At 40.9% G+C, this 128,366-nt stretch overlaps 2 protein-coding genes across 10 annotated transcripts; both read right to left on the reverse strand.

Moving 5' to 3' along the window:
• Positions 1–575: 575 nt before the first annotated feature.
• Positions 576–8,648, reverse strand: SMIM28 (small integral membrane protein 28). Of its 2 annotated transcripts, XM_042017224.1 has the most exons (3): positions 8,168–8,252; positions 3,410–3,497; positions 576–1,806 (listed from the first exon to the last, which is right to left on the reverse strand). In XM_042017224.1, exons 2-3 carry the CDS (start codon positions 3,485–3,487, stop codon positions 1,408–1,410), a joined length of 477 nt encoding a protein of 158 aa, XP_041873158.1. In that variant the 5' UTR covers positions 3,488–3,497; positions 8,168–8,252; the 3' UTR covers positions 576–1,407. The 2 variants fall into 2 exon arrangements, with proteins under 2 accessions (XP_041873158.1, XP_041873157.1); XM_042017223.1 differs by lacking the exon at positions 3,410–3,497 and having other exon boundaries at positions 8,168–8,648.
• An 11,881-nt stretch (positions 8,649–20,529) lies between these two features.
• On the reverse strand, positions 20,530–112,607 carry ARFGEF3 (ARFGEF family member 3). Of its 8 annotated transcripts, XM_042017479.1 has the most exons (37): positions 112,114–112,605; positions 110,976–111,027; positions 96,364–96,445; positions 93,188–93,319; positions 77,500–77,568; positions 74,541–74,672; positions 72,653–72,775; positions 71,124–71,166; positions 70,041–70,119; positions 68,076–68,180; positions 64,601–64,925; positions 63,133–63,245; positions 61,491–62,401; positions 58,208–58,291; positions 56,886–57,052; positions 54,694–54,859; positions 53,179–53,286; positions 52,719–52,934; positions 52,356–52,466; positions 50,801–50,951; positions 50,045–50,359; positions 48,285–48,418; positions 46,633–46,778; positions 45,730–45,909; positions 45,201–45,345; positions 43,988–44,110; positions 41,784–41,887; positions 40,109–40,253; positions 37,425–37,553; positions 36,717–36,893; positions 36,057–36,171; positions 35,183–35,285; positions 34,503–34,634; positions 32,443–32,573; positions 31,179–31,187; positions 28,428–29,658; positions 20,530–27,685 (listed from the first exon to the last, which is right to left on the reverse strand). In XM_042017479.1, exons 1-37 carry the CDS (start codon positions 112,196–112,198, stop codon positions 27,494–27,496), a joined length of 6,765 nt encoding a protein of 2,254 aa, XP_041873413.1. In that variant the 5' UTR covers positions 112,199–112,605; the 3' UTR covers positions 20,530–27,493. The 8 variants fall into 8 exon arrangements, with proteins under 8 accessions (XP_041873413.1, XP_041873417.1, XP_041873416.1 ...); XM_042017483.1 differs by lacking the exon at positions 74,541–74,672 and having other exon boundaries at positions 112,114–112,604; XM_042017482.1 differs by lacking the exon at positions 72,653–72,775 and having other exon boundaries at positions 112,114–112,604.
• Positions 112,608–128,366: the final 15,759 nt, after the last annotated feature.

Raw genomic sequence — 128,366 nt, forward strand, 5'->3', positions numbered from 1 at the left:
GTATAGCTGGATTCGCTAGAGGTATCTCCCCTGGCGTTGCTGGAGAATCTCTCTGCCTACTCTAAGTTAGTATCTGATTTGGGTTTAGTTTGGTAACAGCCACTACCAAATGGATCCTTATGCTGTGTTTGTTCTCCTTGCTGCAAGGGATCCCGCAGAGGATTACAAACGCTACTGTTTTGGTCTTTAAAACAAGAAGGGGGAATTATGGATGCTAAAAATGCTAGCAGAGAAATTTTCCTGCTTGCCTCCTGTGAAAGTCTTCGTTCTCATGCAAACTAGCTGAGAAATGGTTTGCTATTTTGTAAACCAAGACTTTATCTCACAGGTGCAAACTTGTTTTGCATGGCCTTGTTATGGTACACTGAAGAAAATATTTTGAAATAGGTGTTATACTGTTCAGCCAATCACTCTGGGAGGTGGATGGTCAAGCACCCAATGTTGTTATGCCACTCTTGTGAATCAAGTTATATAAATGCAGTGGTAATTAATTAAATAATTCCATTCTATCCTGGACCTGAATTCCGTGTCGTTCTTCGTGCTGTCCCTGCGGACAACAGCAACAACAGACAAGATTTTTTTTTTGGTGCACTAGATTTTATTAATTTTTCCCCAAGTTGTTTACACACTGCACCAAGTAAGTTGCATGATTTATTATTATTTTAGACTTGGAAAAGAAGTCAAGCGAGTAGTCTGGAATGTTGGGACCTTGCAGACTTGGCAAGCAGCTTGCAGCAATAGTGTGAGTGTGCTCTTGTATGGAGTCTTCCTCACCCAGAATAAACAGATCTTCTCTGGTTGTCCTCATGTTCAATCATGAGAAAAGACAACCTTTATTCATAGCGCACATTTGAACCTTTGGGGACAGTTACTGGAAATTTTGTAGAGGTTATATGTTTACTTGCTTTCCTGAGAGCTGATTGATCATTCCAGAGCACTGCAGAATGATGTGATGTTAACACACGCAGGCTGAGTGACTCAGCTTGTCAAAAACTCGTTTGAAAATAAATGCATAAAGTAGAAAAAAAACCAAACTGAAATAGGTATGTGCTAAAAGCCCTTTTTGTGACTGCTGAATCTATAGTGTTATTGCCATTTCCTTGTAGCTGAGGGATTACAGAGGAAGAGCTTCCCAGCTTTCCATAAGTTTAAACCTTGCATGACATGTTTGTTAACTCGAATCCCTGTGTTACTAGTCTGGATTGGATTTGGTGCTACACCGTGTGTACACTTGTCAAAAATGGAAGGTAGAGAATCCTATGATGAGGTGAAGAGACTCATTCCCTGTCTCTTCAAGTTTCTTCCTTCATAAATGTGCCTCATTTGGAATCTTTTCCCAAATTTTAAAGGCCATAGCAGTTCTACCTTTGTGCTTCACGCTTCAGCTAAGGTGCTTCCATAGGAAGTTTATTTGGTGCTGCTGGCCTGCAGCATGCTCTCTTCATAAGGAGGCACTGGGTCTGGAGAAAGCTCAATGTGAGCCTCTCCCATGGAAGTCTTCATGGTGGCTTCCTCATATGATGGAGGCAAACACACAGAGAGGAATGTGGCATCAGGGAGCAGCGTGGAGTAGTGGAAACTCTGTTCACTGCTCCAGGGCAGCGCAGAAAGGAAATGGGACACATCGTGCTCAGGCAGGGCCTCAGGAAGGTCAATGCTGAAGATCTGCCCCTGCTGAGTGTGGCGCTGGCAACGGCGGTACAGGAAGAGTAGCAGGAATGCCAGGAAGAGCATCATGGTGGCAGGCAATATGATACACAGAAATGGTTCTATGTCGTCTTTGGTTGAACTTGTCTGTTGTCTGCTCTGTAACCAAAGCAAATAGGAAGTGTGTTGGATTCCTGGAGATCTCTTAATCAGAGAGCAAAAACACATTCCCCATCTCCGCCTCATGACATAGCAGCTGCTTTTCCAAATATCTTTCTCTTTGCACTAATATCATTCAAGTAATATGTTGTGCAGTCTCATTAATTCTATTTCCTGGCCAATTAAAGCAAATCACAACCAGAGACAAAAAACCCCAGAGAAGTTGCAAAGAGTATTGGGTTTTCAGAAAACCCTATCTCCAATGGGGGGAAAAACCCAACAACCTGGAAGTATATGTAATTTTGCATGACATTTTATTACTCTTGGATTATAGTGGGACCAGTTGGCTTTGCAGGAGATCAGTCAAGCCTTTAAAATTTGGGAGAACACTGAATTGCAGATGAATAAGGCTGGTGATCCACCATCTAGTGTTGTTTCTTTGTATTTGGAAAATTGTTTGAAGAACAACTATTACAACAACTAGCCCTTTCAAACAGGGCCTGTTGCCTACAATACCTGCTCTTTGTGTTGTTCTAACCTCACAGGCCAGTTCCAAATAAAACACAGTGTCAGGACAGCTTGGAGTGGGGCTCTTGAGCTTGTTCTGCCAGTGATCCAAGATTCTTATTTCCCTATTTAAAACTATGGAAAAAAGACCTTCTGGTGTAAGAGAAGTAACAGTTGGGACTGGTGTGTCATCTTTGTTTTCTCCAAAACGTAGCACAAAAGACCTCTGTCCCACAGCTTTTGAATTGTGATGTAATGTTAACTGGAGTCATAAGCTATGAGAAGAACAAGCAAAGCCATTTGTGCTCTTCTGTTGTATTAGCTTTAAAATTTAGTATATCCTGTTTCCAGTCTGGCTCTATCTTCTAATAATTGGATCTCATTCAGAGTCTAGTCTAGGGAGGGAGAAAAACACAGACCCTATACTGCTGTTTATTATCAACTCATTCCCTTTGTAAGTTTTTAAGAAATGCTATCAGATGGCTTTTTCACATTTGTATGGTGAGACTAAACAATGGATCAGATTTCCTTTACTTTGAGTGAAGCTGCCTATTCAAGCTGGGAGAACTCGAGTGATTCTTTCCTCAAAGCGTTTGGAAGCAGGGATGCAAACTGGCCATTTGCAGCAATGGCTTTGTGGAAAGGACAGTAACTCAGTGTCTCCTTCTTAGTCTACAAAAACTTTCTATGCTCATTCTTCCGGGAATCACAGCCATTCTTCTAGCTACAAAATCACACTGTAACTTACATTCAACTGATTATCTACCAGGCATTTGTAACCTCTTTGCTTTGTCATCATATAATGAAATTATTATTATGTGGCGATGCCTAAGAAAAACAATGTAACTAGTCTTTGACTCCTAACAAATAATGCAGGGGAAATTTCTACTTTTTTTATTTTTTCCCTAAGGTATTGTGGGTTGGAAGCTAAATGCATGAAAATAATTTTAAAATACACTGAAACCTTTGCAGATTAGCTATTAAGCTATTCTTCCCCAACTATCTTTTACCCAAAAAAAGCATATTAAAGAAGTATTTAATATTTACTGATAGTTTTTAATTAAAGAACTTCTGACTGTACAAGCTGTTGTCTTACCTGGCCATTCAATGAGTGACAGGAAATAGCAGAATTGGAAGAAATTGTTCCAGCTGTTCTTCCATCTAGTGCAGACATTAAATAATCCCTTTAAAATGAGTGGATTTTTTAAAAAGTTTGTTAATGCTTTTTTAGTGTGTCTTATGAGGTGCCTAAAAGACGTCAAGGGAAAATGAGAAAAAAGCATTCAGTATTATGTTTGTGCACTACGTATGTGGAGACTCACTGGTATGTTACCGATAGTCTTACAGTAAATATTTAGAAGAGCTGATCTTATACTGGACAGCATTATTCACAATCAGTGAAGAGCTTGTTTTTAAAATCCAAGTCCAGGTTTTGGGTTTAATTTGTAGGGAGCAGGCTTTCACCAGGGTTAAGTGTTGGTCTTAGGATCTGTAAGTTGTACAGTATTCTGGTGGTTTGTGAGGACAGAGAGTGAGATTGCCAGTGTTTCCTACATGAGACTAGTCAAAGGTATATAAAGCCCCGATTATAATTTAAGTTCAGTGCAGCTTCCCTATAAATTTCACTGAAACAATATTTGGGTGTAAATAATGGCCAAGGACAGTGTATCCTTTGTGTGCTGGTGGAAGCACAGACAAGAGTTAGAGCTGTAGGACATGGCCTGATACAAATACTGGACTTCAGAAAAAGGCTAAGCATGATGGAAGAAATTACAAATTATCTTGGATCTCAGGGAAATACTTTGCTCCAAAGCCTTGCAATGAAATACCCATCAAGAGAAAGGTGCAAAATATATTATTGGTGGAGGGGACAGTTTGCATCTAATGGTAAAAACTGGAAGCAGTGAAACTACAGGTAGTATGAGCTAGCTCAGATGGCCACAGTCTGTGAAGTAGCTACAAAAGGACACCTTAGGGTGTCAGTGGGTTACTGGCCTGAAAACTCTTATTTAAAGGCCCTCCAAGAGTAACCTGTAGCATTGCTTCTAAAGTTGCAAAATCAAGCTCTCAAGGCTGAATAAATGACAGCATTTCTGAAATCTGTGATTCCTTAATTTGCTCTGCAACACATATAATTTTTAATTACATTATTGTGCACAAAGTGCCTCGTCGGGGTTGTGATAGATTGCTTAGGGAAGAAGATGAACACCACAATACCACAAGGTACTGTGTTGCAGGATGTGTAGAGTATGTAGTGACTGAGTCAGAAGACTGTGGGAAGAGAGAGGACTGCCTGCTAGTGTGGGATAGCAAATATTCTCCTGGGGAGCTGTATTTCTGTCTCTGCTACTAAATGCTCTACAGAAGGGGCAAGACAGATCAGTGGAGGTGTTTCTTGTGGGTTGCTCGTTGGTTATACTTCATTTGAGTGCCTGGCTTGAGATTCTTGGGTATGGTCTGCAGAAATTCTGCATCTGTATTGCTGTCTCTGAAGGTGAAAAGGCAGTGCCCTGAACCTGCAAGTACTTTATTGCACTGAGGGATTTGGGCAAAAACGACATAGGTTATTACAAAGCAGCCCATGTTCTCTTGCACTCCCTAAAGTGGTCAGGTGGTTGGACTAGATATTCATTGCAGGCACCTTCCAACTGAACAACTCCTATTTTATCCTATTCTATTTCAAAATAACCACACAAGTGCCTGGTGGCTATCTATTCAGTAATGTGTGCAAAAGAAGACATAATACATTTGTTGTTTGAAGGAGATGCAGTGAAAGATGCTGGGAAAGGTGAGGGAAGTAGCACACTGAATGGCCAGTAATTAAGTGAATACCGTGCCCTGTATAGTTGTGAAAGAGCAGTAAGTGTGTTTTACTATGATCTGAAAAATAGTACTATGTAAAGCAGATAGGATTAAGAATTAGGCAATATTATAGAATTATAAAATATGCTGAGTTAGAGGGGACCCATCAGGATCATTGAGCCCAACTCCTGACCCTGTGCAGGACACCCCAAGAGACACACCAGGTGTCTGAGAGCATTTTCCAAATGATTTTTGAACTCTGTCAGGCTTGGTGCTGTGACCATTTTCCTGGGGAGCCTGTTCCAGTGCCCAATCACCCTCTGAGTGCAAAATTTTTCCTCATATCTAACCTAAACCTCCCCTGACTCAGCTTCATGCTTTTCTGTATGCTAACAGGTGACAATAAAGATCAGTTTTGCTCAGTCTGTGTTTCAGAGTGTTCATAGCTTTTTAAATACAGCTAATGTTAAGACTTTCCTATCTGGGTGAAATAATTTGTAGGCTACCTAGTGTATTATTTGAGTTGAAATAATCTTTCATAAGTTAATACTGCCCCACAGATGCCCTGAACCTGAACAGGGAATTATATATCCATTTCGATGCTGCCTCCTGCCAAACATTACGTGGACTGATTTTACTTGGAGATGTAGTTCCAAAAGCTTATGGACTTCTTGTACATTTATCCATATACATATATCAAATGTATTAGGAGACAATTGATCAATATTAGTTCCTCTTTTTCTATTGTGGCTTTGTGCCCATTTCTGCAATGACTGCCTAAAGGGCTACTGAAGAATGTTGCAAAATTTTGACATAAAGACTAGAAAATCTAATAGGCATTAAAAAATTATACTAAAAATAGGAATAATTTTAATGCAATGTATCAAAGGCCACTTTAAAAAAACCCCTTATTCTGAAATTCTAAACTAAAAACTGAAATTCTACACTGACCTAAAACTAACTTCTGAAGCTGTGGCTCTAAAACTAGTAACCACTGTGTATAGGTATCAGGAATAGCTGCCAGAACTGCAAAATAAAATGATCTAGAAATCAAACTGAATCTTCATTAATTGAAAGTAAAATGACTGCAGAACATATTTAAGGTAAAATCCTCTAGTCTTTTACATTTGAAAGTTTCCACACCAGGCATATGAAGTGACTGATGGAATTATTAATTGACTGGTTTTGTTTGATGCTGCTTCACTGGAGATCAGCATGCTCTGCCTGTGTCATCACAAGCATCTATTGTCAGGTTTGTAAGTGACAAAAATAAGGATCTGACTTCCAGCATGAAATAAGTTACATAAATATGGGAAAATATCTTTTATAAAACAGAGAAAGTCAGAAAGTAGCATGGGAGTAAAAGGGATCATATTTCTAAAAAGTCCTCTGTTTTCCCAGAATTGATTCTTAGCAGGACAGTTTGGACATTGTAGGCTCATGTTTACTCTCCTCCTTTCCTTTATATATTTGTAGGGACTGAAGCAGAGGGTCAGTTTCCCCCAACCACTGAGCACATACTCGAAGCAGTAAAGCCTTTCATTAGTAATCTGCCTGCCTATGTTTTTTTAACATGCTGAGCATGTACAGTTGCCAGCTTACAGATTATGTGACCCATATCAGTTAAGATGAGCTTTTACTCATGCCTGTTGGTAAAAGAATGAAATGCAGAGCATGGCTGAGTTGTGTGGTATGTCTGTGATGAGTAATGGAATGGGCTTGGAGCTGAACTATGTGTCTAGATGAAAGAGGGGTAGTACCTGCCTTGGGAGGGTAAAACATGAGTTTAAGGAAAGCTTTTGTGTAAGGGTAGAAAAATGAAAGTTTATTTTGCTTATTGAAATTCCCATTGAAGTGACTGAGTTGTGCTAAGATTTATTGTGTTGTTAATGATTTGCTAGAGTAATAGGAACTCCATTAAAATTATTTTGTTAATATAGCCCATATTTATACTAATATCTTTTGAAGTTGAATCAGGAAGCTGATACTTCTGAAATGTTTTAAGCGGATTGGGAACAAAGTTTGCTTTGAAGTCATTAGGGTGTGGTCCACCCATAGGTGCTTTTCCAAGCTCTATCCTGCTTCTTGAAGCTGATTCATTATTGCTTGTAAAAAGCAAAAACATGTAACTCTGGCAAATAGAAAAACATTTTTATGTGTTTTTGTATACATTAGTAATGACACAAGTTTAGAAGTGAGCCTGGATTTACACAGAATTTTCAAATATTTGTTGAAATGTGACTCTAGTGATGCTGTTTGTTTCTCATTGTCAGATAAAACCAGTCTTGAGGTGTGAAGACATTGCCATTGCTATTCTAACTCTGACAATGTTACTGGTGAGGTAGACTTTGTTAAAATTGTGGAGGCATTTAAATACTGCTTTTTTTCCTGTTCTGACACCCACCCACACTCCTACCCCCTTTTATTTTGCAACAGTACATTATATATATCAGCTGAGTAGTGCGGCCAGTTCATTTGCTAATGCATCTTACTTCGGACACTTACCTAGAAGTATGTGCACCTTAAATTATTATTTTTGATGAGAGAAACACTTCTGCTGTATCCCAGACAAAGCCAGAAAGCAGGCTGTGTTTTCATCTCTGGGGGCTACTTCCCTTCCCCCACTCGGCTGCGTGTGATCCTCTCTCGCAGAAGTAATCAGTGCACAGCTTAGGGAACAAGAGTTCATTGCTGCCTGCTACTGACTTGTAACATCTGCAGAAAGGCTTCACGGGACCAGATCCAAGGCGTAAACACGCGTTTAACAGAAAGGAAATCGAGGATGTGTTATGCTTAAAAGAAGTAATTAAACTTCCTTACCTGCCACCCCAGCAAAATTATTCCATCTAATGTTTTTCTTTGCCACAAATGTGTTTAAAAAGACTTAACAGCAATAAAGAAATGCTCTGACTCTATGTAATTGAGCAGTACTGCTTTGATACATCCCAATACCCAGGTATTTACTCTGCACTGTACACTGAGGCATTACACAGACATACACACACATGCAAAGTCAAAGGAATGCCACAGAGATGAGCGGGGGGGTACAGACCTGAAGCTCTGTTTCCAGAAGTGGCCCACCTGGTTCACTGTTTAGCCAGTCATAGTTTCCCCTGTCAGCATGTCCAAAATTTTTCAAGCTGCTGCCCAAGAGCCTCCTCATGCTTTCATTAACCTGGTCTTCTGTCTTCGTGCCTCCACCTTGCTTCGCTGCTTGCAACTGTGTCTCCGCCTCCCAGCCTTGACCCAGCCGGGCTGCTCGAAGCTAATGATCCCTCTTAAGTGATATCCCCTTTATAGTGGGAAAGAAAAAAAAAAGACGTTAGACACCCCCTAGTCGTCAAGAAGCCAAGCAAATAGATCTCAGAGCCTCTCTCCAATTCCAACTCAATCTCTCTGGATTTGCTTCGGTGGCCTACATTACCAGCAAAGCTGGCATCAGGTATCTGGGAGCTGGGGCTGATAGCGCTCTGATTGGAGCACTCCCTGCATTAGGATTATTAAAAGGGGAATTTGCATGTGAATCTGAGCCCACATGGTTGTGACTCCGTGTGGATAAATAACGCTTTATATTTAGTTATCTAATAAACACTATTTCCAACAAAATAAAATGAAATAAATAAAACCTGTGCTTCTATGTTGAGAGTGAAAGGGTAACTGAGGTTCCCCCCTCAGTTACAGAGCACAAGGAAGAATCACAATCCAGGCAGGTTTTTCTTCCCTGTTGCTGAAACATACAGAAAAGAGAGTGGTTTCTGAGTAGAGAGGCAAGGACACAGGGCTAAATGCTGTACTGAATTATTTAGCAGTGTTAGGATGTAGATGTTAATGATAAATCCAGAGAGAGAGCTCTGCCAGGAAAGCTTTGGTCACTGTGAGAGTGTATGATTGCTTCTGGTAAGAATGAGCTGTCAGTTCAGTTAAATCAGGTTTACAGCTTTCTAGGATACTCGTTAAATGGCAATTGTTTCCAGTGAGAAGACTCTGAGATGTTTATACAGAAAAGCAACACGAACTTATTTCACCGATGTGTGGTAACTTCTGAAGGGAGGAATATTTAACCTAAGCTGCAAGTTGTATCAAGGTTTAACTCATGCTGAAAAGTTGGAGGTGTGTTTTGCTGCCGTGCTGCGAGCAGAGCGAAAGGCTGTTCCTAAATGTCCCTTTCAACTGTGGTGTGTTTTGCATGATACCTCAAGGCTTGTCAGTCCGAGCAACAGTTGTGTTTAGGACTGATGATGGAAATTTGGGGTTAGAATCCTAACCTCTTCTTTCTTGCTTGGACTTTTTTCATCAACTCTTCTTTTAGTTCATGGCTCCTAGAAAATTGCAGGCCTACTTGGAGGCAGCAGGCTGTACTCCTGCAGCTCCAACAGTGGCAATCAGCAGTGCCAGCACTCGCTGTTTCTAAGGAGAGGACCCTGGAAGAACCTGTTCCAAAACTGGCTGTGATCCCTGTGTCTGCATCTTTCAGGAAGGATTCACCCTGCAGGCGAGCCATGGCTGTGGGAAAGAGAGGTGATAGCTTGATAAATCTATCCCATTTTATTAATGAAGTTGCCAGGTGAGCAGTGGACAGGGAACAACAATATTGCGTGAGGGGCTGGTCTTGCTGCTGAAGCAGCCACATCATTTGTTGGAAACCAAACTCTTGCTTCTGCTGAGGAGGTCCCGTGTGAAGCTAGAAGTCTCACCTCAGCAAAGCCTTTGCATGCTTGTGAGAAGACCCCTCCTCTCCTCGATGCCTCACTCATCATCTTGGAAAGTACTTTCAGAGGTGGTGAGTGTGTCCAGCTTCACCAGGCCCAGGGCAGTTACACTGCGAGTTATAATGTCCACTGAGAAGCCAAGTCCTAAACATGGTTTAACAAGTCACAGGTCAAGGTAGCAAAATATTTCACTTGGTGTTTCAACACCTTGTATAAAAGCAGGAATGACGATCATCTTTCCCAAACCAGTGTTAAGAAAAGAAATTCCTTAAGGAGCCTTGAGACTCTGCAGCTTAAATCTATAATCTTACGTGCAAGCAGGAAACATTCATATACCGTCTTAATTAGGGTCTTAGTGCAGCCCCTAAGATTATTCGTGCTATTTTTAAAAGCTTGCTATAAATTTGCTTTGGGACTGTGCATGAATAATGAGGAGAAGTAAAAATATATGTCTCCTTACAGTATAAACACCCTGTCTGGCATCCTTGGATTCTAGTTGATGAATTTTAGCCAAGAAAAATAAGGTGTGCACTCTTCAGACTCACTGACCTGATTTGTCAAGTGCTGCTTTGAATTCTTGACCTCTGGAAAATGTATAAGAATGATTTAACTTTGTAGAGCTGAGGCCAAATGGGAATTTGGGGAAATGCAGTGACTTTTGTCATGCAGGTAATTAGAATATAAAATAATGATTGTCTCTCTGGCTTTTTATATCATCAGTCGACCCAGCAGCAAGATTAGTGAGCATGATTGGGGTATCCTTTTTCTGCTGCCAGGGATCAGGTGCCCATTTGCTGCACTTCCTTTGTAGAGCAGATCTGCTCTTGTGCAGAACTGAAACAGAACCACTCAAGACCAGGTTTGTGATGGCAAATCTGTTGCAGATTTCTGCCAACCCTGTGTGGCACACCTGACACTTATTTTTCCTTCTCACAAGGAGTTCATAAATACCATCATATCTTGGGCATGCTGTAATGTGAAAGCTGTGGGGAGGAGGCTCATCCTTAATTCCAAGCCCCTTGGCCAGATGTCAGGCTAGCCACTTTGAAGTGTGGGTCGGGTTCAGAGGTCATCAGATGTTGACATGGACAAAATGTCCTGCCCTCCTTCTCCACTGGCTTTGTTCTTTGAAATAGTGTGATCTAGAAGTTGTCTGGTCAAACAATCTGGAGAAAATAGCCAACATAGAATAGTACCACTGACTTTAATCAAAGTTTGGTAAAGGTTTGTGAAACAGTGCCAACATGATGTTTTTAACTGAGGCAGTGTTGCTATTATTACTTCCAATGTCCTAGCTGAGAAGCAGGGAGACACTTTCTGAAGAAGCCACTGCAGAAAATAGGCGCCTCCACTGTCCTCAGTTCGAAGCTCAGATTGCCAGTCATAAATTATTAATCTCTGATTTGCTGAGATGTTCGAGGCTAGCAGTGTAATTCTAGGCTGTATTGCCTCTAATATTGGTAGGGAACACAATATCCACAGTGCCCTAGATACCTTTCAAGTTTCTTGCTACTTTCTTCCCCCAGTTTCTTTTACTGCTGCCCACAGATGGCAATGAAACTTCCCTGCTTGAATGACTGTGATGCTGTGAGAGATGGAGAGAGCTAAGATGAATAATGCAAAACTAGAATTTTAGTGAGTGAGGTGTTACCACTGTTAGCAGTACTGTGTTGACAGGTGTAGATTCATCAGGAGAAATGGAGGGAGATGATGACTTTTGCTTATAACCAGTTGGCAGGTGCTGCTGTATCCTTCAGGTGGGAGTGGTGCTGGCTTCTGTCCATTCCCTCCTACTTGGGTAATTAAGCAATTCTGTTTTGTACTTTTTTTGATAAATTTTCATTAGATTGAGATTTTAGCTTTACTTTTTGTTGGTTTTTTTTTTGTTTGTTTGTTTGTTTTGGGGGGGGTTAATTATCAATACATTTATTTTCCAAAACCAAAGCAACTTCTGAAGAGCAATCTCCTCTCCCCACCAAACTAAACCCACTGTTACTTCAAAGGAGAGACATAAGCTGGCGTAGCTCTGCCATAGGTCTGGAGAGCAGTGTTTGAGGACAGGGAGGGATGTACTCACAGCCTGTAGAAACAGAGGCAGGGAGACCCAGCTACAAAATGTGTGCACACTGATACTGTCCCTTGGAGTCGGGGGCAGGGGGAGGTACTGTTGAGTTATTGATCCCAGATCCCTTTGCTGCAGATGGGTAAAAGCAAAACCATTAGAGAGTGCCAGGGACAGACCTCAGGCTGCTGCCAGAGCATGGTTGTCTCCTACAGAATGTCCCTCAGAGTTCTGTGAGTGTGATAAGGCTTGAAAAGCTCTGTGGTCATGGCAGAGTGCTGCTGGCTGAGCAGTATCCATCTGATGATACTGTCTAGAGCTGTGGGGTTTTATTATGTACTTTTTTTGTAATTTCTATCAGTCTAGGTCTGATCACCTTCATTTGCATTTGGTCACCCTTACACTGAATTCCTGTTTTCTCTTATTTAAGAGAAAAATCTGCCATTCTATTTAAGAGTGCGTGTCTGCCAGTACACACTGTATGACATTTCATTCCTATTTAGGCAAACTATAGAAATTCTTTGCTTATGGGGGAGGGGGTGGTGGAGGGATTGGTGTTGGGGTTGGATTTTTGGTGATTTGGGGTTTTTTCAGCAATTCTGAAGAACCAGCTGACCACATTATGCTTTTAGTTGCATTTGCTTTTAGAAGTGTTGCCTTAACCTTAGTGAGAGATTAAGTATTTTGCTACTTTATAAGGAAGATATTCTAAAAAGAAACAAAATGGATTAGAAATGCTTTGGGCAAAGGGAGTGAGGAAATGGAAAGGCACTAACTAGGGAGAAACGTGCGACACTCCTGGCATATCCAAAGGGGGCAAAAGCTTCATGGCAGCAGGTAGCCAGAAGATGAGTATAGAGAGAGGGAGGAAGGCAGCTGTGAAGGAGTGTCTGTGCCTGGCTGTGAAGAAGAAGAGGCAAGTGTTGCAAGGAGGGGGAGACCTCATCCCATATCTAGTGAAAGCTTTCTTATTGCAGTATATAAAAATAAATAAAGTCCCCCGTAAGTAAAAAATAGTAACTCCTTAAATATAACTGAGAAAACCTGTGCTGGGACTTCCTACAGAAATTATTAATTTGGTAGCAATATATGTCTCCTCTTTACAGTTTCTTTTAAATAAAGTTAATCCCATTTTAATATCAGGAATGCAATGTAATTTAAGTTAAACCATTAAAAATAAGGCTGAACTATTTCTATCTTGACAATAACAATAATAAGAAATATTCTATGTCTGTGATATCTTTACTCAATAGATTATCTAATATAGCTGTAAAATTTGCCTGCATTCAAATACCAACTATGGGCAACATTATAAATTACAATATTTGTAGTATCTGAAATGATGGATGTATCTGTCCTTTTACAAGGCTTTGGGAAGCAGAGCAGAAGCCGTGTTTGTTACCCTGATCTTAAAGAATGGCACACAGGTTTTTTGTAACCCTTGTCCACACTTTATTTCTTTTGCTGCTTTCGTCCCGTAGTATTTGCCAGTTGTCCAGGTTCTGGCCAGGACAGGGCTAAGTTTCTGCAGTATCTGGGAGGGGCCATGGCCAGGATGTGTCATTGCCAGGGGTGGGAGAAAGAGACTCTCTTCCAGGGTGAAGGGGCTCCTTCCAGGTGAGAAAATATGGTGGACAGAGTGGTGGGGTAACGCTGGTCCTGACCACAGGGAGCGTTTTGGGTGGCATGGCTGCAGGCGGGTTGAGCTCTACACTCTCTCTTTTGTACACTTTCCTTATTAATATTGTTCATTTTCTTATCTCATTGCTGTTTCTGGTAAATAGTTCTTATCTCAACCCATGATATTCACCTTCTGTGGCTCCGATTCTCCTCTCCAATCCTCTGCAGAGGGGAGGAGGAGAAAAGGGGGAGGGTGACCAAGTGGTGTGTAGTTTGGAGTTTCAGTGGGAAACACTAAATTGGGGAGTGCCATTCCTAAACCATGACACCAACACAGGGAAATAAACTTCTAAGGAGAAATGTGAATGTGTGGTTAACCTTCAGGTGAGCTTTTAAAAGTAAACTTCTAAGATTTACCTTATTGTTCATTGTATTTGATGTTGCTTACCCTGGTTGTTGACCTTGTGTATTGGTTGGCAGGCTTTAGACATGGAACTCTCAAGCTATCTGCAGTCTTGTGTTCAATTCTTTGTTCAAACTGATGCAATTTTCTGCTAGCATATTGTGAATCCCTGAATGAAATCTCTTGAGACTGTATTCAAGTACAGCAGTCTCTGTGTCACTACTTGTTGCTAACACAGTAGATTTCATTCAAAAGCATGATCATATCTTTATAGCCTGATTTGATTAGTATCATCTGCTGCTGCCAAAAATCTATTATCTTTAGATTCCAAAGGAATTATTCTTTCTGACATTGTTGCTTAAAACCAGTGTCAGGAGAGTGCTGTTGGAGAAGCAATTGCTCTTCTAGCTTCTAAAACTAGCTCAGTTTTTCATCAGAGTGGAAAAAATGCAAACTAACTTAAAAGTCCTTTGTCATCCCTTTAAAGCCAGGTGCGGCTCCACAGAGAACTGTAGTTATTGACACACCCTCTTACAGGTTATTGTCTCTGATTACAGACTCAGAGAGGCCCTGATATCGCCCATCACTAACAATGAATCTGCAACTCTTCATTTGCCATTATTAAAATGCTTGAAACATTTGCAAAATCAGGATACACTCAGTGTTGTACTCAGTTGTCAAGGAAAAGCCAAGCGAGACCCTTGGCCTTTGGCCCTTCTGGACAGGAGTGAAAATTATTTGTGTCTGTGGACTTCTGAATCCATATGAACTGTGTTATTTAACAGAACATCAACTGAGAGGCTTTGAGTAATTTTGTACCTCTTTTTGCGTGAAATAAAACACAGTTTGTATACAGTTCCAATTCAGCCTGCACATCCTGAAGCTTAATCTCCTGGTTTGACTCTAAAGATTTCTACTTCGAACTTATGGAGAAGATGCACAGCCTCCTGCAACCTGTGGAATAAAGTTTGCTATAGAAATGAAATGCATTAAGAAAATCCTGTATATAAAAAAGGCCCCAAATCTGCAGACATGACAAAATCTTTATTTCTTTTCTCAAGTGCACTTGTTAATGGTTCAGCTGGCCAGCAAAATTGCAGCCAAGCCTAGATTTTAGGGTATGAGCCTTGTTACACAAAGGCAGGTCAGCCTTAAATGCATGATAATAAATGTTAATAAATGATAAAGCAGAGCTGATGGCATGTATGGACTGCAGTTATACCTGAAGGGGCAGAGAAAAGGGAAAACTCCCCATCAGTCAGGCGGGAAGTGCAGGACTGCCAGGCAGGTGTCCTCCTCCTTGGGGTGTCCTGTTGGTGCAGCAGGTGCTGTGTGACAGTGCTGAGCATGACTCTGTGGAAGCTGCTCAAAGTCCCCACTGGCTGTTTTTGCTTTATGACACCGTTTGCATCAATTGTGTCACACTTGATGCAGTGCCTGTGCTGCTTATGCTGACTGGCTGCCGTGCCTCGTGCACGTGTGTTGGTGGGCAATGTCTGCTGCATAAGTGAAAAGCCATTACCCTTGTAGGTGCTAAAGTTACCTGCTAAAAACTCTGAGGGGAAGGCTGAAGAGCTCTTACAATGGAGCTAAAGACTGGAAACTAAAATGTCAGGAGGCAGAGGGGGAAATGGGATGAGTTAAACATGAAAGGCAGACATTTCCAATGTAAAAATATTTCAGAATTGACGAGTGCAAGGCCATAAGGATAAGAACACTTGGGACAGTGGGGTAAAGACACAGCCACAGTTTCCTCGGGCTCGGGAGATTAGAGCTTACAGAGATGCAAGTGGAAAGTATGCCACAGGATTGGAAATGAAAGGGTCTTGGTATTAGAAAAGGCAAGGCACCATGCAATACTCTCCATAGAAAACCAGGGATACAAAGGCAAAGGCTTTAAGTGTGGTTTCTTAAAACAAGAGGCGTAGCCTGGCAGCAGGGAGTGGCATGGCAAACCCATCATGAAAGAAATGTGTTGTCTGAGGGACGTGTGAATGCTTAGAGGGGAACAATTGCACATTAGAAATACCTGGACAGTTGAGCTGCTGAGAACCACTGCTCAGTGTGGGCAGCTTTATAACTAACAGGCCAGGTTTTCAGCTAGGAAATGTAAGCTGCAGCCCAAGAATGACGTGCTGATGTCAAGGTGTATAGAGGTGTGTGATAGTGCCTTCTGTGTAAGGTAAGCTGATGTTGAGGTGAGGGATTGTACAAGAAGGGTCAAACAGTAGCGAAATGTAAAGAAAATTCTGCACTGGGGCTTGGTGTGGTTGAATGGATGATCTGTACAGTTCTGTGTGTGCAGTCCATCATGTCCTTAATTCAGGAGGCTGAATTATATATAATTATATATAACATAATTATATATAAAATATAATATAATATAATATAATTGTCATTTGAGAGAGTACTGAGAAAATATCCACTGCAGTGACCCGCTTCTGGATAGGGAGTGGAAAGATGTCCCTATCTGTGTCCCACGGTGAGTTCCAGTTCATTCTGCATGGGCTGCATTGATGCTGCCGTGCAAAATGTTGTTCCTTTGTGAAGCTTCAGGGCCACTCAGAATTGTACAGAGGCGGAAAGCCTGGGGCCAGGCTGATTAAATGTGGATTTTCTTTTGAAGGAAAAAGTAGATTTTGCTTGGGGCAGTGGTGTACAAAGGGAATCAGTTGTGAAAAGAACATCTGAGGCAGTCATTTGATTCTGCTACAAGATGGGGATCCTCTCACTCCTTTTCCAGGCATATCCTCATACTCTCAGTGTCAAGTGACTTGGTGTGTTACGGCAGGAGGAACCAGGTGGCCGCTGTGGGGCAGTGGGGCCTGTAGGGGCGAGCAGTTACAATGTGCCCAGGTCGTAGGGACGGCATGAGGCCTGACTGGTTAAGGCATTTACATTCTGATGTTGCTCTTCAGGGTTTCAGGGGTTTTATAAACTTTATTTGACTCCAAACATTTCTTTCTGCTATGTGCAGGGTGTAGCCTTCTTGAGAGGGATGCTTATCCACCCAGACTGACTTGTTTGATGGCTCAGGCTCTAGAAGAGACACTCAAAAAGTGATATAGTTTGGCACTTGTGCCCTGCCCCAGGCTCTCTTTCTCATCCTGTTTTTCTTCAGCACGCATTGCAGATCTGTAATGTTGTCTAGAACAACACAGTGTAGCCTATATACCCCACACTCCCAACAGACCCTCAATAGTGGTCATCCTTCTTGTCCTACTCTCAGCACAGCTCTGCCTAAAAAATTGAAAATGTGTGAGAAAAAAATTAGCAACCTAGATTAAAATATTTCCTTTTTATTTTTTTTTAACTTTCATGCCTGGCTTTTCAAACTAATAATGTTTATTCTCTTGGGCTTGGTGCTGGCCACAAGAGCCTGAATTGAGATATTCAATTATTTAGTGTCCTTTTAAAAGAAAAGGTAATGTGCAAGAGAGATGTAAGATCTGCTCTGGTGACCATCCCCGCAGCTGGCATTTTAAAAGAACGTTTTTATCAGGGCTCTTGTGCTTGTAGCACCACCATTGCAATTCCACCCAGAAACTGATTCCTCTGTTTTCTCAAGGGATGATGGATTGGTTTTGCAAGTAAGCATTGTGAACCAACCAAGGACCTTGTCACCTTCCTCTTCTCGCATGAGTTACTGCAATACCTGTTCAAAACCATTTTTCACTTTCTCATTATGATTGACGTTATTGTTTCCCAAGCTTGAAGATTTGTCTTTTTTGACCTCCTAGACAAAATTACTTACTGGGATAGATTTCAGTATAGCATCTTATCCAGTTCTATTTTGATCTCTTCCTTTCCCTGTAATCTCTGGCACAAAGAACCTGATTTGAAGTACAAAGCAGTCTTCTGGGAATATAATGTAACATTAAAAAACATAGTAAATAATTTATAAATGCTATGCAGGAAAGTATTTCACATTATTTTAAGTAATTTTGTTTGACTGTGGTAGGGAATGAACATGATTAGCGATCAGAAGTGGTCACATTAACCACAGCGAACAAAAATATTTCAGGTTGGGCATATTTTCTCAGAGCTGGCAAATCAGAAGCATTGTCTCTCCCCTACGGATACAGATTTCCCAGAAATTATGGTATAGATAAAGGTACAAATCTCTTGTAAAAACAAAACAAAAAATCAACCAGATTTACTGCTATGGATTTCTATCAGGAGTCAGAAAATTGCACATGCAGCGTAACTAATATGTTGGGTTTTGGTTTTTTCTTTTTTTTTTTTTCCTTGGACCTAGCTGACCTGTGCTTACATCTAAATTGTACTGATTTATTTTGGATTCTGTTGAGTTTTGAATTCTGGATTCTGATTACACTCTTTTAGGACACTGTGTCGTGCATTTGGATAGAGTTCAATTTGTGTTTGTTTACAGTGATATTAGATGTTAAGAGGTTTATCCTGATGCTAGCTTCTTTGCCAAAAGCTCCAAAAATCAGAAATCACCCTGCATTTCATATAGCTCTGTGGACAGAATCCTGGCCTCGTTCTATTTCTTATTTCAACTTCTGCCATAGGTTTGCTCAGGGAACCAAAAGGTTTCTTCATCTGGAAAACATGACCAGTATCTGTCCTGGAGAGAGCATGCTTCCAGCAGGATTACTGAAAATATTGTCCCCTTATTACCCGAGTGCTTGGGGGTATGGATGTGACAGTGGTCTCCTCTGCAACCCTACTGTGCATTAACTGTTACATCCAAAGTGTGTTTCCCTTTTGTCTTGTACCTGAAGTACCTGCTGGTATCTCTACTTTGCCTTTCTTTATCCCTCCTATGAACTGTCTTTGCTGTTGTTTTTTTAGTGTTGTTATTTTTTTTTCCCCTCTCTCACCAGATTATCTCACAGATCTACAACCCTGGGATAAACAAGAGGCCAGAGCATGTGTTTAGATACTTTGGGCCATTTTGAGGTCAAGGACAAATTTTTTACTTGCTCAGTTGTTCATCCCAGCTGTAAAATGGTAGTAGTGACACTGGGCACTCCCTTGGCACCCTGTCAAAAAAATAACAATTAGGAAACAGTCTGGCTTGGTATCAGGGGAGCTTTTAACTTTTAATTTAACACAGATTAACACAGTGTAGCCAGGGATAAACCTACATTGTGAGAAAAATGAATGGGTTTAGTGAATCCACTGAAGGGAAAACGATGCTTGAGATTCAATGGTGTGCCTGTTTCATCCCTTTAAAAATTCTCTTTATTGTTTTCTTAGGCAAGTGCTCTTAACACTCTGCTCCTCAACAGAAGAACAAGACCAAGCATCTTCTAGATAAGTACAAAGGAAGGTCTACCACATGTGGACCTCTTGCACCAAAGGCAGCAGAAACCATGCTAGCCTGACCCCAGCACTAGTGGGAAGGCAACTGGGAATTTGTACATGTAAGGAGTGGAATAGTGTAGCAGTAGTTTCTGTATTTACTCTGTTGCTGTTTCACATTACTGAATGCTGTTTAGGAGGAAAGGAAACTCTTTCTAATGGGATCTAAATGAGACGTGTAGAGCAGCAGAAGGTAGTTTCCTGGAATGAAATTAGATCTGGCGGTTGGGATTTAACACACTCTCTTTTGCCAGAAATGTGTAAGATTATTAAAGTATCACAACCTCATTTGGTTGCTTTGTAATCTGCTCTTAACCTTCATGCTGATGAGGCTGTTATGTAACAGCCAGTGAAGGCCAGACCTTATGCTGCTTCAGCGTACGGGAGCCCATGCCCAGAGATCCCAGTGAGGCCAGGTGGCAAGCTGGCTGCATTTTCACTCTTGAGATTATGTGGAAAGCTTGCCTTTGGGCTGTGGGTAGCATCCTTGACCACAGAGGTGTACCCTCAGGTTTACTGTATGATGCTATATCTTGTCACTGACACACTCCTGCTTTCAGGAAGCCCCATGCCAATTCTCTTGACAGGGATACTGGCAAACGCTCTCTCCTTCAGTACCTAAATTCTGGTTGCATACAGAAGCAGGAGTGACACCTGTAAAGAAGGTGTTTACTATTTTCATTAAATTAAAGGTTTTTTCTTCAACAGGAGCAATATTTGGTTCGACTTTAATCAAAAGAGGTGATGGGGAGAGCCCTTGCTGAGCTCTCATTTCAGCAGAATGAAACACTGCAGCATCCACGCACCTGTTTACTGGGAACATCTGATGAGCGCTATCTAAACTGAAGGTGGTCAGGGAATGCCTAGCTTAAAACCCCAACAAAAGTCTGGCTGTGAATGAGAGCTCTGAGCAACCCATCTCTAATGAAATCAGAGCCAAAAGTATTCTCCTTATTTAAATGGAGGGAGAAATGTTTCACCTGTCTAGATGCTTCAAAATTCTGCATGGCATCAACTTGCACCTCCAGCTATCTCAGTAGCGTCACCCTTCTCCACCCCACAAACCCAGACTCTGGCTAGAAGTGCTGTAGGACTCATTTGTCAGTGTTTAGATCTCAGTTCCCATCAACAACACCTAGCAGTTCACAGTGACTAAATTCCCAAGGTCATCCATGAAAACTGCAGTTCCTGCTAGTACACACCAAGTATTTCAGGCCCTTTCTCTGCTCTGTTCCTTTGCTTCATCAGGAACTGTACAATAACTTTCATTAGACAAAAACGAAGCATAATTTATTTTGCATTTGCATCTTTATTCTACAACACAAGCAACATAAATAGTTTATACTTTTTGTTTTAAAATATTTCCATTTCAGAATTCAGTCAATAAAATATACACAAAATACAATTTGCAAGCCAGCTGACAGTGACTGCCCAACCACTGGACACCCAAGGACCATACAAAGCTAGCGGCACAACAGGACACGGTGGACATGGGGAAGTGTTCTTCTAAAGAAGAGCAGAAAGGTAGAGGGAAGAAACATGGATGAAACCAAGGAATTGCAGATAGGTATGAACTCAGCAGAAGGTAAACCCAATGTAAGCACTTGCTTGACAAGGTAATTTATAGACTCTCTTAAGAAGTATCACTGGCTCCTCCTGAATATACAGCTAGAGAGATTAAGTCCTGGGAATCATGTTTTGTGGTAAATTGCTTCCCCTGGCAGCCATCATCACAGAAATAAAATTTGATATTTTTTTTTAATTTTCAAACAGGAAAGACTTAGATCTTTGGCGAAACGGAGTGTCCACTCCCTTTGGCTTGCTTTCAGTTCTGGTTGAAGGGCCATAGAAATATGTACGCAGTCTCACAAAAAATGCCAAAAAGGGGGGAGGGGAAAAGAGAAGAGAAAGTGGGGGAACTGAAAGAAGGTTCTTGCTGTTGTCATTGCACACCTTCAATCTCTTGCTCCCATCTGCTCTAGCAAACAGTGTGCACTACAGGGCTCTGTCACCACCATGCTCTGCCCTTCCTGGCTGTTCTCCCTTTGGCATAGAGTCCTGTCTTCCTCTGCAGAGTGGGGGGCTCAGGAGTCACAGCCTGATTGTGGAGGAGATATTTGTCCCTTGCTTGAACCTGTGTACCTATGCCTGTCTGCTAGCTCAGCTGTCTTGCTGCTTGTGGAAGTGTGGCACTTCACCACAGCTCAGATGGACCAAATGCATGGATAGGAAACAGGGCCCTGATGCTCCATGGGAGTCAGATGGAATTTACGGAAGTACATAAACTACCTTTTGAAAAGTAGGATGTTTGGGTAAAATGATTGAAATCGATCCCATTGCCATGTTTCTTAACCAAAAATGCTTTCCATAAACTCAGCTCCCTGATTCAATGTGGCAGTGTAGACTATGCAAACCTCAACTTGTGATTTTGCCAAAATTGGAATTTGAGGGAATTTGGTTCCACAGGCGAGCTCATTATTGCATTAATCCAGGATCATACAGTGTAGCTCCACTAATATCTGCAGAATTAGGGCATTTCTTCCCTCTACTTGTAGTTTTCAGCTTGGAGACCTCTGAGCACTAAGTGAAAAGACTGATGTGTGTTAGGCCATGTACGTTTTTATTTTTTCTTTTTAAATAGCCAGCACTGCATGTTTGGCCAAAACTGTTTGTTTACTATCCTATTAGTGTCACACATAAAGTATATGTTCTGAGGGGAAGTAGTGGAAACAATGGAAAGAGGATCTACGACTTCTTCCTTGCAGTTGTACAACTTCCTGGAGTCCCAGGCGTGTTGCTGGTGAGGGCTGCTGAGAGACCCTTTGGTGATATCCCTGTAGAAGCTCCACTCAAATTACGGAGGCTCAGTGAAGAGGGATCACTAGCTGCCACATGCTTTTATCTACATTGCATAAAATCCAACATTTGTGCTTCTGTGCCATGGTAAGTTGGTCCTTTACACTAAACGAAGAGAAACGTCTTTTGGTAGATTGGTATCATCTTAGTTCTTTAACAAATGTGGAATGATCAGCAACTGAAAAAACCTAAGTATTTCATGTCATACGATTAGCCCTGTACACAGGTCTTTCCATTAATTACTATGACTGGAGTAATGAGTAAATTGACTGCTTAGACATCTTAGACGTATCTTAGTGCAAAAGTGGGGGGAAAAAAAGGAAGAACGTCACTTTTTTTGTGAATTTAAGAGCAATTTAGCACTGAGAAATGACATTTCCAGAATGGATTGCTGAAGGTGACAATAGCCAAGCCACATGCTCAATTTCTCAACAGGCTTCTATACAGATGAGCTAGGTAAAAAATAAACACTTTGGCTTGCTAGATCTGTGCAAAAGTGAGGGTTCTAGTTTTGCAGTACTGGGATGTGTGGGACTATGTGCTGGTTCCCATGGATTTTTCAAGCAGGAGGTGTATGGAGGACAGCAGACGAGAGGGTAACACAAAGAACTGTACAGGACTCCCCCTTTCCTGAGAACTTGTGAACCCATATGTAGGAATTGAAGGGTTCAAGGACTGAATCCTGAATATTAAAGATACCTAGCTACTTCCATTGATTTCAACATCTTCAGCACTTTGAATGTGGGCCCAAGCTGTGAAGAAAGGTACAAAGTGCAGGCAGCACATGGAGCTGGACTCTACTTTCTACCTTGTTTGCCACATGGTTTCATGCCAGTGCTGTGCCGGGCTCTGCAGTGTTGACAACAACACTGAGATGCTGCTATGAAGTATATATGAAGTACAGGTGAAGACTGCACATGGTACTTAGAGGTGGGGGTTTTTATCTTTGGCAAGTGAGGATTTGTCAGTGAATTTTACAGTCAGGTTTAAGGTTTTAAACCCAACTTGAAGCTCAAACTGAAAGGGAAAGCACCTTACAAGTCACAGGTGTAAACTGTGCTTGGCCTTGACATGAGCAAGCCACAGTGCAGAGCACAGAAATTTTTCATCTGTGAGGAGGCAAAAGCTATGTTGCCTGTGCTGGGAGTTGTACAAGGAAGATATTGCCCAGGTCAATGCAAATCTTTTTCTAGTAATTCTTTCTATATGCTAAATTAAGTCAGTTATTCTCAAATGAGAGTTTATCCCTAGGAAAGTATTAAATCTGTATCTTAACATCTTAAAGACGTGAAAGCATTTTAACCAAGAGACAGTAGTGGTAATTCAATGGCTGCTGAAAGCTCAGAAAAGGTACTAGAATAACTGTGTTAACCATTGCTGGTGTGATACAAATACATAACACAGCAGACAAGCACATTAATAATGTGGATAGCTCTCTGAAAATATGCTGAATGCTCAGAATATGGCAGTGATTGGAGCTCCAGGTATCTGTACAAACACATGTCAATCATCTCATATGATTGCATATGTTCACCGTGCAGAAGGAAGTGCAAACACATGCAATGGCCTGAGACCAGGTTGGGGTCAAACCCTGCTCCTATTCTTCAGGAAAAGGATCACTTTCGTGATGAGTGCTCTGCTTTTCCCAGCTTTAAATATTTGCACAGTGATGAGCTGTTTCATGTGCTAAAAGGTAGTTGATGCTGGACAGCAGCAACTTTCTCTCTTAGGAACTGCCTACAAGATTTTAAAATGAGATGCCCTTGTCTCTGCTTGCTGCGGTGGCCCTGAGGAGGGCAGTGTGAGTTAGGCAAAGGCAGCGGAGGTGCAGCTCTGGTACCTGAGAAAGATGTCAAGCTACCACAATTTTTTTTTTAAAGCATTTCAGTTGAGTAAAATTTACTGGGCAATCATTTTTAAAAACAACTGGCCAGTTCAATAAAAAAAAAATCAAACCAAACTTGTATAGAAATTTATGTGACAAAAAAAGTAAGGGTAAGAAAAGGGAAGAATGTGGTCATTAACCAAGGCAAAGAGAAAGAGCAAGCTCAGGCTGTAATGCAGAGAGACTGGTTTTCTTAAGGTTCAAATGTTTGATTCAACAGTAAAGCTGCCAATGTGCTGCCATGCATGAGGTTATAGAGCTATCATTAAGGATTTGAATGGGATACACATGGGAATACACAGGTGGATACAAGGACTACTGCTGCTACTGACTGAGGTGCTTCCCCACTCACAGGTAGAAAGCAGAAAAGCCACTGTAGCATGGACATGTACCTGGACGTGATTGGGGTGTGCAGGGTTGGGAATTCTCCTTCTGAAGCTTGGGACAGGCTGATGCTAGTTCCTTTTTCCTGGCACTGTTCTGCAGACTCCTTTGGACTTTCAGACCTCATAAAGCCTGCTTTATGAGGTCTGAAAGTATCATGCTGGCAGTCATGAGCCATGAAACAGGCCACACAGGACCTATGAAATGGTGACTTCACACATTTATTGTTCTACTTCTTTGGGGTTTGCCGATGTCTATAACTAAACCAGCAGAAAAATTGCTGAGAATCTGACAAATCAACTAATATTTTTTGTTTGTTTGTTTATGTTTTGAGGGTACATCAGAAAGCTTTAGCTTTTACATCTCATGGTAATGGTCACTGAAGTGGCCATGGGCTGCTCCCCTCACCTGACTAGCATTTTACACACAAGGAAAAGGAAGAGCAGCACATGCTGAACTTTGCTATGTAAAGCCTGCTGCTTCAAAGATTCCTTCTCCCCTCCTTCTAAATTACATTTCTGGAATTACACGAAGTTACTTATGACCTTTTAGGGAGGGGTGTTAATGAGCAGAGGCACTGAGGGTGACAATGGGCACTTTAGTGCATAATTTGAAGGACAAAGTTCAAAACAGCAACAGCAACACAGCAAATTTACTTGTCCTCATGTTCCAGTGTGGTTATTTGTAGTGTAAATAGTTGAAATGAAATTATATTTTAGGTCAAGATGGTGGCTAGTCAAGTAACACTAGGTTATACTGTGTTCATGAGCTTGAGGGAGGTGGTGGTAATGGTATTGTCACTCTTAAAGCTTTTTTTTCTGATTTACAGAAGAATTTTGTACTGCAACCACAACACAACCATGGTGTTTCCCAGATACAAGGGCCTCTTCTGTAGTCCTGAGTGATTTCACTAGTATTGATATCAATTTTATTTCCCCTACATAATTTAGGGATTTGCTTTAGTTCTAGATCAGTACAGCAAGGATCTGCACCCATTCAATGCATTTATAATGAAAACCATCAGAGTTGGCTGCTTTGAATATGATGTATTATTCTTATTTCTGTTGCTGCCTAACGAATGTACTGCTTTAAAAGCAGTTCTGTATAGATGCCAAATAAAAACTTTAACAAAAAATGTAACCACACTTCTACTCTACCTAAAAATGTGTAAGAAAGACATGGCAACAGAAATCAAACTGTGCTACTACTCTCCCAGATACCAAAGGCTAATCTAACCTGTCCCTGAGGAAGTATTAAAACTGTTGGGGGGAAATTGACAATTGAAAACATTTTTAAATTAGTTATTTATAAAGTCAGTTTAGGTGGTAGAAAATAATTGTTTTTACAGCATTTTTATGTCCTTTAAGCACTTTAGCAAAGGAAACTTTTGAAAGAAAGGGAAACAGCATGACTGGTACTACAGAAAGTTACGGGACAAATACTCCCTGCACAAGACTAGCAGGTGACAAATGCAAAGTAGGTAATGGAGGGAAAAGGCAGGAGAATAGTGTCAGACTCTTTGTAAACAAAGCAGCTTGGGAGATGGCTGTTCAGTGGAGCTTCTTGGCTCCCTCTTTTTTCCAGGTTTAAGATGCTAAAAGCAGATAGTTGTGCAAAATCCAGGCCTTATATAAAAAGATGACATTTTTAGGATGCTTTGGAGCAGGGACTGAAGCTGTATATTTAGTTGGCGTGCACATTTTAAAAGCCTTGGGAGAACAGCATTAAGGGGTCACCCAAAATTAAAATCAACTCATTTTCAACAAGTTATCAACAAATCAACAAATAGTATAGCATGGGAGTACGAAATGAAATATCCCAGGGGCTGTGACATAACTTGTGCAGCAAGGTAACCCTTTGCTCTCTCTAGTGTGAAAAGCATCACATATACACTTGACAACACAATAGTCAATCCTCCCCCTTCTCCTCCCTCTTACTAATAACAGCAAATTGTAGTAGTCCCTATAGGAGTGCTGCACGGAGCAGGGATGTACCTCCACGAGGATCTGTCCTTTTCTATTTACAGCAGCAGACAAGAAATGGGAGAGAAACAGGAAATATACCTCCCTTTCATACCATTTTCCATCTTGCTTCAGCTCAAAGTGGAGTGATAGGCTACATTTAACAAAGGTGATAAGGGTGTTCCTGGCTACAGCAGCTCTACATAAGCAAACAGAAATTTCCAGTAGAATAACAGCTGCAGTGGTGCTTAAACTGGAGCATTTTATCTCTGCTTAGTTGAATGCTGGATACTGGCACATGCTGGTATTTGCTGTGGTATGTCTTCCCCATAGCTTTACAGGAAACAGCAAAACAAACTTCCCTTTCACCCTTAGTGGGAATTAGACGTGGCAAAATGCTCAGCTGTAGGCATAGGTGAAGAGGCAGCCAGGGGAGTGTTGCAGAGAGGGCAGTTTGACAGTGCCATTTCTCTTCGAGCAATACTCCATAAGAGCAATGAAAGGATCAATAGCCTGTGCTTGCTTCACCTGTTTTAGACCTGGGATTCTTTAGCTACTCCAAATGTGACTTCAAAGGCTCTTCTTGGAGCAAAATAAATTTCCACTTTCTCTAGTGAGTTACAGGTTTAGTTACTACAATAATCTTTAGTTGGCTATCCCCTCTCATGCCAATTTTTGAAGGGAAGATGTTACCCTAAAAAGTGTCACCTTCTTACTTGTCCTATAGCCCCACCTTTTCACTGACTTGTATTTATTTATTTATTTTCTAAGTTAAATAGGCTTACTGACCTGGTTTGACATCCTCACAACAGTTGCACTCACAGCTAATTGCAAGCGTGGAAGTTCTGCTGCAGTTTCTGGTGGCTCCCACTGCTGCAAATTTGAATTAAAATGAAGGCTACTGAAATGTATCACCTCTTCTGGTAGGAGCCTAATTTACAGACAGGGTTCTAGGTTCTGGGGCCATGCCAGATCCTCTGGAAGGACTCATGCTTTGCCTCCTTTGCTAGTGTGAGTGAGGGACACAATCTCAGGTGGATAGACAATATTGACAAGCTCATTGTTTCTTAATTTATCACCAACAAATAGGCAATTAATGAACCCCAAATACTTCTTTGCTGTATACCTTGAATGTCTTCTGCCCTTTGCAACAGAGCACAGCTTGGTTTAAATGATGATATCGTAAACTCGGCCCACTCTTCCCAGCCATTCCCGTACTGCCTGGCGGACATGGATATCTGTCACGTGGCAAGTCAGCTGGCTGATACAGGGAAACACTGCTGGCTGCAGGGCTGTGAAAGTTTGGTCTGGCAAAGCCTGAATCTGGTTGAGAACTGTCAGCACCATGTTGGTCCATGCCTACGAAGAAATTGGATTAAAAAAAACCTCTTGAGAAGACCTTTCTAAACAGGTGAGCCCCAGGGGCTGAGGCAGAAAATAAGGTATCTGGTGGTTGCAGCCTCACGAAGACTGAGTAATGCCAGCATATTCATTTAATGTTCACTGTGTCTTCCTAATTCACATTCAGTACTAAGTCATTGTTTGACTTTGTATTGCAAGTCTCATGCTCACCCTTCCTTTTTTTTGTCCCACAGAGAATAAAGTCTGCCAATTTTGATGCTTTCACTGATTTGTTCACTTGGACATGCATGCAGCAAGCTTCTGTTTAGCAAAAGAACCCATTATTTTTCTCTGGAATTAACAAAAATCCCCATTCTTAAGTACTAAAGCAATGTGACAAGCAGCATGGCATTTTCAAAAGCCTTCAGTGGGCTATAGCCCATAGCAGTAAGCAATGAGTTTGCTGTAGATTGTCAGTTCTCAGGATTAAGGGCAGCTTTGGCTCCAGTCATAGCAGCACTCTTGAAAGTTGAGCTAGTATATGCCTGATGACACTTCCCTCAAGACTAACTTTCTTTTAATAGGACAGAATCAGGTTTTTATTAATTCCAGCTCCTGAAAGATTCAGTCCTCATTATGAGGACCTCATTATATATAACACAATACTTAACAAAAAGGTTATAATAACATAAATAAAAAAATGTATAGGTATCTTTTTATTTATTGCTATTATTATTAGCATTCTACAAGAATGTCCTACCTGTATCTGGGCCTCTGCATCCCTAATAGATATATTTAGGGAGCTGACAGTGGACCCTGAGCGGGGTCTCTTCTCTTGTCTCAGGATCTCTGGACCAGCACTGAATGAATGCCTCATTTGACCTTGGTCTAGAAGATGTTGTGGCCGCTGGAGTACAGGTGAGTCTGGCCCTCTTGAACCCAGGAGTTCCCCTTTCTTTTCCACTTTGACCTCTTTGGTGAACGATGTCATGGCCTGTTGCTGCTTTCTCTTCTTGTATTCTGTCATAAACTTGGAGATGGTTTTGTCGGTGGCTATGGTGTAGATTTTGTTGCCAGCACTCTCCCACCATTCTTTTTTCTTGGTTTGCTCTTTTTTCTCTGGTTTAGGACTCAGGGGTGGGGGTAGCAGCAATATTTCTCCACTCCCTCCTCGAGGTGTCAAGCTGTCTCCCAGTTGGTCCCTGATTTGACTTCGGTCATCTTCTGATGGTGTGTCCTTTCCAGATAGCCCTCCAGTTGATGGGGTGGAGGTTTCTGAGTGAAAAGACGGTAAAATGAAGAAAGAGTCACCTTTGAACACTGGAGGCTCCTCTACATTATTCTCCAGGTCCAGATGCATCTGGATGTAGTTGTTGCACAGTTCCATGCAGAGCTTGTGAAGCCGCTTGATCAGCCATCCCCAGTCTGCATTGCTGACAGGCTGGACGCTCAGAGATGGGATTCGAGCCCTCCACTGCCTCTTCTCCTTCCCTCGCGGGGGACTGACCTGAGCAGTTTCTTCAAAAATGTCTTCATCTTCTGATGAACACTGCTGTGATGAGTCTGTGCTTCTCTCATCATCTTCAAAGAGGATCTTTTTCACTTGCTCTGCAGTGATGTTCTCCTGGTTTGTCAGGATTGCACAAACCAGGGCATGGAAGTAGATGTTGAAGCTCATGGCTGACTGGCGATACAAGTTGGCAGCTCCACTAATGCCAGACACTTTTTTCAACAAACACTTCAGCCCAGGTCTGGTGTCAAACTCTCTGGCTGTTCTGTAGGAGTCCAGAAGTAAGTCAAAGATGACAGCCAGGTTTTGCATGGAGATGTACCTGAGAAAACCAGCCAACTTGTTTTCTGGTACTAGTATTGCCATTTTCTCCTCCAAGTTAGAAGGGCCTTTCACAAATTCTTCCAGTAAGATGTCATATAAATTCTGGAGCAGTACTTGGTGGGACAGTAAGCTCACCACTATCGTCCTGAAAGGAATACTTGGTAAACCAAGCATGGGAAGGAAAAAAAATCATAGAATATTAAAATGGGGCATTGGGCTTGTACTAGGAATAAAAACACAATCAAATATTTCAGCTTGCTATAGCTGAGGAATTTTTAACACACAAGTTATTCCTCCTCCACCATGTCAGACAACCTTTACTTTGTCATGACAAATTGAGGCCAAAACTAGTTTACTACTCAGTTTCCATTTCCACTAATGCCCAGGAGCACTTCTTAAAAATAAACCATGAAGAGGTATCCAACCAATAAAGAAATATGTACAGAAACATCAGCAGTGCAATGCAGCATGCAAAGAAGCTGAAGTCTGGCTGAAGGCACACTTCACTGTTTGCTCTTAAGACTTCAACTGGAACACTGAGAGTCTAGCATGGAAATATCTGTTCTTAACCCTGCTCCTCACATATGATACTGGGTGATTCTTAGCTGTGCTCCTGTTAGATAAATGCTGGGAGTTGTTTCAGCCCTCACTAATTTTTGATTTGCTCAGGGGACACAGGAATGGCAAATTCCTGTGACCATAGTTTTCAGGTCTTTCATCAGTAAATAACACTGAGAGGCTTACAGGCAAGCAAGGCTTGGAAGAAAGACAGGATTGTTGTTTGGTATCTCACGGATTTCAAATTATAAACTGTGAAACCTATCTTAAGGCCTTTTTAAAAAGTCTTTATGTAAGATTACAGGACAATGTTTCAAATGGAGCTGATGCACATAATAACACTTGGTTTGATGTGATGGGTCAAGTTTTAATTAGCAGAGCTATCAATTAAGGAAGAGATTTTTCAGTTTGCTTGCAATACTGAAGTTTTAGGTCTAAGTCAAAGCAAATCTTCATGTCACACGAGAAATTCAGTTGTAGACCTTTAATTTTTTTTGTTGCAAAAATTATTCCACTTTCAGTAAACACCTTTCAAAACTTTCAGAACGCCAAAACAAAAAGCCAAATTTTTTTTTTTTTTTTTGAGAAATCCTATCAAAACCCAATTTTGAGAATGCAACATTTAAAAGAAAGTTCAGACAAAACTGGTTAAATTCCCTGTGTCAGTTTGCCTACCATGACACAGCTGTCGGCGCTGATACATCAGTAAAATTTAGTAGTCTTATTATTTGACAGTGATAAAATGTTGATGATTAGCACATACAGTAGAGCTCTTTATGGGGAAGTAGTTTTCTGCTGTAAAAATCATTAGCGGCTCTGACTCAGAAAACCTCTTAAGAGCACGTATAAAGTTAAATGAGAGCTTGCAGTGATTTCAAGCAACTAATCCTGTTCCAAAAGCAGGGTCAGGAATGAAGGAGATCTGCTTTCCTTGTAATAGCCAAAAAAGCAATTTACAAGGACCGTATAAAGAACTGCTCCATCCCAAAAGAAACTGGTAGAGAACTACAGGTGAAAACACAATGCCAAAGCTGGTTAAGGATAGTATTTTCTTATTCTGCCCAAAGTTTCAAACTGAAATATATGATTACTTTTTAGGAAGAAGAAAAGCTCCCTTACCCCAGCTTCCTGTGAAACGATGCAGCAATAAGGAAACAAAACCAGAAGGGAAAAGAGAAACCCTGCTAAGGTTAAAGTAAAACTTTGGAAAGGCTACAGTTACTATCATGCATGATTGCCATATTACTGCACTGCCGTAGCGAATAATATGAAAACAGTGGCACAGTCAACTTGTGAGCTGTGTTTTGGTGAAAAAATGAGCACTGCTGGGAGAACACTTGCCTATGGGCATATACACCTTTTGCAGTTGTTTGGACAAAGCGCAGTGTGAGAGCATTCAGAGTTTGTATTTAATTGCAAGCTTTATTTATGTGTTTAAAGACAAGCAAGACCCTTTATAAACGCAGCCTGTTAGACTGCATGGTCTTATGTGCTGTGAGAGAAGAATATTCCAGACTTTTGCTTTGCATTCATAGTAACAAGAAGAATGACCTGCTAACCTTTGGACAAAGCAGATATTTTCCCCTATAAAGGAAGGGCTTAGCCTGTGATCTCAAGCTTTCCTTGTCTCTGTGCATGGCCATGTTCTCTGATGGTGAGGCAACAGAGTGCCTGGTCTTGGGGGAAAACTGTACAGCAGTGTAAGAATAGAGACATCTTGCATGATCTTTCTTCCTGTCCATCCAAAGAAGGACCATCACGTTTTGGCTCCTTGCTGCAAGCAATAGTTTAAATTTGCATGGTATAAAAGCATGTTTGGTATCTCATAAAACACAATTTCATGCCATTACATACCTTGCAATACAAACACAAACCCTGAATGCAGAATTCTGATTCTTGGCCCAAATGATGGTACAGCAGTTGTTTAAACAACCAAGTGCAAGCAAAAAGAAATATTCTTTCACAGGATCAGACTGTCGTGCAAATAGATGAGTTTCTCAGGTGGTAACACAACAGAAAGACTTCCACACAAATAATGTGCCAAGCAAAACCAACATTCCCTAGCTCAATGTTGACAGCTTTGCAGTTTTGGATGTGGTCTCCTCAGTTTATAGTGCCCAAGTTTACCCGTTAACTTCTTCTACCTTCTTAACCAAGTAATACCAAATTTAAAAGACCCTTAGTGAAACAGACACTGCATTTTCTAGGTGTCATTAAAAACACAACAGTGTCACAAAACCTGATTTGATCAGTGTATTCATTTTTTTTTTATGAGCCCTATGGAGACGTATGGTTTGCCAGGCTCAGTTCACAGCTCTTCCTGTCCAGCAATATTTTCATCTTGCTTTTATTGACACAGTGTCTTCCTTGGAAGATATTTTACCTTCTCTGGTTATGCCCATTTGGTTTCTTATCTGGTGGCAGGTCAATGATGAGCACACATGACTGGGCATGTTCAAACCCTTCCTTGTTGCTAGGGGTTTTTGGGGAGCACTGAGTCTCCAGCATGAAGACCTAGAAAACAAGAAGTTACATAAAACAACCAGTTTAGCACTTGCAGTGGGTCCGGGGCAGGGCGGGGGAGGGCTGGGAATAGGATTCCCTGCAGTGTGAAAGATCAGTTGCACCTAGAAAGGCTGATTGTTGGAAGGATTATTTTCAGCCATGAAGATACAACAGACACCTCATATGCCATCCTTTGGGGGTGTGTTGTGGTTTAACCACAGCCAGCAACTAAATACCAAAGCAGCACTCACTTACCACACCCCACACCCCATCCCTCTCAAGGATGGGGAAGGGAATCAGGGGAAAAAAGGTAAACCCCATGGGTTGATATAAGAATGGTTTAATAATTTAAATAAAATATAATAATACCAACCACCACAAAAAGGGAGGCAACAAAAAAAAGAGAGAAAAATAAAACTTGCACAATACAGCTGCTCATCACTCAATGATCAATGCCCAGCCTGGTCCTGAGCAGCCCCTGCCAGACATCTCCCCTCATTTATATATTAAGCATGACGCTCTGTGGTATGGGATATTCCTCTGTCCAGTCTCCATCAGCTGTCCTGGCCATGGTCCCCCCACCAAGCTTCCTGTGCACCTTCTCACTGGCAGATCATGGAAAACTGAATGGTCCTTGACTTAGTGTAAGCACAACTAGAACATCAGTGTGTTATCAACATTATTCTCATACTAAATTCAAACCACAGCACTGTACCAGCTACTAGGAAGAAAATTAACTCCATCCCAACCAAAATCAGGACAGTGGGAAACAGGGAAACAACTCTCAGTTGCTGTAGCTTTGTTTTGTAGCTTCATAGTTGTGGCAAATCCTCACTGAGGAGGCCTCAGGGAGTGTCACTGATAGTGTCTACAAGAAAAGTATTAATGTTACATTCCCTGCTTTCTTGAGTTCTGCATCTTTAAAACTTAATTTAAAACATGTTTTCTATTCAAACAATGTGTGCCACTACCACATTACTTGTGATCACCAATCTTGGTCTGTGCATCTAAGATTTTCAAGCAGCATCAGAGCATGATTCATCAAGTCAGAAATTGACACCAAACATCTGCTGGCTGTTTTAATCTAGCTGCTTTCCCATGCTGAAACTGTCATATGGTATTTACACTGTTATGGTACCCTGCAGGTCATTAAGTTCAGTCTGCTGTGTTTCAAAGAAGTTATTTCATATAACCACTTTCACAGAATGAATAACCTTTGCTGTAGTCAAAACGACCCTAAGAAGGTTTTCTCCAAGTTTGATCTGCTGATTCTGATTAGGAGTTAGTGAATAATTTGTTAACTGTCAGCATTATCCTCTAGTTCCAAGTAACCCTTTTTCTTCTCTGCAATCCATACCTAGGTATTTATAGAGAAAAATGCTTTGACAGGTTAATCAAATCTTGTTTTCCTATTTTCATATCACCATCTCTATTCTAGTGCACTTTTTGTCCTTTGAATTTATCATTCTTTAACAGAGTATTCAGAAATCTATGTGACATTCTAGATGAGGATTCACAGTGATAAGACTATTTCCCTTTCTCTATCAGAAACATGATGTATGCTCACCTTGCATTCCAAATTCCTATTTACAGGGGAACAGTTCTGAGTTTTGTTGGGTTTTTTTGGGTTTGTTTGGTTGGTTGGTTTTTTGTTGTTTGTTTGGTTTGGTTTTTTTGTTTTTTTTTTTTGTTTTTTGTTTGTGGTTTTTTTGTTGCTGTTTTAGTTTTTTGTTTGGGTTTTTGTGGGGGGTTGTGGGTTTTGGGGTGTTTTTTTTGTTAAATTTTCTGAATACTACTGTTAGACAATTGATGTTAGCCAGGTGATGAGAAAGTCTTTGCCTGTAGGCCTTGTGAGGAAGATGGTGGAAAAAATACACCTTCATAAAGAAAAGCTCCAAGTTTAGGTTTTCTGACTTCCCCTGAAACATCTGTCAGTACCTGTTGGGCCATGGCTCTGATTCTCCAGTACTCAGCTTCAGCACTTGGCGAGAGGGAGGGGGCTGCCACCTTCACTTCACAGGCATCTCCACTAAAGCTTTCAGAACCACTGTGGAAATAGCCCAACAGGTTCTATAGAGAGAAACAACATCAGACTTTCACTGTGCGTTAAACAAGTGACTGTAGCCATGTCCAGCCTGTTTGTGTGAAATACAAGATTCAGTGACCTGTGCCATTCCCACCAGCTAGTCACCTGCCATCTAGCAATTAATAGATCCAATGTAAAGGCAGTACAGCTTCTTACGGATGCGGGTCTGCCAAGACTTCACAAGATCTTTTGTTTACAAATCAGTGAGTTGAAAACTAATCTGTACAGAGCATGCAGCTACAACAAAGCAATGTTGTCTTCTATCTAGCTTTTGTCAATCCAGAGGAAGAAATGGATCAAAAGGGAAGTTTTTGCCTATTGAACTCTTCCAATTTCGTACTGGCAAGGCAATTTAAAATAAGTCTGAACTGTAAGCTACTAGTGTTGTCTGCATACGTTCAGAAAAACCGACTTCAATCTCCACTGTTGATCCAACATGTTTAATTGTGAATTGATAAATTAACGACCTGCCAAAAGTTAGTGTATCCACTGTGTGATTACACTTTGACTGACAGCAAAATGGCAGTTTTACCTTTACTGGCTCCAGAGTGGCAGAGAATGCATCCTGCAAGGCACAACATGCAAGCCTCCACATTTCTTCAGTAAAAACAGGCCCTGCTGTCACCAACACATACCTGCAAGGACACAGGAAAATGTTACCATGTTCAAGAAGGAACTAGACAATTCTTACTTATAAAGGGAGAAGGGTGAAAATCCCAATCTTTGGAAGTGTTCAAGGCCAAGCTGGATGGCGATTTGAGCAACTTGGTCTAGTGGAAGGTATCTCTGCCCATGACAGGGGAGTTGAAACGACGTCTTTAAGGTCCCTTCCAACCCAAACCATTCTATGATTCTATGAAAACAGAACAAAAGGCTTACTCAGTAGCTAGCTAATGTTATCCAATCTCCTCAGTTGTTGCCCTGACCTATTTTTGTAATTACACAATAGTTTCGACTTTTTTTTCTCCTTTGTTCTTCCTCTTTAAGGAGTCATCTTGCCACAAGAACCACACACTATGTAACTATATAAATGCAGTGCTTATTTTGATTATGACTGCAATAACCTGAAGACTGTGAAAAGTGCTAATTACCTCTAAAGACCTGTGAATGCCAGAAGAAAGACCCTTTTCCTTAAGGATCAATTATTGACTAACAATATATAAATAATATACAAGTGGTTTTTTTGAGAATCATACACATAGCAATGCCTAAAATCACAGGTTCTGAAGCACACTGAAAACAGCAAGAAAAGGTTAATAAGTCTAAAATTCATTATTCCAGTAACAAGAGCTAAGACATATTGTAGAATTCTTTGGAGATGTTAACCAACTTAGTCCACAAGTTCTTCAAAGGCAAAGACATAGACATCTTTTTTGAACATGCTAAGAGTGAACAGATTGGATTACCTGATACAGGAGCAACCAACTCTGGATATAATTTCTGTTGGTTCTGCTACACAGGCTACCAGCAACTTGAAAAGATCTTTCAACATGTTATTGATCATATTTTCATAACCAATATCTGTAAGGAAAAGACACAGACTGATTTTAACATAATTGCCTTTTCATTATAATTAGAGATAAACAGTCTTGCTACACTTACTGCTATTCAGAGAATTTGCAAAAACAAATTCTTTTTATACAGCTATTTTTATGCACCACATCAAGCTGAAATAAGAACAATCCTTTTTAAGTTAACAATATAAAATGTCTGGCTCGAAGTCGCACAGGAAAAAGTATCTTAGATCCTGCTTCTGATATTCTAGTTCCTTATGATCAAAGTCTTTACATCTTCTTTTGGGAAGTATACTAAAGACTGTGATCTTTTAATTTTGAAGATAGCCCTGCTCTGAGAAGGAGGCTGGTCTAAGTAACTTCCATAAGTGCCTTACAATTTTTTCCCCATAATTCTAAACCCTATAAAGAAAAAAAAATCCCAATTAGAATTTTTAAACTCTCCTCTTATTTTATGCTTGAGCAACCAAAAAAGCAATGAAACCACCTCCCCAAGTAGCTGTTCAGTAACATGTCACTGATTACAGTAGATGTGACACTACAATGACATACCTGAGTGTATGAAATTCTGAATGTGCTCCACTACAAGTTCACTGGAAAGGCCAATGGCATGCTTGAAATTAGAAGATGCCACGTCCCAGTAAGAATGGTCACCATGGCTGCGATGGAGCCAAAGAGACATCGTGGGAAGAAGAAGATGTACAACTGCATAAATGCCAAATCCTGGTCCTTAAAATAAACACAATAATGGTTGTATATATTTGCTTACAAAGCCTACATGCTCAGTAAACTTGCTAGCTTGTTCCAAGCTGAAGCCTGGGGTAATGTTGAAGGAAAGAGGTTCTGAAACTTTTTTGTGGCTGAGAGTGGTAAAGTATTTTGGATGTAGTTATGAGGTACATTTATCCAACAGTTTACCTGCAGTCTTTCCCAACATATCTGCAGGATCATGTAATTTTCTCTTTCCATTTCCTAGACACAAAGCAAACATTTTCTGTGGCTAGGACATTGATAGAGTACCACACCTCTTTACTGTGTAACAAATTTAAGCATATGTTCATATACTCTTATAAGATGCCTTTTGTCAACAGAATGATGCCCTAACTGGAACAACTTACCAACTCTGAGATTTCTCTTTCTAGCAGAGAATGTCTCTGTGTAGCTTTAACACAAGTAACATACTTTACAGAACTAGTTTTGGAGTCTAAAAGGTTTAGTTAGGACTCCACTAGCTCACATTTTATCAAGCCCTTTCATTACCAGGTGTCTTGGCAACGTCCCTCAGCAACTCAAAGAGCAGATCCAAAGTAGGAGGCTGGTGCTGACGGGGACAGTTGGATATAGCAGTTGTTAATTCTTCCAGCAGAATAATCCAGACATTGATAAGGCCTACAAGTAAAGAAAGAAATATTAAAAACCTTGGGTAAGATACTGCATTGACCACAGGTGAAACTTGGCCTCAAAAAGTGATGGAAATTAATTAAGTAACTTAAAGATCATGGTTCTTGTGTGTTTACTGTTGCTGTGTAATTGTTGTGGGCAACAGCCGTTTTTGAAATGATGGTTTCATTTTCCCCCCCTTTTTATCAGGTTTGTGTTTTGTGCCGTCCTTCCTTGTCCATGTACACTTTGTTCTTGTCATATTTCACTATTCCTACTAGTCCAGTCTCTTTAACCTTGTGTAAAACATCCCACAAAAAATATGAGTAAAACCTCATCTCAAATGCTGCCCAGAATAGCTCCTTTAGGTTATGCTTTTAAGTAAGGCTCCTGAGGAGACTAGACATAATTTAACTGGCTCTATTTGGTACTCAGAACTGACCAGTAAAAATGTCTCATGAGGTATCATCAGGCTGCCTCACATGTCATCTTTAACATCTAAAGAGGTCACAGAGCTGGATAACTGCCAGAACAGCAGATAGGATACAGGTGAGCTCTCATCTATATTGGCAAACAGATAAGCCCTAAAAGATTATGGGATACAACTAGTTTTCAATACAATTTTGAAGATGGTTAGGAATTGCTGACCTTCAATTTTTCACAGATCCCTTAAGTACTTGCTAGTCTGCCATGATACCATGAACAGCTAGAAGGATCTTGCACATTACACTCTTAAGTTGCCTTAGAAGGCTATGGGCTCATTAGGCTTAAAATGGATTTTACTTTGGTTCACTAGTAAGTCCATGTTCTCTGCCAGTGCTAGCTATGCTGACGTAGTCTGTATCTGAATGATGTTTGTTGGCTACTTATGTTCTGAAAGCAATACAAGAGGGAACTTAGTTTAAGATTCACTGAGCTTGCTGACTACAAGAATCTTCCCGAGAAACAAGGAAAAAACAGTGAAATCATTACTTTGTAACTAGGTTGATCATTTATTTAGTCACACCACTTTCAAAGGGCAGTATGTATGGTGACATTGTTTTCAGGCAGTTAGACTTTAATGATACTTCTGGATAAGGAAACAGCACGAATGACTCAGAATGAAATACGGGCGTTTTCTAATCTGGGAGAACTGAGTATCTCTAAAACAGCCTCTTGAAGAGTCCAGCATAAAATCAAAGACACCATGAAAATATACTGCAGATATGGCAAAGCAGGCTAAAACACTTTGCCTCATCCTGGTACTGACTTTGAGCACCAGAGTGCCAGGTGAAGACTGCCTCGTGTCTTTGTGAAGTCAGTTCACCTAGCAATGTTCTAACACCACTGCCATGTAAATAACAAATTAGGTGACAGTATCAGTGCTTAGCTCTGACAAGAACCAGAAGAAGGTTTATTTGCTGCAGGGTGATATTTCTATTTACAGCAAGACATTGACAGGCAGAGTCACTTCAGAACAGCAGGCAACTGAGGTGGGAAGACCCTAGGTCAAGTTCCAAGTCTGATTCAAAGCAGAGGCTTCAATGACTTGGGTCTCCTGCATCCCAGGTGAATATCCTAAAATACTCTGATAGGGAAAAACCAAACCAAACCCAGCACAGAAAGAAGAAAGTAAAAGGTTGTTTTGTGAAAAACTAGGACTTGTGACTTTCTGGTTTCAGAGAACAGCTTTTCTCTCCTTTATCCAGAGTAGCAGTGGAACAGGACAATCCATATGGTGGAAGAGTCTAGATAAAAGTAGGTACCAAGGGCCAGTCTGGTGAGGCATATGAATGAAATGCATTGGAGTTAGCCTGCTTTCTGCCAGGTTGCAGCTGACTCCTCACTGAGGCAGCCTGGTGGAACAGGTCAGTAGTTCACATATTCAAAAGTGACTGTACTGCTGTGAAGGTCTCCTGAGCCCAGAAGCCGTAAGGCTGCATTCCTCTATTGCTTGGCTCTGCACACATCTAGTTCATCCAACACCTGATTAATCCACAACCCATATAGACCACACAAATAATCAGGAGGCAAATGCTGCTTGTTTTTTCTGAAGGTCATAGTGTTTTTTATGGACTTCAGAAATTCACTGTTTATTTCAACAGACCACAGAACATAAGTTTGGAAACACTTAAACAATTATTCTTTATCTTTCCAGACAGTAACTCAATACTGGTATTTTTTTCTGTTAAAGGCAGGCCTGCCAATACCAACTTTAAAAGGTTTTCACTCCTTTACTTGAGCTGTGGTCTAGAAAGTATTTTTGTGTTAGCTCTCAGAAATGCACAACAGTTGTATTATGAGTATCAGAATAATCAAATTAATTGGTAATCAAAATATTGTTATCTTGCCCTAAGAGAGGAGTTGTATTTTTCTTATATATGAACTGTACCTTTTACATAAAGAAGGTGACAGGACCTGAACTTCCAACTTCTGTGTGTGCACGTGGGCGTGTGTAGACAACAAGGAGACAATAAACTATGAAGTTTTCCCTCCTTTTTGCTTTCAGCCGTTGGCAAAATATGCAGCAACACATAGAAGAAGCAATTGATTAGTTCTGCATTTACTGCTTTCAATGCACTTACCAGTGTCATCATCAAAGTCAGAAAGGATGCACTCAATCCCATCCTCACTGCTGGCTGACTGCTCCTGTGCTCTCCGGGGCAAGTTAACCAGCCGGCCACTGAGGAAGATGGGTTTCAAGGGCATTTTATAGATTTTGGCTAACAACTTGGGAGGGTGGACAAGAGGAGAGAGAGAGAAAAAAAGAGAGGATAAATATCCATGGGAAAGTTTGTAAAAGCGATCACATACAATACAGGTACATAAAATAAAATTTAAAAAATAAAATAAAAAAAAAAAAAAAAAAAAAAAAGCATGCAAACACAATTAGAGGCCAGAAGTCTTCAGTTCACTGACAAGTAAAGGGTTGTGGGTAAAGAGAGGGAGAGTAGCAATTTAAATAACACATTTCTGAGGTGGGAGTGTACGCTCTTCTTATTTGTGAAGGGCAAATGTTACAACTCACTGATTGCATCTATGACCTAATGAAGCTCTGTTAGCTATACACAGAATATTTTGAAGCTCTGAAGGACTACATAAATACTGGTAAAAGGGTTTGTAAAGGTTTACTTCAGAGCTTCATTGCCTGGGTTGTCCATTACACAACAGATACAAAACGCAGAACTGTGCTATTGCAGAGATGCTACCAACATTTTATCAGGTCTTTCTAAGTAAATAATGTACTTGCAATATACAGACAGGATTTTTTTTTAGTCATTCCTGTTCTTCTTTTACTGGCAAGTTAAAAAGTACAAGATATAAATGGCTGCTTCTTTTAAAGAGGAGAAAATATTTCCCCCTCACTATGAACCAGGGTTTGTAAGGATGAGGAATAGCAATGTGGTGCAAATAGTTTATAGACAGAACATATATTAGATATACACATAGATATTTACTAATTTTTTTAGATGAACAAGATAGCAAGCTGAGTTTGGTATGTCTGCTGTTTATTATTCTGAGTTGCCTTATTCTTCCCTTCCTTTCTCAGTCTGCACACTGAATCCACCCATTATCTCTGAATTTAGATATTAAGTCCTTTCAGCAATGATAGTATCTTTTGTTGTGCATTTGTATTGTACCCAGAAAAAACATGGCCTGAGTCCAACAAAAAGACCCGCAGGTGCTACAAAAATACAAACAACATTATAAAATCAGACAAAAATTGTCCAGATAACCCTGGATAATAATATATGCTGTGAGCAAGGAGATTACAGGAAACATGCCAGCATTCTAATTATTAGAGATTTGTCCTGAACTTCACATATGCTTGCATGGTACAAATAAGTTGGTTCTGCATTTCAGAGGGTGTGACCTGTTTTTCTTAAAATATGAGAATTCACAACTTCTTTAGGTTTTTTTTTTGTGTTTCATTCCCAACACCGTTTATGGTAACTGTTTAAATGAGAATGAGATTAGCTTTGAGTAATGTTACTACTAGGTTTTGAGCATTCACATTCTCTCATATGCTCCCTGGGTCTGAGTGTTTTTATCTCCTCGGTTTTCCCACTGCTAACTGGCCTAGAAGGCATGATATTCCCTCAGATCACCACTGTCCATTTGGCAGTGTAGGGTATTACCATCAGGGTCACCACAGACTCTGTTGGGTTCATGCAAATCATCCAATGACTGACGCAAAGCCTGCAGGTTAGAATTGTTTCCTAGGCCAGGTTTGTGCCTGTATAAGGTTGTTCATCATACCTGAGAACATCTCCTGAGGTAATCAAGAGCAGGAAGGCACAAGTCTGTAGATGCAGATCCCGATCCTGGCACACAGTCACCCATCTCCTTACAATCTACTTCCCCTGGGGACAGGAAAGGCAGCATTGGGAAGGACAGAAGAAAAGAAACAAACAGAGCATTAGCTTTTTCTCATTCAGTTATGCCCTAATGTCCAAACAGAATCCAGGAAACGTTCTTTGTTTGATCTTCTTAGATGACAACCAGGCGACCCCCACTGAAACAATACAGTAATACTGGTCACAGTTTGTACATGAATTTTTATATGAATAAACGTTTTAGTAAGCATATGCCTATTTAACACCTCTTTAGTAGAGCCTTTGAGAGTTCTAATAATCATACAATTATATTATCTGTCACATTGACTCCATTTTCTTCCATGGGTGTAGGAATTACTTGCTCATATTCATCCTTTGCTCAATTACTATACTAATTTTTTTCTATTCATTTCCACCCCAGTGACCCGGAAAATTCTTCTACCACAAGTTCTTTCCTATTAGTTTATTTACTGCTTAAAGATATCATTTTCTGTTTTGTACTATTACACTTCCTTCTGCTGTCTAATGCAGGTGTTAAGGTCTCACAGTTCCAGCTTATGACACATAACCTCAGGCTCTAGTGCCTCACTATGGCTGGTATTCCCAACTTAAATCAGCAGACTGCTCCTTCCAGACCAGTTTCACTAACTGAATTCAATAAGCAGAGCAATTCCAAGGCATCCTGCTACAGAGCTCCTCTCTGGATAACTCCTCTCCACCATTTTCCCATCTGCCGGTCTGCCTGGCTCCCCTCTCAGCCAATGTTCTGCCCACCTTAGAATACTTGGCTCACAACCATTTTTCCAGTTTAGCCAAATACTTCCCATTCAGTGACAACTCTGAAGCTTTACTAAATGCCTATAGACATTAACATTTTCTTGCCTTAAAAGCTATTCCTCTCATAAAAAGCACAAGATGAATATTAAATCCTTTTATGAGATCCTACTTTGTTCTCCTTTCACTATATTTATTTGCTTTTTCTATGCTCTTAGATATTTCCTCCATAATGTATTTTATAGTTTTGTCTACTACTGAGATCAGCCAAGTCAGCCAGTGAAGTTTGAATCCTTTAGTTTTACCATAAAATGCACATAGTATGGCTTTGTATTTGCTGATGTATCCCATAGTTCTGTTACCTTTAATACAAAAAAAGACCTTGCTTTTTGATATGTGACCACAACGGGGTCAAAATTATCTCATGAAAGTAAGAAACATAAAGAAATATAAGACAGGCTTTTAAGCTCTCCATAAGAAACATGAGTTCCCTCTACTGGTACTGGACATGCAAGTTTATTTCTCTTTTGTAGTAATAACTACAGTTACAATTACATCACAAACTGAATTCTGCCCCTGTTGAAATAAATGGTGAAATAGCTCAGTGAGACAAAGAGTAACATTAAAGAGTAGATCTGCTGCAGCTAGGTGCTTCATTTAAATCAAAAGGAGTTGCTTACAGAGCTAGAAACCTCTGTGAATTAATATTCATATAGAAAGAAAAGGCCCCATTTTATCACTACTAAGAAGTTCTATAATTTACATACACAAAAAAACCCCAACATTGTCAGAGTTCAATAAAAAGTATCAAATTCTAATGATCAAGGCAAGCCATGGATCACCAGCATGGGAGCAGAATGACCCAGCAGCGTTTGCCTTTGTTCTGCAGGCTGGTGAAGCATGACAATTACTCTGCAGGGTCAGCCTGACACGCTATGCCTGGTCTCTGCTGCCTGCAGTGTAAAACACGCCCTGCTCTGTTGCAAACAATCCATGCTGTCTCTGCACAATGCCAGGCCATTTCTGCAAAATGCTAGGTTTGGAGGTTTTTTTGTTTTATTGTTTACACGAATATAAGCGAGTCCTGATGTAAACAAAGATCAAATTAAGAAGCAGACAGTTAATAGGGAGATGCATTTTTGCTGCTATAAAATCTTGAACTGATAGTATTAAAAATGTTATGGAAATAATCCCTCGGTCTTGATTCTGTTTTATTCTTTTGAAGCATTCTGGACTCAAGTTCTTCACTGCCCCTCTCTTTGCTACCATGCTATGTCTTACATAACTGAATTATCCTCTTCTGCAGGATCAAGCTTGACATATCATGACTTAATAGGAATGGAAAATATTTACCCAATCCTTTGACAAACTTCATAAGGCACATAATATAACTGGTGGCAGCATTGGCAAAGACCTGGATGTTGTCTGTGTTTAGAAATGCTTCAAAGACATCAAACACTGGAGCCTGGCGTTTCCCTGTGGAAATAACAAGATTAGAACTCTTCCTCACCCCCCTTTAAAAATCATTTTCCAACTGTTTTTCACCAATTTAACTGAATCTGTAGAATCTTTTCTTTTCTGGGCAGAGACAGAAATTATCTTAAAAGTAAAACCTGCTCTTGCTGCTGAGGCAACTCATGTAGCCTTTCATAGGGAGTGATAGAGATTCCCTCCTTTGCCCAGTCTATGACAAATACCAATTTATGTCTGTTCAAATGGTCAGAGCAGGTTTGAGCTCTTGAATTCAGTAGCTAATACTTCTGTTTGGTGGAGGTTTCTGTTTAGTTTCTGCTTTAGTTTTTGATAACTGCCAAGATGACATTAATCATGCAGAAAACTATTCACACTATACAGTAACAAAATAGCCTTGCTTTTCCTAAGTAGATTATCAGTCTTCAAAAGCTGTGTACACCCACAATCAGCCATCAGCCATAACAGATCTCAATCACAAAATTTAGGAGGAAAACCACATCCCTTACACATGACTTGTCACATTCAAAAATACTTTCTAATGGGGCAAAAGAACAGAAAAAATAATTACACATTTCCATACAAGCAAACATCTCTGGGAGGGATGCACATTCTTACAGAAATGTGGTCTGTAATAGCACCAGGAATCTGAAAGCCTTGTGATCACATGCCTGGACAAGCACTTGCCTAGATTATCACACTAAGTTACCCTGATGAATAAGAGCAATAGGTTTCATACAGTAAGTAAGACAGTCCACAAGAGACATGCTGGTTGTATACAGTCCTTTCTCCAGCAGGACAGCGACAAATACTCAGCCAAGCTCAGTACCCTTGCCCTACTGTCTTGCTCAGAATTATTCAAGTAGATTTGAAGCATTTCTTTCTCATTCTACTCATTTGTTAGAATGTAGAGGATAAAAGGTCAGAACAATATGTCTGCTTTCCCTCCTACCCCAACTAATACTTCAGACACTTCGGTACAGCTGTGGAGTGTTGTAGTGCTACTGTTCAGTTTGGGTATTAAAATATATTAAGTTAGTTACTGTGTCCCCCAGGGAATCAAAAGCACATATGAAACAGCACAGTCAGTCCTTACCCATAGAGTATTCTCCTACAAGGTACTCTTTAACCTCTGACTTGCTGCTGCTGTGCACCGTTTCCAGGGCACTGAACAGGGGTCTCCATCCCGACTGGATCTGGGTAGAACACATTTCTACCAACTCTCCTATAGAGGTGATCACCTGCAGGCAGTGTAGGAGGGGTTAAAAGAAAAAAAAAACCAAAAACCCGAACTGATATACACATGGATCTTCAGAATGAATGAGGATGGCTTTAAACATATTTCCAGATCTCACTATGACAGTCTAGACTAATTCATTATTTAAAATTTTTTAGATAATAGAAAATCTTTATTTAATTGCTTTAAAGCCTAAAGGTCTACTGTCTCTGTGCTCTGCCACAATGCTGATTAGGTAGGCAGAGCACTCCCAATTCCTTGAAGATGATCAAGGAGCAGCATTCGAAGGGAATTTGGGAAACACTCTCACATGGACCAAGTGCACTCTGGAAGCCATTCTTACAGGCATGAAGGCCAGATACAGACACATTGATCAGAGCTGACTTGCCTGGTCTTGGACATCCTCATCACACAGCTCCAGCTGCATGATGCGCTCAAAGGGGCGGAAAAGCGCCTCGTTGAAGTGAAAGTGAGAAGGCTCATTCCAGTCCACCAGCACTTCGGTGAGGATGTCGTGGATGAAGGAGACAGCCTTCTGAGACACGTGTCTTTCCTTGTGACAGGCAGCCTGCAGAGAAAGGAGAAGTATTAGAGTGTGCCCAAACAAAAAATTTGCTTTTAGTCAGGCACTTTCAAGAGAGGTAAGCACTACATGTTATTGAACCCTCCAAACAGCTTCCCCACTATGTGACTAGGGACCCCACTGCGGTGAAAACGGGAGAGTACTGCCATGGAAACAGATCACTGAGACTCTGAGCTGCCTGGAGGTCCACAGATATATGAAAGTCTGCTGACAATTAAAAAAGCATAGAGCTAAAAATAAATAAATAAAATACTAAAACCCACAGAACAGAACTTGTGGAAAATGTTTTGTTTTGACTGTGTGACCGTTCTTCCCTTCAAAAGGTAGCAGCTGAGCTGGCTTTATGTGGGAAAAGAAAACTTGCATCCTTTTCTGGGAAGAATTGCAAGGATGCAGACCTTGACTGGGAATACAGATAGATGGAGGAGACACTTAGAGCCCCTTGGGGTGGTTTCAGGTTTTTCACCAGAAACAATTTGCATCACATAACAAAAGCCCAACACCCTGTCCCTAAGCCTGCCCATTTCAATCACTTGCAAGCACACTCCTTGGTGGCAGTATCACAATATACGACACAGTCTATACAAGACAGAGCAGACTTGACAATGTTGAAGGTTGTTATACATTTTAAGAGCTATCAAGCTTTCTCCACCTTTTTTAGCTTTGCTGTTTTGTGCACACATTCCCATTTTTGTCCCCCATTCCTACCTCTACAAGGTGAGGTGCCACCAGGCTCCAGCAGCGCATGAGGTGGAGCAGTGGGCGGGATTTACTCCTTACGATTCTGAGCATGGCATCACCAAGTCGGAATAAGTGAAGTGCACTTCTCCTGTCCTGTGTAGATTTTACTTCACCTACAAGAAAGTAGAAGAATAAGTGGAAGCTAAGCATCAGCTTAGCTTAGCTTCTCCTCTACTCCTAAATGTCTGAACTGGAATTAGAAATTATTTATCAATATTAAGTTGGTGAGGAGCTTCAGTGGGGTGACAAAAAGAAAAAAAAAACCCCAAAACTGATGTAAAGCACACCCTACGCCTGTGTAGGTAAAAGAACAGGAGATGGACCCAAGTTCAAAGAAAAACTTACCAAACATACTTTAAGTGATCACTTTTTTTGCCAACATTAGAGACAAAGCTTGGAAAAGTAGTGTAAAAAAGTTATTAAGACCCAAAATGGTAGTTACAAAAGCTTTTGGTGACATCTACAGGAAAGATTATAAACTGCAAATTATTTAGCTTGGGTATTTAATTTTGTACTTCTTATTAAGCAAATGATACAAAGAACAGAATGTGAGAAAATGCTTTTCTGTTCCCCAGTCACTAGTACTTGTTATTTCCTGCTGAAAGGGATTCATCTTCCATTGCTCTTACAACATTTTGAAAGACATTTCATCCTCTCATTTCAAACACAGTGGTGCTTCTATCTCTACCAAAAGATGTAATCAGGGGACATACCACTTTTAAAATAAAAAATAGCACTTAATTCCACTATCCTAACTTTAATTTCAGTTTACAACTACTGTTGATTGAACACTACATACACGATAAGAGGAAATATATTTATTAAAATTAGAGTTATGAATGATGAGGTCTGGAGACAAGCAAGAGCAAAAAACCCAAAAACTTGAAGTGTCATATTGAGAAAATGACAAGTAGCACTTCAGGGAGATAGGAAACCAATTAAATTGGAAACATAGGTAAAAACTGTGTCTGCCACAGGAGAGAACAACACCTGTATGACTAATGTAGCTTCTACAGGCATAGTATAAATTTAAGTGAAGTATCTTCCTTTGTGTCCAGTTCTTCTGCCTCATTTGAGATAGTGATGGAAACAACAATTTACAGGCTTTGTACTGTGGGGTACATGCTCTACTCTGTTGGGGAAAATCAAGCAGGACAAATCCCACTGCTTTGACATTCTTCGTTTGTGGGCTTTGTTCTCTATTGCCCGTTTTCTGAACAGTTTTGAGATTATCCTACTGTCAAATGTCTAACCTAAATCCACTGTCTTAAGTCTAGATTGACCCAAGTTTCCATACTGAACTGGGTTCAAAAATAGAGCTGTGATTATATATTGGTGGGCAATTAACACCCCCAAAGTCCAAGAACCAAATGAATGTCCTGTGATGTGTTGCAAAGCAGGTGTGGATGTGGTCCCTGTCCAAAAAAAGTGCTCAATCTTTTCTAAAGGTTTTGAATTAGTCCTACAATTCTAATAAGAAAGATCTTATTAGACTACATACTGTGTTTTATTTATACCTTGAAATTTCAATTGAAAAAAATTGTAAGAATACAAGGTAAGTCCTGCAAACAGTACAATTGTATATAAAACACTCTGTACAGGATCTTCAGGTGATTTACCTGGCATTGCTAGTGAGTAATCAACTGTATCTGTGACTGAATGGAAAAGCTGGGCCTGAGAAGCCTTCTTGAGCTGGTAAAGGAAGCCTGCCAGTGCCGTCAAGTTTAACTTGTCAGCAGCGTCTTCAAAGAGCCTGTAGGTAAAGAACAGAATCTAACTGAAAAATTAATGAGATGCAGACTTAAATGTGTATGTAAGAGGACAACTCTTATCTGTTTGTGGCTTCTGTATGTTGCTTTTGGTGACACATTAGGTTATTGAGAGCTTTTTAATTTATACAGTGCTGCAGCAAGACTTTGATCCAGAAGCTTTATTAATTGGAGAGTGGAAAGTAGGTTGCTATGGGATCAATCAGAACCCTTTCAAGATTCAACTATGGCGCTGAAACAAAAAAGTCACTTTTTCCAGTTATCTTAATGCTATAAGCCATTCATGAACCAGTAATTAAAAAACCAGTCAAAACATGCCCATTCCTCACAACACAGATCATCATAGTTTCACTGACTTTAGAGCTACACCAGTTTGCTCCATCTGAAGTTACCAACCCTAACTGAAAAATAAATTAATTCAAGTCTTAAACCTAAGGTTACTGTACCTGAATTGCTATTTTGGAATATTGCGCTGGTTTTGGCTGGGGTGGAGTTAATTTTCTTAACAGTGGCTAGTATGGGGCTATGTTTTAGTTAAACAATGAGAAATACAAGTAAGAGTAGTTATTTTCAGCTGCAACGGGCTCTTAGGATTTAACAGTTAAAATCTGTACACATACAACAGTAAGTGTGGTTACACTGGAGAGGGCTCCACAGAGATTACGTGAAATTTCACACGGTGCAGCCAGAAATTGACAAAAATATGGTTGTCTGTGTTGCTTTTCAGGCAAAACTTTCTATAGTCCTAAGAAACAAGAGATTGAGTCCTAATAAGCATTTGCACTTAAGTAAAAGGGTAGAAATGAAACCAGCATCATTTAAATTATTCTTAAATTATTCTTTATTAAAAGTATTGTTATTCTCTAATCCTCAGAACCAAGTTGTATTATAAGCTTCCTAACTAAAAGGTATTTTAATGCCCAGAGTCAAATTTCTACAAGCAGTTTATGCATTACTTTTGGCTCTGAATTTACACATGACACCTTCCTATGGGCAGAGATCAAGATGAAAAGTGTTAGCTGAATAAAAAGGTAATTGCAAGCATGCAAACCCAAGAAATTTTCAGCTGTAGCCTGGGCTGCTTGAAAAAATAGCAGAAATAATATCAGCTGGCAGACCATGAAAAAGGACATTTAACATAGCCATTGTGTGACCATACTTGGTTCCCTTCCTCCTCTGGACGCACTGGGGAAGCCTGACAAACTGTCCATGCAGCCCTGACAGAAGCAGCTGCTTTCTGACTGACACTGCTCTTATCAATCAGTCCCTTCTGGTCAGGACAAGACACACATTTATTTTGTCTGCTTTACTGAATACAACCTGTCAATTTACATGCAAGGAATAAATCCACCACTCTCAGGATGCATTTGATTTGCTTGGCATATTTACTGTTGTGCACAGACAGCTCAGTACTTGCAGGTACTGCAGAGATGAAAAAAGCCAGGTCTTTTAGAAGCTGCTGGTTGTGACAAACATGCAGCTCTTCTGTGAAATTCAACTGAAGCAAGTGGCTGCAACAAACAACAATTAGACCCACTGCAGCACAAAAAGGGCCATTTTGGTACTGTTTTGGGAACAAGGATTCTGGTTCCTGACAGCAGCGCTTTTACCTGTCAGCCTGTGTGGAGAGCGTGAGAACAGCCTTGGCAGCACTGGTCCCACACAGCAGACTGCCTCCACGGAAGTCAAAAGCTCTGCCCTTACTGCTGTCCTTGATGAGATCCTGGATAGAAACTGGCTGAATGACCGGATGGCTGCTGAGCGTGGTCTCCTGCTCGGGGGTCAGTGCCTGAGGAGCCTCCCCGGGCTCAGAGTCTGGGTGCAGCCCTCCAGGTGCTTGCTGTGACTGGGTGATGGTAAGGGAGGGCTGGGCAGCACCATCACTGAAGTGGGTGTGCTCCAGTGTGCTGATGTACTCACACACCCTGAGAACACACAGGGGAAGCAAAAAATTAACAAACACCTTGAAACAACCACTCCTCACTGCACTAATCGCACAACATTTTCCTCAAGTCATAAACAGACAATTTCTAACTCTCAGGTTACTCATAGATAACATCTCTTCTTACATCCTTTGGCCCCTCATGTGCCTAGACAGCAAATAGTTTGGTGGAGGTGCCTGAAAAGCCCATTTAGGCTCCTGGGTCTGCTACAGTCTTCTGGTAACTTTGAAGCTTCTAAGCATTGATTTTGTCCCTGAGCAGTGGTAGAAAACAGCACCATCTTTTGTTTTAGAGATACTGGCAGTTAATTCACTCTGACACTATACAGAACATTCACAGAGTCTGCAAAGCCCTTTTTCTCAGTCCGTTACTTTCAGGCAACATGGTATGACTTCTGGATATTTTGGGAAAGCTGGTGAGTACCTGAATACATGAGGCCAACAGTCCTGATTATGGCTTCCCATCTCCAAACCCACATTGAGGACTGCATCCATACACAAAACATGAGCAGTGTGCAGGCAGACTCCCTGCACTTTCCCCATCTGCTCCAGTTTCTGCTCCACTTTCTGTTTCACTGCAGCATGAAAAAAGAATAAAATAAAATTAGGTTCTCCAGCTTTTAAACAAACACTGTTTTGTATACACGGTGATGGGCAAAGGATTACAGTCTGAAATCTATGAAAGAACATGAATTCTAGACAAAAAAACCCCAAAAAATCAGAGAAACCAATTTCTTCCTAATAAACCTAAGGCAGCTTTAAAACTAACATCCTTTTTGACTGATCCTATATACATGAAAAAAATCAATGCTAGATTGACACCCTCCACCCCCAAATTCACATCCTGTTGCCTACAGAACAGTTGCAGATTGCCAGTGATATTTCTCTTCAGAGATGGCTGACTGGATATTTATTTATTTTTACCAAAATCTCCTTTGCTATGGAGAAAAAAAAAAAAAGCATTTGTGGATTGCACATGTATTTCCACACAAAAAGTTTCACCAAAGAGCTCTTGTCAAAGCAAAACTAATCTTGATCTGAACTACAACCATTTGGATCTATTTATTTTTTCCAAGAATCCCCGAAAAGCTTTGTTTTTATGCTGCATTGGAATGGAAACAAGTTTTGAAGCTTTGCAAGCTTTCACAAGAACAGATCTGTTGGCCGCTGGCCACTGCTGCTGCCTCCTCTTTGCTTCAGCATGGCCTTGTCAACTCCCTTCAGTCATGTCCAGAAGAGCAGTCAAAAGCTTCCTTAAGCTCAGGCTTTTTCAGTTTTGTTTTCTCTACCGAGACACCAAGTTTAGGTACCAAGCAGGGTCATTTGTGCAACACTGTGTTTTTTTACGGGTTTCTTGCCATTAGAAATCAGACATAACCAGAGAAATTTCATGTACTTCTCCAAACAGTCACTTCTCCAAACTGGAGACAACAATTGACTTTGGCTTACACTGAGTTTGAAATGGTGGTATAGAGATGCAAAACTTTTTATATGTTAAAATGACATCATTTTTTATTCCATTTTAATTTAACATGATTCAGAAAGTTTTAAATACCTGATGATGACAGAAAAGTCAGATTTCCAGAAAAGATAATCAAGGATATATAAACCAGACAGGGAGAGGGATGCAAACTCAGCTATTACCACTCAACACACAAAAATCCCCAAATAGGCTGTTTCTCTGATGCCCTCTGGTTGTACTAGTATCACAAGGTTTAAAGAGCACACATTGAAAAATGCCATAAGCTTATGCATTATTCCACTGATTTCAGTTCCATATAGAATATAACTAGTAGGACATAATGTTAAGAGCCTAGGACAGCAGGACATGTACTGAAGACACACATCCCATGTGCCGACAAGTGAGTAGTGCACAGCAGCAGAACAAGAGGGAAATGCCACTATGTGCAGCAAAGTACTTTCCAGTTGAGCTTTGCAGGCAATGTAAGACAAGGTAGGTAATTTAATAATGTAGTTACCTTGAGCTATAGCATCACTGGGTTCTTGGATTTCTTTTTCCTCTTTCTCTTCTTGGACACAGGAGGCCGCAGACATTTGGGCAAGAGCAGATGCACAATTAGCAGCAACTCCTGTAAGGCAACGACACAGTTACTGTATGACCAACTCCTCCTCCCCAATCCCATACAACCCCAACAAGAGGTAAGGTCAAGGAAAGTTGGCTGGATATGTTTATGCCGTAGGGCACTCTATGCATATTCCCACAATCCACATTCCTACGTGAAACTGGAGCAGGATGCTGCATTTCTTTGTCCCAAATTCCTTCAAGGAAAGTTACCATCCTAATTTATGAGTCTGCCATGCCATCCCCTATGCAGCAGTACCTAGAGCACAGCTCAGCCGGGCTGCCCTCCTTAGTCCATCCAGGCTCACGCAGATGGAGTCCTTCTCCTTCTGGTTCTGCTCTTTGGCTCCTTCTGCTCCCAAGATGAAGGCCAGCCCCTTGGAGCTGCCTGCCATGCGGCCGGTCAGAGGGGTGGACAAAGTGTCAATCAAGTTCTTCCAACAGCCAATTAAAAGGTATCGGGCAAAAGCAATTCCTAGAGTGGAAAAACCATTACTACTATTACTACTAGAAAATGACACAACAGCAGCTTTACCATCAGTGGTAAAAAGCGAAGTCCCATTTGTCCTCTGCATGCTGAACTACCAATTCACATGTACAATGTACTGACATACTTTCTTTTTAAACTGTTATTCTACACAGTTTATCTGAACATGCTTTTGGTACATAACAACCCACTGCCGGTAGACACACTTGTACTTACTATACAGTCTTAGTACCTGCAACAACAGAATCATCTGTCTTCCGGTTCTGGGAAAGAGGAGATTGAGCTGAAGCAGATGCCATCAATTGGCCACCAATTGCACTGCTGCCCAAGCCATCAATGTCTGCCAGAACATTAAAATACGTCAGATTACGATTTGACACACAGATGGTACAAAGAAAGCATCTCTTACTGGCTCTGTGTTCAACTAAGTACTAGCACTCCTGACTTCTCAGGTGTGCTTTTTTGTTACTCTTTCTGCCAGCCTTCTAAAGCCTTGGTATAAACATGAGCTGTGGCATCTTAGGCTTTGCCCAGTATAACCAATGTTTTGTTGAAAAGGAGAGATATCCCACTCTCAAAAGCTGCCCTCCCCCTCTTCAAGTTACACCGCGAACAGAACTTCCAGCAAAGATTTCAATGTATTTCTTACAGTTCAGAACTTCCCACACACTTAAATCTCTGCATTTCTTAGTATAACTTCAAATCTTCCTAAATCCTGTATTTACATGTTCCCAGACCTCAGTCTGAGTTCTCAAGATGCATTGGGATCCTATGTCCTAAATGTAATTTTTAGTAGACCTATGTATGTTCAATCTCAACAAAAGAAATACAACCCTTTCTCCATTCACAACAAAAGACCAGTTTCTTGCAGAGAGTTGCACGTTAGGAACACCAGGCTGTTCTCCTTTCTAACAGCCCCTTCTCCACATACTTCTGAGTACTGTTTTTTCCAAGTGTTTCTTTCATCTTCCCAGCTCAATACCTAAAAGTAACACTGAACTCAATATCATCAGCAAAAAACTTTCAGAGCAGTGCCCTTTGATCACTACTTAATGGCTCAGCTGAAGCCAGTGTTCCCCCTGCATACACTATTTTAATTACATACACATTAAAGCAGACAGTGCATTTTTATATCAATACAGTATCATGGCCATCCTGCTGTCTTTCAGCTGATACAATTCGGTTTTTTTCCCCTCAAATGAAGTTAAGGATTGTTTTTAAGCATTTGTGCTCCAAGCTTTCAGCTTCTCCCTAGTGCCATTTGGCATATCCCTGGCACAGCTCAAGTCTGAACCAAGGGGAGTCCAGTCTATGGAAGGCATCCAGGATCAGATGCCGATATTTATATTTGTACTGCACCGCAGGCACACTGAAATGGCTTTGCTATGACATCACGAAAACAGCAGCCTTACTGCTTATCATTAACAACCATCAAGTCTACCAGAACTGAAGCTGACGGAGTTAAGAGATGTTTTGGTCCAGTGAACAAAACTACTCTCCCTGTCTCCCAGGGACAGTTTCGATTTTTTTTAAACCCATGCTTCAAAACCACTCAGTTGATCTAAAACAAACACTCAAGTACCTGCCACAGCTCGGTCTGGCTCCTTCTCTACTGGTAATTCCATGAGACACCACATATTGCATGATGACACGCTGCTCTGTATGTAATGCAATAAAGCAGCGTGTCATTGTAGCTTGTTTTAGACACATTTGGAAGTTAGTCTTGCCACCATAATACTGTACTGACCTGTCAGCATGCTGATAAGAGGAAGGCTGTGTTCCTCAGGGCTTCCCCAGTATCCAGCTTCTCCGAGCATGTTCCTTTCTAGTACCTGGTGGTACAGTTCTTCAACCCAGGCCTGGGAAAACACCATCAACACTCCACTGGACTGGACCTGCTTCATAAACTCCTTCTGCAGAGAATCATAAAAGCCAAATGTAAGACAACAGAGTAAGCCCTACAGCATCAGCCTCAGTCCCCAGATCTACTTCTGAGTAAGGGATTGCAGAAGTAGAAATTAAGTTACGCAAAGAATTAACTGAGAATTACAATCTTAGAATTAAGGTTAAGGTTGGAAAATATCTTCAAGATCATCAAGTCCAACTGTCAACACAGCACCACTCCCATGTTCACCATTAAATCATGTCCTGAGTGCCATACCCACATGTTTTGTGAATGCTTCCATGGGAAGTCTGTTCTACTTCCTTACAACCCTTTCCATGAAAAGAAATTCCCTAATATCTAGTCTAAACCTCCTCTGGCACAACTTGGGATCATTTCCTCTGGTCCTGTCACTTGTTACCTGTGAGAAGAGGCCTACCCTCACCTCACTACAGCCTCCTTTCAGGCAGTTGTAGGCAGCGATCAGGTCCCCCTGAGCCTCCTTTTCTGCAGGCTAAACACCCCCAGCTCCCTCAGCCACTCCTCATAGCACTTGGCCTCTAGACCCTTCACCAGCTTTGTTGTCCATCTCTGGACTCACTCCAGCACCTCAATGTCTTCATTGTAGTGGGAGTCCAAAACTGTACACAGGATTTGAGGTGCAGCCTCACTAGTACAGAGGGACATTCACTGCCCTGATCCTGCTGGCCACACTATTCCTGATACAGGCCAGGATGCCACTGGCCTTCTTGGCCACCTGAGCACACACAGGCTCATGCTCAGTAGGCTGATCAGCACTCCCAGGTCCTTTTCCCCCAGGCAGCTTTCCAGCCACTCTGCCCCAGCCTGCAGCGCCGCACTGGGTCGTTGTGACCCCAGGGCAGGATCTGACAATTTACCTTACTGAGCCTCATACAATTGGCCATGGCCCATCAACCAAGCCTGTCCAGATCTTTCTGTATCTGCTTCTGCAGTGGAGAATTACATGAACAAGGACCTCTCCCTTCTTCTACTGCAGTTAATGCAAGATGCAAATCAGAATGGCAGTTCTTGCACAGTGACAATGGGACATGCTGATCTCTCACTATTTCCATGAGATAGCAGTAGGATCTCAAATCCAATTAAAATAAGTTGTGGCACCTAATGTGGCCTGCCCAACAACTGGACCCTTTTGCACTGAACAGACATCACAGATGAACTTGTCTCCAATTATTTATCAGAATGATCTCTAAGAATACTTTGGTCATGCTCAGGCCTGTCGTGCACATTGACTCCTCTAGAGAATGTTCTGAGTCACATAGCTGCACTTGATCTGCTGCAGAACACACCAGAACTATGGATGATGTTAAACTCCATTTGCTTTTTAGATGATCTCGATTATAAATTCTCTTACACTGGAAGCTCAGCAATAATTATACATTTTGACACCTTTTTTATTTGTTCCATATATCACAATTTTTTTGGTTTTTCAGAAAATTCTGAAACAATGTATTGTGGGTAACTAAGTTGATAAACATGGATCCATGCTTTGTAACTCACAGTCTTCAAAATGATTTTTAAAAAGCCCAAGAAGCTGAGGAATTCCAGGTGCGACAAAAATCATAATTTCACATTGATACTAAGACCTACTTATTTTTCACTTTAACTTTTCACATCTTCATCTACAGAAATTCAAATTGAGTATTAAGCAAAAAAATTGTCATTAGGCTCAAAAGCAATTGCAAGATGAAGGTACGTTCGTACACATTATCAAGAGACAATACTTGCTATCTCACATGATGTTAATCTATTCTGAAAATAGTTTAACCATCAAAATGACTGTGACTTTAATGACAATCAGTAAGCAGCATTCCTTCCCACCAAACCACAGTGTAACTCAGATGCATGACACTTATCATGCAAGATTCATAAGCAGCTTAGAGAACGCTTCATTTGCAATTACTATTTCTCCACTTAGCAAGCAGCCTGAAGGCTTTATGTGTGGGCTGGTTTATGTGAAAGGAAGCAAAATAATTTTTCATTTTTTAAAAACAATTATCCCATATTCCCCAACTCACCAGCAACACAGGGGCTTGGGCAGGCTTCTTCCTGTAGTAATCAGAGTTTGCCAATTTTAGGTTCAGCAACAGAGTGTAATGTGATACCACGTAGAGACTGTCTGCATTCATCAGAGTCTGGAAGTTGAAATTTAGGTTTCCCTCAAATCCTGGTGAGTGCATCATACCTAACAAAAACACCATGTGAGCTCTCATATTTTACACAGATTTTTCCTGGAAAAAAATATCAGAAACTATCCCTAGCATTTTGGGAGCAACAGATTGCTAGAACAGTTAATGAATCATCAGCAGAAATTACTCTACTAAACATAATGGAACAGGGAACAGAAAAATAAGTAGTTCATCTAGAATGCAAGACAAACTGGACACTCCAGTCACAGTCCAGCAAAGCAACATGCTAAATTTGAAATAACCAAGGAGCACCAGCATTCATTGGGATGACTATCAGGTACATAGGGGGCAGGATACATCTGCAATACTAACTGGAAAAAAGTAAGGTGGGAAGGAGCAGACCCAAAGTCTGTGTAGTTAACTGAGAATACAGTGCACCAAATGGTGTAATGAGGTTAACAGCCCTTTAACTCCCCCAGTAAAGCTGTTCTGCCTAAGTCAGTTGCTGGATGGGGACTGGAGTGCTCCACACCTTGCAAGATCAGTCTATAACCATCATTCTCTCCATGGCCTAGAGGTATGTGGACAAATATCTGGGGCCAAGCTGGCTGGAACTTGTTAAAACTCCAAGCCCTGTTTAGTTCATACAAGGCCTAGTTTCTAAATAGCTGAGCAGTAACACTTCTGTCAGACCCAGAAGACACCTGTAAGTACTCAGTAGTCCTGAAAACACTTTTCGTATGAAACAACAGCCTACAACCATGTTCAATGGCACAATCCCTTCTTCCCATGGATGGCAAATAGCTGACCTACTGGTAGAAAAATATAAACCAAGTATGAGCAACACCTAACTGAATCCCCATGATCTGTAGTTTGAGCCATGAAAAAAACAGAAATACCAGATCCACCCACATGACTCACAGTACTTCATGGTTTTCACATCAACAGTGAAATCCATTCATATAATGTCAATTAGGGAAGATTAAGAAGTCAGCTTTATCCTAGAGGAATGTTTGAAATGGAACAAAAACCAGCTTCCAAGGTTAGTTACATGATGAAGCAAAGCTGTGTCATTTGTTAACTGCTGCAGTGGTTTACTGTGAATATTCCTCCCACCATAAAGCTCATACCTCTTCTTAGACAAAATACAACAAATCGTTAACATAAAAAAAAAAGCCCACACACAGAAAATAAGCAAATATTTTTCTTGCCTCGTGAGGGTTTGAAAGCTCTGTGCTGCTGCCTTCTCGGACTTTCCACTGTCGTCACTTTGGGGGCGTGGATAAGGTGAGTAACTGTTTGAGGGCGGATTTAGAAAGAGAGTAACTGTTCCAGGGTGGGTCTAAAAAATGAGTATCTGTTCAAGGGAGCAACCTTTCTGGAAGAAGGGTGATAGGGTTGGCCACAAACCATACCCACACAGGCTGGCATTGCTTGGGGTAGATTTCTCACAGTGAATGCTAACAGAGAACCTTTACCTAGTACCAAAAGTGCAATTATGTGCTTGAAAGTAGCCTGTGAGTAGCTCTAGTGACTTCTTCATCACTTAAAACAAAGATGCATCTTAACATTTTGTTGGATGGAGGATCATGATATTGATGTAGCTATCTCATCTCTCACTGATTTTATGTCTTATCTCTCTTAAACATGTACCTCAGGGACTAGAACCTGCTAGAGTAATAAAAATCTCAAGGCAGAGATGTATGTAAATAAAAAAAAAAAAAAAAAAAAAAAGCCCACTTTATTTTGCATTTAAAAGTTTTTAAAAAAGTGTAACCTCCTACACAAGATTACAATTGAAAGGGAAGGTGTAGAGCTGCACAGAAAAGTGGATACTCCATCATGGGCATGTACTTGAGCACCAAAAAGTATTGGGGGGAAAAAATATGTTCCTTCATTTTCTCTAAAATATGGGAAAATAAACAACTGCATTTGGGAGATGCTGAGATCACAAGCACAGAGGATAAGATGATACTTACCAAGATAAACACCTTCCCTCTAAAAAGTATGGAATCAAAACTGAAAAGATGGGATAACTTACTCCTAACTTTAGAGTTAACCAACTTACTTGCAAATTTTAATTTCACTATAAGTCTGCTTAGCCGACTTCACTTCACTTTTATCTCAGCAGTGCCTCAAATTCCTACCTCCATTCATTGCCTTTCAATCCTATGAAAACATCCTAATTTTGCAATGCTATCTATATAAGGACCTAGCCTGTAGGAAAGACTACTAAACTGTATTTTTCTTCCAAATTGTAAGAAAAATTGCAAAATGAAACAAAGCAGTTAAACAAGGTCTCCCAGAAACACAAAAATACTGCTTCTGTACTGGCTGGTCTCAGAACTGCATCTGTGTCTTTTCTCAACTTGAATCTTAACCAACACTCAAATTTCCCAATATATTCTTCAAGAATTATACACGAATAAATGTTGTATATACAATGAATGGGATCAATCCCTCTAACTTCATCACCCAATTTGTACCTTGAGTACCTGGTGCTAATGAAGTAGGACCTAAAGTAAGGACCTACACATTGCTTATATAGGCAGATCAAACTGGTGTCTCGAAAGCTCTCCAGGGGGAGTTCCTACCCCCTGACATTTGTTTCAACTTTAGTAAGTCTGTACAGGTCTTCAAACTCATGGCTCTCTCACCTACACAGGAACACAAGTTCTCACCTTGGGAGGACTGATGGACATTTGCTTAAGACCTGAGGTACAAGTTATGGGACTGTTCCAGCTGGACTGAGTCTCATTCCAGGTGTCCAGCTGAAACAGGAACCACCCAGATCTTATGAAAGCATAAAAGTACAACCCTGCAACAGCCATATCTCCATGAAAACTCCAGGATACCTCTTCCAGGCTGTTTTAATACAGTAAATTGCTACTCCACTTTTCCACAATTCCTTACTGAATGGTGTCTTCTACGAGTACTTCACCAAATCCATCTGGAAACGTGGTGTACATTTTTTAAGTACAGATACAGCCACAGAGGTGGCTTTCTTAGAAAAGTGAAAGGTCTCTCTCAACAATGTAAGTCCAAGACTAGGTATCTTTTTAAGATATGTAAACCACAAATAATGAATTTAATGCAGAATTTGAGTTATATTCTTCCATTTTTCTCACTGTATTACTCATACTGAATGCCAAGAAAAGCTATGTTTAGCCTTAAAATCTAGAATTCTCCTAGGTCCACATCTTCCAAAGTTTTAAAGAGTCTATAAAGACTTTACAGACAAAAGGGAAAAGAAGTGGCATACTTATTCATGCATGAGGGAACAGGTGCACAAAAGTTTGAGCTAGAGGTCTAGCACTGGTCTTTCAGCATAACCTCAAGATTACCCTTTCTCAGGAAAAAAATAAACACCTGTGACAGAAAGGATGCTCTTAAGCCCCTCAATTAGGAAAGTGGTTGACATCAAATGCCTCTTTTAAGGTATTTCCTTTCTGTGATATAAAATGGCCAATGTTTCTTAAGAATACCATTAAACCATCTTCCTGAGTTAGGGTTTATTTGGGTAGCATTTAAACAGGATATCAGGAATATAATCTTATTCACCCAACTTCGTATCTAGATTATGCTGTATGATGACGGGAAGCACCCCTTCTGACTCTGTATGAGTTTAATGTATGTGAGAGAGCACAAATGAATGCAGCAATGATTAGGAGATGAGCAATAAGAAAGGCAATTGCAGCAAAGTAAGTTAAAGAAACAGAGACATATATTTTAGCAAACATTTTCATTTTGGCCACTGTCAGAAAAGCAAAATCTTTCTAAAAATATATATTTACACACATTTTAAATATGCTATCAACAGGACAAACTAGCCTTTGCATGACTTTTTTTCTTTGTTTGACAGGTCAAGACCCCAAATGTTCTAACCACGAAAGAACTGAAGATATTTAATCTCTTAGAAGGCAAGATCTTAATTTTTCACTTGGTCTGAGCTTTGAGCTTTGCATTTCCTGTCAGATAGCAGCATTAAGAAAAACAAGAGTGAAGACCTCTCTTCTTTCCCTATCCTTTCTAGAGCTTGCTGCTGTGGAATTATTATCACCCTCTTTGTGAGGCTGGCATTACTAATAATAACAGTGCGGTGATGTACTAAGCTACTTATTCAAAACGGGTGATGGTACTTCCCACAGCCCTCTCATGCTAAGGGGAAACCCCAACCTCTGTTTAATGTGCAAAGCTTCTCAACAGATCTTCACAAACCTGTAAAGAGGTATCTAATTCCATTTCTTTATTGATTCAGGATATAATCCAGAGCCTGTTAAGAGTCAATGGATTTACCTCCCTTTGAATCAGCACCTGCATATTCAATTTGCTTTGCCCTAAATGAAGTGTGCTGCTGTGGAGGCATGTATGGTGTAAAGCCCAAACCTCCGTATTCTGGATATGTTCTCTGAAGATGAAATCCCACAAGGGAATCTGTGTACAGTGCTGTCAGAGTGTGCATGCTGGTTAGACAGTAAATATTTGCTTGCAAACCTGAGCAGAATGTTGAAGAGAAGCTCTGTAGTGCTCCATCCACTTCTTCTATGCTGGGAAGAGCTATAAGCCGAGGAAGAAGCGCTTCAAGTGACTGGATAAAGAGCCGTGCACTGTGTTGGTCTGCTTCTTGGCTCTTCAGCAATTTGAGAGAGAGAGCAGCAGTGCGTAAGGACCTGTGACCTGGGCAATCCCGTGGTGTCTGCTCCTCATCAGCCAGGGAGCAATTGTCAGAGCCTATGTCTGAGACATCAGACCTGCCCGAATCCTTTTCTGCTGCCATGGAATACTGATCGCATGAATCAAACTCAGTCCTAGAAAAGTCCTGGTCATCTACACTGAAGTTACTTTCACTGTATCGGGATCCATAGGAACGGGTCTTGCAGTCAACTGATAAAAAGTTAGTTATATCTGGATAGACGATGGTGTGGCTTCTTTGAACAACATCTGGCTGGTCAATGGTTTCTGACTCTGGTTCTCTGTAATGAATCTCTTTGCTTTCATGTCCAGTTGGAGATGGCAAGGAGTTTTTTTGACTTTCTGGATTATCCTCTGGAGTTGTTTGTCCCATATCCCCTTCCAAAGTAGTCTGACCAGTGTCTGTGGTAACACTAATGCTAATATCAGGACTCTTCTCATTTCCTGACTCCCAGGCAGGGTTTTCTGAGGACAGGATGCGTCTCTGCCACCTGAAGTCAGCATCATTGATCTCCATGGAGTCCCTGCTTGTCTCGGTCCCATCCTTCAATTCTTCTAAGCGCTGGAGCAGCAGCTGGATCTGCTCTTCACTAAGACCCCTCCCTTGGCTCAGCTCATCTAATGCTCCAAGCAGGGCAAAGACGCAGGACACCGAAGCATAACACGCCTCAATACCACCTTTGATGCACGCTTCCGTCATCCCATCCATGACACTACAATCAATACAGAGTTTATTTAAGTGATGCAACATGTATGGCGAGCACACCACCATCATTCAACACCATTTCTCCATAACCAGGAAAAAAAGAAGTGAACTTATCCTTTAAGATTATTCCTGAGAAAGACAATTAGTATTACAACAAATTATTAAGTCTTCCATGCAAACATGGTCATTCTGTAAAGGGAGTGCCAACAAGGGAAACAGTTACCATGCATTTATACCGGCATGCACAGCATATTCTCTCTTATAGACAAGCACTTAAACTGAAAAAAAAAAATCTCAGCACCCAGCTGAACTAAATTTAAACCCATCTGTATCCTGAAAATGATCTTATCTACAAGATATGATCTTTATAGGAACTGAGAACCCTTCTTGCTTGATCTGACAATGTTTAAATTTTCTATGACCTCCTCTGACTTCATTTTAGAAATGTACCTCTAAAGAAACACACATTTATTTCACTGCAAGTTTATGGACCCATACCCAAAAATTTTCAGCTGTATACCAACATATGTGGGAATTTTGGCAAACTCCACAAGGTAGTTATCCACATCTTTACAAACAGGCCCAGACTGATGACAAACCAAGCAACCTTTTCCATTTTCAGAGGTTATTTAACCAGGCAGATACCCTGGCTCATATTGGGTATGCTCCTGAACTGCTTAAGTGTTCGGTGTGCACAGGTTTAAGACAGAAGAGGCTAAAGGAGGAAACAAAGCGTACAGCTTGAGAAGATCCAGATGGGACTTTCTTTTAGAAATAGACCTCTTCTTGGATTCTGACTCAGAAGAGCAGGGCCCTGCCAAATCACAAAGCTGCCGAGGACTGCCAAGTATCTGAAAGGAAAGGAAATGGAATTAAGTAGATTATCTAAGCACTATTTAAATACAATAAATAAGTCATAATTCTATCAAGCCCTGGAACCCAAGGTAGCACTACTGTAACTTCTCACAGCAAAGGAAAACAGCACACTGATGTTCTACTTATTAAAGCTACCTTTCCTCTTTTTAAAGGCAGAAAAGCAAGTAAAGGAGAATATTCAGGAAGGATCACATTTAGAAAGTTCTCCAGTGCTTTACATTTTTGACTGAATTTTTTTCATCTGATACTATCCACAAGACAATTTTTATGCCTACATAAGTTATTTTTTATTATAGTTTATACCAAAGGAAGCCTTTCTCCTCAGTCACCTAGTTACAAAATGATGGAATCATGCAAAGATACGCAAAGTGATTCCTTCAGACTCAGCCTGCTGGGTGGCATCTTGTTAATGCCCACCAGGAAATACAAACAAGCATGTACTAATGAGCCCAAAGAGGCAACAGGTACACCCTACACAAAACAACATTACACTAAGCTTTCCCTAAAACTTCAATTACCACCTTGCTACTGTTTAAAATTAGAGAAAGACAATGATAGGATGACTGCTAGTTTAGACAGCAACGAAGTGGGTGGCTGTGTGGTGTTAAGAAAGATTTTTCAGAAACAGAACAGCCTCGGTATGCACAAGCTAGATGAAAAATTCTCTAGGAGATACCACTGTTCCTACAAATTACATGAATTGCCTTGTGTTCCACAACATGAGAAGAAAGGTGCCCATGTGGAATGGAAGAGTCCAAGGTTTCAGATAGTGTTCAAGTAAGACTCCCAGTGCTCCAGTTTTAGTGCTCTCAGAGGCACTGGGCAAAAAGCCAGAATGGACTGGTCTTGAAATGGGTTCTTAAGACATTGGCAGCTTTCTTGTGTCTATTCAAAAAAAGCTCCAAGAAACTGGATTTCAAAAACCTGGCATGTTATCAAAGCATATATGGACCTTAATGCCTGGAAACCACACTGTGAGGATGTGTCTGGGGAAAGATGCCAAAGGAGTTGTGAACTGGATCGTAATGCTCTATCTCACCCAAAAGAGCAGTCATGACTCAGTGACAGGATCTGCTCCACGCGCACCACAGCATGAGCACTGATGGAGCTGCCAGAGTAGCTTGCATTATGGAGACAAATACAGCTATTACAACTGCATAAAGCTATTTGTCAGAGTGGTACTGACATACCAGTTGTGCTCAGAAAGGACAATTTCAACATCCCTATGTGAGAAGGTTTGAAATGGATTGGTATGCACATATCAGGAACACTTACTGTTAAACAAACATTTTGTTTTACATGTCTGGATTTGCACATGTGATTACCCTACCTCTTTCATAATTTTGATGGCTTCTACTCGATGTTGAGGTGGTGGGTAAAGCAATATTCGGTGATACAGAGACTGTAGCACAGGCTTCATGGATTCCACTGACCCCACCAGTCGAACCAGTTCTGCTGCAATATAATATATGGTCCGTGCAACGGGCCCACTAAGGGCAGGTGCCGTGGAAGAACAACCTGAACCCCGGCCATGATCAGAGATCCCTGAGGAAGGTGAATCAGCCTCAAGGCAGATGCTACTGTGGGCAGAGGTGATAGTTTTGTCATGGATTGGATTTCCCAGGATTACTATTAGGGCTGGACACAGTTGCTTCCTGAGAAAGAGAAAAGCAGCAGATGGTAACTGGAAAAAAATACTCTCACAAGAACAGATTGAAAATAGCCCATGGCTAAATGAGATACACACTCTTGTTTTAATGATCAGTCAAACAGCAGTGGTTAGATAGAAAAACAAATTATGCCAGACTTTTTTCATCTCCCAAGCATCAGCATGCTAGTCCATATGGAAATACCTCTGTATGCTGTAGAAACATGGTACTGATTTTGCAAGTTCACGTTGCTGCACACTGCTGTCCCTTTGCAGGATAGTATGCCTGCCTCTTTCACTGGCTGCAGCCTATCACAAGGCAGAAATTCTAGGCTTCTGCTGCTAAGTGTCTCTTTTTCAGTCCAACTTGGGAGCTTTAAAAAAACCTGACTAAACAAGAACTAATCTATGTTAACTAGAAGGCTGAATGTTCCATCACTGAGCAGCACATGCATTTATTTTAGCACCCTTAGTTGTGAGCTTGTTTGGCTGTCTTTTGAGAACATAATTAAAGCTGTCTACAATAACTCAAAGTGCGCATTATACCACTCATATGCCACTACACAGTAAATACCCATCCTTCCTTCAACTGTCTTTCTGCATGAGCACTCATGTTAAGTGATTCAACACGAGCAGATCACTCTTCTGTGGAACAAAAGCCAGCTCAGCACTTTGCTCCATTAGACGTTATTTCAGCTTTGCACTCACACACTTGACATTTTACTTCAGTCTGCAAGACCTTAAATTAAGAAGCCAAGGGCTGCCTGAGAATGAGTCCCAAATCTGGTTTTCACCCACGTCTCAGAGGTTCAAACGAGTGCCTAGAGCAAGCACCCAATTACAAGTAACAATTCATAAAATACATCCTCATAGGTAAGTACATTTTATTTTCTCAAGATTTTTTGCAGTCCTGAATTTTCATTGCTTCTCTTAACAAGATTGTTGAAACAGCTCAGCTTTCTCAAGTCACAGAAGGAAAAACAGCTTTTAATAGGACATCAGATAATGACTTTGAATCTGCTTATTCCATTTATTTCTCCAATCAAGTACATTTCAAAACATATCAATTCACTGCTTAAGAAACATGCCTGTCTCAAAGCAGGCATAATCACAGGTTGCAACAGCAATATATTCCCCACACATCTTAGTCTTATCAAAGTGTTTCTGTATCAAACTATGGAGAATGCTGTCAGAACACAGAGCTAAATCTTCTCTATCTGCTCCCTTCTTTATCTTCTGTTGAGAACTGACTAAAAAGTGCCAGTCAGAGTGAAACCTGTGTGCATGTAGGCAACAGCTCTTTAAAGAACAATGACAGCTACCAGTTTGGATCACAACTTCACTAGACAGGTAATGTATTAGTGTGTACAAAATGTTCAAAATCATGTTTGCAGTTTAAACTGTTTCACATCTTCCTAGTGTTTTGGGTTTTTTTTCCCCCCACTTAAGCAGGTAGCTGAAGCATGCATATTCATTCTTTGGCAGCAGTGCAGGTTAAAAAGTCCCACCCCTGATGGCTTGCCCTCATGGTACACAGTTACAGACACAAACACCTGTACATTTGCAGCATAAACAGGATCATCAAAATGATGTAAATTAAAAATAAAATAGCAAGTGCTTTCTTTTAACTGAGATCATTTCAGTGACCTTGCTTATAGGAAAGCCCCACAATCTGTCACAAAAGGGTTGGGTGAAATTCAAAGGCAGAAACCTCTGAAATGACTCTGCCATGAGAGAGGGAGTTCTGCTCTTATGTTAGAGCTCCAAGAGGCCTCAGCACTGAGTCCTTGTGCAACACTGCCAAGTGTTACCAGTCTAAAGACCTCCCAGTCTTGCAGCCACTGATGTTCCTGGGACAGCAGGGGGAGTTATGGGTGCCTCTACATGTTGTATCCTTAGAATTGGGACCAAGGCACACACTTGAGTTTCAAAAATCACAGGGTAAAAGCACAAGAAACACATTAACAGTCACATATATCTCTCCTTAATACAATCACCTGACTAGGTCACAAGATGGGCACAGACTGCAAGGAACTGCATATTACTTACATTCTTGCTTTATTACTGTAACTCAATTATCCACAGGCAATAAAAATCCCACTATTTCAATCACAAGGAAAGAAGGATTACTTCAGGTGCTTTGAGGTGATGGTATCAAACAATTTAGAGGTAGATATGAAAACCAAAGGTATCAAGCTTTTCTGGTGAAGTGTATTAAAAAGGAGAACTTCTTGATAAAATAGAAGCACCATTAAGACTATTTAGCCTCAACACTTATACAACGATGCAGGTCATAATAAGGATTTTTGGTCACCAGCACATATTTGACATTAATTTTGCTTACCTTCCTGTATTATTGTATCAGAACATTAAGAATCTCAACAGTACCCTCCTATGAAAAGCAGAGCATCTCTATGTTTAATGCCACACACAAATCCAAACTATTGCAGAAAGCATAAGAGATTTTCTGCTCTGGCTAAATCCATTAGACTTCATTACAGTGATAATTCACCACCGGGATTTAATGTGGTAGCTGAGCAGGCGGTCCTAACCAATTTTATATGAGGCACAGAAAGAACTGATAGTAGGTTAATGTTGGAACCCTGGGTTTAGAGAATTTAGGTTTCTGGGATATAACAATATATATATGTATAACAATACGGAGGATTTTGGGTGGGGATTTGTTCTCCTTCTTTTCTCCTTCTTCTTCACAAATCTGGGTGTTCTGGTATTGGGTCAAAAAACCCGCAGTGCGGATCATGAATAGTTAGTTATTGGATTATAAGTAAAAACGAATTAGTTGGCATTTCATAATTGTGTGATTGGGACCTTAAAAGACCTTGGAAGTTAGAGCCATTTTCCACCTTGTTAACTAAGAGGCACATCCCGTGCAGCTGTGCTACAGATAAGAAGATAATAAACATCTAAGTCCGAAGAACAACGTAGCATCTCTGCCTTTTAATCCAAACTCTTAGTAAAAGAACTTGCAAAACAAAGGCAAAGAAGAAAAGAAACGAAAATGGAGAAAATTAATAGGTTAACAGCAAGGTCTGCTCACACCTTGAGACTTTTTACTGGTTTGTTTGCATGGCTGGTGGGAGCAGGTCCTTTTACATTTACAAACTGAGTATTTGCATTAGTCTTCAGATGTACTCACCATATTAGATCAGTGAATCCTTTGTGCTGGTGCATGCTGGGGGAGGAGCTGTTTAGCATGGAGAGGATGCACTCCAAGTAAAGAAGCTGAAGTTGACGATTGTCACTGGCAAAGAAAAGATGCCATTCACATCATATTAAAACAAAGACTATTTAATTTTCTAAAACAACCACTTTAGTTCACTTGAAAATTATACTGTAATTTACAGCAGTGATTTATTTTGCTTCTCTCTATCAATTTACAATGGTGTGATCACCTGCATCATCCCATTTACCTTGTACTGACCACATGCCAATGATCTACTACTACCAAAAAAAAAAGTGAAAAAAGAGGAAGAATAAAACCCAAATAATTACTCAAATTCAATCTAAAACCTTGGGAAGGAAGCCTCAAACAGAGGAAGAGGAGACAACTGAAGATTTTGGACTATTGGGTAGTTTCTTCAGGCAATCTGAAGCATGTTTAGGCTACTCTCTTCTGGTTATTTTATTTTTTTTTTCATGGTGGTGGCCACAATGGTCAAAAGTCAGTGCCTACAGGCATGATAACACGATAACATGGCTTTCAGGGCCTTGCCAGTTACTCTGTCAGAACCATAAACTCAAAGAAAGCCTCATGAGAAATAATATTAAAGAACCTGTGGACACCTGGAACTGATATACTTGTAACATGCACTTTGCCTGTGCCTACTCTTAACATTAACTGCAGGATCCAGAAGACAAGCAAGGCTGAGGTCTGCCTTATGAAAGGAGCATTCCATGGCAACTGCACCCACAGTCTGGTTTGCACTTCTGAGAAAACTAGGATTTAATAACTCTCTTCTGGTCAGAGATGAGAGCTGGAGGAATTCATTTTCTGATACATGATTGTAGGTCAAGGAAGCTGTAAAGAATGGATTTATCTTAACTGAAATTAAGGAGTAAGAAATACCTGGTTTTCTATCACAGCCTGAGTTCCTTTTGTTCACATACATGAATTTTCTTCCAAGTAGAGCAGTATCTGTTTCACAAGCCATGCAGAAAACACTAAATCCTGAGGCTCAAAGCTAGATTTATAACTCTGTGCTATGGAAGGTTGAAAACTGCTGGCTTCTCATATATTTTAAAGGTGATAAATTTTTCCTCACAACAGTCCATGCCTATCTGGAAAGGCACAGGCACTCCAGGTACAGATGCCTTTTTTGCCAACAGCTTTTCTTACAATGTGTCTTCATGCAGATGATCATCATCTTGCAGTTGACACTTGCATGGGCATGCACAGGGCATCCCTGCACTCTTGATTTTATTCTCCCAGATGCTGACACTGATTAAATAATGCTAAGAAAGGCACTCCTCTGTAATTTTGCTGTTATTAGGGACACTCATGGGAAAAAAGTCTGTAGAACTGCACACAGATGCCTGTGCTATCTTCGCCTCTGGTAGCTTCTGAAAATTGTAGAGCATATAACACACTGTCCATAACAACCACATTTTAAAAGTTAAGATCGTGCATTTTCAAGTAGGTAGAGTGTATGATATTCCTAAATTGGAAGAATTATTTGATAATACAAATTACTTCAATTGGATAAATGCTTGCCTAAGAAGGACAGATTTATTAATTCTAAATATAGTTTCTGTTAGGTCTTTCCATGGCTCTTGTACTTGTTATTCTCTCTATGATGGCTATTCCAGCCAGAAAAGAAAACTTCTCCTTGGATTAGTATTTTGCTGCTGTATGGAAGTTAGCCACAGATTAGATTTGCTGGAAGCTCTTTAAAGCTGAACAGTGCACAAAGAAGGCAAATTAGCTCCTCAATTCAAGCGAGGATTAAATTAATGCATCATGAACAATACTTTCTGTAGTAAACACTTCATTGAAGCACAGCTTTGATCCATAATTCCAGAACTACAACAGTACAATCACATGCATCAGTGAAACTCTCAATCTCCAGGTAATAAATTGAAACTATAAATTTAAATAACTCACTTTATGACAGCCTGGAGCTTCTCACAGAGCACACTGAGGACAGATACAACATCATCACAAAGAGACTCAGCTGAAGTACCTCCAAAAAGGACAAAGATCAGAAGCATTACATATGAGCAGCTGGATTACAACCTTAATGGCATCAGAGCTGGTCAGAGCTTCTAAACAAGGGCCAGGGCTACCAAAATTCATAGAGAAGATGCAGTAGGAAAGTCCTAGATTGGAAAGTGATCGCCACAAAATGCAAAAGCAGCAGTATTAACTCCGGAGAGAGCATTAATTGCTTACATGCATTTACAGAAGGTTAGCTGAAATGAAATTCAGATAATAAAATAAGTATACAATTAAATAATAAAAAAGATAGGCCCCAGTATTTCTACACGGCAGCCAATTTCTGTATCTCTCCCTGCAGCTTCTCTCTCTTACACAACTTCTAATGTCTGACCATGTTCTGATCTTATAAAAGAATGCTTGTGCTCTTCAAAGATTTTAGTCTTCATTCACACAAGTTCTCCTACAGAAATCCTCTGTGAAGGTCAAAAGCAGGGACTATCTTTTCTCACTAGAAGATGTTGAAAGTAAAGCTACAATCGGAATAGAAGAACATTCTCTTGTAAAAGAATCACCTGGCAAGTGTAAACACACCTTCAATAGTGATGCGCTTTCAAAAGTAGTCATTATATAATCATATAATATAATATATGACTGAAATAAAATAATCATTTTCAGATTCCACATCCTACTCTGTGAATCTATTTCATTTCAGGAAGTAAAGGCACTTACTAAAATTTTTTCCAGACCACTGGAACTCAATTACAGAAGTTAGCACCTTGAAACAAAAATTTATTACTATGTTGAGTACAATGCTGTTACCATGGTCCAAATGAAGACACAACTGAAAATATCAGGAGCTAACAGGACTGTCTCAGCTCCTACCACAGGGAACAGAGAGAACATCAAACTATGGAGAAGTTATGAAACCCTAAGGGTGCAACTCCCATGACATCAAACAGCACTGTGTTGATAAAAGGAAAGTTAAGAATAAAAAAGTTGGATTGGAAGGAGTCACTAAAAAAGTATTACCTTGACTCTTGAATTTCTGCAAGGTGTCAGGGTTTTCAGCTGTCTGTCGAGGAAAGACAAAGGAGGTGTAATTGGTGCAAGGAGCAGAAGAATACTATAGAAGCAATAACTTAACAGCAGAACTTTCTTAAATTCATGTCCTCTATCTATTTCGGGTTTTTTGTTTGCTAGGGTTTTTAAGTGAAGCTTTTGCAAAACATTTAAAAAAATTCCTTAAGATCTGATTTAACAGTCATTTAGATTTAAGGAAATTGCATCTCAATGATGTTGAAAGCTTTGTAAGTCCTTAAGGGATTTCCTACACCTAAAACAACTCAGTAATAATTAGGCATGTAAATTGCATTGAAAATAACTGAGAGGAAAGCATAGTTTAGACTTCACAAACTACTTAGAAACCAAAATCAATGGAGTATTAGAGAGTTTAGAACACTGACAATGCTAATGTTACAGTATCAACAGAATTAATGGCAGTCAGGAAATGGAAATGAGCTCTTATATCGTTTGGTTCAGCTGCGGTATGGGATTCTTCCTACCAGTGCACAACAGGGTCAAGCCAAGTTCTTCTCTCAAGCATCAGTAACAAACTGCCAGGAACTACATGCAGCTCTCATACCCTTTTACCTACTCCTCAGCTAAGAAAAGAACTAACAAAATTGAATTTGCAGACCCAAACTGGTTTTGTTTGTTTGAGGGTTTTTTTGGGTAAATGCTTTGGCTGGTAAAATGAACCTACTTAGCACAAACAGAAGACAAGTTTACTTAAACTGATTAATTCTTTTTGCCATTGCTCAGCAGGATAAAAGCAATCTAGTCTACTAATCCAAAATAGACGTGATCATCTTAACCCAAAGCAGATCTAAGGAAAAGAAATCTGTGCAACTACAGTCCTTAAAATTTCCTAATAAATAGAAACTGGCTTTTACAAATAGTACTTCTTTGACAATATGATATTATACAAAGCAGTACAAACAAATGTAAGAAGCCAATGTAATTCCACATTTACCCAGAACATTTACAGTTTTGCTGAAAATGTGCTTGGATGTCATTCAAACAGCTCTTATGGATTTTAATAATGAAATAAATAAATTTTTTTTTGCTAACAAAGAAAAAAATAATTTTATTAACTTAAAATTATCTTCTATTAAAAAAGTGGAAGAAAAACTTCAATTACACTTTCTTTAATTGAGAATCTGCTCTTGTTACATAAATATTTGTCATGCAAAAACTTTTGGCAGAAGGATTTCAATAAACTTTAGAAAAACAAGCAAACAAAATAAAAGAATGGAAAAGGCTGAGGCAGCCTGACATCAGAACAAAGTCTGTTTTGGATAATGGAAGGAAAAAAAAACCAAATCAGCCCGCTAGAGCTGACAATGTGAGAGCTCTGAGGCAGGCATAATCAGAGCTCAAAAAAGCTTTTAAACAGGATTAATTGAGGAAGTGTCAAATAAAAGCCATAAGGCATTCAGAGAAACAAAACGGTACGCAGCCATGGACATGGAACCATTTGTTGATGCCAGAAGGCTCACCATGTTTTCCTGCTTTTGTCGTAACTGTAAAGTCAAGTCACTCAACATTTGGCTGAGGGTTGCCCGCACAGCGGTGTTAATGCTCCGCTGGTGACAGCTAGATACATATGTCTCAATGCAAACCTGATGAGGAAACAAGACAGCAGTACAAAAAGATGAACTGTCACTTGCCAGGAACACATTTTAGGAGGATACCAAGGTCTCTTGCATGCAGAGAGTCAGCCTTCCTTACTATTTCTCATTGCTTTATTAGCGCATTAGAAGTTTTCAGCAGTATGGAAACCAAGTAAGCAGCATCTAGAAGCAGCCTGCAATTCATCAGTCTCACAGCTGCAGAAATGGTGGGGCAAAACCAGCAAAGTCTCCTGTCAAACCCAAGTGATTTTGGTACTTGCCTTGCTCTGTACAGAATTCATTAAATGCTGCTTTGATTGTTCATTTCTTGATACTTACTGTAACTACCCCTCTGCAAGTCTATGTCTGCAATGTTAAATACCTTCCAATTTTTCAAGCATGTGGCTTCTGATGTACAGGTATTTGCCACTTTTTCTGTGGTAATTATTACATACTGTAACACATCTGAAAGCCTTTGAAGGCCTTTCTTAACACAGAAAATACAAGAGCACTTTACCATAAATAACACAAACAATTGCCTTTTAATAACTGGCAATCCAGCAGAGGGCTCCTCTGCTCAGAGATCCCATGGGAGCCAAGGTAGCAGTAGGAGAACACTGATGGATCATCCCAACTCCATGCCCAGCTGGTGGCAGTTTTCTGTCAATGTGCTGTGCCCGGAGAGGTGCTTGACCTTTGCCCCAGCACAAATGGCTGCCAAAGTGTTACACACTAGGATCCTGTGGACAGCACACTGAAAAGCGCAGGTTCTATCCTTCATCAGATACTTCATGGGAGGTGTTGGGTCTCTGTAACTGGAGCAAACAGTTTAAGCACCCTGCACAGTAACTACTAAGTAGATAAACGTCTTGATGGAGCTGAGTGGGTTTGTGACAGAACTGTACAATACAGTCTTTTTGAGGAAGCAGTTTTGGTCCTTTGTCCTACACTAAGCTTTATCGTTCACTATGACCACAAGAAGAATTCCCAAAATCCAAACCAAGCAACCAACCAAAAAAGAAAAAAAAAAACTGAACAATTGCTCACATACTTTTATATTTTTCAGTTTTAGTGGTTTCATTCTGCCACTGTTTAGATATATAACTAGCAAGAACTGTAAATATAAATTGAACTAGCTTTGAAAAAATTATTAAAAATATAAATTATTAAAAATATAAATATACAGTATAAATTATATGCATCAGAAGTATACATAAATGCACCTGGTGTACATTTTTGAATGAGAAGGGTATTATATGATGTAAAGTCATTTTTATAGTTCCCTAATGAGGATGAGTTTTTAAGAGGGAAAAATTAAAGTGATCTGATTACACAGTCTAATCAATACGGCCATGGGCACACAAACAAGACTCTTGATTCTTTCTAACTGCCACTGAAATGAAACCAAGCTATCAATCAGTCAGTGATGCAGATGTTCTTGTAAGCTGGTCTGGACCAACTCTGCCTGTCATTCACCTATCACTTGAACTCCAGCGGACAAATAACCCTAAAAGCCTGCTAACCACATACAGCCCTTCACAGAGGCCAAACCATTCCAGTGGAGATCATTCTTTTTGAGCGGTAAGCCTTTTTCTAGAGTACCTGAATTAATTAATGGAATACCATTCTTAGAGGTAGGCTGACTTTCTGGAAAGAGCATGGTTGGTACCTCCTTATTCTCTCCCCTCCGCATGCGAGCTAATAAGCAACAGTACTGTCCACTTGAGTTCCAATCTTACAGAAGGTCTGTGTTCTAAATGGCTGGGCAAGGTACCTTTTGAAAAGCCACTGATGAAGAAGCAGCAGTAAAAATGCGAGAGCTCAGGGCTCCAAAGAGGTGTGCAATGGACATTTTGATCATTTCATGCATTCGGGGACTTCCAGCTCTATGGCATGCAAAACACAACTAAGAGCAAAACACAGAAGGGTTAGCTAATGAAACACAACAGAGTCAATCAAAATAAACCTCCAAAAGACACACTGGAGCAACAAACACACACATAAAAACAAGCAACAGCATCAACTGAATTTTCTTGCAAGTGTCTAGGCAAGCATGGGAAGGTGCACAGGGGAAGATTTAGTCTATTTTTAATACTGTTAATCTATTTTCAATACTATTATTTCAATACTATTAATAAATACTTAGGCCACAAATTATAGTACTCTTCATGTTGGATGCTTCCTTAATTTGAAGCTGATAAGGTTCAGAAAGATTTGGAGTGCCACTGTTTTGTACACATGAATTGCAAATGCTCAGGCAGTGCAAAATAGCCAGACTGTAGCTTTGTTTGTCAGAGATAGTCCTCAGAGAGTTCTACCAGTAACAAAGGCAGCACCTTTCCAATCCTGGAAAGTGGAGTGGCTCTACTTGCTACAGAGTGCAGGGTAGGAAAAGTAAGGGACCAACATGGAAAGAAATGTTAAATAGCATGGGCACTGGAACAGAAAGTTCCTCTCTGCCACCTGTCCCTTAAAGCAAGTCAGAAGGTTAACCAAATGCTGAACTGAGAAATGATTTTCTGTTTCCTACTGCTTATACATTGGAAGATTCAGATACAAAGGCATAGCGATTCCAGCTGTTAAAGTCTTTGCCTTACCTAAAGCCGGGGCAGGAGGAACCTGGGGAAGCATGTACATGCCTGGTAGGATTTGCTATTTAGGAAGACCTAGGAATTCTCTAAGGCCTAGTATTTTCTCAAGAAGTGTGGAGAAAATAACTGTACCCCCAAACACTCCAAACAGAAGCAAGCACACTCAATATTACTGCTTGTAATACTGGGTGTGTACCAAAATACCAAAAAATGAGAAGGAACACGTCTCTAAATGTCTACAGACACTTGGGAGTGTAGGACATGTAAATAATATTTACATTCCTTCACGGACACTGCTTTCACTGACGGAAATGAGTTTTGTTTGCCTTGCCGGCACATCTCATCATGCGTTAGAGTCTTGCTCACCATAAAAGACAAGAACTCTCATTGTCCTAATTTGTATCAGTACACTAGCAAAGTTTTTTAAAACCAGGTTAGTCTTCTCAGAATGAAAATGAAGTGCAACTACCAAGAACAGCAGTTTCACATCAATCTGTGAAAGACAACTACCATTTTTCAGAATGCTTTTGATGAATAACAACCCTGCTGTTTAGAGAGAGAATAGAAAATATTATTTCTGATTATTTCTACAGTTTATAGCATACAGACCATGACTGATTGACCATTTCCCCCAGTCTTAGGTAATGCTCTTAAAGATTGAAAGCTGAAGGGTTTAGAGTCATCAAATGCTTTTGCCAGCAAGTACTTTGTTTAATCTAGAGGTCTTTACCTACAGCAAAGAGATGCACTAAGCTGAATTCATCAGCTTTTGCCTCGCATGTTAGGAAGTCTGTGAGAATATGTGAGAAAAACTGCAGTAGGGGAAATTATCTGTATTTTTTTCAGTGTGCAACACTGACATAAAGAGGGTTTAGTAGAAATCTAAAAATTGTGGCTTGCTTTAAGTAGCAATTCAGTTCATCCTTGCTGCAGCATCTACAGATGGGGCTTACGAAGACCTCCAAAAATAGCCCACACCTTATGGTCTCACCTAGCACAAGAGAAACCAAAATCTAAGCTGTGCTAATCTAGAATGATTACTATATTTTTTTTATCCTGTATATGTTATATACATGAACTATTTATGTTGTATCCTTGCCTGTTAAAACTCATTTTTTACAAAATGGAGGTAGTTTTCTTTGGTTCCCTGTTATCCCTACAACTCCTTTCTCAGCTTCCAATAAGATAACACAAGGTCAGTTTTATTCTTAAACTCAGAAAATACTGTAACTTCCAGCTAAAGTAAGCTATTTTCACATGGGATGTTGTTTTTTTTTACAAAAACCCCCATGCCAAATACCAAAAAAATGAGAAGGCACACATCTCTAAATGTCTACAGACACTTGAGAGTGTAGGACATGTAAATAATATTTACATTCCTTCACAGACACTAGCTCTGCCCATACCGTAATAACAATGTAATTTTATAATAGATTCTGCACACAGGAGTGTGTGTGGCACAGGAGGATTAAGTGTTCCTGTGCATCTTCTCTAACCTGAACAAACAGTCCCATGGCTGGCAACAGAGTGTATTAAAAATATCACCCACCTAAAAAAGGCTCACTTAATATGCCTGCAGGTATGTTTTTCTACAACCAAAGCTCCCTTACAATTTAATTCATACTAAAATCTAATGGACTAGAGGGAATAGAGTGACTAATAGCCTAATGGATGTAGAAGCATAATAAATGTTTTACTTGGATGTGTCAGGAAAGAGATACACACAATGAACATTGAGGAACTTGTGCTAACATGGCACACTATGGCTTACACGCTTCTCTTGAGGACACTTCATTAGTGTTAGACTTGCAACCAGTAAGAAATCAGCACAGTGCTGTTTTATAAAGAACTCAAGAGAACCTTTCTACTGCAAAAAAGCAAAATAAAGTAAATATGAGGAGTAGTAAATGTGCAATGCTGTAATATACAATTATCAGTCAGCTTCCAAGAGTGCCTTCCCATGCAAGCCCAAACCTGCCCAACTTGCAACTATTTCTTAACAACAGACATTAGGTAATATCAGTCCTAAAGACAGTAGATGTTTTTCAGACTAGCTCAGTTTCAGGTTACATATGGAAGACACACTCTAGGTAGCGGGGAAAGGTTAAGTGACACAAGCTGTGGTATAACAGAAGCACTTACCTCAGCAATCTTCAACACCGAACTCCCATTCAGCTCAAAGGTGGAGGTATATGTTATACAGAGCAAGACCTTGCATCAAAAGAGAGGAAATGAAAAAAATTAAGTTTCAATCATTATTGAGTCTTTTTCCCACCCATGTGCTTCTAGCCACATCTCCTTCCAATTCTTAGAACAGCATCAGAAGCTTCTTAGCACCGTGTGTTACTGGGATAGAGGAGATCCTCCTGAGAAGCCACATCTGTTGGCCCTAGAGGCACCACCCAATGGATTACTTATTGCCGTCTCCTACATATGACCGCCAAAAGCAAGACCATCCAGTGATCAACTCTGGCCTTGGACCCCTATTCATATTTTAGCCACAAGCTTTGCATGATTTATAATCAGTCCTTGCATTCATTTCTATCAATATAACAAAAGAGGAAGGAAAAATGCATACAATGCAAGTTATTACTTAAGTGGCACAGATAGATAAGTATTATGTGAAACAAGCCATTAATTACTGCATGACACGAGGATTTCCGAGCATAGGATATTTCCAGTAAGTGTATTACAGTCACTTGATAATGAGTAAAAACCAATCCATAAACCCCAGTCCATGAAGGGAGGCTTGTCCTGTCCTGAATTCAGCAGGAGAAATAAGGAACTAAAAGCCCAATTCAACCCAATTGAGTTGATAAAAGTCCAGTTGAAGAGAAGGGGAGTGACAATGTGATGTGAACCACCAGGGCAAATGGATGAGTGGGGCAATGCGGTGAGAGGAACTGTGGTGCGATGCCTTTCATGTCTGGAGATGTCCTCCCTCCCTCCTGTCTTCCTTTTCAATCTCTCCTGCCTCACAGAAGACAGAGTCTCAGCTACTGCTTTCTGTCCTTCAAAGCATAAAATTCCTCCAGTACCAGAATTTATGTTTTGCTTGGTCTGAAATAGTATGAGTTTCTTGGGATAAGTGTACCAGCAATCACAATTACAAATATCAATCACATTAACACTTATGTATTGGTCCCCACAACTTCTCAGCCCTACTCAGAACTACCGTTCTCTGCTTCACAAGGAAATCCGGGCCATCAGATAAGTCAACATTACTGGGTGTTAACTAGAAGCAAAGTACAGAAGAGTCTGTCCACAGGTGAGTGTGACATCTTCCTGAAGGAGGACATAAATAAACTGTTTTGCATTTTGAGATTCACACTGAAAAGTTTCTATACACTGAAATGCACTGCACCTTTACCAATGTTTTGCTCAGCAGAAAAACTGTATTTCACTACAGGATGTCACACTGTAGTGGTTTGGTCCAAAATACTCATTACTGTTTATCTGCTGTGAGATAAGAATTAGGAGAAATGCAAAACAGGCACCAAACTTGAAAGAATATAAAGAAGTTTATTAACAGACCTAAAAGAAGAAGGAAAAAAAATTATACCACCTTCAGAACTCTCCTCCTCCCCCCACCTTCCTCCCTTCTCCCACTGACAATGTGAAAAGACAACCCTTAAGATGTTCAGTCTGTTTACCACTTCCATAATAACCTTGTTCAGTCCATTTAGAAAGAGAAGTCTCTTCTTGCTCATGCTATGAAAACATTATCACAACGAGACAGCCGCCCACTTCCAAATATCGTTCAGTCCATTTAGGAAGAGGAGTCTCTCTGCCTGCGTGTGAGTCCTTTCCCCCGACTTGCAGCTTTTCCCGCAACTGCTTTCGAGGGTCCACTCTTGAAGTTTTTTGGGGTACAATTTTAAGGTTGAGCCGTTCAGAAACAAAAACAGAGGCCCTTCTCCTTCCCTGGGAGCAAAGGGTCTTCATCATCTTCATCTTTAGGACTATCTCTGGGAGCATCTCTACGGACTGAGGTTTTCTCCTTTCCCGTTCGGAGCAAAAGTCCTCATCTGGTTCATCTCTAGGGACTGAGGTTTTCTCCTTTCCCGTTTGGAGCAAAAGTCCTCATCTGGTTCATCTCTCCCTGTCCAAACTTCTCATGAAATTACAGCTGCGTCAGCATCTGCCTATCTCAGCGCAGGTGCTTTTGCTCACGAGTTGAACACTCCACCCCCCATATCTTCATGAAATTACAACGGGATACTCTGATATATCATAGCTTCACAACAGAATTTCAGCTTTAAGCATCTCCTCTCTCTCTTCCCTCAGGTTTTCAGCTCTTCACAGCAATAAAAGGGTTAATCTCACCTCGGCCTTGCAGCTTTGCAGCTGGAATGTTGAATTTTTCTTATCGCAGTGGAGAGGGGGGAGAGCCGAGCCGCTCCGGCTGCCCACGGCAAGGCAGTGGGGGGGGTTCCATGGCTGGAACAGGTCCATGGCTTCAGGATGGCCGTGGCCCGGCCCAGCCTGGCCCAGGCAGGGCCTGGCCGGGCCCGCTGGCCCCCACACGGGGCCCGCAGCCACCTGTGCCAGCGCCGGAAACGAGAGAGAGCTTGGAGGGGGAGTTTGCCTATTCTTAAATGTGGATCACAGAGGTGATCACAACTTTAAGTGGCTTAGAGAATTGTCCGTATTCAAACTGGCCAGCTGATAGGTTCTGTCAGTTCCCAGAGGAAACTGTAAGCACCCCTTAGCAAGGACGTCCCTTCCGGGACTACGCTTGCTAACCTATGACACACACCTTACTCCAAGGCTGTAGGGTTTTCTGTTTGTTTGCTTTTTTTTTAATAAATAAAATACCAATCAGAAGCCTGATCTGTTCTTACAGAAGATGATATTACTACAAAACGTGTTCCAAGTAAACCATTGTGTAATGGCAATTTTACAGTTTTCTGTACATATTATCTTGCCTTGACTCTCAGTCCTTCATAAATAAGAGGTTGAACAATGTGGATAAATACTAGAGGAAGTGACAACAAAAAAGGGCACGCTACTCTTATGAATTAAATAGTCCTGCACTAGAAACTCTTTTTTAGACATTTAGCATTTATCTTTAGAGCAAAGCAACGTTTCTGAGCCAAGTTCCTTCTTCATGGTTTCTCTTTTCTTCGAAATGGACAAAATGGATTTTCTTATCTTAAAAGTGTTACACAGCCCAGCTCAGTATTACAAGGAGATATACGAGCTACAGAGCACTTGAACTTGCCAGAGAAAGCAATCTAATTCTAACCGCAAATGATTAAGAACGCTGTACTTTGTATTTCTTGATAGGAACTCCACAAATTTCTCTGCAATCCATAACATTTACTGGTACATGCACAAGTGCCAGTGAAAGTGAACTGTGGTACCTCTCTTCCTGTCCACAGAGCAAATTCTACAGAACAACAGGAAAGTAAACAGTCAATTATAAAAACTCTCAATAATCTCATTTGGCTAATAAGTACGTAAGCTTTAAGGGCTGATATTTCCATCTGCTGCTCAGTCCATATGTGCAAAATTTAAAACTTTGAAGTTAAACAATTTTATTGAGCACTAACTGGATTCTAAACTGGCCAGCCTCACAGTCAGCTGTTGGGCCTCACTTTCTCAACTATTAATTACCCTGAAATTTTATTGACATTTCTAATAGCTGTGAGAGCTCAGCAACCAGCTAAAAATATATATTCAGTACTTAAGGAAAAACTGATTTGTACTGTCCAGACACTGCTGGGTTAAACACAGGTGTAAAACACAGTTCCTAAACACAGAGACAGACAACTGTTACCTCCTACTGACAAATCTCTTCTTACCACGCTAAGAGCTGCGATGGACATCCATGACTAATCCTATTCAGTAGTTTGTGTGTCCTGATTTTCCCTTCTTGTAAAACCTTATTTACTTCATGTGATTTTCTGCTCTCTTGTCCCATCTTGGCTTTGTAGGATGTGTTACTATCTAATGCTTTCTACAGATCAAAACCCAGATGCCAATACACTACAATGCATGGAAGGACACGCCAGTTCAGGCATTCTTTTAAGTCTTTGCTCTTCAAAATATCTTTCTTCCCCTCTTTTTTTTTTTTTTTAATTTCCCTCTTTTATAGAGCTGAACTGTGAAAACTTAGTGCATATATATACATGTGCATATATATACTCCTTTCTGTCACAAATGCCAAAAAACCTGCATGTAACGTGAATGACAGAAACATCAGAGATCAAGTTCAGTAAGGAAGTGATGATCAAAACCTTGCTATGAAGCAATAGAGAATTTCAGCAGAAGACTGCTAAGTTTTGACTGCTACTGTTTGTAAAAAAAAAGATCTGGGAACCCACTAGCTAGAGAAAGGGCATACGATCTGATGCAGTCAAATGACAGAAGCACAAGTTATCGGCCAGTATATTCTTGCCTTACTCCACTGCTCCACCTTCCCTCACAAATCATTTGTATGTTCTGAAACACCATCTCTGACCAATACACAAGACTACTCTCAGCTATGATTTCCATCAGCGCTGCTATAGGGCTCATTTACAGTCTTGGCGATGATCCAAACACTTAACTTGCATGTTTTCCCATTTATGTGGAACAAACAGGAAGACAGCAGGCTCCTCTTTTAAATTACTGGATGAAAAATGGGATCAAAACCAACCAAACAAAACCAAACTTAATCATTCACATCCACTGAAAACACTGAGTCTCCACACAGGATATCCCCATAGGCTGCTTAACTACTCATGACACTAACTCAAACAATCTGTATTTAAAAAAATAAAGAAAAGAAAGGTAGAGGCTTTCTTGGGCAATGACATTTTCTTTTTGCAACCACTGCTAGGGAAAGCAAAAACAAAACTACAAAGCAGTTCCTAATAACTAGAAAGCAATTCCAGTAAAAAACAAAATTGAAAATCAGCTTTTACTGATTGGCATGGACTCTAAACCACTTTTTTTTTTTTTTTTAAGAAGGAACTTACATAACTGTAGAGATAGTTTCAAAGTCACAAAAGTTACAGGATTTTTTAATTGGCTAGCATTATCTTGCAAATGCCTGATGAGATCACATTTCTATAAATGGTTTATTTGTAATTAAAGTATTTATTTTAATTACTGTTGAAGTTCTGTCATGGAACAACAAGTGTAATTCCTACTCCCTGGAGTCCCAGGATACAGTCCCAAATGTAGTATAAGAGCACACACCTGGGTAGTTTTCACAGTAAGTAGAAACAAACCAAAAAAAATCTGCTTCTGATGCCACAATGTAGGTCAATTAAAACAAAATGTATGGGATTTGAAGTGCAATGTAATTAAACTGACATCATGACATCTATCCATCCTGTGCCATGTGCTCTAGGATAACCCTGCTTGAGCAGGGAGATTGGACCAGATGACCACTGTGGTCCCTTTCAACCTTACCCATTCTGTGATTCTGTGTGATTCCATACTTTAAGAGAGAGAATTCCAGGCCAGGTTGGATGGGGCTTTGAACAACCTGGTCTGAGGAAGGTGTCCCTGTCCATGGTAGGGGCACTGGAAGTAGATGAACTTTAAGGTCCCTTTCAACCCAAACCATTCTATGACCTCTTGAAGAGGAAAAAAGAGGGAATGTTTTTAGATTGTAAGGCTGCCTAGCATTGCTGGCCAAGTTCTGCAAGAGCTTAGTACATGTCTGTAGTAGAAAGCAACTCTCACATTGAAAAACTTATGGTGGAGGCACCTCAAATAAACACAGTGTGTAAGAAAGCAAGCAGTACCCCCAAGAAAGAGAAAAAAGGTTCAAAATTTTACAATTTACAAACAAAACAATTTTGCAGCCACCTCTAACCCCTTTGTGGGATTTGTAAAAGAAGCCTTTCCTGACTTCCTTTATTTGCAGGCTTGTAAACCCGGACGCAATGTGCGCTCAGATGATTCTCAAATCCTGCCCCTTGGAGGAAAACACTGACAGAAGACAAGGAAGGACAGCCCTCTACCTCATTCAGTAGTTTGACATTTAAAGTCATCCAATATTTCTGCAAAATAGTTTGGACAGGAGGTGTCCTCCTATTTGTCAGAATAACTGGTAACCTGCTCATGTCGCACTCTTTGGCCTTGAAGGGAAACAAGGGCAAGAGAAACAAAAAGCACTAATGAAGTCATGTACACTGTACCATGGGTCACTGTACCAAACAGCAGATTTTAATTATGGAGAGAGAGGAGAGTGTGTCTGCTATGAATTAGTAAACCCATAAATGCTGCTCAGCATTATGAATGCACCAGGGCTTCAGACTTAAGGACTAGATCTGGTACAGGAGAACCTTACACATCATCAGTAATGACAGGCTGAGTGCTCTGAGAAGACAATGCCCATTTAGTTCACTGGATTAAAACAGAACTGCTGCTGAACACTATTTATGGTGGTATGAAACCAAGTGAAATGTCTGCTTATGCAGTACAGTTGTAGAAGGGAAAGAAATTATTCAAAGCTTAATAGATGCTTAACAGTTTTTCTCAACACTCTGACAGGGGCTTTTGTCTTTAGAATTTTAACAATCAAAGGCAGGGAAAAATAAAGAAAAAGGCTGAATAGCAATACTAGGATGACAATTTCCCCTTCAAAGGTTACATCCTATTTAGGTATACTGCATTACTTCACAAATTATAATACACAAATCTGAGTAAAATGAAAGTGAAAAAGCACAAATACCAAACTGAAAAATACCAACAAAAATTTAAAGAGTTCTCAAATAAAAATGAAGTTTCATGCATCAATTACCAAAATGATTCAACAGGATGTCAACACATGGATGTAAGTAGAACCAGAGCTGTCAAGCAAAAAAAGAACTGGTATCTCCCCTGGGTGGAAAATTTTGACATTTTTTCTTGACAACAAGAGAATTTTTTTGGCAGGGGAGAGGAAAGATAACTCCCTTGCTCTCAGATAATGCAAAACTATAACAGGGAAGTGTACTGTATGGCAATGTACTTTACAACAGCTGATTTAAAATTACTGTTTCAAATCTCTAGATTAATTGGCAAGAAGTTAGCCTGAAGGCAACCTAAGAAGTGGTATCCCACAGGCTGTCTGACCTGCCAGAGGATTTTGCACTATCCCAGACCATATCCTGACCTGCATCCAGAAAAGTGATATTAAAAAGCCAGATAAGCTGGTTTTGCGGTTGCATCACCAACCACTATGTTACATACAGTTTCTGTATCTTTTTCCTCTCTTACAAGAGATGTGAGGAGCTCCAGGGCAGATGACCCACAGAGATGGCTGGCAGTGTCAGAACAGCTTATTGGGACACAAGTTCTCTCCTCAGCTGCCCCCAGGACCAGATGGTGTTAACAGCTATGGTAGCAGTGGCCCTGATCATGGAATGCTCGTAAGCAGAGAAGGTCTACAGAGATGCACCCAGAGAAGGGTGCATCTGTGCACAGCTGTGCCACACCTGCAGTACGGGTACTATTGCATGCAAAAGCTATGGCAAGTGACCCTTTCATGCCACTGCTGTGTGGCCAGTTTGGCTGGCAGAACTTGGCACTGTCACCACCAGTAAGCACTCACGTCTGCCAGCAGGCAAAAGACTAAAAGGCAATATATGAAAGTTAAAGGGTTTCTATATTTGGGGTTGTGACGATACAATGTCTTTGCAATTCGTTTTCTTAATGGTTAAACAAACTCCAGGTTCTTGGTATGTGTCTAAGAATAAAAAAAGTCTGTAAGAACTTGTACTTCCACACTGGACAGGTGTGAAATTACACTTTCCAGAGCTAGGGACTTGCTACTTTTTGGCTGATGCCAACGGTTTTGATTATGCCACACCAAATGTGACAGTTCCAGTGTGACAGAATGAGCATGTTCTCCATCTGAAAACACCTTCATAGCATCACAGCTCTAAGACAGCTAAAATTTTTGCATTAGAATTTCTTCATGCAAGAAACTAAGCCTACTTTTCTATCCTGCAAATCCTTTAAGCTGACCAACCCCTCTGCTTAGATTTTTGAAATTACACGTCTGATCAAACCCACAGAGGTTATTCAGGGATAGCATTCAAGCACAGAAAGTTAGTGAGGAAAAGCCATGGATCCTGGAAAGAGGTTTGATTTTTGAGATACTGCATTCACTACTGACTGGTTTAGGCAGCTCTCATCCAGCATCCATCTGACCACATTCAGGCCATTACCATTGTCATTCTTTTGTATCCCTTAAGGAGAAAGCTCAGCTATTTAACTCCAGACTGGTTTTGGCTACAATGACCAAGCACCTAAGAACCAGGGGAGTTCTTTAATCACAGTACTAGGCATTTACCATAGTTCTAATTAACTCAGGAAAGGATGATCTTATCTTGAAGCACACAAGGTAGGTCACTCAATCCATTGGAATTAACCTGGTTACTTATAACTAAGCACATGAATAAAGTGACTTTTAAAAATAACCAAAAAGAAGTAAAATGAGACAAGCAAACCCAAGAGAGTCTGGATTTGTAGTTGGCCTACATTACAAAAAGTTATCTTATGAAAAGGCTAAGCACTAAGAACTCTATCTAGCATTTCTCAGCAGGACCGACCTTAGAAAAGAATATTATTTGCTTGATATTGTGCAAGTCTTTATAGAACCCCCTCTTTAACAGAGCAGATGCTAACACACCTCTGAATTATGGACTGAACAAAAATCAGTTACTGCTTATGACAGCTCGTACCAGGAACCACTATTACAAGAACTAATGCACATTCAGGCAAAACTTTACTTCTACAAATTTTCAGCATTTAAATTTTTTTTTCTTATTAATATAAATTTTTAACCAGTTCTGAATTGAAGCATGCAATTGAAGTTGAATCATTGCTATTATTTTTAGTTTATTCGAAGCATAGTCTGTCTCTGCTCAGAAGATGACTGGACTGCAATTTATATTGCAAGGGATATTGAAAAATGTTTGCAACAATGCAGTGCATAAAATATGCTGAGAGGGAAAAATGGTCACTTGTTCTCAAATTCTATATTAATTAAAATGCATAAACAGCAAGTATCACCAATTGAGTTGCTGTTTCCCATCCTGATAATGAAGTCTCTCCTCTCCATCACCATTGAGCAGTTATATTTTTACTGTTGCATCAATGAATTCTTCTTTTTAATGGGCACTTAAATCACTGTCTTTATTTCTATATGTAACTATTATATATGCTGTGCCTCAAAGAGGCAGGGAATAACACAGTTTACATATACCTTTAAATCCACGTTGTTTTAGTCCTCCATTTGATTTTACAGTTCAAGACAAAGCAGAACAGTTGAAAATTATATTCTATTAAGCATAACCACGTTGTATGTGGAAAAATAGACTTCATAAATATTAATCTTAAAACAATGAGAAGATGTGTATCTGTGAGAGTTTATGAGTGATTATCTCATTTATTAATATTCAAGAAAATGGTCTACAATACAGTCTTTCACTGAGACTGGGATTGTACAGTTGTGTTATGTCAACATTTTGGATCAAACACTTTGGAGCCACTTCTCAAACATGTAAGTTGTTCTCTGTCTTGGAGGGCCAAAGACCTGCTCAGCAGCAACAAAGTTCCTGATAAGTTTTCTGGAATAGTTAACCATAAGTTTTGTTTGGTTGGTCAAGCACAGTCCGGCTTCATTCAATATTTGCACCAGATCAGGACCACCTCCCTGAACCTGTAACAACATGATTGTACAGAACCTAAAAGAGGTCAACTATAATTGTTATAGAAACTGAGGCAAAAAAAAAATAAAATTGTTGCTGAACTTTCTCCTACTTCTTGTGGACTTTCAATAGTGACCTTCTCAAGTGACTAATTTGACACCGTAACTGGAACCCTATCAATTTATACAGAATATAAATATATATACAGAATATAAATTAATAAAAACTAAGAGATGACTCTTAGCACTCAAAGAATCACTTTGCAACTTTAAAGCATTATGGTAGCAATCTTGGAAAGAACAGTTGATAAGTTGCTAAAGACAGTCTGTCCAACCTAAAGACAGTCTGTCCTTACACAAACTTTTACCACAGAACTCTAAGTCAGATTTCAGTTCTGAATATATCCAGAATGAAAAGTGAAATCACAAAAAGAGCTGTCTACTAGTATTACTGGAGAGTTCCCAAATGCTGTATTAATGGATCAGTGAAAAGACAAAAAGAAAAGATTGCCTTGACACAGCAGATTTAGCAAGGGTTCATTAAACCTCGTTCACAGATTAAAAAGACTTCTGGCTGGCTCCTCACTGAAAGCCTACAGAAAAAAAATAATAAAAAATTTGCCCATCAGCAAGAAATACACCTAATCCACTAACAAATGCAAGTTGGAGTCACTGAGAATAAACTAATCTGTCCTAAATGAAACCAGTGCTTGCCATGGATAATAGGTAAATAATGGGAACTAGAAGAGTCTTCCCACTAAAGCCACTTTGGAAGATTATTTTTTGGTTTCAAAGCAATCCTCAAATCTATTCAAAAACCACCACAAGTAAAGTAGCTGCAACTCAACTGTGCGAAGTCTTCTCAGAGGTAATAAGAAACAAAGCTTGGGATCTTCACTGACAGAAACACAGTATATATCATATCACAGCATATCATAACACCATTAATTAGAACAGTGAAATAAAGAACAAGTATTTGAAAAAACATCAAATCCAAAAATTGAGTTTCTTTCATGAGAGGTCATTATTCTCTTTCTTGCTTGAAAATTTCTGTCCTGCAAGCTCTAAATTTTTCGGGACATGTTGGCACAGATTGAACTGATATGCACTGAATTATATGACAAGGCTGTCTCTGTGACTGACGAAAACAAAAGGATGCAGCAGAAAGGGAAATTTCACCTGATCAATCATACCTTTGTCCTAAGAGCAACTTTCTTACTTCAGTATACATTATATTACAGTGTATCTAGCTCATCTGGAGGACTTGTTTCTGTGTATCTGGTTTATCTGGAGAATTTGTTTCTGTGTGAGAACTCTTGTAATTTGCAATTCTTCATTAAACATTTTTTTATTGTTATCTGAGAATAATGTTATCACAGGTAGATAGAAGTATTGCATTATTAAGGAGGTGGTCAACTCATAAATGAAAGTGACTATAATATGTGTGAGAAAAAAAGAAAAAGAAAAAAAAAGGAAAAAAAAGAAAACAGGTGTCTCTGCTGTTTAGGATTCCTTCCACACTTTCCGCTTCCTTAATGTTTGGTTTCAGCTGCTTCGGTGGCACAGCTACACTCAAAGCCTAATTCTAGTTCTTTCAGAAGCCCTTCCTGGAGGGATAGCACTTCAGGGTCAGGGCTAGTGATGAAAAGTTACCAAAAACTCAAAAAGAGAAAGTAAAAATCACAGAACTGTTGAAGTTTGAAGGGACTGCAATCCAGAGGTTCAGCTATAGATTAGTTTCCTAGTTTCCTTTTCCACTGCTGATCTGATGATATTTGACAGTGCTTTTGTCAGTACTTTATGTGCTCCTCCAAGCAAAGGTTTAACTGCACAAAGCAGAAGTATTTCAGCTGTTTTAAAAACATCTGAAGCCAGAATTTACAAGCATCAAGACAAGGCGAAGAAAAAAACCAGGATCCCCTGACTCCACAACTGAACTCAAAAGTGTGTATTAATCGTCAACCCAGAACATGTCCCCTGTCTGTAGATACAGATACATACAGATAGGGGACTATCTGTAGCTTGTTTGTCTAGTGTTTAACATCAACAAAATGTCCCCACTCCTCAATGTGAGATATACCCTTGCATTTCACCATTGCTTTTCACCATTGCCCTCAATTATAACATGTCCCCATGTCACCACGTCACACAGAAAAATTTTTCCCACTTCTGAGCCAGCCCCACTGCATGACCACGTTCTTCCAAGGAAAGTGCTAAATTACTGTCCCTCTGATTTTTTCTATACATCTGCAACTGTAGAAATAGAGTAGTGAGTCACTTTGGTATCTCACTGATAAAATATTGAATTTGATTAGCAATCAATATATCTCTTCCTTCCTATATGAATATTCTAAAGAAAATATAAAAGTATAAATATTTAATTATTCCGTTTGAAACTGCAGTTGAATTATTGATGTATTACAAAATCATCAGCAAGGTACTGTAGGATTGTGTGGTTCTTCCCTTCTACTGTTACAGCCAGCTGAGCATAGTAAAAACACAAACTGGTAACACACATATTAGAAGGCTTTTCAGTCTTAGCAAAGTATGACAACAGCAAATGTGAATACTAAAGTGGCCTTGTGTCAGATACACTGTTCCCTCTAGTCACATTTTCTGAATTATCTGGTTTCTCAGTATCTTTTTATAAATTAAAGCACCTAAATAACTTCACTTTAGTCGCAAGCATGAAAATACTAATAAATCTCTGCCATAAACCACATCAGAGATACAGAGAATACACAGAGTGGGTAGTAATTGAGATATTGCAAGAAATATTTGGCTCAGCAGTTAAAAACCATGCAAGACTGAAAGCAAAATTTATATACCCCAGACAGCTTGCTTTGATATGTGGGAAATCAAATCCAGTTAGTACATCTGTGTTTGTTATTCCTGCCCATTCATGTCAAAGAGAAACCACAGCCTTTCCCCTCTCCTCACTGAAAAGACCACCGCCTTTTTTGGGCACAAATGTGTTGTTGGCATAAGAATTATCTAGTGCTTAGCAATCATAAGGGTGTCCTACGAGAAAAATAAACAAAGACTTCAGAGTATCACTTCTATTCTGGAAATTCAAGGGAGCAATTTCCCCACGTAATAACTCTACATGAAACACCGAAGAGAAAGATGCAATCGCCAACTGGTATTCAGAAGAAGCAGAGAGTCAAGCTAAGTTTATGCAAAGATAAGAGGTACCTCACCTAGCACAGAAGAGAGAGATAATGTGAGAGGGAAGGCTTTGAGTTCATTTGACAGTTGCATTTAGGCAGTATAAATCTTCTCTGGCTGCCCAGGATGCACTCCAGCACAGTCCCCCAGCCCTGGCCTTTAAGTCTGAATGCTGTCAGAGTGCTGGTTTTGTGATCCTCCAATATGGCAATCTGCAGAGCATTCCATGACACACTTAAAAATCAGGAGGATTTGGTACCTAGACATAAATTAGTCAATGCCCTTCCATTCTTACAACAGTGGCCCCAACTGTTTGTTTTTTTCAGTTCCAGAAGAGATCCAGCTAGGTCTCCTCTCCATTTATTTACAGTAACCATTACAACTACTCATTCCATTCCTGTCTAAGGATGGCCCTTTACAATAATATTTTACAGGCTCCAAAAGTGTGCAAAGCAAGGCAACTACCTGCCCTTACACCTCTTTCTTGTGTTCTTCTTTTCACTGCCAATTCCAATATGCAGTCATCTGAATGTAAAAAACTTTACAGAATGCTCTCCTCAGCTAATCAAATCCCTTCACACTTCCATCTGTAATACAGGTGGGTCACAAAAGTCCATTAACATAAATACTCAAAATATTTTTTTGGATAGTAGGTGGAGTGTGAATTTCTGGTATACTCTTACTGGGAACAACAGGAGATATTTTGGATAGGATTAAAAAAAGAAAAAACAAACACATTTAAGTGATTTAGGAGCTTACACGCCAGCAACTTACAGTGAATTCTGTATTCCTGCATGTCTACTTTCACACTGATTTTGCATGACTAAAAGCTTTTGTGTAATCTTTGGTGGTTGCATTCTTAATACCTGGGAGACTGGTGCAACTGTGCAGCGAGTCACAAAGAACCAGGCTGGCACCACAGCTGACACAGTTTCACACAAACCTGCTCACACTCAGGAGTGTTTAATATCTATCTGCACTAGATAAAGACATATTTTATCTCCTCCAGATGGAGTAACACAGTCTAATGTACAGTAATTTGCTGCTTTGAGGACACATTTTAGCAGATCCAGGAATACAAACACATTGCTGAGACCAGCTGCTAGAAACCTCCCTCCTTCCCCCCAGAGGATTTAGCTATTCATCAGGCCTGGGTTAGCTAACAACATTTTCAAGTGTTGCAATGGCATCTGTAACCTTCAGGTTACAATCTGAAGAGATGTCTACTTGATTTGATTGTCAGGCAAGGCTCAGATCTAATGTGTCTGAGTTTTAACTGTCCTGATTACAATATGTTTTGGCCCTCTGGTCTCTTGAAATGTTTAAATCAAAATATAATTTTGCTTTGTTCTCAGAACGTAAAGTTGGAAGTTATAGCCTGATTTTTACCATACACACATTTCACTCAGAAAATGATTTGCACATCAAAATTTCACTCAGTGAAATTAAGACTATGTTCTCCTTTCTCTTTTGCGCTTAAACTGGAACTGAACATGTTTCTCTACTTTAAAAAAAAAGCATACATATATACAAGGTTCTGGCTTGGGTTTTCTGTGGTTTGATGTTTTGAAATTATTGAGGGTTTTTTTTGCTTCTCACATGTCAATACAACTTGAAAAGATATTTACTCAGAACTGTAGCAAAATACAGTGTTCACATTCTTAGTGTGGGGGCTTCGCCTCGCAGATGTACATTAAGGCTTTCAAAGAAACTGTGCATGCAGATTCTGAATCTGTAACACTCAAGAATGTAAAAAAAGCAACTTGCAAAAAATTACTGCATTCCAAGAGGGACCTGTTGGTTCAGTACTGCAACTACTTAACTCTTCCCCTTTCCTACTGTAAAGACAAAGGCAAGGAGGAGGCATGCAGGGTTAGGAATGCAGATCAGAGTGTCATCAGTTAAGCCTGGGGCAGAAGCCTGCTCCCATAAAACAGGTAACAAATACTAAAAATACAAAATTTGTGTGTAACAAATACACACAAATACTACTCCCTTTTTTTGTTGCTAGGTTCACCCCTCTGCACATTCTGACACTGCATATTCTACCCAGGTGGTCACCTCCAGTGGCAAAGAGGACAGCTGGTACAGAGCAGTTTCAGAGTGGATAACATGGATTCATTAGACCAAAGACGTCACATGAAAGAAACAAAATAACTAATCTATGCACTTAGAAGAAAAGGATGGTCAAGGAGTAGATCCAAATATATCAATCGGTACCACGTATAATGAATGTGCAAAAAGGTTTGTTTCAGAATGGTTTTGACCAATGATCAGCTATAGGACAACAAGCCCTGCAGCACAAAGTTTACCCAAACATCTGAAAACTGTCCACCGCCATCTTGCTTTGTACAAATAACACAGGTATTGCCAAAACTGATATAAAAAGGTGACTTCTAAGTCATACAACAAACATGATCACAGGGCAAGGAATTTTGGTATCACCTCCCCTCCGAAACAGTACCTCCTGGCAGCTGAGCTTCCCAGCATGCACACAGGAGAATGCTAGAGTATTTCTAGAACTGGAAGTTCTGACAGAGTATACAAAACAATAATTTCCCTTATGCACTGGTCCAGGGCCATTTTGGTGCCTAAACAAGTCATGCCCCACCATTAGCATTTTACAAAGAGAAAATATGGCTAACAAACTAAAAAGCACCTATGCACACACAATACAAAATTACAAGTGTGCACAGCCCACCTCATGACCACTAAAGCTCAATAACAAACTTCCAAATCTACAAGTCATTTATCTGTGCCCTCCCATGGAGGAAATTCATTGTCCTGCTTAAGTTTGCCAAAACTGGAACCACCAGTATTCTGACTCCTAATGTAAACTGCCTCCTATTTAATCCAAGATAACACAAAATAGAAATGGAAACAAGTGACATCTGCCAGCAGGAAAAGGGAATCAAATACTGTTCTAAAATGAAGATTTTCAAGGGAACAGCTAATTTATTTGCTAACCCCAGCATTCAATCATGCAGCCTCTGTTGCAAGCACTGATGTGTGTGAAACACTAACCTTCATCACTTCAACTTGCAGGTCTTCATTGAGCGAAGGAGTCACTTTGACAGCATTCAGCATCTGATTAAGCAACTGTTTCTCATCGGAGTCTGTTTCCACGGATACAAACCTCTCATCAGACAGCAGCTTCTGCAGAGAGAAAATGGCAATGTACATGTTGAGACAAAAACTGCCTCCGCAAAGTACTGCAACTAAACCTATTAGCACTGGGTACTAGGGTGGTTAGGCTTTCTGGGTAAAAATTTCAAATGAATCCAGTAATATAAAATATAAGAAAAATAGCAAAACTGGGAGATCTGTGTCATGTCAGCTGCCATTCTGGTATCATCTTTCCCCATCCCACTTCTCCAGTGTCCAGAAGAAAGCATACATCAGTAACTGATACTTCAAATAATGTCCTCAGCAAAACCTCTCAGTATTTCAGAAGCTGGGAGAGACTGGAACCTTTGCAGCTCCCCAGAGCCTCAAAACAACAACAACAAATTAAAAAACCCCACTCAGGCTAGTATCCTGGGATTACACTAGTGCTATCAGATGCCCTGCCCAACAGGAGACAGTCACTATCAACCCAATTACTCCAATAGCATACAGAGCACAAGTGCTGTGGAGGTGGCACTTCTGATCACTGACAAGATGTGTTTTGCGTCATTCAGAAGTTCACTGTTAATGGATACAATCAAGTCCTCGGACAAAGAGTACAGGTAACAAGTGACTAACACAAACACACATAGAAACCAACCTGGGCTGAGGTGATACCAAAATTCCTTGCCCTGCCATTGGGTTGGTTGAACTGAATTCAATACAGACTGGCTGAACTTCAGACTGAATATTTTAGACTGATCAGATTTACTTTGCCCAGTACCTCAGAAACTATCTCCTGACATTGTCAATGGCATTATTTCCTTGGAGTTCTACCAGAAATGTCTCTTCCATTTAGTTTGTAACCACCTTCATGGGTGTCTCTGATTAGTGGCAGGCATCCTGCAATGGATGTACCCACACAAGTCTTTTCCCAGCTCCTATCTTCTCAGAAGATCCCACAACAGAGCAAAACTGCTTGTCTTAGATCCCAGGAACACAACCTTGCTCTGTCCTAGTAGAGACTTTGCACAGCCCACTTCCCCCTGTACATTTTTCGTCACTTTTGTATTGATGTTCCTCCTCAGCTTCAACTCTGTAGCACATTTCGCTGGTTCATTCCTACTTCTTATTTTCTATGCTTGTACTGGTTTTGGCTGGGATAGTGTTAATTTTCTTCACAGGAGCCCAAAGAGTGCTGTGTTTTGGACATGTGACCAAAACAGCACTGATAACACACCCATGTTTTGCTATTGCTGAGCAGAGCTTACACAGCATCAAGGCTGCCTGTTTCTCAGACCGGTTCCCCAGCAAGTAGGCTGAGGGTGCAGAAGAGTTTGGCAGGGACACAGCTGGGACAGCTGACCCCAACGTGACCAAAGGGATATCCCAAACCATATGACACTGCTCAGAAACAACAGCCAGGCAAAGAAGGAGGAAGTGGAGGGGACAGAGACTTTCAGAGTTAAGGCATTTGTCTTCCAACGTAACTGTTACACATGATGGAGCCCTGCTTTCCCGGAGATGGCTGAACACTTGCTGCTCCATGGAAAGTGGTGAATGAATTCCACATATTCTTCTACTTGCATATGCAGCTTTGCTTTTGCTATTAAACTTTGTCTTAGTCCACAATTTTTCTCACTTTTACCCTTTTTGACTCTCTCTCCCACACCTCTGAGAGGGAAGGAGTGAGTGGGTAAAGCTGAACTGCCAGCCAGGGTTTAACGCACAATGTTTTAAAGCATTTCCCACATACCAGAATATCAATTGTTTTAGCACTGTACAGCCTGATGAGATCTAACTCAATCTGAAATGAAAATAATGGGGTTTGCTATATAAAGAAGAATGTTTAGTTCAGTATGGGAGATATGGAGCTGTTGGAGAGAGTTCAGGGAAGGTCTACTAAGATGACAAAGGGACTGGTACATCTCTCTTATGAGGAAAGGCTGAGAGCTGTGACTGTTTAGACTGGAGAAGAGAAGGCTCAGGGAGGATCTCATCACCATACATAAGTATCTGAAAAGTGTTTGCAAAGAGAACAGACAGGAACTTTTCAGTGGTGCCCACTGACAGGACATGAAGCTATGGGCACAAACTGGAACACAGGTTTCCTCTGAACATTAGGAAAAAATTTACTATAAGGGTAATCAAGCACAGGTTGTCCAGGGAAGTTGTGCTGTCTCCACCCCTGGAGCACCTCTTTTCCAGTCTGAACAGTCCCAGCTCTCAGCCCTTCCTCATAAGACAGATGCTCCAATCCCTTTGTTATCTTAGCAGTCCTTCCCTTCTACAACCACACTATGCCCCAATACGGGGCACTCTCTAACCAAGTGTCTGACACCTCCTATGCTGGATTAAGTGAATTTGAATGATCCACTTACACCCTTATATTCCCAGAACAACTTCATTCTTGCCCTCCAAGGAAAAAAATTATTTTAGGAAAATGGATTTTATGCCCCAGCAGTTTGCCAGCCTTTTCCACAACTAGCATCCCCCTAGTCAAAGTATTTACTGACTCACACTCATTTGTCCAATCAAAAGAACAGTAAACTGCTTTAGTTTTTATACTGTCAAACCCAGGAGAGTCTTTTTGTTGCTTGTGCTGCACTGCTGTTTTCTTTTGTAATTTCATAGACTTTCAAATCAGATGTTGTTTCTACTGTTTTCAGTGTACAAAAAACCCAGGAAAGTGCCCACACATAAAGAACACAGCACGCAGATCCTTTATTCACCTCTCTATCTTCCAAGCACTGCTGTCCTCTCTTCTAATCAAAGAAAACAGCAAGTCTAAGCTTAGTTTCTAAGATGCTTAGCAGTGGCAAACTTTCTGGGAGTAGCACAGGGCCCACAAGGAAGAGTACATCTGCATTTCACTGTTGAAATCCAGGACCTCCCACCTATCTGCAAAACATTTTCAGCTTCTACAAAATCACCAGCCTTTACTTGTATCCTAACTTCTGAACACTGTTACAGAAACATGAACATTATTGTTAGGTTCACCCGAGGACAGACACTTTTTCTGTACTGTTTTTCAAAAGAAAAGCCTAGATTTTCTTGACACCCACCGCCTGCCAACACACACTCCAAAGCCATACCTGCATCCCTGCTAGAGCCTGTTGGGCCAGCTTCATGCTCTTCGATTCCAGAGCCAGTTGAAGAGGAAGGAGACACTTCTCCCTGGGGAAAATTAAAAAAAAAAAAAAAAAAAAAAAAAGTGAGAGGGAACAATGCAACTAAAATTGGTATTCAAGTAACATTCCAGAAGGGCTGTATCAGTTTCAGAAAGATCACGCTTGCATACAGTAGTCAAAGGTAATTTCACAATTCTGCGAAGCACTTTTACCCTCTAAAGAAAGATGGCATATTTCTTCACACATTGCTAAGAATGGCCTTTTAATTGAAATTTCACAAAATACTTCACAACTGTCAGCCCTCTGTGTGTATGCATGAACATGCAAAGCATAAAGAAGGGATTGATTCACAACTCACTAGTGGTCTTTCAACTCAGCATGTTGAGCATTACACTTCACTTACTTTCTGTTTAATATTCAAGTTTCCAGAAAAGTAGTTTCATAATCCACTTTCTATTAGTTGATTTTCAGTCTATGGCCTCCTCTACAGTACAGTGTGCAATGGCATGTTAGCTCCCTCCAACTAAAAACAGTGTAGACTAAAGCATATGAACACTGATTTTGGTTTACACCTGAATTAGCATGTGCTACAATTATAACTTAGCTGTACTCTGATTACATAATAACACAATTTTAATATTAATATAAATTATTAAATAGGATATTATTTTAGATACTTCTGATTCAGTGCTCAGATACCAAATTTATTTAATTAGGTGACCAAATCAAACAGTGCCCTAAGCTGCGACTTCTCTCTTTACTCCTTGCTCCACATCAGAGAAGGGCTGCAGCATCTGATGAACACCTAATAATAACAAGCCCTTTAAATCCTGCTAGTCAGCAGGAAACTCATTCCTGATCAGAGATACTCAGCCCATGTCCAACTGCAGCTCCCTGAAGGTTTGCACTTCATTAGGTTACATACCATAATAGGCACTTAGACGTTCATAGAGCCTATTTTTTGCATTTGTGTAGACATATTTGCTTATGGCAAACCATTTGTACCAGCCCTTAAGAGTCTCAGCACTCCAACTGTCTGCATTCCACCCCAAGGAGCCCTTTAGGAATCACATTAATTTCCTCCCCATGGAGACAAATGTGTGCAAGCTAAGAAGAAAACAACTACATGAGTCTCTTCTTACCCAGCTGGAAATCAATAATCCTTCCTTCACAGCTAGCTAAGGAGAAGCCCTAGACTAGAGCAATAGTGATCACTGACATTTCAGAGGCATTGTCAAAGCTATCCAAAGTCATCCACAGTCTGCTCATAACCTACCAGCCTCTCACTAAACTGGCAGTCTACAACCTGAACTTTCTTTTTATAAAAACATAAATGAAGATTACTGAACACTGGCTATTTACCTTTGGAGAACCTAGCTTGTAACTCATCCAGTGGATCCTGCTTGCAGAGGGCACTGATTTTTCACTCTGAAAATCAACTCTTTTGGGTTTGTTCAGTTATTATTCCTTTCTCTCCACCTTTCCCCTCAAAACCCACAAATCACAAGCTACCCCAAGGGGCAAAGATCTTCTATTTGCTCTTTGAAATGCAACCCCTTCATTTAATGATAAATTAAAGACTTGAGAGTCACAGTTAAGCAAGTTCACGTCACCCAGTTAAGCAATATAGCAAGCTTCTGTACTTGGCAAATATTCTTAAGAATCTGCAGGTCTTTTAATTTTTACCTTCTTCACAGGTTATGGGAACTTGTAAAAGGCCACTTGGCATAACACTACAGTAGTTTTTTAAAAGAAACATGAATTCTAAAGAACTTGAAGCAGACTACACGCATATCTTAAAATAGGTTTCTAACTAAAAGCTAACCATTTGATCCATTTAGGATATTCTGAGAAACAGGCAGGCACAAAGCCCAAATTTCTCAGAAGCTCCTTTCTTGAATGTTTCTGGAATCAATTTAGCTCGAAGGACTCTTGAAACCTGTGAGCGTAGCATCCAAAACTACAGAGCTTCTAGAAAATATTTCCTCATAAGAGTGGCATACAATCCAGATCTACAGAAGCTGCCAAAACATCTGCTCCATGGTTTAGACAGCAATCTTCTAGCCAGTACAGAGCTGGCTATCACCTACATATCCAACACCAGTTTTTCCTGGATCCAAGAACATATACAGCATGCAGGCAGAGTGCGAAAGCGAGGTGCCACAGCAATACATCTCTAATCCAGAAAGCACCTTTAGGTGCTAACTTTTACATTGTGATTTTGTTACATGCCCTCTGTTAAAGAAGTTTTCATCATCACCCTCTGGGGGAGAACTCACATATGAAATCAGCAGATCAACAGGTGCCAAAACAAGGTACCTGTGCATTAGCTGGTACTCAATCAGCCAGAAACAGACAGGGAAAAAGAAGGAAAAGAAATTACTACAGTGTATAGTACTAACTGAAGGATGCTAAAAACTGATGGTTGTTTAGACCTGCATCTCTTCTGGGCAGAACACCACATTTTTTTCAGACTTTCTACAGATTTTTGCAACAGCATATAAACATTTTGGGCATTATTAATACAGAACAAACTTATTCTCACATTAAAGTGGAGGAAGACTGGGAGGAGAGGGGAAAATGAAGAATGTCATAAGTCACTGCAGTGGATCCAGTTCAATTTCATGATAATGAAGACAGGTGGGAGCTCCTATGGCTTATGTGTAGCTACCCCGCACATCAGCATGTTGCCTGCCATCTGTCATCACATACTGCAATGAGCAGAGAACAACGAGAGCTTTGAGATATGTCCCAAAAAGAAGAGCAAAAAATGACAAACAGGAGGATGGAAATTAGAACAGATTCAATTAGCTGAACTTCCCATCCTTGCTAAAAATGTTTAACTGAAAATCTAATTAAGGTTGCTGCAGACTGTGCTCCCACTGTATTCTTGGAGAAAATTAATTGCCATTGTGTCATTTCCTGTTCTCATTACACACTCAGTCAATTAAACCTTTAGCATTTCCATGCTACAGCTATAAAACACCTGCAGAGATATCTTATAATGTTTGATTAGCTTGAGCACCTTCCACACTTCAGTTCAACCTGCCATTTAAATGCATCATCTGATAGCAGGAGAACACGAAGGACACGGCAGATAATCCTCAAGCAGAATGGGAGAGAATGATGCAAATTAACACAGTCAGTCCCTCCCAAGGTCTGAAGAACTGGGCTTGATAAGGCTGCACAAGAGGGAATGCAGACCAGAATTAGCTCAATGGATTTGAATGCAATGAAGTAAGAGAATGAAGTTTCCTCTTATACCTTGCAGTCCTTTTATAATTCCACCCTGTTTTGAGCGGTCCCCCACCACAGGATCCCACTGCTTACTGCACCATCTGCAGTTCTGTACTGTTAAGTGACAATTCATCCAGGTTTTGCAGGGCTACACATGTAAGGCATTTTACATAAGTGAAGTTCTCAGAATAAGCTGGTGCACAACAATATACTTCAAAACATGTTTAAGAACATTCTCCATTTACAGAATGTACAGAAAGTAGTTTCACACTCTAACTCTTAAGTATCCATACTGTTGCATGCCAGTGTGGACATACATACTACATACAGTTTGAGGCACAAATACCAACTTAACCCTGACTGAAATACATCAAGTATAACACAGAGGGAGAATGAAAGGAAGGGAACACCTTTGACTTGGATGAGGAGAAGCTGCCTGCCAGGGCAAGCAAAAAGCTCAGCAACAAAACCAAGTGTGTAATCCAGGACCAGCACCTCCCAGAGCACAGGCTGCCCCTTCTGAGCTACCCCACTCCGAGACTGTCAGCTTTGCCAACTGCAGAATGAGTCATGAGAATAAACACAGCCTTTATATTCAGCATGCTATGTTGCAATAACCTTTCCAGTTGTCTGAGCTTGCTGTGGCTCGTCAACCAACCTCTTTCCCTGCAGGTCTGGAATAAGGGATGCTATAAGAGGTCAGTCAAAACAGACTGCCAGAAAGGTCAGAGCAAGACAAATTACTATTGTAAGTAGAGAGATCATAAAAATCTTTCTATTCTCATTGTAATGACAAAAAAGCCTTTAGTGAGAAAAGAATAACGGCACATTAATTCACTCTCGTGATCAAAACTGTAATGAAATAATCTTAACTCCTTGTTGTTAATGCCTGGAACAGTCTCACAGCACACCTTCCCCTCCCTGACTTAGGGAAAAGGGCATAATAAATAAAGCATTCTTCCCTTCATGCAAATGGTGATAATAATATTATTTTTATCCCATTTCTGAAAATTAAAGATTAAAAATAAGACAGCTCTCTGCATTATCTTCTCTTGCTTTCACGGGGCCAGGGGTGGACAACTTGGTGTGCCGCGACCTTCCTAGAGAGAGTGTCCTGCAAGTAACAGCTCTTCAGGGGTGGTCGCAGGCCTCCCTGGGCAGTAGGTGACTTCAACAAGTGTAGCAACTTCTCTGCTACGAGTGATTCCAGCTCTTGTGATTCAGCTCTTTGTGAAATCACCCACGGCAAGCTCGGGGACAGAGAGACAGGAGGCTCGTTTGGCTATTCCAAAGAGGTAGCCTTTATTGTCCAGCAGTCCCTGTGAAGGGGAGGCCAGGGACAAAGGCTCCCTAGTCAGGGGCAGAAACAGGGGATTTTTATGGGAAAGGCAGGGGGTGGGCAGAAACCAGCTAGCCAACGGGGTACAGGCTATTACCATCCAGAAACAAGGCATGCTGGGGGTGGTTCACTTTGTCACCATGACCCAGAGGAAGGTTGCTTATCTCTGGGGTGAGTCTTTTTGCCCTCAGGCCTCTCTCCTCCAAGGGAGTGCAGAAGGCTCTTGTGCGAAGGGCTCACAGCCCTCCACAATCTTCCTGCTGAAAATTACATAGGAAAAGCAAAATTCAGAACCTCAAGGCCTTATCAGCATGCAGTTTGCTTTTCATAGAAAAATTCACAACCCAGTCTAAGAACAGATAAGAATTTCATTCACCACTGTTGCCATTTTCTGATACACTGTTTATTAGGCAGGATAACAGTCATAGCAAAAGTCTGACATTTTTTAGTCAGAGTAACCAACAGCTGAAAAGATCTTCTCCGTCTTGGCAGCTTAAAATGAACAGAGCAGCACAGTGTAATATTATTAGCACCACTTACTCAAGCAGAAGAGTTGGCCCATGATGAGAAAATAAACAGTAAAGACGAATTCTTAGAATTCTGCAAGTACCCACAGCTGCTACCCTTAAGTGCACCAAACAGAAGCAAACACTGTCCTCACACAAAAAGGGATGATTTAATTTACATAAAACAAATTCTAGTATTGTATATATGAACACATGTACGTATAAAAGTGGAAACGTAAATCTTTTTTCCTGTGCTAGTTTGGAGAACATTGATAAAAGATTCCACCAACAATTTCAGGGTTCATAATGGAAGTATTTAAAATCCAGACGAGGAACAGGAAATAAATGCATTCTTTTCCAAGTAACAGCTCTTCAAGAAGAAGGAAGATTTTGAGTCCTTGCTTGCATTCTAGAGAAATGATTCCTGCAGAAATAATGATCATCCCACTTAAAAAGAGAATTACAGTCAAGCTCAGAGAGAAGTTTGGACTCCACAGTATATAAATATAGGGCAAGTTCTCCCACCTCCACAATGCAAGAAGTCAAACCAGAGGATTACAACAGACCCCTCCAGCACTAAAATTTGTACCTCTATGCAAGTACAAGTTTGTCAATAGTATTAGAGACGTAGTAGAGCAATAGGATAAAAGACAAAATCTGAAGCATTCCAGTTAGAACCCTCCTTTTCAAGAAAAAAGAAAATAAGTTATCTTTATGCCACTGCCACTACAAGACGGTCATGCACCATTAAGCAACTTTGGCGCTACAGTGCTACACGAGAATGAACAAACACTCAGTGTTGCAGTTTACAGGTTCTGCAAAAAAATAAGTTAGGACACAGTTGCCATACCATGTAGATATAAATGCTGACTTGCATCAACAGGACCAGGATTTTACACCAGTTAGTCAGAAGCATAGAGACACCTGTGGGCATGTTTCCCATGTCACGAGATTTGCCTCATATATTTGCACATATCAGGTGAGCTTCCACCTTTGCTAATAACTAAAGAAATTGTAATTCCTGGCTGAAGGCATTTGCATTTTTCTTTCTTATCACTTGCATCTTATTTTTTAAAAAAATCTTATTCTTTTCCTTCCTACAGAGCACAAAACTCTTCGCTTTTATCCAGTTACAATGGAAAGGCTTCTTCTCCTCTGACTTAAGGTTAACACTCCTTTTCTTTCACTGTCCGATTTTCTCACCTCAGCTGCTGACATCAGCTGTCTCTCAGAGTTCCGTCCAATGCAGTATTTAATTTTTCCTTCCTCTTTTTTTCATGTATTCCCTCTTCCCTTCAATCCTTTTGCTTTTCAAACCAAGACACAAAGTCTTCATCCAACAGTTAAATAAGCCTGCCTTTGCAGGGAAATATGAGTTGCTTATCAGAGGATGCTTAATGACACAGGGAAGAGAAAATGAAGAATAATGCCTAAATGTAATTTCACACAGTTTCTTAGCTAGAACTTTAATAATTTTTTTTTTTCCAACCTGGAATCTTGAATGAGATTGCAATTTAAAACTGCTTGGTATTAAAGAAGTGACATAATGGTATTTCTAATCTTTTTTATTTATATCCTTTCCAAGATAAATGAATTTGCCACTGCAGAAGCAGCATAGCTTTACTCATGGGAAAGGCAAACGTGAACAATTTAATCTTTCAGCCAACCCAATGCAGCCAAGACCACAAAATTCATACAATCATAATTAAGTACCTCAACACAGTCACTCAGCTGGAGAGCACTTCTGAGGTCATTTGCCTCCTTGTATACTCGCTAATAACATCTTGATTTCGACAGAAACAGAAAGTTCCTAGATCAGAGCCTGACACTGTTGTCAAGACGAAAACAAAAGAGAACAAAAATACCCCATAAGCACAAGGCGTACCTTTACTTGAGAGGAAGAGAGAAAGCAAAAGATTCTACACAATATTAAAGTAAGGTGGACAAGGCCAAAATAATTATCAGATGCTTCCAGTCTCCAAAGCTCTAGTGTTAACCTCTCTCTGATATGTTATCATTGCTTTGCCTAGAACATCCACCCCCATAGATATTTGACCTTTGTGCACAAGGAATCATAGCCACTTACAAACTCTGCTCTTAAGGAACTTGATGACACATGTAAACCTCACCAGGTCTTAATTATAAAGCAATCTATATCCTTTAGGTGATTTTGTTGATTATCATTTGAATTGGAGTATGAAGATGAGGTGACAAGCTGGACTTGCTCAGCCTACAACTTTGAAAGCTTATCAAACTGTTCCACGAAGCCTCTCTTCCCTGTATTTGGTAAGCCTGGAAGGGAAGCTAAGGATTTGTCTAGTGAAAACACTTTTGTTTCAAAATTTAAGTACACTGAAAATAACAAATAAAATGTCTTATGAGAATTGAGCTTCCATCAGGAGAAGTTTTACAATGCTGGGAGAAAGTAGGGCTAAGGGAATGGAAAAAGAGACACAGAGGTACTATCGCATGGACATCCTGCGAATTGCCTTATTTTCTCCACTGCAGCTGTGAGTTACAGAAGGCAGATGAAGAAATGGGAGAATGAGGTATATTTCTGGTCATTACTAGTTACATTTTAAAGGTCAATGCTGTAATCTGCAATGCCATTCAACTTTCACAGCAGTTCAGTGCTAAATCTTGACAGACCTAATGGTTGCTAAAAATATCCCCATGTTTGCAGTGCATTACGTAATTTTATACTCACTGCACTTAAGCATATTCGATTTCTTAAGCAAACAAACATTCAAGGAAATGAAAGGCAGTGAAATTCCTGAAGCTTTGTTACTTTGCATGGAATGTAAACAAAGGAAATGTGAGAAAAGACTTTCATTATTCCCACTGACCCCTTCATTTTCAAAACAAAGAAAAGTCATGACTTGCACAGCATCACACAAAGACCAGAGCAGAGTAAAGCATGATTTAGCAGGAAAACAGTCCTCTCAGTTTCAGTGCCACCGCCCCCAACCGTATTTCATTCTCTAAGGCAATTATCAAAAGCCTCATGATGTTCTCCTTCTCTTCTGCAAGCACCGAAAATGATCAAATGTTTAAAACAAACACACACACTGCTATCCCATTAACATCCTTAGACCTTTAGGGCAATATTTCAGTTACATTTGCTGTTAGAAGTCAAACAGTTAAAACCATGGCTGCTCTCATCCTCAGCCCCAGCCAGCTGCTCCCCACTCCCACTCTACCAGCTGCCATGAAGGAAATCAACTTTAGCCCCGCCAAGACTAATTCACTGTGGGTTTTTGTCACAAAAGTAGAATGAATTTTTAGAAAAGTCTATAAAAGTAACAAAGACCCAAGGCAGTGGTGAATATTACCGGTCACTAATACGAAGAACAGCTGGAAGGGCAGAAAGTTAGTTTCAGGAAGAGCAAGCACTGCCCTTTAAAAAAACCACCACTAAAGCCAAACAAAAAAAAACCTCAAACACACGAGTAACAGAAACCGTGCACCTTTTCTCATAACAATGGCAAACCTTGCTCAATACATTCAAGAGTCATAACCCCAGCTAATAGGTTTTCAGGGACTCCTGAGGCCTTCCAACACTTTCAGAACCTTGTCTTGATACCAAGAATTCAGACACACTGCATGGAAACTGACCCTACATATCCCTTTCCTCTCCAACACTACCGTCTTTTGGGGTCCCAGAACAGACGCAAAGTTTTGCTGAGATAAAAATACCTGCCCATTAGACAAGAAATAGGGCCACTTACATATCCCAGATTAAACATGCAGACTGATCCAAATACTGTATTAGTGCCACATTGCCTTTCTAAACACTGATTTCTTTCCCCCACCTACTTCTCAACATTAGAACCAGGAGTGCAACATTTTAAATCAAGACCAGTGCATATACACCATCCGAAACACCAAATGGACTACATAAGTGCCCCCAAAAGCCTGGATCCAGGCTGTAAACTGCCAACGTGGGAGATGCAGGTCATTAATCCACACTGTCACTAGAATCTCTTCTTGGCCAGCTGCCTGCCAGGGAACTCATAATCCACCTGCTGAATGCCAGATAGTGACCATGTAATGGTGGAGCAGCATGAGTCACATCCAGCAGTCACATCCAGGAAGAAAGCACAGAAGCACCTAATGTCAGGTGGTTGTGGCAGCAAGACCAGAAAACAAATTGTTTTAAAAAAAGAGAGAGTAAAATAGAGAGAGAGAGATATGCGAGAGACAACCATTCCTCCCTCCCCACTCCTTACTTCTGTTCAGGGAATCTCCTATGTATGTATCAGCTTCCCTATCCACTCTCCCCCAGCAGAAAGAAACTAACAGAAAATATGAACAAAATTAAGAGATGGGAGAAGACAGAAACAATGAAATCACAAACGTTTCTTCACAATAGAGAAGGCAAAATGCATCCCAAGACTCAAGTGGATGAATTACCTGCAAAGGTAAGTGGATTGAAAGTCTCCATAGCACTGTCTGTTTGGTGATAATCACACCACAATTACTTCTTTTATTATTTGTTGAGCACATGTAAGGTAAAATGAGTGAGCATGTTGTTTTATTTAAGAGATTATAAACTGCATACTTCTCAAGAAGTATGTCAGATGCAAATCCAGAGATATCAAAAAAAAAAAAAAAAAGTAGAACTATCACTTTCATCCCCAAATGTCCATGACTATAGAAAAGGTTCACAAACTGCCCTCAAAAGCTAGCACCAACATGATTAGTACTGGGACACAAACAGGAAGAGACGAACTGGACATGAGCTGGTTAGTACACAGGACCCTGGCTCACCACTGATTTCTGACCTCCCAGCTGTAATCTCCAGAATTACTGATCATTTCTGAAAGGCCAATGCAAAATATAAGAGTGATTTTAGTGGGTTGACCCTGCCTGGATGCCAGGATCCCACCAAATCCATTCTGTCACTCCCCTCCACAACTGGACAGGGGAGAGAAAATATAATGAAGGGTTCATGGTTTGAGATATGGACAGAGAGAGATCACTCACCAGATACTGGTACAGGCAAAACTGACTCAAATTAGAGATACTAACTGAATTTATTATTAACAAAACCAGAGCAGGATAACGAGAAGTAAAATAAGACCTAAACAGTTTCCCCCACTCCTCCCTCCTCCCACCCAGCAACACAGGGCGACAGGGAATGTGGGTTATGGTCAGTTCATCACATGTTGCTCCTGCCACTGTTTAGGGAAAGGAGTCACAACCTGCTTCAACATGGCTCCTCCACAAGGATCCAAGTCCTAACAAGAAACCTGCTCCAGCATGGGCTCCTCTCTTCATGGGTCCACAGGTACCTGCCAGGAGCCTGCTCCATCACAGGCCTCCCACAGGCTCACAGCCTCCTCTCAGGCATCCACCTGCTCCACTGTGAGTCTCCTCCATGGGCTGCAGACGCATTTCTGCACCCCCATGGACCTCCATGGGCTGCAGGGGTACAGCTCAGACTCCCCTACAGCCCATGGTCTGCACCTGGAGCACCTCCTCCTTCTTCACTGATCTTGGTGTCTGTTGAGTTGTTCCTCTCACCCCACTCTTCTCTGGAAGCAATTACATCTGCCAAACAACTTTTTTTCTTCTTCTTAAATTTGTTATCACAGAGGTGTTGCCACCATTCTGACTGGCCCAGGTTTGGCCAGTGGCATGTCTGTCTTGGAGCCAGCTGGCACTGGCTCTGCTGGACATGGGGGAAGCTTCTGGCAGCTTCTCACAGAAGCCCCCCTGCTACCAAAACCTGGCTATGCAAACCCAATTCACATTCCTTCCAAAAGAAGCTCCCTCAGAAGTCCCAACCAACCTCCTCTCTGCAGTAGCAAGTCTGTCTGATAGCAAGTCACTAAGTTTTACACAGCCTATAAGGCATGACTTAATTACATAATGCATTCCAAGAAACTCTGGCAATCCCAAGTTTTTTCAAAGCAGTATGTGACGGGCAACTGCTGTCTATCCTCTTATTTTATTCTCTGATATGTGGATAATCCTCATGAGTATTAAACTGCTCTGATCAAACATTCTTTCTCAAAGCTCATTTTCTTGTGTCTGTTCAGTAACCTTTTATAGCTCATATTTCAGCCTCTAAAATCACAACAAGCCAAGAAGAGAGCCTTGTTCAGTGTATAGTGTTGGCCTTAGGGGAGAATTTGCCATCTTGAAAATACCGAAGTGAATGTAGTCCAGCTGAGTAGCAAACAACTGTTTGCTGGCAGACAACATTAAGGTCTCTTAAGCTATTCTCTATGTGATCAATTCACCAATTAAAACACCAGCACATCAATTCCTCTTACCCAATTCATTATTTATAAATCAGCCATCCAGCCTCCTTAAGCCCTTAGTATATATCCAATCTTCACAACTCATGTTCAGAGACAAATATCATCATACTAGGCAGGTAACAAGAAACCAGTTCCCAATGGGTTATGTGACTCTCCCTTCTCAAGAATTCATGGAATATCTATAGCAAAGCCTTGAACAGACTTAAGTCCATTTCCATCTTGATCCACTTTCATCTCTGTTACTATCTCACACCCTCACCCAATACTCTGATCATAAGTTAAAAGTACTGAAAAATCACACACATATTTCTATCTCAAGGCAGAGCTGACAAGACTCTGCAGGAAACTCCGTATTTGTTGGAGATTTGTATTTCTTTAGGAAGTGAGACATTTAAATAATGCCCCTCACTAGAATCAATATGCAAGGTCATTAACTGGGATTTGGATTAATAAGTCAAATTAACATCAAAGGAAGTTGAACAGCAAAATAGTTTCATCTAGCTCCCTGAAGATATACCCAACAAATCTCTATCAAACTAATTAAGGAATTACATTCCAGCCTGGATGTCCAGTCACTGGGACTCCCTTGGGGCAAAAGTACCTCAGGTGCTCCCAAACATAGCAGACATATGCTATCTAAACTGCTACCAGACAAGTGCTGGAAACAGCTCCCATGCAAATGCTACAGCTGAAGCCCCCAATTAATTGCACAGACATCAGGGAACTGTAATGTGGTCTGCCTCATGTTCAGTAACAGAAGTCCAACACAATGCAAAACTATGGATAGGTCAGGAGCAAGCCAGAACACAGAAGTCATCTATCCCAATACTACAGTGGAGATAAGTATGTAGCTGATACAATACATGTAAGAACCCCCTTGAATTCAAATGGTCATAGACCGAGGAAAAGCAGAGATACCTTGTCCTCCCCATTCTCACACTATGACCATGATTTTACAAAAGAAAATATTATGAAGAACCTCTACTCATCTAGAACTGGGGTGTCAGAAGCAGAAAATGGCTTTTTATTTTATAAGTAAAAACAGTGAATATACAGTTTACACATTCTCATTCTTGTGAGCAGCCTTCATTCTTCAGTTCTAGAAAGAAAAGAACTTAAGTATGAAGTGTAGATTCAGATTCCAAGTGGATGAGCAGCCAGAGGCTGATCTGTGTTACAACAGCTGATACAATCTGCACCTGATATAAGATGCAAGCAGAAAAGAAGCACGGCCAAGACATCTCCATCCTGTATCTTGTCTGTATTTCTGGTCACAGCTGTTGTTCTACTTTCAAGGCTATTCTTTTCCAGTGTTAGGAACCATGCTTTTTAAAAAATACCAAGTGAAGAACTTTTATCTAATTTGTACGTCACGCAGGTGAACTCCAACCCAAGATGTGGCCCAGTGTGCTGATCCAGAGCCTGGCAGTAGCTTGTTATCAGAGAGTGAAGGCTAAGTTTAGCAACATCTCCCACACTACCTAAGGTTGTGTGGCAGAGCCTTACCAAGGACCCCACAACAAAAGTTTTTGTCCAAATGCTCTTCTGTACCTTTCATTTTCCAAAACATCCAGTAATAATGAGTGCATTGCTACTGACAAGTCTAACATTAAGAGTTTACCTCATCATAGCTACACCTGCAAAGGTATTAGCTTTATTTTAAAAGATTGGGATTTACAGTGGGAAAAACACCCCAACTAAACAAATACATCATTAAGAACAGTGGAGGAAGAAGAGAAAAAGGCCTCTCTGTAAAGAGGTAGTAGGCAAATGAAAAAGGAAGAAATGTGGTAACAGCTAGCTAACTAATTCATAGGGAATGACAATAGCACTCAAAAGCAGAGACCACACACCATATTAAAGATAGAGGCTGATAAATGGGAAGGTGAAGAGCCAAGTTTTCTCCAGCCACAGTGTCAAGTAAACATAATTCTAATGGACCTATTGGGAATTAGTCATCCAGCTGTTTCCATCCTGTGTTGGAAATGCATGTGTCTGGCTCAGGTCATGTCAGACCTGCCTTACATCCATCCCCCGTTGACTTGAGGCCTCTTGTGGACTGCAGCTTACTGGATTTTAGAGTGGCAAAAGAAATATGCCTATTCTTTCCCTATTTGGTGACTGCTCTGGAATAACCAGCTATTCAATCCCTAACTTTCCTTGCAAAGCATATCTGAAAGGAGCAGTAGGGAATAATGAGGTGATAAAAACACTCCCAGGGAGTAATATTGTGGCAAAAAAAATGTTCTCTCTGTCAGCAGCTCACAGTGGATATCTAAGAGGACCATAGGACAGGCCAAATATACAGCAACATTCCTACATACTCCTTTATAAACTCCATCGTCTCTGATTAAAGTACTTCTGAATGAGAAGGGTACCTGTGCATCTGATAGATTTCAATCAATTTCTTCCATGGATTTGTTGAGGTGCTTTTTGCACGCATGCAATCTTTCAGCATCCATACATTCTTTAATAAGGCAAGCCTAAGCATTTCACATCTTAACTATTAAGCTGTGTGAAAGAACGTGCTTCTGTTTTAAGCAGTGCACTTGTTAGTTTCTTTTGATGATTCCTAATGGTTCTGTCAGAAAGGACAGTGAATAATTTTGCCTATTTATTTACTCCGTAACAATGACAATTTCCAAAAAGAGATTTGAAATAGCTAGACAAATGAGGGTCATGCCACCTCTCCCATTTTATATGTGTACAAATGGAGGTGGGAAGAAGGAAGAAGGCTCAATCAAGATAATCTAGCAGGCTAGAGGAAGAAGCAGGCATAGAAACTGTATTATTTTAGTTCCTAGTCAGTGTCCTAGCTACATGATGATATAACTTTTCAGTTTCTAGAATATTTATTTCCAGTAACAAAACCTGATTTAGATTTAAAAGAACACAAGCACACTGAGAAGAACTAAGAAGTATCATTGCTTATAGTGAAAGGTGGAACTTAGAAGGGAAACTCTTTAGACCATAAGAGAGCCCTCCTTTGTAACCAATGTCACCACTATACCTACTCATGCCCCTTTTAACACATTTCCTTACATTTTGTTCAGGGCCAAAGGCCAAGGGCTCATCAGAAAATTATGTAGATATGTATATCTACAAACTGTAGAAATCACATAGATGCAGCCCACTCCTCTGTCTACCTCACTTTTAATTCAAAATTTTTGCTTCAGTTTTACAAATACTCAAAAGCTCTACAGAACTCAAGTTCAATGTTCTTACCTCAGCTGATAGGGCGGTATCTTGATAGCAGCATCGGGAGAATCCAAGGTTTCTGTATAATTAAAGGAAACAACAGGGCTTTTGAAAGAAACTTCTGAGTTCAACCACAGTAATACATCTGGCTACAGTCTCCAACCCAATGATCCTAAAGTCTACACCTACTAGAGCTGACAGAACAATAACCACTGCTGCTCTAAGTTGCCAAAGCTTTGCATAAATCTGTCAGGACATTGCATGCCCAATGAGAAGGCACATAGTACCATCTTTTCCCTTTCACTTATCAGCACTTCGGCAGCACATCCACTAAAACTGGAACAATATAGAGGATATTTGCATGTGCAAGACTAACACACAATTAATGAAGCAACCCATGCAACATCAAGATGAAAGGCCAGTAATAAGACAGCAACAGGTCTGATCTACCACAGAATGTTGTAGCTATGTATGGATGAAAAAAAAATATTAAAAGCAATTGAAAGTATCCCAGTTATGCTAATTTAAGTAAAGGTTCTTGATGATTGGTGTTCCAGGCTGTTAGTGTCAAAAAACACTCTAAGCCACAAACAATCTCTGAAAATGGGTGGATGCTGAAATGTACCTAAGCTCATACTGCCTTAAAAGATTAATTCTTTATACTGATCATTATAAAGCAAGGATAAAAGAGCTCATGGAGTCCAGTAAAACAAAACTTCTAGCTTTTAAAATAGATTCCCGAACGTAAGACAGCGTAAAAACTGCACTGCATGTTTTTTCACGATGATTTAAGGGACGGAGGGGGCCTTTTAAGGAAAAGATAGCACCTCCAAAACGTACATGGAAACTGACAGCTACTGATACCCATATATCTGCCTCGCAAGAGCCACGAAGCAGATGCAGGAGGTGAGGAAGGCGAGGGGCGCGGATGCTCTCCGGGACCGGCAGCAGGTGACACGGCCCCTTCCAGCAGCGCGGAGCTCCCGGGCATTTTGAACGGCCCAGGTGCTCCGCTCCCTTCCCAGCCGCTGGAGGCTCAGCGGCCGGCGCGGAACAAGTTTGTTGCGGTCTCCCTGCCCCCGCCGTTACAAAACCTCTCCCTCGGCGCTGCTGCCCCGCTCCGCTCTCCCGCGGGCAGCCCGGCGCCGCTGCCCGCGCCCCTTACCGATGGCCGAGGTGCAGCTCTCCTTGATGGCCCTGTGCTTGCTCCCCGACGCCTCCTTCTGCAGCTTTCGCAGGATTTCTTCCATCTTGCCTCCCCCGGGATCCTCGCCTAGCCGCGGGGGAAGAGGAGAGGCGGCGAGGAGGAGGAGGGAGGAGGAGGAGGGCGGCACGGGCGGCAGAGCGGTGCCGGGGCTGCCCCCGCCGCGGCAGTGCCTACGCGGGAGCGGAGCACGGCACCCCGCTGCCGCCCCGCCGCCACTGATGAATCACGCCGAGCTCCATGGCGGGGACACGTCAGTTGTTGCCGCTGCGGAGTCCCTCCTCCTCCTCTCCCACCCCGGGCAGGCCCCGCTGGCGCAGCGGGGCTGGGGCCGGGCCTGGCCCTGCCCGCGGGACCGCAGGGACTCTGTTCGCGGCGCTGGGGCTGAAGGAGCCGCGGAACGGAGCGGAGCCGGTGCCGCCGGAGCCGGGGCCGAACCGTGCGGCGGCAGCAGCCCCGCGGGAGGCGGGCAGGCGGGTCGCCATGGCGACCGGCGGGCGGGGGGCGCCGGCAGCCCCGGCCCGCCCGCCCCGGGCAGCGGGAGGCGGGCGCTGGGTGTGCGCTCGGCCCCGCGGCTCCGGCCGCGGCTGCTGCTGCTGCTGCTGAGCACAGCCCGGGGCTGCGGGGCAGGTTCGCGCTCCCGGCGGCGCTGCCGCAGCGCAGCCCCGGTGTCCCGCAGTGCCCTGCGGAGCCGCGGGCGCTCCCGCACCGGGCCGGATGCAGGGAGCCAGGCCAGCACACCGGCGTGTGTGCCGGCTGTGGGTATAGCCTGAAACGAGTGGGGTAAAGTAAGTGGCTGTGAGATCTACGCCTTTCTTCCTGGCTGGCAAGTGCAGAAGGTCACGACTTAAGCTATTTGTCTGTGCCTTCACAGGCACGCACACCTTAATGTCCCCAACAAGCCAGTCTCCAGAAGAAAGAACAGCCATTCCAGTAGCTCAGACCTTCCCCTTCACACCCGGAATGCTTCCTACCCATCAAACCTCCTACCTTCCTCAGTTTGATGTTTCCCTGCCTTATCTGTAGTTTATATGCTACTCGCCGTTTTTGTGACTGCATCAGTTAATTGAGTGTTACAACGTCGTCGTCTTCTTGCAGAATCTCTCTTAAAAGAGACAAGAAGACAAGCAGACAATGGAAAGAAAAAGACAGCAGATAAGAAAGGCATTCCAGGTAGCAGCTGGCAGTATTAGCGGTTATGTCTCCTACTGCTAATTGGAAGAGTACCAATGGTGAATTACCAGGCAGGATATTGGCACCTGGTGAATCAGCCATAGCATTTCCCATAGGATATTGGGCTTTCAAAGGCTGTCCCTTGTCCAAATACTTACAAGAGCTCATCCTGTGTTCAGACATATAATGAATGCATAATCCATAGTTGCCTTTTAAGGCCAGAATTTAAAAGTCCTGTCAGAAAAGAAAAGGATTTAGAATGATGCCAGAAAGGTCTAGAGGTGGATAGGTTATTGCTGGAGGTGGAGAGGTGTAACCTATTGCTACAATACTAAGAATTTTAAAAAAGCAACCAACCAAACAAAAAGCCTGACAACAACCAACCAACCAACCAACAAAAAACCCTAACCAAAATACCCCAACCTTTAACAGAAATACCATTTAGCTTCCAATTTCAGGCCATAAACCAACCTCTAAGAAACTAAAAGTAGTTTCCCAAGGTTTCTTGCCTCAGACCATGCTCTGCCACCTTCCTTAGAACGAAAAATCTCGTGATAGCTGGTGACTGAGATTGTCAAGGCACTATGATGCTGTACGTCAAGGCTCAAGTTGATGATGAATTGTTTCCCACCCATGTGCTTCCTCTTTATTCTGTGTTGTGCTTAGTGGAAATGAGCATGAGGGTCGGTTTCTGGCTTTTCAAGGCTTTGTTTTTGTTTTTCCTGGGGGGGGGGGGGCAACAGAAAAAAGGACTATGATGGTGATTTAGGTATTTTTAATGAGGAAATTATGTACCAGAGTTCATTTGGATCACTGGAACATAAAAGATAAATATGTATCTATAAGTAGTAAATAATTAATTGCTTATTTTCAGGGAACCACTGATGAAACTGAATTAATTTTTAATTTCAGATTATTTCTAGCTATATGCATCATGAACATACTGGTTAATTTCTCTGTAGTCCCTATAGGAAGGTCTTTGCAGCTGGCATGTTCACCAGAGCTATAGTGTTTTTCATAGATGCTCGATGTCACTGAACCAAGATTTGTATTCGTGTTTCACTCACTGTCCAGTGTGTTCAAGCAACATGGATTCTGTGCTGCTAAACACTTTCTCTCAGTAGTAATGTCATCATCTTGTGAGAAATGAAGGTCATGTTCAGGCTCTCTAGAGCATCTTAAGGTCTGCCAGTAAGACTATGCAGAAGGAGGAACAAGTGAGCCATGATGACTCTTCCCGAGCGTATGTGTCAGAGTACGATGAGTCAGCTTGCTGAAACTTTTCACGTGAGGCCCTCCATTTCCATATGGACAGGAGTCCATGAGTCCTTGAGTCTGTTGTCTATAGTACTCACGTAAATACACAGTAACCATGTCCTGCTGGAAGTTACTCCGTGAATAAGCTTTGCTTAGGGAGGAGGTCATATTTAATCATGCGCTCTGGACTCGGTTTCAAGACAAATGTCCTAAAATGTCACAATGTCTGGAAGTCCAGCTACAGAGTAGGGACGATGGTGATGAAGCCTCCTGTCTTGCCATGAAGAAAAAACTAAGCTTTCTATGGTCATCCTTACAGCTCAGAAGTCCTCCTTGCTTTGTCCTGGCTTTTGAAAGCAGCCTTCTACAGCAGTAGGAGTCAGTGCTGTTGATCTCCTGCAGAGCTGAAGCCTGGTCCAACTGGAAGTCAGAAGGCTCCTATGCATATCTGGTATCTGCAGGATGCAGTAGTCATGTATCACTAAGATGCAGTGGCAGATACACAGTGTGCTTTTGTAACACTCACCTGGCCATGCCAGCGCTACTGATCTTTTGCATTATGTGAATACTGATTGTATCCTGGGATACATTCACAGCTCTGAGCACACACCTGTCTGCCCTGTAATTCTAGTCTTTGGGAACATAAAAAAGAATTAAAAAGTACAGTAGAAATGTACTGTTTCCCAAAGTTTAAAGGCACGTTAGACTGCAAGATAATCACATATCTTTTCTATTAGTCATTATCACTCATGTATTATCACCTGTGCCTTGGCCATTTTAACAATATTCTTTGTCAAGATCTCATTGTATACTGCAGATGCTGGAGAGGGTGGACCAAAAAGATGGGCTGTGGCCCTGAGAACTTCCTTCAAATTTAATTACAAAATACTAAGAAATTCCCTCTAATGACAGGAAAACCACCTGGTTCCATGGTTCAAAAATTATGCCTTGCCAGATTTTTCAAAATTACTCTTCCCAGAAGCACCCCTATGACAGGACTGACCAGCCCTTGCAAAAGAAGCTTGGGCTCTGTTTTGCTCAAGAAGCTCTGTACATGTGACTCCCCTTACAAAGGATAAATTGCTAAAAAAAATTCAAGTGGAGGGAGCTGTAGCTGGAACATGGGCTCATCACCACCTTTGTGACACCTCATAGCAGATGGAGGTACTCTTTCTTCCCTCTCCCAGAGGGCATCGAGACTCAGACAAGCAAGACCCTTGTCAGGATTTCGGTTTTGGTTGTCTAGACTGTAAGCACACCAATGATGATGGGGTGGCATCTGTCATTATTTGCCTGATTACACAGGGAGTTACCAGAGGCTGGAGCTGAGGGCTCAATGAAGTCCTTGCTGAGCTGCTGCTACTTTCTGTGCCCTTCAAAGTATGACCTTTCTGAGCAAGGCAAAGCACATTAGGCACCTGCTCAGTGCAGGATTACAGAGTTAGGGAGAAAAAGCCTCTGGAGTGGGAGCTGTAAATACAGCCAACATATATTCAGCACTGTCTTTTCGGTACAGCCTCACAACAATTATTCTGTGAAGAGCAGTTGTAGCAAATGTAAAGTCTTCGGATCCATGCAAGGGTAGAAATACGAGATAAGACTTTCTGGCCTTGTTGAAGATATATTTTCTGCAAAGACAGACAAAAAATAAAAATCCCCATAACTGTCTTCAATTTACCATAATCTTTTCATCCCTGCAGAGTTGCCAAGGCAGTTGAAGAAGGCATCAGGAACACAGAACAGCTATTCTGGGCCAGATCAAAATCGTTTTTACCCAGTAGTGTATTTCTGACAGAAGTTAGATGGGCATTCTTAAAGAAAGGGCAGAAAGAGTATAGTGCCCTTTCCTCTGCTAAAATCTCCCAGTTTCTGTTAAATTGCAGACTAGGCACTTCCTGAGACAGTGGTTTTTATCTTCATGTATTCAGTAATACCTGGCAGATTTTTCTTCTGGGAATGTATCTAATTCCTTTTGAATCTTTTTTATGCTTTTGACCTGCACAACTACCCTCTGGCAGTGAGTTCCACAGCCAAGCTGTATGCAAACAAAAGAAAATTCTTTTTTGACCAGTTTTAGCTTCTTTTTGCTTAGTTTTTTGATGCTACCTACCTTTTGTGCTGTGAGAAGCAATGCATAAGCATCCCCTAATTTCTCCCCACCATTCATGATTCTTTATGCATTGAGCATGTTCTCCCTCAGCTGTTTTTATTCCAGTCTACAGTGAACTATTCCATTTAATCTTTCTCCCTAAATGATTTTTAGTCATTCATAGGAGACTGCCCTTCACTGTACTAATTCCAGTTCTTCTCTACCCTGAAATACAAGAGCTTGTGAAGAAGAGTGAGTACATGGGAAAAGGCAGCGTGAAGATTTGAACAATCAAAGCTCTCTTGCTTCCATCAGACTCCACTGAAAAGGCTTTGAGGGGCAAGAAAATTACAAGTAACTGTGGAGTTAACCTTAATATCACAAGAGTTCCAAGTCAGCCAGAAAACTAAACTTCAGAGTCCCACTTTTCTCCCATAATCTAGAGGATTCCCCTAGTTTAATCTATGGAAAGAAAGCTTAAAAGTGCAGTCCATTCAAAAGCTGAATACAAAAGGATTGTATCATCTGGCCATCATATATTTGGAATATGCAAAATGGACAAGCCCAAACTCTGAAGCTGTCTCTGAAAAGCGACTGAGCTGGTAACTTGTCATGTAGCTGTATGAAATGTAGGTCACTGAAAGTTACAAATGCATTATACATATTTGTGTCCATAACCTGCTTTACAATCTGTTGTGGCCTTTCCTCATTATGAGGAAACAGGGACATCATGGCATCTGCAGCTGCCAGAGGCTTGTGTTACAAAGTCAAGAAAGGTCAGCAAGATCTAACTAAATACATCTCTACTGGCCAGGAAATGGATTGTGATTTGCACTGCCCATTTATTGTTAAGCATATAAATGCATGTGTTGAAGTACTAGAAATACTCCTAGAAAAGTTAAACATTATAAAAATTTTCAACGTACTATGCTCTTTTTGAAATAGATAAATAGATTTTCGTGCCACTATTACAAATTTTAATGGAGGACCACTCCCTGACAAATCTCTGAATTTGTTAAGTATGGTGCAAAGTAAAGAGAAATACAAGGGGACAGGTTAAATAGATGTTTAATAGTGTTAATATGTAGATTCTGTTCTGCCACAGATCAATCTGGGATGAATTCCCTGGTTTTGGGCCATTGCTCTCAGGTTTACAATGCAATAGTGGGAAAATTCAATTCAGAGCCTTCTTTTTATGCATTCGTATAATACTCAATATAAACACAAGAAAGAAGTCTCCTTCTTCTTCTCCGTGCTGCTCCCAAACTCTCTGAGATACAGTTTGACTCTGTTAGTCAATGGTGCTTATTTTTCTTATTTTTTAAGAGCAACTTAAAAGATTTAAAAGATAAAATGTTCTGAATTAAGATAGATAGTTAGCTTCAGATCATAGTTTAGTTCCTATTTATTATGCCTTTTCCTCTCAATAATAAGACGGAACTTATTTCAAGGGAAGTAAGTCCTGGTCTCCAAAAGTTCTTCCAAAGGGTGTAAAGATCTGTTACACCCCATTTGCTCTTGTCCCTGCAGACATTAGTTTTCATCTCAAAGGTATCACTGAATCACGGAATCAATTAGGTTGGAAAAGACTGCCAATTACCTGTACATCTCCCTCTGTCATCTGACTGGGCACAGGACTGGTTTTCTGAATTTCACACTTAAATTGCATATTAGCAGTAAAGTTGACCAGTAAGTAGACCTGTGGTATAGCCACACACTTGGAAGCTTTCTTGGAATGTTCTTCAAGAGGCCAGTTTGCTATAAACTGACTGATGAACTTGTACGTTGAGTAATGTCCTTTTACATTTCACTACTAGTATTAATCAACATGAAATCAATGTTCAGATTGTTATTGGCATGTACTCTCTGGAGCTATAATCAGAGGGAGTAGAGCATTCAGCTTCCAGCTTGCTGGGAGTAGACAGTAATTGCCTTTAATTCATGATCTGAAAATCCAATGCTAAGTGATATTGAACCTCACAAAAGCTCTTGTTACAGCAATAGTCACACAAGCACCCAACCTTGTGGACCTGAGGGAGAGCACCGCTAACCATGTGTATAATTTTTGAAAACTTCTCTTGCATTAAATGAAAAATCTAGCAGAAATATAGTGTTTCCCAGCATGTATTTTGAAAAGGGATTTCAAAGAATGGCATTGCAGAGTTCTGTATTTAAATTTCAGTGGCTTCCAGATCAAATATACTCAGTCTAGAAATGAAAAACCTTGGGGGAAAACAGATCTAATAACCAAGGCTACAGGTTCATCTGGTTTCTAGCAGTCAAACTGGACTTCGTGCTATCTTTGGTGTACTAGGGCAAGCAGAAAGAAAAAAAATATTGAAATTTTGGGGAGATTATTAAAAGGATGGTCCTTTAAAGAACAAAGACTATTTTTAGGGATACAGCACAAATGGATTTTGATGGTTTGATCTTAAATATGCCTACCAGTACTCTTGCTTTCTGTCTTACTGTAAGTCTCACTGATTTCATTAGTATATGATTGGTCCTGTGCAACTCTTTTCTCTCATGTTTTATTGAAACAATTGCAACCAGCAGAACTGTGTGATTTTGTGTCTCAAGAGCAGCTTTTCTACCATAGCCCCTTACTTTTGCAATGTGTTCTCTCACATTTGATCCGTAAGAACTGATAAAAACTAGTCACCTTACTGGACATGTGTAAGATGATTTGCTGAAATTTGTACAGATTTGGACAAGTTTTCAATGTGCAGCAAAAAGCATAACCCAGATACATAAGCCAGTCTTGCATTTTGTTTTAATTCTTCATGACAACAAACAGGGACATCTTCTCAAATAAAGGTTATCAGATTGCATTAAAATTGGCAAAACATTATCTTCTCTCTTTGGTCTAGAAGTAGTGAAACTAATCTGATTGAAATGCAAAGCAACTACCCCTGCTCCCATCCAGATGGAAGACTTCAGCCCCAGTTAGTATTTGACAAAGTGGGTGAAAATGAGATTGTACTGTGGCAGTTGCCAGGTAACCTTGAGGTAGTGCCACCTATAATGCCAGCCAACTTTATAAATGACATATGTATTACAGATACAATATTGATTTCATGTAGTTGCATGTCACTAGTAATGAGAAAATTGTTCATTTTATTTACTGTGCCTTTTCCAATCTTCGTGGAAGTTGAAAACATTATCTTCTTAAACACCAAGGGTCTACTTTGAATAATTTCTTCATTTGGGAACAAATTAATTCAATTGTTGTCCAGGCCAAGGGTAAGCTGATCTTTATGGTGCAGAACAGAGCATCATTGACCCATTAATGAATAGTGATGTAGATATCAGAATAAGAGGATTTAGTCATGTTGCTTTAGCCATGATTTTGAAGTACAACACATATGAAATAGAAATAACTTTTTAAAATTAAACTCTGAAGTTCCATTTGTTTCCATTCAGCCTTGTGCAAGATGTTTTAAGCTAATTTACTGTTATTGGCCATAGACACAGCTTCCTATCAGCACTGTAGAAGGCTGTCCCTTCAGAACTGGAAGCAAATCCTGTAGCTACCATAACCCTGCCCAAAATGCAAGTTAACATACCTCACATATTCTAGTCCTTGGATGCTTCAGTATATGTATGTGCATACACATGACTCTCTGGGGAGGGCAGCAGCATTTCCTTCCTTCCTTCCTTTCTGCCTTCCTTCTTTCCTTCCTGCCTTCCTTCCTTCCTTCCTTCCTGCCTTCCTGCCTGCCTGCCTTCCTGCCTTCCTGCCTTCCTGCCTGCCTGCCTGCCTGCCTGCCTTCCTGCCTTCCTGCCTTCCTTCCTTCCTTCCTGCCTGCCTGCCTTCCTGCCTGCCTTCCTGCCTTCCTTCCTGCCTTCCTTCCTTCCTGCCTGCCTTCCTTCCTTCCTTCCTTCCTTCCTTCCTTCCTTCCTTCCTGCCTTCCTTCCTGCCTGCCTGCCTTCCTTCCTGCCTGCCTGCCTTCCTGCCTGCCTTCCTGCCTGCCTTCCTTCCTGCCTGCCTGCCTTCCTTCCTGCCTGCCTGCCTGCCTTCCTTCCTTCCTTCCTTCCTGCCTTCCTTCCTGCCTTCCTGCCTGCCTTCCTGCCTTCCTTCCTGCCTTCCTTCCTTCCTGCCTTCCTGCCTTCCTTCCTTCCTTCCTTCCTGCCTTCCTGCCTTCCTTCCTTCCTTCCTGCCTTCCCTCCTGCATGCCTGCCTTCTTAAAGGCTGTTCCTGTGAATTGCAGTTAGCCACTGTAGTATTTGCAATGCTGTGAGCACACCCCATTGTGCCTTACTGCCTGGGATGCAAACAATATAAAAGTTATTAAGAACACTCTTTATATAAAGATCACATAATTTCATATAAGTACATTTGAACACTCCTGTGGAGTCAGGTCTGGTTCAGGAAAACTCCAGCTCAGCAGGAAACTTACTGTGTTTTGTGTGAACTGTTTTCCTATGATTTGTGTCTGAATCATGAGAAAGAACATCTTCAGTGCAAGCTGCATAGTTGGTAGAGCATGTACAGGCAGTTAATCACTTTTATCTCCTTGATGTTCTTGTGATTTGTTCTTTTTGTTTGGTTGGTGTGGTTTTTTTTCCATATACAACTGGGGGCAGAGCAGATGGCAAAGGCTTAGCTTGGTGTAATATGTCCATAAAATAAGCAAAGCTGTCAGTGAGCCTTGTTTCCAGCAGGCCTATTCCACTTTGATTTTTCTTCCACTGGAATCCACCTCAAAAATATGATTTTAAGAAGAAACAAGCAGCTCCACTAGCAGCAAAATTTAACAATTCTGAGTTTCTCTCTAAGCTCACTGTAGAACTTCTCCTTAGGGGAGGAAGGCAATACTTTGGGATTCTCTCCTCCACAAGGCAATGTTTTTCGGTGAAGCTTGTAGGAATTCTTCGGTTTTGCTGTTTCTGCTCTTCTGTCATTAAAAAGTGTTTTGGGGAAGTAGGGAGTGGCAGGAAGCTGGCAAAATCATAGAGACATCCGTCCTGCATGAGTTCATGACTTGATAATGCAAGTCACATGATTACATACAGTCTCATTAAATTCTCTTCAAGTTTGAAAAAAAAAAAACCCACCTTAGATTTTTGCACCCATTGTATTGAGCTAATTCCTAAATATCTTCTGAAGCTGTAACTTCAGAAGTTATTTCTGCTGTTGTTTCTGCTGCCAGGTGTGTCCTGTGTGTGCCAACACAAACAACCTTGCACAGATAGACAGCCAAGACAGGCTTTACCCCAAAACAACATTTGAACAGGAAACACAGGTAAAACAAACTTTATTGTTGCTTATTTCTAAGGAAATTATGAAATGGACTGCTTAAAAAATTTGCCAAAGGCCACGCACTAGGTCTGAGGAAGAGCTGTGTCTGAGGCAGAGCTGTGAACAGAAAACTTCTGAGCCACAGTCCAGTGCATTCGCCACTGCTTAAGGCATTCACCATTCATCCTTTCTTTTCAGAGGACTACCATGTAGGAACATATTATTCAAAGCTGCTGACAAGTCTGACTAGCAGTTTTTCTAACAATTGGAGGAGTGGCAGTTGGCAAAAGGTGATAATAGTGCTGGGCAGCAAAGATTGTAACTGCTTGTGCCATGCATTGTGTTATACATTTTATCTTTAAATGCTTCCTTAGAGAAGCACAAACAAGAATACGAAGGAAGTAGAAATCTGACACGTGCCTATAATTTATAATACTAATTATATTTTTGGGACAGCCATCCTTGGCAAGGTAAATTACTTTATTTATAGGCAGGAGATGCTCATGATTTGCATGGTAATGCATTCACATCTGCAAAGCCCATAAATTAGCCTCCAGCTCATTACAGCAATGCCATTGTCTTACTTGTCAGTATGTAATCTGATCCCAAATGTTTCAGATATCCACAAAATAAAACCAGCCTGAGGGAAGAGCTTCACTGTTGCAGTATTAGCACACCAAAAAAATTCCTTCCCCTGAAAAAAAAAAGGAAAATAACATAAAATGACTGGATGGGAGGAAACTGCTAAGTATTTCAAAAAGATGAGCCCCAAAGCCTAATACTCAAGAAACTGGAAAGCTGTTGCCATGGTTTAAGGTGCTTAAGCCAGTTCAGCCAAAATAATGAATTTATTGCACTTTTTAAAAGGTTCCAAATAAAAGCAGCTTCATACAAGATTAAGTCACTCACTTGGCTGTGCATCCTGATTTTATCCTAATGTGTCATACTTGAGCACTTGTATTATTATTACTGTTTCAAGCTGGTTGTACACAGCTATCCGATGTCCTTTATTTTGGTGAATATTATAAAGACAGTCCCTACTTCCAGGTAGTCAAGAGTTTCCAATTATGTCAAGATTTTGCCCCTTCATTAAGCCAGCAAAAAGACAAAGTCCAATGTAGACAAAAGCAGGCTCATAGAGCACATGTCCCCTCCCATCCAGATATGCAGATGCCTCCTATGTTAATTCACTTTGTCAAAGGCCACTGGATAATAAAAGATTGCTGGTCCCCAAAGTTCAGCTTCTGAAGTAGCTCAGGCTCAACTTTGCTATGGTGGGTATGAAGAAGAGGGGTCTCCACCAAACTCAGATAAATGCTGGTTCACTCTTGTAACTTCCATCTGGTTGCCTTTAACTGTTCTGAGGCACATAAACATACCCATCCTTAAAAACCAGAAAACTGAAACCCTTACAATCACAAGCCCTACCCACATCATTGGAAAGGTCTTCAATAGTGTGAAAAGCCGCTGTCAGCAAGCTCTCACCCACTGCCCAGACTTGCTTCTGCATTACCCTACTGCGTACCTCCTCTGGCTTTTTTAGCTCTTCCTTCCAACCTCTCCACCTACTCTTCCTTGGCTGTAGAATCCTCAAAAACCTCTCTTCTTTGCTGGCCTACTCCTGCAGGTAAATGACTGCAAATGAGAAGAAGGCCTGAAATAAGAGAGCTTCAGCTGAAGCTTCAGAGTGGGAGGGGGCGAGGCACAGGTCATTGCACAAGTGATGTTGGATTCAGGATCCCGGTGTACCTGCATGCAAGATGTGCAGTATGTTACATTTTTATTGAATTCTGGCTGATAGTAATAGTTGGTTATTTATTTATTTATTTATTTATTTACTGTAGCTCTCTTGTTTGTCTCAGTATGTGGGAGAGCAGCAGAAAAACAGGGCTCTGCATGAGTCATAACCCAGAAAAAGCTCTGCTGAGAATGCAGCTCACACTGTTCTGCAGTGTAGCCCAGGTGATAGGCATCAGTGTTGCTGTTCTCTCCATGTTGTCAGTCTCATATTACCATGAATGATAATATTCACTGTGATGTATTCAAGTAGAGCTGTAGGGATGGATAGTTAGGGATGTCTCCATTTAATTTTCTTCTTTTCCATACTGACATGAGAAAAAGGAAATGCAGCATAAAGAAAAATAAATACTTGTTTAGAACAAACACAGAAACATTAAAAAAAAAGGGTGTTCTAAATCCAGGGGTTTGACCTCACTTGTGCTCAGTTGTACTTTTGATCTTGCAAAGAATTGCACAAGGCTAGATCCAGTTATGGGCCCAGGGAGGGTTTATACGTCTCTGCTGCGTATCCCACTGCTTGAGTGGGCAGTGCCCATGTATGAGCCGCAGCCTTGTCAGCCCAGAAGCTAGCAGATATTTCTTTTAAATACAGGACAGTCCTAGTGAACTCTGTGGGACCTTCCTAGCAAAGAGCTGGGCACAGAGTGAGGGAACAAGAAGGCCTGGTGTTCTCCATGAAACCTGCAGTTCCAGCACACATTTAAAGGCAGCCTTCCTGCTCACAGTGGGAGTCAGGCTGCTCAGTGCTAAGTCTGCAATGAACTTCTCACAGAGGGTCCCTGGAGCGGTCACTGCTGGATGTGGATGACTGCCCACATCCAGGGTACTCTGAATGTGCCAAGCTGGGGATGGCAGCAAGCACTGATCTGGGTACCTGTTGTCCTCACATCTGTCTCACCCAGAAACTGAAGACCATTCGGGGCTGCTGAAGTGCCAGCCCTGTGTGGCCCTGCATGTCCCACAGAGAGCAAGCAAGCTCTGGCTGTCCTTGGAGCTGCCCTTTTAGGCTGAATTTCTGCACTGGCACTTCATTTCACATGCTGGCCTCCTCTTGGCCTTCATCAGACTGTACAAATATACTCTGAGTAGTTGAAAGAGATTCCAGTATTTGAGTAGTTTATCAATGCTTCCCATGTTTAATGTGGTTCTTCTATTCCCAAGAGAATGGAGTACAGGATACACTGGGTGTTGCTGTTTAGATACTGCACTTAAAAGTACAGTGTCTGTGCCTAGACAGAACTGATTTCTGTGCCATTTATAATTGCATTCACTTTCTAAACATGGCATAATCTCCTTTACAATTATATGTGTGGGAAAAAAAATCTTAGTAGCATTTTTGTTCAGATCACCTGTGATAAAGACTCCTTTTCTTTTTCCTCTGCCTATTGTGCTTTAAACTTTTGCTGAACCTATATTTTGTACCGAGTTTCTTCATGCATTGTACTACTGATATCCAAGGAATTATTTCTTCACGAATGGTAGCAAAAAAAGCATGCAAAGACTAGAAACAGGCATGCTGTAAAGACAGTTTAAAAACATACATTTTCCTCTGTGTGTATTTAGCAGTTTCCATCTTTGCCATATGTTCTTTTCCTCATTATTTTGCCTTTTAGATTGTTCTTTAACACTTGCCTGTTTTCTTGGTTCTACAACAGAAGGGGAATTGATCTTTCATTTGTTCGCAAATATTCCTTATTGTCCCAGGTTTTATTACCCCATCTGTTATTGAGTGATCAATTAAAGTCTCTTGTGGTCTCACTTTTCCAACTGATCACGCTATACCACAGACTATATTTCAATGTAATTGCTATCTACTGTATGATGTGGAAACGAGAGAGAGAGAAGCAAAAAGACAAGGGTGTTTTTCCCCTGCCTACCATTCCTCTCTTTCTGTGTAAGCACATATCTTCAGTGCTTACTTTTTATCAATGACAGCATTTAAACTAAATCCCTCATCTCCACTCTTTTTTACATGGGTGCAATGCTTGTAGCTCAGTGTTTGCTACTACAAAGCACAAAAGTATATACAAAATAAGCTCACCAACACTTGAGGGAAGCACGTAGATACTGTCACACTTCTTGAGCTAAAACACTTCCCTTCAACCCTCCCCAAAAAGGAAACTTCTCCCTCCAAGCAGTATTTCCCTGTTCTCCCTCTTCAATCTCCCAGCCCTTTCTTACTGCTCTCAATTCTTACTCTTGGTCATGTATGTGTTAACTCTGTGTGTAGTTTTAAAATTACTTCTTCTCCCATATTTTTAGGCATTTACGACACCATATTCTGCACAGTCCTCTTTCATCTTCCTGCGCTCAACTCTGTCTATCACAGCAAGGGGGTCAAGAAAGACATGCTTTTAAAATTAGAGGTACAGCATGGTTTTTGCAAGGGGAAGCTAAACCCCACAAGTGTGATCAAACTGATGTGAAGAAGGTGAGTTTTCTGCACCAGGACAAATAGATGGAAATTCCTACTTTCTGTCCAGCACAATGGAAGAGAAAACTCAGAATTATAACTATTTAAACTATTGCTTTTCTTAATAATAGAACAAAGTGGGTCATTGCCAGGGAGAAACACAGAAGCAGCTCCTGGTGGAACACGGCTTGGGAGAAATTGCGTCAGAAGCAGCACCCCTGATTTGCCCCTGAAAATAATGACTCAAAGTATTGACGTTCATGCATGCTGTGTTAATCCAGCGTCATGTCCACATGTGCTGCTAATTCAGAGCTGTGATCCCTCATTTGAGTATGTGCTTAAAGACCAGACTGTCTCTCAGAAATCAGGCCTCAGTGAACTGAGCTATTGGGTGAGTCATTTATAAAAGCTAAACAGAGACTTTAATGTGGAGCTGTGCAATCAAACGTACTCTGTCGTCTTCTGGATGTGCAGGTGGTGATTAAGTTCATCCCAAAAGCTCCTGATGTCACTCCTGGGAACCAAGATACTGTTTTACAAGAGCTAACTGTGCTGAGGCTGGAAAGAACAAAAATGGTGATTCTACAATGCTGTGTGGGCAGCTCTAAGATGCACGTGGCTTTTACAGAGAAGAAAGAAGAGCGGAGACAGAAAATACAGATTGATGCAAGAAAATGCAAATGCTGGTAGAAAGAAAAATTGTATATCTATCATGACAGTTTTTCCATGAGATTTTTGAATTAAAAGCTCTCAGAAATATGGAGTTATATATATATATATACACATACATATGTATATGTATATATATGTATAAAATCTCAGTGCTAAGAATGGACAGCAGTACAGGGGCATCCATCTCCTTAAATGAACTCAAACCCATGGATGGAAGGCAGTGCCACACTCTCACTGGAAGACATACAGCTTGTGGGCTCTGCCTTGCTCTCACCTGGGGTGCAGGTGTCTGGGTGGGAGCTAACACCATGGCCTGGGTGACCTTCCATCATCAGTGGTGAGACAATCAGACACTTCTCTCCACTTCAGCCTCTATCTAAAACATCTGAGTGAGAGAAATTCCATTTTAGGTCCTTGGCCTGCAGTTTCAGGGGAGATAAGCACCCAAATGCCATAGAACTGTAGAATCATTTAGGTTGGAAAAGACCTGTATGAACATTAAGTCCAACCATCAAACCAGCACTGCCAAGTCCACCAATAAACCATTTCCCCAAGCACCATATCTACATATCCTTTAAATACCTCCAGGGTTGGTGATCAACCACTTACCTGGGCATCACTTCCCTGGGTTGTTCCAATGCTTGACAACCCTTTGCATGAAGGATTTCTTCCTAATATCCAATCTAAACCTCCCCTGATGCAACTTGAGGGCTTTTCCTCTTGTCCTGTCACTTGATACCTGTGAGAAGAGGCCAATCCCCACCTGGCTACACTCTCCTCACAGGGAGTTTTAAAGAGCAGTAAGGTCACCCCTGAGCCTCCTTTTCTCCAGGCTAAACAATCCCAGCTCCCTCAACTGCTCCTCGTAGGACTTGAGCTCCAGACCCTTCACCAAATGCATTGCCCTTCTCTGGACTCATTCCAGCCCCTCAATGTCCTTCTTGTAGTGAGGGGCCCAGAACTGAACACAGGATTTGAGGTGTGGCCTCAGCAGTGCTGAGTACAAGGGGACAATCACCGCCCTGGTTCTACTGGCCACATTATTCCTGACACAGGGCAGGATGCCCCCTGCCTTCCTGGCCACCTGTCTTGTTGCTAGAGGAGCAGAAATAAGGATGGCTGAAAGGGCCCCATTGAGCCTGGCCAAGCTACTCAGGAGGCTCCAGGGTGCTGGGCAGAGGGTCCCGGGACACAATAAGCCCCTCTGTGGGTAGGGGGTTTTGGCGGGAGGCCGCCTTGCCCCCTAGACCCTATCCCCCTATTGCAGCTTTCCCGAGGTGTCTCCTGCCCCAGGATTGCGTCCCCTATCGCAGTTTTCCCGAGGTGTCTCCTGCCCCAGGATTGCATGCTAGATCGCAGTTTTCCCGAGGTGTCTCCTGCCCCAGGATTGCATTCCCAGCTTTCCCAAGGTGTCTCCTGCCCCAGGATTGCATCCCCCATCCCAGCTTTCCCGAGGTGTCTCCTGGCCCAGGATCGCATCCTCTATCGCAGTTTTCCCGAGGTGTCTCCTGCCCCAGGATCGCATCCTCTATCGCAGTTTTCCCGAGGTGTCTCCTGCCCCAGGATCG

Source organism: Corvus kubaryi, unplaced genomic scaffold, assembly GCF_017639235.1.
Source record: "Corvus kubaryi isolate FWS band 111438036 unplaced genomic scaffold, C.kubaryi_AGA036_p1.0 split3-73, whole genome shotgun sequence".
Taxonomy (NCBI): Eukaryota; Metazoa; Chordata; class Aves; order Passeriformes; family Corvidae; genus Corvus; species Corvus kubaryi.

Excerpts from the sequence above, each read along its gene's own strand:
- SMIM28 (XM_042017223.1), bottom strand. The coding sequence starts at position 8,278 with ATGAGGAGGCTCTTGGGCAGCAGCTTGAAAAATTTTGGACATGCTGAC. Across the intron at positions 1,807-8,167 it reads TTCTGGAAACAGAGCTTCAG|AGCAGACAACAGACAAGTTC; the intron begins GTCTGTACCCCC and ends CTTTGGTTACAG.
- ARFGEF3 (XM_042017479.1), bottom strand. The coding sequence starts at position 112,198 with ATGGAAGAAATCCTGCGAAAGCTGCAGAAGGAGGCGTCGGGGAGCAAG. Across the intron at positions 62,402-63,132 it reads CATCTGGATCTTCTCAAGCT|TGTCATGGATGGGATGACGG; the intron begins GTACGCTTTGTT and ends TATTGATTGTAG. Across the intron at positions 45,910-46,632 it reads TGGCACCTCACCTTGTAGAG|GCTGCCTGTCACAAGGAAAG; the intron begins GTAGGAATGGGG and ends CTTTCTCTGCAG.